The sequence below is a fragment of the Jaculus jaculus genome, chromosome 12, assembly GCF_020740685.1.
Source record: "Jaculus jaculus isolate mJacJac1 chromosome 12, mJacJac1.mat.Y.cur, whole genome shotgun sequence".
NCBI lineage: Eukaryota > Metazoa > Chordata > Mammalia > Rodentia > Dipodidae > Jaculus > Jaculus jaculus.
Window position 1 is genome coordinate 111,128,547 of NC_059113.1, and position 144,179 is coordinate 111,272,725.

General features: G+C 37.2%; 1 protein-coding gene and 1 long non-coding RNA gene across 4 annotated transcripts; one reads left to right on the forward strand and one right to left on the reverse strand.

The window, feature by feature from the left end:
• Positions 1-3,568: 3,568 nt before the first annotated feature.
• On the reverse strand, positions 3,569-50,105 carry Gpr149 (G protein-coupled receptor 149). The gene is made up of 4 exons (XM_045131395.1): positions 48,650-50,105; positions 47,668-47,860; positions 39,691-40,145; positions 3,569-4,632 (listed from the first exon to the last, which is right to left on the reverse strand). The coding sequence occupies exons 1-4, from the start codon at positions 49,634-49,636 to the stop codon at positions 4,060-4,062; spliced, it is 2,208 nt and encodes a 735-aa protein (XP_044987330.1). The 5' UTR covers positions 49,637-50,105; the 3' UTR covers positions 3,569-4,059.
• LOC123453711 lies at positions 49,205-93,662 on the forward strand. Of its 3 annotated transcripts, XR_006632932.1 has the most exons (4): positions 49,205-49,597; positions 56,630-56,925; positions 73,220-73,362; positions 93,600-93,662. It is a non-coding gene; the product is annotated as an uncharacterized LOC123453711 (long non-coding RNA). The 3 variants fall into 3 exon arrangements; XR_006632931.1 differs by lacking the exon at positions 56,630-56,925; XR_006632930.1 differs by lacking the exon at positions 56,630-56,925 and having other exon boundaries at positions 49,205-49,567.
• The last annotated feature ends 50,517 nt before the right edge of the window (positions 93,663-144,179 follow it).

Consider the following 144,179-nt stretch of genomic DNA (forward strand, 5'->3'; position numbering starts at 1 on the left):
TTGACTTGGGATAACAAAACAGAAACAAAAATGAACTATGCTAAAATATAATTCACTTAATCTGAAACTACATAAGTTATGTGAGTGAAGTGGGTGTCTGTTAAGTTGAAGGCCATGTGCAACATCAATGTTAGAAAATAAACACAAATAATATATTTAGCATGTTTATAAAAAGATTACAGTAATTTGAAAATCAGAAGTTCTGAAATACATGTCAGTGATATTCTTATGTGGTTTCTTATGTTTTTAAAAATTATTTTTATTTTTATGAATTTATACGCAGCGAGAGATAGAAGGTCAGAGAACTGGTGCATTGGGGCCTCCAGCCACTGCAAATGAATTCCTGCTGCATGTGCCACTTTGTGCACCTGGCTTTACGTGGATACTGGGAAAGAAAACCTGTGTTGTTAGGCTTTGCAGGCAAGCACCTTAACCACTGCGGTGGTTTGATTCAGTTGTCTCCCATAAACATAGATATTCTGAATGCTAGTCTCCACAGCTGATGGCAGTTGGAAATTAAAGCCTCCTGGAGGCAGTGTGCTATTGGGGGCAGGCTTTATAGCCAGTTTCCCCTTGCTAGGGTTTGTCACAGTCCCCTGTTGCTATTGTCCACCTTATGTTAGCCAGGTGTTGTTGTCCACCCTCTGCTCATACCATCATTTTCCCCTGCCTTCGTGGAGCTTCCCCCTCAAGACTGTAAGCCAGAATAAACCTCTTTTCCCCCACAAGCTGCTCTTGGTTGGATGATGTCTACCAGCAATACAGACCTGACTGCAACAACCACTGAGCAATTTCTACAGCCCTGATTCCTTATTTTCGTACTATAATTCATTTTAAAATTAATCTTGTCAGGCTTATGGGTTTTATAGATGATTTTCCCATGGCAGTGTTTGTCACACTTTCTTGTTACTATTGTCCACTTTATGTTGGTCAGGGGGTAATGTCCGCTCTCTGCTTGTGCCATCGTTTTCCCCTGCCATTGTGGAGCTTCCCCTTGAGTCTGTAAGCCAAGATAAACCTCCTTTTCTCACAAGCTGCTCTTGATTGGGTGATTTCTACCACCAGAAGTGTAAACCTGATGAACAGTAAATTGGGTAAAGTAGTACTGAAGAGTGGGATTGCTGCTAGACACTTAACTGTGTGGCTTTGGCCTTTAGTAGCTGATTTTCAAGAGGAATGTGGAAGAATTTGAAACTTTGGCCTAGGAGATGCCTTGTAGTGCTGTAAGTACAGCTTGATAGACTACTATGGTCAGAGTTGAAAGACCTGAGTGCAGTAAGAACTATGGAATGTGAGGTTTGGCTTGTGAGGGTGAGAAAGAACTTTGCTTGGACTGTCTTAGCAGTTTGTGTGAGAAGCTTGATGTTATGCCCATGTCCTGAGAAGTTGTGCAGGGTTGCTTTGCATAGAAATGAACTGGTGTGAGCAGAGGGATATGGCACAGAAAAAAATGAAATCTTTGGGTAACTTCTGCCTGTTCAGCTGCAATTGAGATATGACAACCTGTGATATTGGGCCATTTGACCTGCACTGGGGTGACAGGAAGAATGTAGGCTCTTTTGAAGGGGACTGAGTGCTCAAGAAGTGTCCTGTTCTTCAAAGTCTGCTTTAATCCCCACTGGATCAACAAACTGGCACTCTACCTGGTATTGTGGAATATAATAAATGCAGGGAAGAGAGGGTCATTGAGTTTGCAACACAGTCTTGTGGTTTGGAAATGACCATGGGCAATGTGAAGCAGGTTTGCTGGATGCCTGCATGGAGACCCCATGGGACCATCAGGATGAACCATGGTGTCGCAGTCCGGTTCGCATTGCTGGTAGAAATCACCTAACCAAGAGCAGCTTCTGGGAAAAGTTTTATTTTGGTTTACAGGCTCGAGGGGAAGCCCCATGATGGCAGGGGAAAACTATGGCATGAGCAGAGGGTGGACATCACCCCCTGGCCAACATAAGGTGGACAATAGCAACAGGAGGGTGTGCCAAACACTGGCATGGGGAAACTGGCTATAAAGCCCATAAGCCCGCCCCCAACAATACACTCCCTCCAGGAGGCATTAATTCCCAAATATCCATCAGCTGGGAACCTAGCATTCACAACACCTAAGTTTATGGGGGACACCTGAATCAAACCACTGCACATGGGTTGCAGCGGAGACCTAGTGGAGATGCCAGGGCCATGAAATGGCTGCCAAGGAAAACTGCTGGCACTGGATGAAATTTTCTAGGACTGTGGGTGGCCAAGCTGGAGGGCCAGAATTTGACCTCCAGAGACTTGTTGCTGGTATCAGACTTGGAGACTTGTCACTAGGTAGAGTTGTTGGACTTGGAGCTACAGAGTTTGGTGTTTGTCCTGTTTAAGTCTCATGTTGGTTGAATATTTCTTTGCTATGCCCAATGTCATCTTTTGCAGTGTGAATGTTTATTCTGTGCCATTATGGGTTTTTTGAGGTTATTTTTTTGGTATTATGACTCAGTTAAAAGATCTTGGACTATGGGAATGTATTAATATTATTGGAATTGATAAAACTATAGGGAATTTTGAAGTTGGATAAATACATTGCATTTCAAATCATGTATGGTTATCAGTTTATGGGGTCCAGGGGCAGAATGTGGTGGTTTGATTCAGCTGTTCCCCATAAACTTAGGTGTTCTGAATGCTAAGTTCCCATCTGATGGAGATTTGAGAATTAACACCTCCTGGAGGGCTTATGGGTATTATAGCCAGTTTCTCCTTGCCAGTGTTCGGCACACTTTCCTGTTCCTGTTGTCCACCTTATGTGGGCTAAGGAGTGATTTCCATGCTCTGCTCATGCCATCATTTCCCTGTGCTATTGTGGAGCTTCCTCTGGAGCCTGCAAGCCTAAATAAAACCTCTTTTCCTACAAGCTGCTCTTGGTTGGATGATTTCTACCAGCAATGCGAACCTGACTGCAACCGATTGAGAATTTCCCTCTGCTTTTTCCAGACACTTGTTATTTAAGTTAGGTGAACCTCTTGGGACCTAATCTGATGTATTCCCCCCACCCCCTGCAATTTTCCACTCAAATGAACAAGACAATTCTAGAATGATGCATTTAACTATGACCGGCTATAGTGTGGGTACTATTGGCTAATGTGATGGAGTCTTGTTCCCTAGGATGGGGCATTTTGGGATGAGGGTAGAGTAATTCTTAAGTTGGGACTGGTGGAAGGTGTTCAGGTCATTAGGGCATGCTTGAGAAGGGCACTGTGAGACATCATGGACGTGTATGTTCTCTTTCATTTCCCCGAGGCAAATGATCCTATGATGTGCTGCCTTGCACAGCCAACCCCCCCCCCCCCGCCAATAAGGCTGAGGCTGATAACCATGAGTGAAACCCTCTGAAACTGTGACCCACATGAAAGTGTTCTTAAATGTTTTATATGTTGATCACCACAAGCATTTCCTATCTTGAGCAAAATTTGACAACAAACATTTTCTAGTAATGTTTGTTAAAACTACATATTTCTTTCAGAGCCATCTTAACAAAACAAGGTACATAAAACACAACTGGTATATTTAAGAGAAAGAAAAACAGGACCATCCATTAAACTAAGCTGTTTGTATTTTATAGAAATAGAAGAAACAACTACAGTCTAGGAGTATACATAGTTCCAAGTTAGAAGATAATTTTCCATTTTATACAAAAACCTATTTCCTTAACATCACCATAAAGTAAAAGCAGTGACAGTCTTGGTACATTTCTTCCATATTCAAAATGTCTCTTTAGTCAAGATGATGTCTATAAGTATATGCATGGAGACTGTATATGCATTTGACAAACATAGGCAAAAATATTAGCAAAATAAGGCCAAGCTTTGATATTAGAAATCAAAACAGACACAAAAGCCGTCAGTTACCACAGTGTATGATCTTTAGGTAACACATAGAATACACTAGTTCCAGAAGTTCATTCTAAAAAAGTTGACTAGTAACCTGGTAAAGCTTATGCAAACCTACAAATAAAAGGAAGTCAGTCTCAGAACAGATGTGTTAGTCTTGCAGTTCAATATTACACAGTCAGCCTTGCCACAATCCCTATGTCTCCTTGCTTTCTTCCTCTCTTTTCCTGTAGGCTGTATTTAACAACTGGATTTCCTCCTGGTAGCTGTCTCTCTCCTGATGCTGCCTCTTACTGTTCTGTCGGTGCGCTTCCACAGTGTCTGGAATGGAGATGTTGATTTCACCATCAGGATTACTTGTGGGTAAAAAGAGGGAATATGAGGCTGTTTCTCCTAAATCACAGGAAACAAACCTGTTTTCTTTGCGTGAGTAGCGCAAGGATGGGGATCTGACTTGGGTAGAGGACTGGCTGATGTTGCTGATGATAGACACTGTGTCCAAGGCCTCATCATTATCACAAATCTCAAGAACTTCCAAGTGTATTTTCACATTGGTATCTGCAAATGTGGAGGGAGAATCCTCTGAGTTTGGTTCATGGCCAACGCTTTTAGAACGATAGACTTCTATTTTCTTAGAGGCTGGGGTTATCTTCTGCCCTTCTGTGCTGACTTCATAAGTAGAAAGAGATAGGGTCTTCCCAGTAGGTGCTTGGAGAGATACAGTGCCCTGGAATGCACACAAGGGAATTGCAAGCCCACCACCAGGACGCTGGGGACAAAAACACAACAGTTATTGCTAAAATCTAGTCTCTGAGATTGGGACAGTTAAAAATTTATGTGTCAGAATGGTAAACTTTCTATTTCAGAGCCATTTTCTTAGAAACTATTTATAGATATGATAGTTAAATACTATCATCATATTTGAGTTTGGTCTAAATCAAATACATTTAAATGAGGGTGGCTAGAAAATTTCTTCATAACACGGGACTTATTTCCACAGTTGAAAGCAAAATTAGAGGACTGATGGAAAATTCCAAGGGCAGAATTTGGGCATAAAATTGGACTCTTATTTACAATATAAAATTGCTTTTATAATTTGGCTGCCCATTCATTTATTTTAAGAGTATGCATAGGTTGGGAGAAATAGAAACTGTTATTGTCATGCACATTTTTTCTCATTAGTATGCCATTGAAAATGATAATTATAAAAGTATGACTCAAGCTTGAAGGATATTTCAGTGGTCCCTATGAGGAGCTAGAAGTTATCAAAACTGTGCTGCAGCATGCTTGCTTTGTACTGAGAAACCAATCATTAAGGTAAACTGAGGAACAGGGAACTCTTCCATATCTCAACAAAAACCTTCCTGAAAGTTTAAGCTTTTTCTATGATACTTTATATATTAAGATATTTTTTAAAGCTGGTCTGACCACCAAGAAGTGCTTAGCAAGTGAAGAGGGAAATAAAATTGATTCTTATAAAAATCTAGTTTTATTGCTAACTGGTATTTTCACACCTTAAACAAACCCCCTTTCTTCTTACATGTTAATATGAGGAGATGGTTATAAACACATATGCAGTGGTTCTCAAAACCAACATCTCCTGGTAACCTGTTGTAAAAAGATATAAGTACTTCATGATTCCAGTTATATGAAGTATTTAGAGTAGTCAAAATATATATATAGAGAGAGAAATGATGAGTTCTAAAACTTGGGAAAGAGAAGACTAGGGAGGTGGTGATTATTGCTTAGGAATATGCTGAATGGTCCATTTAAAGATGGTGAAGGCAAGCCGAGCATGGTGGCACATGCCTTTAATCCCTACATGCCTTTAATCACTTGGGAGGCAGAGGTAGGAGGATCACCTTGAGTTCGAGGCCACCCTGAGACTCCATAGTGAATTCCAGGTCAGCCTGGGCTAGAATGAGACCCTACTTTGAAAAACCAAAAACAAAAAAAACAAAAAAAGATGGTGAAGGCAGTATACTTTATTAACCACAATTAAAAATTAAGGATTGCAGCCAGGTGTGGTGGCACATGCCTTTAATCCCAGCACTCTGGAGGCAGAGGTAGGAGTATTATCATGAGTTAAAGGTCACTCTGAGACTACATAGTGCATTTCAGATCAGCCTGGGCTAGAGTGAGACCCTGCCTCAACTCCGACCCCCCAAAATAAAAATTTAAGGATTGCCAGATGTGGTAGGAGAATTGCAGTGAGTTTGAGACCACATAATGAATTCCTTAGACTACATAGTGAATTCCAGGTCAACCTGGCCTAGAGTCAAGACCCTACATTAAGAAAAAAAAAAAAAAAAAAAGGATAAAACCCCCAAAGAGATAGGTTACATAGAAATGTGAGTATACAAAAAAAAGTAAGGCTAAGAAATTAATCCATTGTTTGCTTGCTTATTTAAGACAAGGTCTTGCTTTGTATCTCATACTGGCCTGGAATTCACTGTGTAGCGCAGGCTGACCTTGAATTATGACATTCTTGCCTCCATCTCTCTAGGACTGGGATCACAGGTATGTGCCATCACCTCCAGTTTGCCATATTTTATTTATACAACTTTGATCGTAATCCTATAAGTCTAGTGTAATAATGAGAATAATAGAATTATTCTTCCCTGTAAATGGGACTTATGTACTATTTAATGTAGAGAAAGTTTCTGTAGGCAAATGAAAATTAGAGCTTGAACTAAGGAAACTATAATAGACAAACAGATAAAGGAAATTTCACAGAATTTCAGATTTTTCAACTTTTCTTGAGAAAATGGAGGGAAGACTAGGATGAAGCTCATAGACCAAACATACTGTCATCATTGTCATAAACAGTGTGCTGGCAGATAGGTCTTTAGAAGCAAAATGAAGATGCTGTCCTATCATAAGAGACCATAGATGGCAGAAATGAAGTTCAAGTTTGGGGCTGGAGAGATGGCTCAGTGGTTAAGTGCACTTTAAGCATGAGGACCTTAAGGGGCTGGAGGTCAACTGAAATAGAATCTCCAGAACCGATATAAACAGTTGGGTGTGGCCATGCATGTCTATAACCCTAGTCCTATGGGGAATGAAGACCAAAGAATTACTGGGACTCATGAATGGTCAGCTCTCAGATCGTAATACACTCTGTATCAAGGTGGCAGATGAGTTATGGAGGGGTCACATTGGAGCAGGCAGGTGCATGGGATACTACATCAGCACATAGACATGCATACACCACACAGACCACCCCCACCCCCCCTCACACCCCACAGTACATACACATGCAAAAACAAAGAAAAATGTTCAAGTTCTTAAACAACTACATTTTCATTTGATTGATGCAGCAAGCATCCAAACTGTGTTCTTGTGGAACACAGGTACTTAGGCAACTTAAAGCCAGGGAAAGGAAGAATCAGAAATCATCCTGAAGCAGGGCTCAGTCTTCACAAATGAGGGGAATTTCCCAGTATCAATGCTAGTATCTACCCCTGCTCTGGAGGTCCTAGCAGGGAAAAAATAAAAATAAATAATAAAAGAAATAAGAAACACAAATATTGAGTAGGAAAAAAATGCATAATTCAGAGATGAAAATGTTGTCTACCTAGAAAATTCTATAGGAGAAAATTTAGATATATTTTATTGTAGAAGTTAGTAATGTACTTGAGTTCTAAGTAAATATTAAGAGATCAATAGTTGTACCCAATAAAAAAATTATTTAAAGTGTTCCCATTCAAAATAAATGTATGAAACTACAGGATGCCTTATAAGGAAAACACTGTAATAACAAAGCCTGAATAAAGATGAGACAAAAGACATATATTTTTACATTGGTAAACTATATTATAAATATGCTGCTTTTATTATGTTTATTAATTTAATATATTTTTAATGAAATGTCACTGTAATTTTACTTTGAAACTTGAGAACTTTATTTGATTGTTTATTGCAAGAGTAGATGCTTGCGAATAACCAAGAGAAGATGAAAACATACTAATGAGGTAGATGTCAAAACATGATGTGAAGCTACAGTAATTAATGCAGGGTGTTAATGGAAAGACCAGATCAATCTGTAAAAAAGAATAAAAGCCAAGAAACCAGACATAGTGTATCATGAAGATGGCATTTGAAACTAAGCTGGGTAGTTGTGTATGGTAGCATATGCCTGAGATCTTCAGCATCCGTTAGGTAGAAGAAGGAAGATTAAGAGTTTGAGGTCAGTCTCAGCTCCATAGTTGGATCCTGTCTCAAAACAACTATAATAACAAGAAGTAGGGTAATTAAACTTTAAAAACAATTCCCCCAAATATAAAATTATTATCATTTTAGAATTTGTTCCTATAGAGATTAGGGAGATGGCTAAATGGTTAAAGGCATTTGTATGCAAAGCTTGCTGGCCAGGGTATAGTTCCCTAGCCACTCACTTGAAGTTGTATGGACATTCATTTTCTAGGGCAGAATGTGGTTCACCCATTTTTACACGCACACACCCCCCCTTTGGGCTGAGGAATTGGTTCAGTGGCTAAAGGCACTTGCTTGTAAAACCAAACAGCACAGGCTCAATTCCCCAGTGCCCACATAAAGCGAGATGCACAAAATGGTGCATGTATTTGGAATTTGTTCATAGTGGTATGCTCATTCTCTCTCTCTCTATTTCAATAAACAAATAAATAAATACAATATTTAAAAATATAGTATTTATTTTTGTACTTTAACAGCTGTATACAAGTGAGGATAGTTTTAAATGCATTAGGAGATCTTTCAAGAGTATATTATTTTATAAAAGCAACCTATATGGGACTCAATTGGGCCCAAAATTTATTGCATATTCAGAGTAATGTAGTCAGAGAACAAAAAACTACCTATGTCACTGTCTGTTTTCTTTCCATCTTAAAGTCAATGAACTAGCATTTGCTTCAGGAATAATGACTATTCATTATTGCTATATTCCTGAATGTGGAACCCAACATGGCTCAGGGAAATTTTGCAGAAGAGGGGGCAGAAAGAATGTCAGAGCCACATGTTGCATCCTGATATGCAGAGACATTTATCGTACCAATAACTGTGGGCTAACTCCACAATGCACAACCCATAACCTCAACAAGGAGGAGCCAATAGGGAGAGGGTAGGACATGGATGAACCTAATAACGGTACCAAACTGCCTGTATTTGCTGAATACAAAACTAATAAAAGAAATAAAATATTAAAAAATCACAACAATCTACTAATGTTACATGGGCTCATTTTACATAGTATAGCTATGTTGTACATGCTACCTATTTTAAGTTGCATAGCTACATTTTATACCTTACACATTATATGCTGTGATTCAGGAAGAAATTAAAAAATAGAAATGCAGTATGAGCTGAGCTCTCCACTTAAATGAATACAATGTTGTTTTTTGTTGAGTATGTTATTCCTCACAGATGATAAAAATATTAGAAACACAAATAAATCAATTGTAAAAATAAAAAAGAGCATATTCTTTTATAAAAGCAACCTATATGGGACTCAGTTGGGCCTAAAATTTATTGCATATTCAGAGTAATGTAGTCAGAGACCAAAAAACTACCTATGTCACTGTCTGTTTTCTTTCCATCTTAAAGTCAACAAACTAGTATTTGCTTCAGGAATGACTACTCATTATTGCTATATTCCTGAATGTGGGTGGCTGGGAGCTTTTTTGTTTGGAAATGAAAAGCATCTCTAAACTTCACAAATACTTCAGGAGAGGAGATCGTGTCATTTAAACACATTAGCACAGTTAATATGCTGTGCTAACTGATTCAAACTTAATGACCTTGGATATAATGAATGTGTTTTATTTCTGTACTGTAAGTAGTTATGTAAATTCAGGATGAAATTATAAAAAGAGTTTCTCTCAAGTATTCTCCTCCCAAGGTGAATGTTTCTGTTGATGACTTGAATCACTCAACTTGAGAAAGACATTGCACAGTGTATAACCATAGTCACAGTTTTGTTTGTGTAAGACCATCATCTTTATGAAAGACCACTGAGTCCATCATGGATTTTCTGCCTTAGAAGCTAGAAGCATATCACTAACTCACCAGTAACCTAAATTATCTCAGCAGCAAGGCCCTAAAAAATTTTATTTGTTTGTGTGTGTGTGTGTGTGTGTGTGAGAGAGAGAGAGAGAGAGAGAGAGAGAGGGAGGGAGGGAGGAAGGATGGGCACACAAGGGCCTCTAGCCACTGCAAATGAACTCCAGACACATGTGCCACTTTGTGCATCTGGCTTACTTGGGATCTGGAGAATCAAACCTGGGTCCTGATGCTTCTCAGACAAATGGCTTAACCATTAATTCATTTCTCCACTCCAAGGCTGTCTGTCTGTCTGTCTTTCTTTTTTTTGAAGATAGACAAAATTATTTTAAAATTTTTATGGAAGGGCAAATTGACTAAAATAGTTAAATTATTTTGAGTAAAATTAATATGGTGAGAAGGATCAGTATATAATTTTAGTATAGCTATAATAATAAATACCATGTTATTGATAGAAAGATAGACATAGAAATCAATGGAACATATAGGGAAAACAAAGATAGTCATAAGTACTCCCTACAGAGTATTTTAAAGGTGCAAAATAATTCGAGAGAGAAGATAACCTTTCTACAAATAATGCAGCATCAATTAGACATGTGTATGAAAAATATTAGCCTAGAATTGTCTTATACTTGATTCAAGAATTTAAATGGATTATAGACTAATTAAGATATAAGATATTTACTTTAAAAGGTACAGGAAAGTCTGTAAAGGTAGTCAATGTATTATGTGACTTGGCACCAAAAGCATGATTCATAAAAGAAAATTTGTTAAATTGAACTTCGTAAAAATTAAAACTTTTTATTTTATGCAAATAGAGAATCTCACTTAACAGACATATGGTGGAACCTGAGATTCTATACTTAGCAAATGCTTAGATGACATTAAAGGCCCATAGACCATCCTGACTACACAAACCATATAACTCAGCTTATTTCTGTACATTTCTAAGATCACATGATTTCATGGATAAATAGATTTTGCCATTTTGCAGTGTTAGCAATCTAGAAAAGTAAAGGAGATAATATTATTTCTATTGAAGGATTATTAGAAAGCCACAAAAGCCAGTTTTTAGGTAAAGAAAGTGAATAGCAAAATTGTTTGCAAATGTGTTCAATATATTTTAAAGCTTAATTCAGTTGCCACTTAAATTGCAAATAATGTCATTCTGGTAAAAAAAAAAAAATCAATTTGGAGCAGAAAACCTCACTTCACTGATCTTACAGTAAAACAGAACCTTCTAAAATGAGCCTATCATTTCAGTTAAATTGTTTTTTTTTAATTTACTTTTTTGTTTGTTTGTTTGTTTGTTTTTTCGAGGTAGGGTTTCACTCTAGCTCAGGCTGACCTGGAATTTACTATGTAATCTCAGGGTGGCCTTGAACTCACGGTGATCCTCCTACCTGTGCCTCCCAAGTGCTGGGATTAAAGGCGTACGCCACCACGCCCAGCTATATTAAAATATTTACTTTTTAAAATTGCTATTTCTATATTTTCTCTTTTTGATTTTCCTCCCTTCCTTCCTTCCTTGCTTCCTTCCTTCCTCTCTTCCTCCCTCCTTCCCTTCTCTCTCTCTCTCTCTCTTTCTTTCTTTCTTTCTTTCTTTCTTTCTTTCTTTCTTTCTTCTTTGATTATTTGAAACAGGGTTTCACTCTAGCCCAGCTGGCTTTGAATTTACAGTGATCTTCCTACTTCAGCCTCGTACATGCTGGGATTAAAGACATGTGATAACCATACTTTGCTTTATTTTTATATTTTAAATTCATACTTTGACTCAATCTTAGCTCATAAGCTCAATCACCACACACTACAATATATCCAATGCAAATTCTGAATTTATCTAACAGACATTAAATCTGATATTTTAACTTAGACATGATGTGTATCTAAGTTTATTTCTGCATGTTGTCATTTTTTTCTCCTCTTTAAAAACAAAATAAAAACAGAATAAACTAACTTGAGGGCTAGAGAGATAGGTTAGCTATTAAGGTGCTTTCCTGTGAAGCCTAAGCATTCATGATCAAATTCCAGGTCCCTCATAAGCCAGAATCAGTGACACATGTGTGCAATGTTGCACATGCACACAAGGGAGTTCACATGCTTGGAGTTTGTTTGCAGCGGCTGAAGGCCCTGGAGTGCCCATTCTCTCCCTTTCTCTCTCTCTCCCTGCTTCTTTCTCTCTCATTAAATAATAAATAAACGAATAACCAAACTAATTTGAAACGAAGCATGAACTGGGGCTCAGGGAACAGGCCTGCAATCCCAACTGTGTGGGAGGCTGAGGACGGAGAATCTCCAGTCTGAAGTCTGCTCAGTTGAGTAAGTTCAAGCTCAAATTAAACATCTTAATGAAATTCTATCTCAAAATAAAAATATGAAAAAGGTCATGGTTGTAGTAGTAGGGTTCTTGTCTAGTATATGTAGGGTCTAGTACTACAAAATAATAAATGAATTAGAAGTATACACTGACTATATTTAGAGCAAGTAACATTTCGTCATTTCATGTAGAAGAAGTGAATCCTAAGAAGTAAAATACATTTTTTATCAGTTAAGGCTGTGGCTTTCTCTTTGGATCTAACTCTACTGTTGTTTTCTGCTGAGCTTGCAAGGAGCTTCAAGAAATTTTACCTGCTCCAGCCTTTCATCTCTCTATCAGCATGCTGGAATTACAGAAGCCCTCCATGGGTTATGGCTTTGTATGTGGAGTTTGGGGAGGTTCAAACTCACGTGAATAACAGTAACCACATTTCTTATCCTTCAACTCTATCCAAGCTCTTCACTTTCAAACATTCCTTGCAAAATGATAATTTTTAGTGAATTTTAGGCTCTACCTTGCAGACGAAGGTGGTGGGACACAGTGTGATCACATAGAATCTCTGTCTTCTTAGAAAAAAGAGAAGCTATGTAAATAAGGAAAGAGGTTGTATTACTAAAAGTGGTGGCCATACAAAGAAATGAGGTGCAGTCACTTCCATAAGCCAGATGCAGGAAAAAACCTTCAAAGCAACTCAGAGAATTCTGCCTATGCACTCAGTTTTTGCAAGAGGCAGCGAGGGGTATTAGTCTCAAAATGAAGTCTGCAGACCCCATTTGGCAAAGAGGTCTAGGGGTCTGTATGTCCTCTAAGCCCTTCTTTGCCATTTTCACTGCATTGCCATTTTCACTGATGTGCAAAAGCAGTCATGGGTAAAATTATTGACAGTTTAACATGAATAAAGAAATTGACTCAAAATAAACCTAGTGTTCACTGTATGTTTCACCAATGAATGCACATAAAGAAAACATGAATCTCACTTAAGAATGTCTTTAGCTGGGCGCACGCCTTTAATCCCAGCACTCGGGAGGCAGAGGTAGGAGAATCGCTGTGAGTTCAAGGCCACCCTGAGACTACAGAGTTAATTCAAGGTCAGCCTGGACCAGAGTGAGACCCTACCTCAAAAAACCAAAAAAAAAAAAAAAAAAAAACAATGTCTTTGATGAAGTAAAATACAGACAGTAAGGAGAAGCAGTGGGATTTGAATCTAGGCTTGATGACTCCAGGAAACACAACCCAATATAATTCATTCATTCATTTATTTTAGTTGAGGAACTATTCCAAGTACTGGCAACATAAAATAAATATCCATCTGTCCATCTACTGTCCTCTCTGTACTTGGAGAGAAGTCTATGATTGTCTTCTGGGTTGCATCTAGCACACCTGCCTCTCTCCTCTTCGTACTTTTCTGTATTTCTTGAATGTTAAAAAATAATGAGCATGTTCTATTTTGGTTTTAAAATAAAGGAAGAGAGAGAGAGAGAAGCCATTATTATTCTGACAAAACTGACTGTAACTCATTTTGCTTTTGAAGAAAATGCAAAATTAAACTCAGGTCTTAAATTCAAAGAGTATGCAAAGCTTGTTCTTTTCTTTCTTTCCACTCTAATTTTCTTTCCTCTCACTACTTACACAGCAACAGAATGTGGTACATGGAAAATTGTTTTTTCAAACTAATTTGAAGATAATGGCTAAAAAATATCTTCCCTTCCTACTTGGCACACATTAGAGAAATTTTTTAAGAATACATTATCACAAAGGTTCTTTAGAGAATGCTAACTGTCATTATTAGAATTCCAAAAAGGAGTATTTTGATGATGAAGTTATACATAAAACATCACACAAATGCAGATTCATAAATTAACCACTGCTTTCAGAGGAAGTGAGACCTGTGAAAATTATCAGGGCTTATGCAATTACAGGAGTTGCTCATTATTCACAGATATACATTTCAGATCCTCATTGTATGCCTGAAACTCTGGATAGTAATGAATCTGAAATATTTTCCATGCTTGTATCTATACATAGATGTGAAAATTTAATGCTTTTGCCACATTAAATGGATGCATCACTCTTTGCTGTAATGGCTTTAGCTTGAGGTGTAAGTGTAAAACTTGAGTGAATGCCTTCTTTCTTCTTATGATCGCATAGAGAGAAAATCCATTTGCACTGCCATATTAGTACCTTAGCTATATTTTTATTTTTTATTTATTTATATTTCATTTATTTATTTGAGAGAGAGGGCAGGGGGCAGAGCAAGAGAGGAAGAGGGAGAGAGAAAGAAAAATAAATGGGCACAGTAGGGTCTCCAGCCACTGTAAATGAACTCTAGACACATGCATCACCTTGTGCATCTGGTTTACATGGGTACTGGTGAGTTGAACCTGGGTCCTTAGATTTTGTAGGCAAGCACCTTAACTGCTAAGCCATCATTACAACTCTTTATCCCTTTTTAATTTTTTTTTTGTTGTTGTTCATTTTTATTTATTTATTTGAGAGCAACAGACATAGAGAGAAAGACAGATGAAGGGAGAGACAAAGAATGGGCGCGCCAGGGCTTCCAGCCACTGCAAACGAACTCCAAACGCGTGCGCCTCCTTGTGCATCTGGCTAACGTGGGACCTGGGGAACCGAGCCTCAAACCAGGGTCCTTAGGCTTCACAGGCAAGTGCTTAACCGCTAAGCCATCTCTCCAGCCCTCTTTATCCCTTTTTAAATTAAATTAAGGACTTTCTGTTTTCACTTAGAGAAAACATTTTTGTGGCTTCTCTTTGCCATATCCAGATAGCCAGCCTCAGTACCCTTATGCATTGAATGTTTATTATATAAAGCAAGGATTACTTGAACACAAGCACTATCTGATGATTGAGAAGACTATGAAGTGATGAGTGAGCATGGATATAACAGGCAAGGGGAGGGACAGAGGATGATTGCACAAAACTTAATCAATACCCAAATTTTGTTATTTTTAATTCTTTTTTGAAACTTCCATTTAATGTTTTTGAACTGTAATTGAATGTGGTAACCAAAACTGTGGAAAGTCTGCAAAGTAGATATGTGGATAAGAGTCATCTATGGGGGCTGGAGAGGTGGCTTAGCGGTTAAGCACTAGCCTGTGAAGCCTAAGGACCCAGGTTCAAGGCTTGATTCCTCAGGACCCACGTTAGCCAGATGCACAAGAGGGCGCATGCATCTGGAGATTTTTTGCAGTGGCTGGAAGCCCTGGCATGCCCATTCTCTCTCCCTCTCTCTATCTGCCTTTCTCTCTCTGCATGTCACTCTCAAATAAATAAATAAAAATAACAATTTTTTTTAAAAGAGTGATTTAATTTATGGGATTCTTATTTCTGGGGAAAATATATACAAATCAGGAATAGATAAAAATCCTTGACCAAATAAAACCATATATATATACAAATATATATATATATATATATATATATATATATATATATATATATATATATATATTTAAGTATATTTTATTTATTTCAGAGAAAGGGGGAGAAAATAGGGGCTCCAGTGACTCTGGCCACTGCAAACGAACTTCAGATGCATGTGCCCCCTTGTGCATCTGGCTTACATGGGTCCTGGAGAGTCAAACCAGGATCCTTTGGCTTTGCAGGCAAATGCCTTAACTGCTAAGCCATTTCTCCAGCCACCCCCAAATATCTGTTGTTAAGATGCATGAGAATGTTTTTAATAATTTTTTAAATAATGAGTCTGATAATTTTTATACAATAAATTTTCTGTGTGTTGTTTTAATTCACATCAGTTATTTACTTAATGTACAAGGCAACCATATATGCAAATATATTCATTAATTTTCTAGGATGAAAACTAGTGATATTTCAAAGTCTGCTCTTCTTTTAAATGTGAGTCAACCTGTACTAGTATTTTCTCAATCAAAAATTGTTAGGGCTTCTCCGTAAATTATCTTCATGAGCAGTCTTCAGAATCTGACATAGAACACATAGATTCAATGAAGACTTCTGTATCTGGAGCTGTTGAGATTCCTCAGTGGTTAAAGGCACTTTTTTGACACCTTAGGTTCAATTCTCCAGTACCCACATAAAGCTAGATGCACAAAGTGGCACATATGTCTCATATGTCTGGAGTTCATTTGTAATGGCAGAAGGCCCTGGCACATCTATATATTTTTATTGTCTCTTTCTGTGTCTCTGTAGTAAATATTTTTGTTTTCTTTTTTTATTAAAAAATTTTTTATTCATCTTTATTTATTTATTTGAGAGCAGCAGAGAGAGAGAGAGAGAGAGAAAGAGAAAGGCAGAGAGAGAAGAAGAGAGAATGGTCACGCCAGGGCCTCCAGACACTGCAAATGAACTCCAGACACATGTGCCTCCTTGTGCATCTGGCTAACGTAGGTCCTGGGGAATTGAACTGAGGTCCTTTGGCTTTTCAGGCAAGCGCTTAACCACTAAGCCATCTCTCCAGCCCTATTTTTGTTTTCTATATCATAAAAGTGTTTACAGAAAATTAAACGCACTGAAAAGAACTCTTTGCTCTTCAACAATCCAGGCTTACAACTGGTCTTCCATTCTATACATCAGTTGTTTCCAAATTCCAGTCATAGATGGTTAAATTGGCTACATAAGTAGTCACTACTCGAGTTGAATGAAAATACAGGTTACAGTTCCCACATCATTGATCCAAGAATTTATAAAGTATGCTCCACATGACTCTAATGTGTAGCCCAAGTTGGGTCATAAAACTATTAGGAGAGAGTTATGATGCTATGACATACATGATTCTTAGTTATTTCTTATATTATTCCATGGAGGATATGGAGAACTATCATCCTAGATAGCCATTTTTCACAGTTCCCAGTTAGTGACAGTTGAACCTAAAGAATCCAATAGACATATATGTGAACTGGAACATCTGAAAAGCTTAAAATTATCACAACTTCTGGAAGGAGATGAGTTTGTGACAAGGCTAATGAACCTTAATTATAAGAGCCCCTGACACAAATAGTCCATTCTGAGTGCTGAGTGTTGATGGAAGTGGTAGTGTCTTCAGTGGAAAGAGCATGCCAGGTTACAATCAGAAAGTATTCTATATGTTTCTAGGATATATGGCCAAATTTTCAGAATAAAGGTGCCTGTATCTTCCAAGCAATGCATTTGTTGTTGTGATTTTTTTTCTGTTTCTTGTTCCAGATAAATATTTATTTTACACCTAATTTTACATTTACAATTTGTATGCTTTTTGGTCCTGAAAAGATATAATATTCAAGCCCTATAAATCTTGAATCTACCTTATTTAAAGTCAGTATTCAAAAATAGCTGGGCTATTAGTCCTGTTTTGAGACTCTCTATTGGAGAAGTATTACATGGGATAATTCAATGATAAAAATTATTTGATAATCTACAAAGACTACTCTAAAAAGGGTTGGAACAGAATATATAAAGGTCTTGTAGAACAACAACAAAAAGCCTGGCATTATTTCAAGGAAATGAAATTACTACAAGAATTGGAACAGGAGTTCCAGAGGAAGTTGAAGGAAGATGAAGTTATCAAGACCAACCACTTAAACCACATTAAGTGGGCTGGAGAGATGGCTTAGCGGTTAAGCGCTTGCCTGTGAAGCCTAAGGACCCGGGTTCGAGGCTCGGTTCCCCAGGTCCCACGTTAGCCAGATGCACAAGGGGGCGCATGCGTCTGGAGTTCGTTTGCAGAGGCTGGAAGCCCTGGCGCGCCCATTCTCTCTCTCTCCCTCTATCTGTCTTTCTCTCTGTCTGTAGCTCTCAGATAAAAATAAATAAATTAAAAAAAAAAAAACCACATTAAGTCATTGCAATTCTGTCCTAAAGCAGAAAGGAACCACTAAAGTGTTTTCAGTAAGGACAAGATGAAAATGACATTTTACATTTTTTTTAAATGGGCTGTGATGAGCAGAGAAGGCTGTAGGGAGCTGTGAGGTCACTGTGAGGATGGAAATTAGAACAGGATACAAACAGTGGCTTGGTGAAACATTGGTCTATTAAGCCATACCTAGAGAATAACATTGGGTGACTGATTTGATGTGAATTGTGATATAAAAAAGGGTAAGTGTTTAGTGAATATCTGAATTGAGAAACTGAATGGGTGATGTTACTATTTCAAAAGAGAAGCAGTACAGAGTAGAAGCAAGTTTGGGGAGTGAAAACAGGAGGAGGCAGTCAAGAGTTCAGTGGTGATTTGGACATTGTAGCTGGGGCTCAGAAGCAATTATATATGAATATAATATGGAAAATATATTTGAAAATACATTTGCAGTAAAATTGAATCAGGAGAGTATGGGATCATAGTGAAGAATGCAAACACAGGCATTTAAGGAACGAGCCAGAGAAGGAGAGGCATAGGAAGGATAGATATCAGGGATATGTGATGTTATAGAAGCCAAGGGAAAAGCAGAATAGAGTGAACTACCACTAATATATCAGGGCCCATGAGTGTTACAAAGCTTCCTGATCTCAGAGACCTGGGAATAAACAAGATGAGGATTCAGGATATCAGAAAAATCAATGCAAGGATAAACACATACGCTCCTTCTTCTCTGGGATAGCTGAAGAAGCTCACAATGAAAAGCCCTTGGGATATTCCAAAAGTAACAATAAGGCATCACCACTGGCTCCTAGAGGCTTTGATGACATATCTTGAGCTTTAATTTTTTTTTAATTTTTATTTTTTAATCTTTAAATTTTATTTAAATTAATGTTTAATTAATCTGAGCTTTAATTTACAGTGCCAATTTTAGAAAATCATCACTTGCAATATGTGTCATAATTGATCATTGGAATTTTTTTTATTGTTGTTCAAGGAAGTATGGTTGTAGCACATTTTAGGAATAGGTGTAATAGAAAATGGCTTATCCTGCCTTCTGCTTTCAGGTGCACTAGATTCAATTCTGTTTTCACCTCTAGCTCTCTTAGGAGGCCAGTACTGAGGCATCTAATGCCTCTAAATGATATTATGTAAATATAATATACCAGAGAGAGAGCCCATAATAATTCCTTCCTTATTCTCAGTGCATATTTTCAGTATGTCCTTAAAAAGTATTTATCTTATAAACGAATGAAAGAAATTGTAATCTTTCATAAAATGAGTGGAGATAAAACCAGATAAAATGAATACAGAAAACCTCTTTTGGATACTTAGAATTCTTTCCTTTACCAATTTAAAAATTTTACAAAAATAAAATAAATTACAAGCTCAGTGAGAAAACCAAGAGGTCCTTAAAGTGACTCATACTTGACTGTCCATAAAAGTCCCATAAACTGTCAGATAGTTGTGTGTGAGGGCTTCAGTCCTTTATAATATTCAGGAATAGAAGAATGCCATGGACTTTGAAACCATATTTGGACAATATGTGTGAATATTTTAATGATGAAATAAAGAAACACTGGCATACCACATTGTTTGCATTAATATATGCAGGCTCAAAGACAGCATTTAGGTGAAGCAAATATTGCTAGAAAAGTTGAAACAAGAGAAGACTAAAAAAGTAGTTGGATACCAATCTGCCTCATCAGTATACAAAGACAACTTTTGTCCTAGGAGAAACACTTGTATTAGACTCAGTAAACTTACTGGCATCCCCAACAATCACCCCATCTGTTCTAACACATCTGCAATTAAGGCAGAATCAAAGTTTGTTTCTCTGGCTAGCTTTAAGTTGTATAGTTTTAGCAATGACATATATTTTGTCCCCAATAGTCCCATGCCAAAATGTTCTTATACACGTATTTTTTTTCAAATGATTTTCATCTTTCTTATGAATCTTTTTTTATCTCATTAAATTTTACTCAATACCATTATCACAGTTCACCACAGGACATTTTTGTCATTATTAAATCTGTATAAATTCCAGCCTAAAATGCTTGCAGGCTAATTTGAAGAGTTGAAATGGGAACATTATTTTCATCAAAAGATTATATGTATCAGAGTTTTAGATTTTAAGATCCTAAATGAATTCTTATACTGAAAGTTATCATGGTATAGCCCATATTTTTATCATAAATTCATGTTCTTATTGATAAATAATCAGGCATAAAAATTTGTAATAGATTAATTGTGTTAAAAATGGGTATATGTTTATATCACTAGTTGAGAAAAATATAATTATATGTATAAACTTGGCTAGACTGCAGAATGAATAGGTATCTACTAAAACACTTATGGGTGAGTCTGCAAGTATGTTTCTGGGAGAATCATACATACCAAAAGCATATCCTTAGGAAACAAATACTACATTAATCTTTTGATCTCTGAGGAGATACTGTATTTTCAAGGTTTGTCATGCCCTTCACCCCACTCCTATGTTGGAATCCTAACCCAGTAGGTAAGGGTATTAGAAAGTGCAAGGTTTGGGGGAGAGACCTTCCCTTTCTTATAAGATTAGTGTCATTATTAAGTAGGTCCAAATAAACTGGTTTGTTCCTTCTACCACATGTGAGTACAGAAAGAAGCCATTTACATGTCAACAACAAAATAAACAAACAAAAACAAGTTGTCATCGGACACTGAATTTGCTGATGTGTTGATATTGGTGTTCTCAGACTCTACAACTGTGAGGAGTGACTTTGCTGTATTCTGTTACTGCTGACCAAGCCATCTCAGATAGGAAGAAAGTAAGTTACATACCCAGATATGATATGTGAAAAATGGTCTTTAAGAGCTTCTAGAGCACTGAAATTTCAGTGTTTAGAAAACTGTGAATATGAAAAGGCTAGAAATTAACAATTTCAATAAGACATTCCAACTGAAGAAATTATACAGTTGGTATAAAATGTAAAATTGAGCTTATGTAACTAATGTTCTAGAGAGAGAAGCTTTTTTGAGTGGAATCTGGGGAACAATGCAATGTGTGAAAAAAATTACAGAACAAAGCATTTTAGGCTTGGAAAGATCTGAGGTTATCTAGCTCCAGTCTTCTCAAACACCTCCTTTTCTTTAACATGAGAAAATTAAACCCAAGAGTTTACCACATTATTGCATATTTAACTAGAACCTAAGGCAGAATTAGAGTCCAACTTATGCCCAGCAGCAGGAAAACCATTCAAGGTTCTAGGGCTTGGGTGTCCTCAGGTATACTAATTTTATGCCAGGATAAAGCTGATTTTATGTCTGTGTTCAGATTTCCATCATTGAAATGGCCACTAATTTTGGCTACTATATGATTGTAGAATAGATATCAGTGTGTCTGAAGAGAAGAGGACACGAATGAATCATTGATGTTTCCATTTTGCCTTCTCTTTAGGCAAAAGGATATGCAAATAGACTGTGGCCTTGAAGACCTCATTTCATATGTGAATATATTTAGGGAAGTTACATTATTAAGGAAATGAATGTCTTATATGGCACAAATGTTTAGTGTACATTTAATTTTATAAGTTGCATTTGGGTCAGTCTATGTCTAGAGACTGGGTAATTAGTTATTGTTAGCTAGAGATATGATTTATTGAGATGAAACATAATATTTCTGCTCTATGGAAGAGCCAAGAACAATGAATCTGAAGCTTATTTGATTAGGCTATCATTTCAAATCCTGAAGTCCTTATATGGATATGGAAAATTCAGTGGGATTTTCATACTTTTTTTTTTACTGGTTGTAAGCACTAGTGAGCTAAAAACTCAGAAGAGGAGCTCTAACTATACATACAATACTCTTAGGCAAAAAGTCTTTTTGTGTTTTCATTAAACCAATCATAATCCTCTTTGTGAATTACTGCATAGTCTTCTTACAACTACTTTTGTAGAATGATTTTTATTATAGAAAGTAAATAAATCTTGGAGTTGGACACTGAATATAATCTTTTATTTATTTATTTTGAGGAAAGCCCAACAGACTGGCCTTTTATTTTTTTTAATGAGGTATAGCAAGAGAGAGAGAGAGAGAGGCAGACACAAAGGGAGAATTGGTAAACTAGGGCCTACAGCCACTGTAATTGAACTCCAGATGCACGTGCAACCTTGTGTGCATGTGTGATCCTCCACACTTACATTGCTGTGTGCATCTGGCTCATGTGGGATCTGGAGAGTTGAACATGGGTCCTTAGGCTTCACAGGCAAGTGCCTTAACCACTAAGACATCTTTCCAGCCCTGAGTATAATCTTTATTACATTATTCATTAGCTGTGTGGTTTTAGTATAGACTCTTTTATGTTTTATTTTCTAACCATCAACTTGACACATGGAGTCTACTCTTAGAAGGTGATTAAGGGGCAGACATAAACTCAAAGGTTTCCAGGGCATGTCTAATACAATATCTTGGACAAATTCCTATAGGTCTTTGACTCTTCCAGTGTGGAGTGACTAATGGCCTTTAGAAATTTAATTGACCATGAATAAATATATAAGTAATGAACAACATATATCTACAAGTTGAAATATATTTCATAATTTTAGTTTATTAATCTCAGTGACTGAGGAGGTGAGTATTTTTGTTATTTTTTCCTATTTGTAGAACTAAGTATCAAATTGAGGCAAAGCAATATGTCTGGACCAGAAGTATAAAATTACAGCTTTGACTAATTGTTTATTTTATCATTTATTTTTGTTTTTGAGATAGGATCTCAGTATAGCTCATGCTGATCTGGAGTTCACTATGTAGTGTCAGAATAGACTCAAACTCATGGCAATCCTCTTACCTCTGTCTTCTGGGTGCTGGGACTAAAGGTGTGTGCCACCACACCCAGAGAGAAAGTGACAACTTTGGTGACCTAAGTCTAATGACAAATACCCACAGTTATAATTTATATAATGGCAAACAGCTTACATGTCAGTTCTGACAGCCCAAGAATTATAATATTATCAGGCTGACAAGATTCTACCAAATATACTGAGACCTGGGGCAGGAGAATTGCCATGAATTCATGGCTAGCCTGGACTACATAGTGAGCTCCAGATCACTACAGTCTAAAATTGAGATCTTGTTACAAACAAGCAATATAAGCAATCAAACAGACAAACAATACAACCAAACCAAATTAAATAGTCTACTACACTATAACTGAGTTGTAGTTAGTTATGGGAAGCCAGCACAGTTCAACATCCAAAAATTAATTGAGGTAGCATGTTATATATTAATAGAATAAAAAAAAAATCACACAATCATTTCAACTGATGCAGAAAAAGGCATTGCTAAAATTCAATGCCTTTTCATATTAAAAGAACTCAACAAAGTAGGAAAGGGAGATTACCTCAATATGATAGAGGCCATATTATATACTCAGCAGAGAAAAACTTAAAAAGCTCTTCATCTAAGGTCAGGAATAATGTAAAGATGCCCACTCTCACTTCTACTTAAGAAAGTGCTATAAATCTCTGGCTGTATGACTAGGCAAAAAATAGGGGGAAAAAAAGGAATCCATGTAAAAAGCAAGAAGTAAGATTGTTTTGGAGGCATCACAGACCTCCCTAGCCAACAATTCACTGGAGGTATCCCATCCTTGGCACTGAAAATTTTCTAACAACGATCTATGGCTCCTGAGTTCCATTGTCCAAAATCAGAGGATTACATATGATTTATTTGTATCCTCTTAGATTTTGATTAGCCCTCCCTCCACCTTTCCTTTACTCAATCTCTTCCCCTGACCTAACTTTTGGCCTTTTCAACCCCGTTAATATATTGTTCTACTTACATATATACAATACCAACCTATTAAGTACCTTCATTGCTGAGGCCTTTGGTTTCCCACCAGGAATAGATGGTAAGACCCTATTGCTGAAGACTCCACATACTTGGGCTGCAAGGCCACTGAGAAATCCTGCTGAAACTGAGCTGATAACCTCTACCATATAGACCAGCTGACAGAAAGCTGGAAGAAGCCATTCTGCATGCTGTTCAATAGGAGAAAGAGATACCACCAGTGAAGATACTCAACAGTGGACACTACAAGCCTTATAATTGGCCAGCCAGCCCAAATGAGCCAACAGGTGCAATAGTGGCACATCTGTCATGGTGGAAACCAACTGCCCTCCAATTGGACTGGAGGCTCACTCAATGGGAAGGAATATATCCCTGATACTGAAAACTTAAAACAGGGGTAGTCATGAGCCGTAGGGGTGTAACATCTGCTGATGTCTGGATAAATGTATATACTATGCTTATCAAACTACCCAGTATGCACTTCTCTTAATATATATATATATACCCTTATATTAATGCTACTCTCACTTTGGGTAGAGAATCTTCTCTTTTCAGATGGCAGTGACTTTGGGACAACTCAGAATGTATCATAGTGCTGGAAAGAAGTGACTAGAGTACTGAGTAACATCTCGATCACACCTTCCAAGGCTCAGGGTCTAATGTGGAAGAGGTGGCAGAAAGAATGTAAGAGCCAAAAGAAGGGTAGGACTCCTTATAACATGCTCCCTCCAGACATAAAATGGCTTGGATATCCATGACCTCATAGTGCCTGACACTACCTACACAAGACCATCATAAGAGGAGGAAAAGATCATGACATAAAAATAAAAGAGAGACTGATTAAGATGGGGAGGGGATATGATGGAGAATGGAATTTCAAAGGGGAAAGGGGGGGAGGGTATTACCATGGGATATTTTTTATAATCATGGAAAATGTTAGTAAAAATTGAGAAAAAAAGAAATAAGATTGCTTCCATTTGCAGATAACATTATATTACATGTTGAAAAATCTTTGGGCTGGAGAGATGGCTTAGCAGTTAAGCGCTGGCCTATGGGGTTTAAGGACCCCAGCTCAAGGCTTGACTCCCCCAGGACCCACGTTAGCAAGATGCACAAGGGGGCGCACGCATCTGGAATTCATTTGCAGTGGCTGGAGACCCTGGCACGCCCATTCTCTCTCCCTCTCTTTATCTGCCTCTTTCTCTCTCTGTCTGTCACTCTCAAATAAGTAAATAAAAATAACAAAAAATAAAATAAAAAAATGAACACCCCTCAGCATTAATAAATTATTTTTTGTATTATTATAGAATACAGATAGCCTACTAAAAGCAGTTGTGTTTCTACATATTAACTAAGAGATATTGTAAAAAAAAAAAAGATTTATACTATCCTTATCTGTATGTTAGAAAAATTCTACAATGTACTAACACACATCTTCCAACTCTCAATGTGGTGATGTTCTGTTGTTATTGTGAAACTAACAGTGTGCCAAGAAATTTGATTCTCTAGACTTTAGAAAGCAATGGCCGAATTTCTTAGTACATATCAGTCAAAGAATGTTCTGTATGTATCCCATACATTATGACCAGCATAGAAAATTGAGTATTTAAAAGTTATTATGTGACTCAAAATAATGAAATCATGTCACTACAAAGTGGATTTCATGTATGTCTTACTCATCAGTTTATGAAAGGTTAACTATAGTTCAAATTGTCACTTGCAGTTGTAGGTTGCCTGTGCATATTATAAAAATTAAAGTGCTTATGATAATTAAGTGGTGACAAAGAATGGTGTCCATGTTAATATTTGTAAATGGTGTAATAACAAAAATTTATTATATGCATAAATTGTGTAAGGACAAATACTTTTTATCCTCAGACTCAATTGTCACTGCTTTGAGATAATGATCTTTATCTACTAAGTCAGAAGGAATAATCTTTGATTAGTAAAAGAAAGGATAAGATTAGGTAGTACATCTGAAAATGTTTACATGCACTGTTAAGTGCCACACAAATAACATCTAAATTAATTATTAGGGAAAGGTAAAAAAGACATTGTTCTGATCAAGGCTTTTTAAAAGAGTTTTAAAGGAAAGGAACTTAACTTTTTAAAATTTATTTTTATTTAGTTATTTATTTAACAGAGAGAAAGAGCAGGAGACAGAGACAGAGACAGAGAGAGAGAAAGAGAGAGAATGGGTGTGCCAGGGCTTCCAGCCACTGCAAATGAATTCCAGACGCATGTGGCCCCTTGTGCATCTGGCTTATGTGGGTCCTGGGAAACTGAACAGGGGGCCTTTGGCTTTGCAGGCAAGTGCCTTAACTGCTAAGCTACCTCTCCATCCCAGGAACTTAACTTTTAACAATTCTCATTGAAGAAGACAGTTGCTTTATGGAGTCATTGCAATTGTGTGGATTTTATCTGCTTCTGATATTTGCTTGCTTATATAAATGACTCTTCTAAAGGCTGCCAAACAGATTATTCCCAAGAATTACTTCTATCTGTATTTCAAATGCAACCAATATTGTCTACTAGTATACAGAGCTGAGAACAGGAAGCTTCTGTACAATTTAGAAAGAACAGCAGTCTTATAATGATAAAAGAAAATGAAGTAAATAGAATAATTACTAGCATTGGAATTTGGATGACATAACAAGTTTGAGGCTCAATCATTTCTGTATGTACTCCTGGATCTTAAATAATGAAAATACAGTGACTCATCTCACCAATGTGGGAATTGACTCAGAGGAGATAGTATCATTTGTTCAGAGAAGCTCATAATTGCTACTCGATTAACTTGGCAGTGTGAAAGGAGATTCAGTAAAGTGAATCCCACTTAGTTTTCATCATTTGCTCAGTTTAAGGTATGAAATTATGTCTCATCCTATATGCAGTGCTAAATGTGACTCCAATAAAAGTAAGGAGAAAGGGATATAATTAGAATTTGTGCTCTTTTTCTCATTACGTATAACTTTCATTTATAAAGTATGAACGTGTTGTGTCCACATTGAGTGACTTATTGGGAGCCCTTGCTTAAGAAACATCAAATGCCAGATCCCACTTTCCAAGATTCTGACTTGGTAACTATGAAGTGGGCCTGGGAGACAATGAATGAGAATGGGCCTCTTGCCACCACAATCCAACTCCAGATGCATGTGTCACTGGTGCATCTGGCTTTATGTAAGTACTGAGGAATCAAACCCAGGCTCTTAGGCTTTTCAATAAAGTACCTTTAACTGCTGAGCCATTGCTCCTGATGTTTTACTCTTTACTTCTAGAAAATCAGTATTTTTTTCTGCTTAAATTTTTTATACAACATTTTAGATAAAAATATTAAAAGTAAGTTATTAGACTTATTGGTGAGACAAATTTGGAAATGGTGGTATAGAATTCAGTTTTTCAAGTAAGTGTCTGAAAGCATTCCATAATGTTAGAAGATAATCAAATGAAAGGGCTGGCTCCAAGGGCAGGACCAAGATAAAATTTAACAGAGAGAAAATAACAGGGTTTAAAGAAAATATTATAAATGTACCAAATGGAGAGCTTTATCATTTAGTAGAATGAGCAAAAGGGCTTGATAATGTTAGCTGAGCTTAAATGTATCAGGAATTATGAGTGTGATATGGCTTTCAAATAAAGGAATTTGTTTTTACGGATCTTTCAGAAGAGTATAACTCATAGAACCATTTTTGAATTACTTCAAGTATTAAAGACAACTTGAATACCTTATTTGAATCTGATTTTTAGCTAGTTAAAAAGTTTGTGGGCTATTATAAGTAAATTTATCATGAATAATTCTGAAAATAATGCTGAAATAATGGGAAATGATACAATGTGTGAGACTGGCTAAAAACCATCCATTAATTTAATATCAAGTGTGAGAGATGGCACAATTCATTTGGATAGACCCAAAAGGCAGATGCAGGAATGGCAAGAGGGCTAATGCTGATGATTCTAGCTAAAATTAATTAGGCAAACTTAATTTATTTTTCAAATACAAAGGTTAAATTAACATTATGAAAGTCAGCACACACTCAAGAGAGTATTTAGCATAAAGAAGCAACCTATTAGATGTGAGATGGCAAACTGTCAATACTTCAAGGTATTTTCCTAATCATACCCTCTTTCTCAAAGCAAACACTTCTCAGAGTTCCTTAATAATAACCTTCCAACTCTTCATCATGCTTTTATCACTTGCTTATAAATCCCTAAATCATTTAACTCGCAAGCTTTATTAGAAATAACAAAGTGCATGTGCTATGAGAACTGTCTCTGGACGGGCTGGAGAGATGGCTTAGTGGTTAAGCGCTTGCCTGTGAAGCCTAAGGACCCCGGTTCGAGGCTTGGTTCCCTAGGTCCCACGTTAGCCAGATGCACAAGGGGGCGCACGCATCTGGAGTTCGTTTGCAGAGGCTGGAAGCCCTGGCACACCCATTCTCTCTCTCTCCCTCTATCTGTCTTTCTGTGTCTGTCACTCTCAAATAAATTTTAAAAAAAATTAAAAAAAATAATAAAAAAAAGAACTGTCTCTGGAATCACATTGTTTACATTGCTCCCATGCTCTGAGAGACTTTTAGCTCTGAGCCTTAGTGTTTTACATCTATAAAACTTGGTAACAGTGCTGGGCATGGTGGCTCACACCTATAATCCCAGCACTTGGGAGGCAGAGGCTGGTGGATTACCATGTGTTCAAGGCAAGACTGGTCTACACAGTTCAGGGAACCCTGTGTATAGAGTGAAACTTTGTCTCAAAAGAGTCCCCCCCAAAGTAATAAAAAAGTAAATGTGATAGCATCTACAACTTAGTCTCTGTGAACGTTAAGTGAAAATTACTATGCAAAAATGTTTAGAATCAGCCAGGTATGTTGGTACACGCCTTTAATCACAGCACTTGGGAGGCAGAGGTACAAGGATCTCTCTGAGTTCCCGGCCACCCTGAGACTACATAGTTAATTCCAGGTCAGCCTGGACCAAAGTGAGACTCCACCTCAAAAAACAAACAAACAAACAAAATGCTTGGAATCTCATATGAAAAGTATCAAGTTTCCAAGAGGCATTTGCCCCCCTCCCACTCTCTTCTCCTTCTCCTGAGGTAACCCAGGCCCAGAAAGCCAAATGTCACATGTTTTCTCTCATATGTGGATCCTACCTGCAAATTATTGTACTTCTATGAAAATGAATTCAGTAGCAGAGGCCAGTAAGCTAGAAAGGAGATATAAAGGGAATAGAAAGGGAGGGAGGGGGGAATTAGTGGGATGGTATTGTATATATATGTAAGTAGAAGAAGAGATTAATGGGAGTGGAAAGGCCTAAGTGAGGCCAGAAGAGACTGAGTAAAGGAAAGGTGGGGGAAGGGCTAATTGAAATCTAAGAAGGTATGAATAAATCATATGGCAACCTAATTATTTGGACAGTGGAATATCCAGAAGCCATAGATTGTTATTAGAAAATTTTCAGTGCTAGGGATGGGATACCTTCCAGTGAGTTCTTAGCCAGGAAGGTCCCTGATGCCCCCAAAACATTACAGGCTATTGGTAAGGCTCTTGGTTTCCCACCAGGAATAGATGGTAAGACCCTATTGCTGAAGACTCCACATACTTGGGCTGTAAAGGTAATGGAGAAATCCTGCTGGAGCTAAGCTGAAAACATCCTCTGTGTAGACCAGCTGACAGAAAACTGGAAAAAGTTATGCTATATGCAATTTTATGGTAGAGAGAAAAATCACCAATGGAGATACTCAACAGTGGATACTGCAAGCCTTAAATTTGGCTATCTAGGCCAAATGAGTCAATGGGTGAAATAGTGGCATTGTTATGGGGGAAACCAACTGCTCTCCAATTGGACTGGAGGCCTGCTCTATCAGAGGGAATACATGACTGATACTAAAAACCTACAACAGGGTTATTCATGAGCCCTAGGGGGTAACTTCTGCTGGTATCTATCTAAATGTATATGCTATGACCACCAAACTGCCCAGTAAGTGCTTCTGTTAATGTTCATACCCACATATTAATGCTACTTTTACCTTTGGTTAGAGGAGCTTCTTTTTTTAAGTTGGCAGTAACCTTGGGATGACTCAGAAGTCACCATAGTGCTGAGAAGTGACAGAGGAATGTTTAGCACTGAAACATCTCTATCACACCTTTCAAGGCTCAGGGTCCATTGCGGAAAAGGTGGCAGAAAGAAATGTAAGAGCCAAAGGAAGGATAGGACTCCTTACAACGTGCTCCTCTAGACACAAAATGACCTGGATATCCATGACTTCACAGTGTCTGATAATATCTACACAAGACCATCATAACAGGATGAAAAGATAATGTTATCAAAATAAAAGAGAGACTTATTGAAAGGGGAAAATGTATGGTGGAGAATGGAGTTGCAAAGGGGAAAGTGGGGGGAGGGGTGGAATTACCATGGGTTATTGTCTATAATTATGGACGTTGTCAATAAAAAAATAAATCAAAAAAGAGGAAAAATAAAATATTTCAAAAAAGTAAAAATTACTGTTTACAAGTACTGAGATCCAGCATCTTCCTCAATAGAAAGACATCTTTCCACTAACACCAGAAATAAAGGATGTTCACAGCTTTCCCCACTGTTTGTCATTGTCTAGAAATAACAGTCAATGTAGTTAATCAGTGCTATAGGAATTGAGGAAAAAGAAATAAAACAACCTCTGTTTGTAGTAGATATACATAGAAAATTCTTAGGTGTTAAAACTAAACAAATTGTTAGCCGGGCGTGGTGGCGCACGCCTTTAATCCCAGCACTTGGGAGGCAGAGGTAGGAGGATTGCCTTGAGTTCGAGGCCACCCTGAGACTCCATAGTGAATTCCAGGTCAGCCTGGACTGGAGTAAGACACTACCTCGAAAAATCAAAAAAAAAAAAAAAAAAAAACAACAAACAACAAAAAAAAACTAAACAAGTTGTTGAATAGGTAGCAGATAAAAAATTAATAGGCAGAGATCAATACCCTTAAACTACATGAACAATAGCCAGTTAGAGCATATAATGGTATAATAAATTCACTTACAATGGAAACAAGGATTGAGTATTTAGGAATAATTACAACTTCCACAAAGAAAAGCTATTGAGGAGAAAGATACAAGTAGTTTTATAAAAGTTCAAAAAAATATTTTAATATGTTGACTTTTGCTAAGTTTTGCTATCCTTAAAAAGCACAGGCAGGGCTGAGAAGATGTCTCTGAAAATAAAGTGCTTGTTATGTAAGCATGAAGATCCGAGTTTGGATACCTAGCATCTACAAAAACATTGGGTGAGCACTGAGGCCCACCTGCAATCTCTGTGTATAAGAGGTGGAGATGGGCAATACAAGCTAGCTAGCTAGACCAGATGAATTTGTGACTTTTAGGTTCAAGTGAGAAACCCTGCCTCAGTAAATAAAATGGAGAGTGATAAAAGAAGATACCTAATGTCAACATCTGACTTCCACCTCCTCGTGCATCCACCCATGTGAGATGCATACACACATACATGCACACCAACACCACATCCACACACACCAAAAAGCCATAAGCATTACTGTTAAAGGAAAGTGGTTTAAGGTTTTGTTACTTCAGTAATGATGGGCACATGTGTGTTCCCTAATTTGATACTGAATACCACCTTCCAAGTGATACATTGAAATTGGTAGGAAAATGGACAGTCTTGGAACAGATAATACTCAGGGAACACACACAATTGCAGGAGGAAAATACATGTTCTCACTCATCTGCGGTTCTTTATTTTTTAATTTTTATTTATTTATTTGAGAGTGACAGACAGAGAAAGAGGCAGAGAGAGGAGAGTGGGCGCACCAGGGCTTCTAGCCACTGCAAACGAACTCCAGACACATGTGTCCCCTTGTGCATCTGGCTAATGTGGGTCCTGGGGAATCGACTCTTGAACCAGGGTCCTTAGGCTTCACAGGCAAGTGCTCAACCACTAAGCCATCTCTCCAGCCCTCATCTGTGGTTCTTAACTTGGAACAGCTTCAGTTGCTGGCCTATCTCATGGTCAACTCAAGGTGTACATAATAGGGATGAAAGGGATTGGGGACAGGGGAAAGAGGTTGGGGGAAATAAATACAAAACTAAACCCAAAATGAATTGGTACCATAGAAACCTTTCTCCTTGTACATCGAAAAAAAGACAACCTTCAATAGGAGTATGGGACGAGTGTCTGGAAAGAAGAGCCCTGGAGAGGTTGGGCTGAAGGCCTATATCTCCTAGTACCAGAAATTGGTTGCTATCCACATCGATCTGTTCATTATAGAGACCTATAAGGTCCCTAAATAAAGACAGGTTTCTGTCAAAGCACTTGATTACCTGGCTGAGGTAAAAGGTAAGACCCTATTGCTGAAGAATCCATATATTGCTGACAAAAAACACTAAGAGACACAGATACAATGTGGAACACAGCCAGTGTCCAGATGGTTAGCCCACTAGTGCTGGAAAGAGCTTCATGAGCTACTTGGGGAAGGTGGCCAACAGTGGTGTGAGCAAGCAGCAGTCTAAGCTACCAGCCTGACAAGATGCAAACACTGGTGCAGTGGTGACACACAGCCTTGGTTGGTAACCAATGGTCTTCTGATTGGCTAAGAGATCTGATCACTGGAAAGGAACCCATAAACTGGAAATAGAAAGTAGGAACCAGGTCAGAATCTAATGGAGACCAAGATTATTGTCTCCAGTAACAAGATCTCTCAAATTGTTGGATAAAAGAAGGGCTACATCCATCAAAATCTCCCTAAATTAACAATGCTCATTCCATTTAACCTATCCTGATTTAATTCTCTGTTAGACAATCTGTTTTTCTTTTTATGAAGATAGTGAGACCCAAGGAGATAAGCCACATTTCAGCCAAGGCCCAGGTAAAATCACAGAGGAAGTGAGGAGATGAGCAAGAGTGCTGCTTCCATGGTATGCCTGACAATCAGGACCAGGGTGAAGGAGACAGACAGTGATGATACTCAACACTTACCAAAGCAGAGATCCAGAAATTACTGAGAGCTTATCACTGAAGTAGATTTATAACACACCTACCATAGCTCAGGGAATTTTCCAGAAGAGGGGCTGGAAAGATTGTAAGAGCTACAGGTTGGGACATCATACCCAGAGCTGTTGCCCACTCCCCTACCAATAACTGACTGCTCCTCTTAGAATGCATAATCCACAACCCCATGGGTAATACCAGTAGCTCCACTGAGGTGGATCCTCAGAGAAATGGGGCCAGGTAGGAGAGAAAAGATGGTATAAACACATGATGTACCCATAAAAGTATGTTCTTAATAAAAAATGGGTTATATTTTGAGTTCAGAAAGTAAATAAATATTAAAAAGAAGTATGGTGTCTTATTGGATGTAAAGGAATCAACACCTAAGAGTTTCTAATGACTAAATCTAAGATAAAAGAAGCAACATGTAATAATTATATGGTTTATATACTATGGATAAAAAGAATATATATGATTCCCTACTGATATAAACGAAGGACAAAAGACATTTTCCTTATAATCTAATTTCAATAATGGATATATAGGCAATGATAGAAGAAGGAAATTACCACCACAAAGTAGCTACAGGAAATATTGAACAATGCCTGCTAACATATGTTGGAGAAGAGACTATGAAACTGATCATTTGCATAATTTTAAAGTGTCCATCCACAAGATAAAAATTACAAAAGAAAAATGTAACATGGAGAAATCTGCCAGACACCACCTTTACAATGTGACCAACATTTATATAACCATCATAAGATATGACTATATGATGTAACTTAATATGACATTCTAGGATAGGGAAGTATGTCTGTAGTTTTCTTGCTAAAAGTCAATGATGTCAGTTTCATCAATAGAAGACACCTGACAATTAAACCAGTACAAAGGAAATGTAGCTAGCTAGTAGTTTTCAGAAGTGGTCAAATCATGAAAGATCAAGGAAGACTGAGGAGCTGCTATGGCCTGGAGGAGACAAGAGACATGGCAATAAACACAGGTGATCAGGGATTAGGACTTGTCCTGAAATGAACATCATAGAGATGATGGCAGAGGGAAGAAAATCAGTAGTTGCCAAGAAATATAATATTCAAAACAGGCACAACTGGAAAAATTCAAATAAGATTAGCTATTAACTTCCTAAGTTGATGTTTTGTAAACCTGTCAACAATAGTGGTATCTTAATGGAGAATATATTGGAACATTATGCATTGTTTCATACCTGTTTAAAATGCTTCAAAAGTTAGTTCACAATAGTTAAAAAATATAGAGTTCTGGGCTGGAGAGATGGCTTAGCGGTTAAGCGCTTGCCTGTGAAGCCTAAGGACCCCGGTTCGAGGCTCGGTTCCCCAGGTCCCACGTTACCCAGATGCACAAGGGGGCGCACGCGTCTGGAGTTCATTTGCAGAGGCTGGAAGCCCTGGCGCGCCCATTCTCTCTCTGTCCCTCTATCTGTCTTTCTCTCTATGTCTGTCGCTCTCAAATAAATAAATAATAAAAAAAAATTAAAAAAAAAATATAGAGTTCTTAGTCACTTGAGATAAAATGGAATGTAACCACACAAAAGCATGAAGAGGAGGGATTTGAGCCATAGCTGGGCAATTTCAGCACATAGACATTAAGGTCTCCTAAAGTCCTGAGCTATTTTGGAGACTATTATCAGAATTATTGCTTAAAAATGAATCAGGGGCTTGGGAGATTGCTTAGTGGTGAAATGTGCTTACTTGCAAAGCCCACTGGCCCAGTGTTAAATCCTGCCATCCATGTAATCCCAGAAGGCAAGCACTTGCAGTGGCAAGAGACCCTGACAGCCCCATCCACCTCTCCCCACAAAAACATTTTTAAGGTGAATTATAGGATTTCATATAAGCTTTGACACAATTCTAATCCCCCTGAAATTGTAGAAAGTGAGCAGTTTGTTTAGATCAAATGTTACAAGATGTGAGAATAAAAATGCTTAATGAAAGGCCTGAATTAGTTTAGCTTAATTTTCAAGAATTTTAAGCATGTAATAATAGATTCACATTTGTTGGTAAATTTTCAGCCACACTCCAAATACTCACTCTTAACTATGCCAGATAATAACACAACAGGCTTTGTCCACTTAAATGAGGTGAAAATATTCTGTTGAGTAGAAAAATGCAGATTCCATATAGTACATGTAGCATTTTTTTTCCAAAAGTAAATACCCAGGAGAGCACCTAATATTTTATAAGGACAAAATATAAGTAGGGTAGAGCCTGGTGGTAGGAAATGAATTAGCATTTTCTAAATTATCTACAGTAATTAGATATTATTTTAATGATATAATGTAATAAATGTATAATTTAAAGGAAACAGTATATAACAACATTTTTTCAGTCTATAAACTGAGTAATGAAGTAACTTCAAATGAATAGAAGTTAAAACTAAAGATACCTATGGAAATGACAGTAATTTATGCTAGGATGATTTGGTAGAGGCTACAAATGGGAGGTGATAAGTGGATTTTTTTGAGCAAGGTTATTTCCATTAAAGAAATGTCAATAATTTCTCAGAAACAAGCTTGAGCAACTACAATTATTAAGCTAACTATGTCTTAGGGAATACATCTAACTTTTTAATCGCTTATTTTATTTTTAATAGTATTTATTTGTTTGAGAGAAAGAAAGAAAAGGAAAGAGAGAGAGGGAAAGAGAGAAAGGAGAATAGAGAGAATGGGCAAACCAGGACCTCCAGCCACTGCAAACAAAATCCAGATGCATGTACCACTTTGTGCATCTGTTTTACATGGGTATTGAAGTCTTGAACCTGGGTCCCTAGGCTTTGTAGACAAGTGGTTTAACCACTAAGCAATCTATCTCTCTAGCCCAAATAGCTCATTTTCAAAATGGAAAAGAGAATATATACTTCGTTAGGGAAAAGAACACATGTCTATTGGGATACTTTCTCCTGCCATATTTTACTTTATAGGCAATATGTTAAATGGAAAGGATCAATTTTGTCATGGTGTTTAAATTTCTGTCTATTCTTTACTTATCTGATCTTAAATACTGATTCTTAAATTTTCTGTTTTTGACTTTTAATGTACATTAAAATCAGCCTTGGAATTTTTATCCTGTATATTTTGGTTGAAATCTTGACTTTTTGTACCAGAATCACCTAGAATCTTATGAACAATGCGAAATCTTGGGCCCCACCCAAACTTACAATCTTTGTAATATCTTCATTTGGCTTACATGTACATTAAGATTTGAGAAGCTCTGGTCTAAAAAATAGAAATTAGGGATGGAGAGATGGCTTAGCAGTTAAGGAACTTTCCTGCAAAGCCAAAGGACCCAGGTTTGATTCCCCAGGACCCATGTAAGCTAGATGCACAGGATACATGCATATGAATTTCATTTTGCCATGACTGGAAGCCCTGGCATACCCATTCATATTGCCTCTCTCTCACATACATACATATACATACATACATACATACATACATACATACATAAATATAATTTTTTAAAAGAATACAAATTAGTCTTGTTAACCTTTAGTTTCTGTAGTTTACTATAAAGATTAATGATTCATATTAAAATATAGAAACCAGTACTGACACGGAATTCTATTAATAAATGAGAAAACATATTTTCCTTTGAAAACCCATTTTAAAATCATCAAACCATCTTGAACAAAATAAAAACAAAATACTTATGGATTCTCAGATGACATTAAAATGAGTTCTTATCAGCTTTATTTACCCTTAGTCTTACAAACAACCTTAACTCATATTTTATATTGAATCATATTTAAACTGAATAAGTCCATTCTACTAGCCATTTTTATACATTAACTTGATCTGACACTCTCATTCTTACAGAGCTTAACTGTTTGAAAGTTCAGCTATAAAAATCAATAAATAAGTGACATACAGCAACTTCAGTTTCTTCTAAACCTTACTATATCTTACTACATCACTACATAAGCCAAATAAGTTAATATTAACCTTGTTTTCAAAGCAATGAAGCACTTGGAGAAAAAAGTAAGAGGAAACACACTGTCACCATCCATACCTATGTAATATCTACTACATAAGAATATGCAAGAGCTAAAACTTTTATTCATAGGAAATGTTCCCATAAGCTTTTCAGCCCTAAATATATTTTGTTAACATGGCGTATTCTGCAATTGAATGTTTAATAAAATTAAAAATATTTTAATATGTTGAAATTTTATCAAATTTTGGTAACCTTAAGAACTTACTCACAGTTTTGCTAGGAGTAAGATCATGTAAAATTCAACCTGTGGTTTCAGGCTTTCTTATTTGTTTTAAAGTTTATGATAACATTTCATTTAATGTTAGCTAATATATATATACATATATGTATATATAATTTGGTTTATTGAGATAGGGTTTTACTCTAGCCCAGACTGACCAGCAATTCACTATGTGGTCTCAGGGTGGCCTTGAACTCACAGTGATTTTTCTACCTCTGTCTTCCAAGTGCTGGTATTAAAGACATGTGCCACCATGCCTGACGAAAGTTATACTTGTTTTGAATGTTGTATTACATTGTTACTAGTCATTTTTCTCTCTGCCATTTTGTATTTTATAGAAATTTCCTAAACTATTTGCCTATAACATGTATTAAACATTAATATTCAATTACCATATTTGTTTGGTTGAAAGATATCTAGCTTCAGTAAAGTTTTGAATTTTTTATGTATCATTTTATTTATTTTTTATTTAAAGAGGGCTTTGGGAATATTGTATTTACTCATCATCAAGAAAAAATAGATTGATGTGAAAACAGTTAGATTCTTTCTTAGATCTCAGATGTCAGTAACTTCTTAATCTTTCCAAACTCTATGATTTTTAAATAAGGACTGTAAGTTGTGATACTTAAAATTGTAATTTCTAATACTATGACACATGTATTTTAGCAAATGAAGTAATTTCAATAAGAAAGGCCCAGCAGACTATCTCCAGTACAATGAAATCTTGAGAAATATCAAACTTAGAAAAATTGAAGATCATGTTGCATTAGAATTACAGATTCATGTAATTAAATATCCACAAATAAGCATAGACTAGATCATTGGCAGTTGTAATCTCTAAGGTCCAAGCAGGAGGATGGTACATAAGTAAGCAGAATAAGTCATAAGTAAGCTGCACTTTGTGGGGACACATAAACACACACACACTCCATCATAAATATTACTTATTTATTAACTGCAAGAAAACCAGAAAGTTTAGATTATTCAGGAGCAAATTGATGATGAATATGTAGGAATTTCTGTTATCTGGGAAGGTATATTGTTCTAAAAATATGAAGCATTTTATTCTTTGGCCTTTACTATTCTATGTATTATTCAATTTATGGCAAATATTTAATGATATTTTCCTAACATTCCTGAATACTAAGCAATATGCGAAATCATGTTTTCTCATATACATTGTACATTCCATTTAACTATTCGTACTTTTAAAACAGTGATATAAGAATTATATTAGCTTTATGTAATGGGAAAAGACATTTTAGATTATTATAATCATATTCACTATTGGAGATATATATTGATGCTTTTAATTAATAAATGCTTATTCCCAGAATATTTCTGGAGTTATGTTACAAGATTCCAGACTCCAAATGTAATTAGGCCAAGATTTTCATTAAATCATGTAAAAATTAAGCTAGCTTCTCCCTATCAAATTAATATGCTGGAAAAAAGCAACTATAATTATCAAACATAAGAATTCAGAAAAAATAATCTCTTATAAATATCACCCTGGAAGTTGAATAAAGCAAGAAAAACTTATTCCCAACAGTCTTGAATCTAGAAGAAGTAAGTAAGGATTTATTTGCAAATTCTTTCAGCCAGTCATGGTGGTAGAAGGACAGCTGTGATTTCCAGGCCATCCTGAGACTACATAGAGTTCCAGGTCAGCCTGGGTAGAGTGAGACCTTATCTTGAAAAAATAAAACAAAAATAATCTTTTAGTTTCTAAAATTCATTATGAGATTTCTTTTCATATTTAAAGGAATGGCACATGTAGCAGTGCATGTTTTGAAATAAATCTATTTTCTTTCTAGGCTGAGTATTAGAGGGGCTAATTCTGGGAAGACAGTTATACAATCTAGTTATAGTTGAATGGGCAACCCTCCTCATTGCTAGTTAAATAAATACTTGTCTTTATATAAAAACAAATCTCTCTTGGGGACTTGTTAGGTGTTTTAAGAAAAAAAGACAGGAAAATAACATCTGCAAGTTAACTAATTTAACCACTTGGTTTAGAAGCTTGAGCTCTGACAGGGTAGTCTGGATTTAAACAGATTAATTTAGTTTAAAATAAAATGCTTTATGCTTTTTAAAGATTCCATTTAACTCTGTCTACAGACTCTAAAATGTATAAAGTTTTAAAATGTATTTATTTAATTATTTATTTGAGAGAGAGAAAGAGGGAGAGAGAGAGAGAGAAGAGAAGAGAATATGAATGGGCATGCCAGGGCCTCCAGCCATTGCAAACGAACTCCAGATGCATGTGCCCCCTTGTTACATGGCTTACGTGGGTCCTGGAGAGTCGAACCTGTATCCTTTGGCTTTGCAGCCACAACACCTTAACCACTAAGCCATTTCTCTAGCCCATAAAATGTATAAATTTTGAAGGCAATATAAAACTAAAAAAACAAAAAACTAAAGTGTCCTTCAAAACATCTTTAAAAAGGAAATACAATGGGAATTAATTGAGGCAAGCGAAATCACCATTGTGTTTGAATAAATGAAAGATAAGCTCATCATTTTTTCACATCTATATAGTTTTCTGTTAATTTCACAGTAAGGAGAACCTTTACTGTACCTGACGGGGGTTTCTTTCTGATTTACTTCTACACCACTCCCAGTCTGTAAGGTCTAGTTTCTGATTCTCTTCCTGAGATAGTCTTCTCTCTGCACCTTCAAAAATGGTTGTCTCTATGTAGTTTATATCACTTCCCGTTTTGTCAGAAATGGCCCCATTTTCTTTGTCAGGGTCTTGTCCAACCTCTGTGGTATCAGTATTTGTGCATTTGTTGATGCCAGTCCCTGTGGCGCTGTCCACAAATGGCGTGGTGCTGATTTCTACTTTAATGGTGTTGAAGATGTTATGGTTGTTTCTTTGAGGTTCTTTTGTAGTTTCACATTCATAGGTCTTCAGGTTGGGATAGGACATGGAATTTTCATCATGATAATCATTAGAGTAATCTGAATGTGCTATTTTATAAATTCCATAACTTTGTTGGAATGACAGATTGAATTCAAAGCCTTTCCTCTTGGCTAAGGGAAAAAAATAAATTTAGTTTATTATATTATAAAATTAGGATATCAGGTAGATATAAACAGCAGTTTGACCTACAGGAAGTGCATTAAACCTGATTATTATGAGTTTAAAACCCTCTCCCATTAGTTATTGTAGCTTATACAAAGTCATATGCCTTCCAAAATCAAACCCTCTTAGTAATCTAAGCCTAATTTTTCTTCCACAGCAAGGAACTTGAAATGCACACAATCTGACAGGTACTTTAGATCTTTAAAGTGGTACTACATAACAAATATTCAAATATAAATTAGGAAGTTATCAAATATATTTAGCTTTAGCATTTTAGGTTCACTAATTCTGTAAAAGTCTTTATTTGGGGATGACAGCTATTTATAAATTCTACTCTACTAGAAATTAATTAATAGCCTTCACATTATGAAGGATTTAGCAGAAACAAGATGCACAGATAAGACTAATTTAAAAATCTTTGTGTATAATATTTATGACATTTATATGTCTATAAATGGACATATTAAACATTAGATCATGCTTCTGCCATATAGCATATAGCTTGCCAACTTTAAAAATTCTCTCTATTTTTCTCTCACCCCCTCTCTCTTGCTAGGGTCTTACTCTGTAGCTCAGGCTGGTGTAGAATTTTCCAGTTTTCTCAGGCTAGCTTTGAATTCTCTAACCTTCTGTCTCAATTCTGGGATTATGGGTATGTGTCACCATGTTCAGCAATGTGTACATTTCTTATGAAAGTACATTGCAAATACATTTGTCTTAAAAAGCAAGTGCACACACATTTATGTGGGCTGAATCACTTTACATTGTCTATAAATCTTATTATTAAATGAGTTTAGCATAAACACATATAATTTATGAGTTAAATATGGTAAAAGGGACTGGAGAGATTGCTCAGTGGTTAAGGTACTTGTCTATAAATCCTAACAACTGGGGTTCAATTTGCCAGTACTCATGTAAAGCCAGATGCCCAAAGTGCTGCATGTATCTGGAGTTCATCTCAGTGGCTAGAGGCCCTAGAGCACCCATATTCTCTCTCTCTCTCTCTCGTGTTTGCATCTCTACGCTTGCAAATAAATAAATAAAAATATTGAAAAGTAAGGTGGAGGATGCTGGCATTCTAAATGTATTACTATTAGTTGATGGGTTCAATGGAAAGTCTTAGTAGAATGAAAATTTGATGGGAAGAGATGAACATTTTGTGTGTGAATATTAGTCAATATTAGGTAATATTTTATTTATTAGGAAGGAATTTGTATCAAAGCTATATTCAAAATGCAATTAAGTGTTTTGGTTTTCATATTTTAAAACATGACTTATTATAAGGAAATTTTCTACTTTGGTAGCTCTATGTTTTGTAGTCAGACATTTAACTATCTTGGTGGGAAAATTATGAAAAGCTATAACATTTTATGAAATAATATCTAAAATTTGATTCACTTTATTATACACTATAGTCTCATTCACATGCTGATTCTATTACTGAAATGTTCTTAAAACCAAAGATTTTCAAACAAGTACTTTTTACTGAAACATAGGATTATAAGTGGCATTAATTTTGTTATGAGCCAAAGCACAACCAAGAAAAATGTGTATCAAAAGTAAATGGAGGGCTGGAGAGATGGCTTAGCAGTTAAACACTTGCCTGTGAAGCCTAATGACTCTGGTTCAAGGCTCAATTCCCCAGGACCCACATTAGCCAGATGCACAAGGGGGCGCATACGTCTGGAGTTCATTTGCAGTGGCTGGAAGCCCTGGTGCACCCATTCTCTATCTCTCTCTCACTCTCTCTCTCTGTCACTCTCAAATAAATAAAAATGAAACAAACAAAAAAAATTAAAAAAAGTAAATGAAAAGTAGAAATGGATGGTCATGTTTTATATATACACTGTCATCCCTACTTACTTTCTGTAGTAATATGGCACAGTAAAATTATACAATCACTGTAACCTACTCTGTGATAACTGATAGAGCTAAAAAGGATGACTTAATTATTGATGGGATTCCCATAAAAATTGGCATTTTAGAGCCATTAAAAAATAAGACTCAACTTAAACACCAACTTTATGTTTACTGCTTGGTAAAATTGATATCAATTATTACTTTATTAGCTATATATCATAACTCTGGAATATATAAATTAAAAATGTGTAAGATGTTTAAAAGAGTACACAAAATGTGCTTTTAGGGAATCTGCCTCCAAGTTGAACACAAGACCATTTGAGGTGGGCTAGGAAAAGAAATACATGAGAGTGACTGATGTGGTATACTGATCATGTTACTTCATACACAAATAGCCCTACACAACAGAAGCTCTATTAGTAGCTGAAAAAAACTGAGGTGGATACAGGAGAATTACATATGATAACTTAGCTGGGAAATGACCTGTAGTGTAAAGCTGATTCCAGAATTCAGGCTATTATTCCCTGTATGAAATTGCTTTACTGATAAACTCATGAATGAAATATAATAATGAAAATGGAAGGGCATGGATGTGAGATTTTAAGGCTAGAGTAGTATATCAATTATTACCTATGAAAACCTTTTAAGTTTAAAAGATATTATTGCTAGTGACTTTTCCTTAACATTAAAGGCAAATTAGGACTGAAGTAGATAATGAGAAGATAGATTTTACAATTTATGATGTTGTGAATATCTGACTAGAGGTTGATTGGAAAGGGTTGGAGAACCCCTATGAAAATATATTAAAAATACCAGTGAACAATCAAAACTACATTGAATAAAATGTGAGCATCAGAGTCGAAATTGGACATATTTAAGTTAATTGAGCATAATGATTGCCTTTTAAAACGTTATTAGTAAAATATAGAAAACTATAATGTTTATAGGGACCAGACTGGTAACATTAATAATTCATAACTTCTAGTATATTGTAGAAATGGGTGCTACCCTGTATCTACAGCAGGCTCTTCAGCTCCAACTAATTATTGTGGGCATTGTTGTCAGATATGATTTTTCAAGATTCAAACCAGATATGCATATTTTGATGTGAAATACCTGATCTTAAAATTATGTAAAAATTGGTTAAAAGTCAAGCATTTGATTCAAATCCAGCTCATAAGCTATAAACTGAGAAACCCTGTCCCCCACTGAACATGTAGTATTCATCCCCTAATAGATGTTTCACAGTGACTGGACAAGGTAACCTGCAGAAATCATATTTTACTGAGAGCACGAGTTTGGACCGGATTGGCTTTGACTCAGTGATGCTAGGTGAATGGAATGTGATGTAAGGAGGATATCTATAAATTTTATTCATTTGGGGGTGAGGAGATTGCTCAGTGGTTAAAGGCGCTTGCTTGGAATACTGCCAGCCCAAGTTTGATTCTGCAGAACACATATAAAGACAGATGTAATGTGGTCCTCATGTCTGTGACCCCAGGGCAACTATGGCAGTGGCAACAGAAGGCAAGCCAAGAGAATCTGGAAGCTTACAGGCCATCTAGACTGGCACACAGATATGGCAAAAGTAGCAAAGGAGACCCTGTCTCAAATGAAAGAAATAAGATGACAAACATCTAAGGTTGTCCTCTGGCCTCTGTGTGGCAGTCTCCCACTACACATCTTACACATGAATACATACAAACATAAAATTATAACAAATAAAATCATTATTCATTCATAGGAGCATGGCTGGAAAGGGCTGGAGTCCCTGACTCCTGTTTTATTCTTGTTTTTATTTTATTTTGTTGAGGCAGGGTTTCACTATAGCTCAGGCTGATCTTGAACTTACTGGTACCCTCCTACCTAAGCCTTCTGAGTGTTGAGATTATAAATGTGAGCTATTACTTCTGGCTCTGGCTACTGGTTTTATGCAAATTAAAAACATACTGTACTGATTTAATTTTTTTTTTAATTTGAGAGTGACAGACAGAGAGAAGGAGGTAGAGAGAGACAGACAGAGAATGGGTGTGCCAGGGCTTCCAGCCACTGCAAACGAACTCCAGACGCATGCGCCCCCTTGTGCATCTGGCTAACGTGGGTCTTGGGGAATCGAGCCTTGAACCGGGGTCCTTAGGCTTCACAGGCAAGTGCTTAACCGCTAAGCCATCTCTCCAGCCCTGATTTAAAATGTTTTGAATAGAAACTTTCATTAACAACATATAAAAACTTGAAAACCAAAATAGTATAGCTGAATATCTTTAAAAATCTGAAATGTAAATACAATGTTTTAGTTGTTTCTGCAAAGCAAGAGCTTCAGTGTTTCTAAACCCCAGATTATATATTAGTCCTGTTTTACCAATGATAATTTTCTACATAATTACATAAGCCACATAGAAGAAACAATTTTCAAATCTATCATTAGATACTGATTTTGTAAGGAAATAAAAGTATACATGATTTTTATATAAAATGGTTGATTGTTAGTTGTTTATTTAAGAAAACATCATGTCAGGCAAAATAAAAAAAAAATAGTGTGAAAGCCATATCCAGCCCCGTATGTGCCATTTGAGAACTTTCTGGTAAGGTTCATATAAAATATTTTTTGAGATAGAAGTAATATAAATTACCCAAGACACAGGGAATTTTCATTTCTGGATGTGTGTTTCTAGTAGTAACATTCATTTTCTGATCATATGGCTTTGTTACCATATAAAGTGAAGTTGAGATGCACAGTTATTTACATATATTTATAGCTAGAAGATGAACTTATAGTGAGGATGAGCATAAAAAATATATTTTCTAAACTGGGTCTGGTGGTACATGCCTTTAATCTAAGCACATGGGAGGCTGAGGTAAGATCACCATGAATCAATGACTGATACTTCCAGATCAGCCTGGGCTAGGGCGTAACTTTACCTCAAAAAAATAAGGATGAAATGTATGTATATGGTGTGTGTGTCTTTATGTATGTATATACATTTCCCGCCCCTACTTTGTTTAAAGAGTTCACTGTTAAACAATACAAAGAGGAAATGGGGTTGGGTAGATGGCTCAGCAGTTTAAGGTGCTTTCTTGAAAAGCCTGATGGCCAGGGTCAAGTTTCCAGTACTCATGTAAAGCCAGATGCACAAAGTGATGCATGCATCTGGAGTTTGCCATGAAAAGAGGCTCTGGAGTGCATATTCTCTCTCTTTAATAAATAAATAAAAATAAAATTAAACAAATGCCAAGTAAAATAAAGTTATAAAAAATAAACAATATGAAGAGAAGAAATAGTTTTCCTTTGTTAAGGAATAAATATTAAACATAAAATGCCTAGAGTTTGTCTTGATGGCTAAGCACCTGATCTGCCTGAGGATGAATCACCTTTAAGATTTCAAAATTCCTAGCAATAGGAAATTAATGGTGTCACCTTGTGCAGTGAGAATACATTCTTCCTATGGAAGTTCATAGTCTGGATAAAGAGGAAATGGAGGTATTTGAATGTACATTTCTTAAATTTGCACTTGTAGCAACATTTTTGTTTTTGAAGCCATACATCACCAAAAAGGTTTATGGTTAAATTCTATTTTGGATTTCTACAATGAGTGCCAATGAAAACAATGTCAATTTAAGGCAAAATATTATTTTGAACTTGAAAAGTTTAATTTCAGATGTGATACTAATGTGATCACTGATTCTCCTAGCCTGGCTCTAGGCTCTTCTATGTTCTGCAGCGCAGATAACAGGTTATTTCCTTGGTTATTTGCTATGATAGATCTGCTGCATTATCTTGTCTTCAGCTTTGACTGGGTGCTGCTTAGTTTTGAAAAATACCTGCCCCAAACCACCTCACTAAGACTTCATATTCCCACCACCAGACTCTTGTCTCTAAGATAGCTGCTTCGCTGTTGCATTGGCAAGATATTTACAGTTGTCAGACTGTTAGAACAGGCTTGCAAATAATTTATTGTTAAATATATTTTATGAGGTGAGCATACAATTGATTATTAATTTTCTATTAATGCTGTGACTGTTAGTCTCTGGAAGCACATTATTATATTAAACTATAAAGTTATTATAAAGACATAAAGTTGTCATGTATTAAAAATAAAGCTTGATAACACTCTTAGCCGCAAAAATATGTTTGTGAATTGAAAAATATTTAGACATTCTAAAATGTAATCAACATATGAAAAATAGCCATTAATAAATATTTATGAACCAATTTTCTGTGATATATTGAAGAATATTTTGATATTCTCTAATTTTGTCAATGCTGAAATGGTCTGAGTTGAACTGCTTTATCTAATCTTATTTTTTTTTGCTAAGGAACACTACACAAATTAAAGGACAACTCAGGAGACAGTTAATTCTACATATACTAATGAACTATCAGATTTATTATTAAGTAGCAGGGCATATCTTTTGTCTGGAATAACAAAAGGTAATTTTCATATATAAGTATATATAGAATTCTTTCCTCAACTATTCCTGCTTTCCACATATTTTGACTTCCTTTTTTTTAATTTTTATTTATTTATTTATTTGAGAGCGACACAGAGAGAAAGACAGATAGAGGGAGAGAGAGAATGGGCGCGCCAGGGCTTCCAGCCTCTGCAAACGAACTCCAGACGCGTGCGCCCGCTTGTGCATCTGGCTAACGTGGGACCTGGAGAACCGAGCCTCGAACCGGGGTCCTTAGGCTTCACAGGCAAGTGCTTAACCGCTAAGCCATCTCTCCAGCCCTATTTCGACTTCTTATTGGTTGAGAAGGGGTAGGAATCGTGTCGTTTCTTTTAGTCAAATGGTAGAGCCGAGGCTAATGTCGCAGCCTTTAAGTATGGCCATGGCTGTGCTGTACATAGTTCTGAAGTTGGTGATGCCCCCTTTCCATTCCAGATGTGTACTCTCAAACAGGCAATGGTTACCATGAATAGCACAGGTAGGCTCACATGTGTACAGACTAAAACAATCTGCCCCCTCTATACCTTTTGAAACTCAGAGTTGTTTTCCTTGTTGGTTGGTGTTAATTAAGGCTGTATCTATTTCTAATATCAGAGGAACACAGTAAAAATTATGTTGGGGACTAATTTCAGACATTCTGATTACTTACTTCAAAACATTTCCAAAACTCTAGGAAAACATAAGCATCAAAATTATGAAAATGCTTTCCATACTGTTCCATAGACTAAGACTTCATTGTGATACAAGAGTTTTATACAACTTTCAGTTAATCTCTTTTCAGGTTTAGGCCGTTCATTTGTAGGTTTGGGTGGGGGGGGGGTGAGGGATTATTTTTCACTCTGGGCTGAGAGATATGGTAGATGTAATATCCAAGGGCCTCTGTTAACATCAAAGGGCTGTGTTGAGTGAACTTGTCATTTCCTTTCTTACTTTAAATAATCATGTGTATTAAAACTTCTTAGGTTTATTTATAACCTGCTTCACTTAAAACCTACTCCCTCCAACACCCAACTTCGAATTGCTTCAGATCAGAACATTTTCTTTACTACTTATATCAGTCCCTGGAACTTTCTCTTCCCCTCAGACAACTTTCTTAAAATACCACTTTGTCTGTGTTGGAATACAGACAATATTACCTGATCGTCACTGTGCATGACTTACGTTTTCCCCCATCTGATGTTATTGAGCAGGCGTCCGGCCTGCAGTTGATGATGCAGCCACAAGGAAAGTGGGTCCAGTGTTTGGACAAGACAAACACCGGAGTTACAATAGTGGCCAGCAGCGTCAATAGAAAGCTGAGGGTATCCACTGGAACGCTCTGGAATCCCACCACGTGCTGGACAACCGTGTGGATCTGAAAGGCAGAGATTTTCAAAACTAACCCAGAATCCCATTTTACCCTTCTAGTACTACTTCCCAGCAGGCTACCCCAGTCCCCTTCTTGACCGACAGCCAAAATCTAACAGCTCCAGGGCTGGAGCACTTGGCTTATCAGGCGGGTTTCTGGGACACACTCAGTGCGCCAGATCCAACAGGGTTTCCGCCAGTGAATAGTGGGTGTGCACCTGCTGTCCAGTGAAGTCTCCACCCAGATGCAACTCATCACGTGGGGAAGCTACCAGGGAAAACAGGAGTCCTTGGGACCTGTACTTGATCCTCCATATGTCCTTTGTCACCTTCCTGGTCCCTTCTCTACTATACCCAGGAGCACTTGTCACAGCAGGACACCATTGTCACTGTGCAGGGGGCTTACTCCGGGGACACTGGGAACAAAGACTGTTTTTGTCACCTGTCCTCACATCATACCACACTCCTCTACTGCTCTGTGGTGGGGATGGGCGGCGTCCGTACTGGGCCGGAATGGAGTAGACAGGAAAGAACCACGGATGGTGGAAGGAGAAACCTTTTTACTCTGTCCCAGATTTTCCCGAGACATTACACCGTTGACCACGGTCTAGAAGTCCCACCGAAAGAGTGCCCACCCAGTACTCAGCAGCGCAGGCTTCCGCATTAACTGGCCCCACCCGAGAGGGGCTCCCGCCCGAGGGGCGCGGCAGGCTGGCGGCGCACCGCACCCCGCGCGCCCCGCGAGTCCCCGCCCCGCCCCGGGCTCGCGGGTCGCGGCGACCACACCCGCGCTCACCATCATGGGCAGCCACAGGGCGGCTTTGGTCAGCGCCAGCACGAACGCGAAGCGCCGCTGCGCCAGGCTCCCGGAGAAGCGCGGGCAGGCGGTCCGTGTCCCGCGGGCCGCGGCGGCGGGGGGGCCCGGCCCGAGGCGGGTGTCGGGACTCGGCAGGCCCTCCCCGGCGCGCCGCGGAGCCTCCTCAGGGGACGGGGAGAGCGCCCTCCCCGCGGCCGAAGGCGTCCCGGGCGAGGAAGCTCCGCGGGAGAGCTGCTGGTAGTGGGCGTGGGGTCGCGGCGGCTCGTCGGAGCACAGCAGCCGCGGCGCGAGCGGAGCCGAGAGGCCGGCGAGCAGCGCGAAGGCCGCCGCGTAGACGCCGCAGGGCAGCAGCACGTAGGCGCTGGCGCGGTCGGCCAGGCAGCCCCAGGGCGTGCGCACGAAGGCCGCCCAGCCGCCCAGCGGCAGCGCGGCCAGCAGCAGGCTGGCGGCCCACACGGCCAGCGCCGCGCCCAGCGCCCCGCCGCCGCCCCCGCCCGGGCCCGAGCCCGAGCCCCCGCCGCCGCCCCAGCCCCAGCCCCAGCCCGCCAGGCCCTGCGCGGCCCCGCGCAGCGCGCGGAAGTTGTCGGACATCAGCAGGGTCGCCTTCAAGTTGCTCGACAGGCCCTGGCACAAGTACAGTAAGCCCGACGTGGTGCACAGAGAACCGAAGTATCCAGGGGCCACTTCTGGCCACTGCAGAACCAAGAAGATAGCCACGGACAATACGCTCATGAGATCATCCACGGACCAGGAGGCGACAAGCGTGGACACGGCAGTTTTGTTCTGCAGTTTCAACAGAGAAACTAGTGAAAAAATGCTGCCCCCCAGAGCTGCGATAGACATGAAACATATCAGGCAGAAGAGAGGCAGATTCAGAGTTCCTGCAGAATTTAAAAGGTCCGTGGAATTATGACTTACTCTCCACAGGTTAGAGTCATTTGTTGAGTTACTGAGAAAAAAATTCATTGTCCTTAATATTTAGCTTCCCTTCTCAATGAGCCAGATAATTCTCTCAAAATAAAGCATGACGGTTGTAAATCACATATCATTTTTCCTGCCAAGTTGACTGCTGGATGTGTCCAGGGTTGTTTCTGCAGGTAATGGTTAGGCATGCCTCTTTTAGTTCTGACTCAACCCATATTTAATAATTGAGTTCCATTTCAGGCGTTAAGATACTTTTTAGCATCCCAAGTAAAAAACAAACAACCAGCCAAACAACCCCGAACTTCCTTCCATCACCCAGTTTCAGGCAAGAAAGCAAAAATTCCTCAGGTAGACTGCAAAATCAATAGTCTGGATCTTTTCTAGTCCTTGTGAAGAAAAGCACCTTGCAGCTGGAGATGATCAACTCACTTGTTAGAACAATAAAAATGAATTGTTGCCGAATTCAAAGGCAGAAACATTGTCAGGTATGTTTCAGCTCTGGAGAGGGAGAGAGAGGAAGAGGGAGAAAAAGAGAAAGGGAGAGAGAGGGGGGGGAGGGAGGGAGGGAGGGAGAGAGAGAGAGAGAGGGAGAGAGAGACTGAGAACACAGCAGACACAGGGAGTCTGTGCACAGGCTCCCATCTAACCTCTGTGTTCTTCAGCCTGTGATCCTCAGAGCTGCAGGAAGGAGGAGTCAGCTCCAAGCAGGAGAGAGGCAGGGGGGAAAAAAGGCGGGGCGGGGGGAGTTAAGTGTGTGGAAGAAATGATGTATATCTTGTCAGCCTGCCTTATTGGAAGTGGGAAACAATATCCTTGCTAAGTCTTCCCCTTCGATTTTGATACATAAAACTAGTCCAAACACTTGCTCAGGCTTTATGTGAACTGCAGGCATCACCACTGGGAGAGCTAAGCCACCCAATCCCTAAGTCTTTTACTCTTATGTAGACTTTCTTGATTCATAATTCGCTGAAAGGAGAATATTGCCAGTGTCATCTAAAAAGACTAGGATGTGGTAGATCACTTTTTTAAATAGCTGTACAGAAAGACAAGTATTACATATTCCCACTTATTTTGAAGCTAAAAATGTTGATCTCTTAGAAGTAGTGACTAGAATAGTGGTTACTAGAAGTGAAAGTAGGTGAGAAGGAGGTGGTTTACAGAGAGCATAGATAATAGATATTAAAATAAAGTTTGATGGGAGGAATTAGTACTAGTGAACTGTAGCACAACAGGATAACTTCAGATTACTGCAATTTATCATGTATTTCAAAATAAGTGTGAAGATGCTGGAATTTCCAAATGCATGGAAATGATTAGTATAAAAGATACAGAAATAGTAATTATCCTGTTTATGATTACACATTTTATTGAGTTATCATACTATGCCACTCAATATTCACAGATATTATGTCAATTAACATAAAAAAATCATTATAGTCCTCAATACAGTTAACAAGATTATGTAGAAAGCCTAGAGCGTATTTCTGTCCATCTCATCAAATGAGCAGGCTTTCATTGAATGAATTATATTCCTAGTTCTTCATAAGTTGAGCTGATATTACATAGATTCTAAAAGCAAAGTAAACACACACACGCGTGGCGTGCGCACGCACGCACACACACACATGCACACACGCACATTAACGAGATAATGTTTTTTTTCTCTGCATTGTGTTTGGTAAGATGGGTGAGTGGCTGAGCAAAGTACTTGGCATCAGTAGTTCTAGTCCTGCATTTGTTTCCAACGAGGTTTTAGGGCAGTATTCATCCCCCATTCAGTACTTGAGTATCTGGATGGGAGCAAGGGAAAGAAGGAAAAGCTGGTATGACAATGATCTAAGTAAATGGAAGTGGTAACAAAAATACCATCATTTCTTTCATTTTTGAAATAACTGATGGGACATTTTGATCCTGGACCAGTGTAAGTGGAAAATAATTGTATTAGTCATTGCCATCCCCATCCTTAAATAAACACAGTAGACAGGTCAATTATTTTGATATTCTGATTATTTGATTTTGCCCTTCATTCAGTAAATGGAACCTAAAGACAAGGGAGCATAACGCTGTGTACTCTAGCTCCCCTGTTGATAGGAATGTGTCTTGCAGTGCTGTGAAGAAGGGTGGTCTGAGTTGGTAAAAGGACGTATGAAAGATGAGGATATAGGGGAAAAAAAGGGTGGTAATGGGAGGTGGAGGCAATAAGATCAGATAACTGGAGGAAATAAGATGAAAATATATGCATGTATGAGAATCTCAAAACTGGAAAAAAGTTGAGCTGGAGAGATGGCTTAGCGGTTGAGCGCTTGCCTGTGAAGCCTAAGGACCCCAGTTCAAGGCTCAATTCTCCAGGACCCACGTTAGCCAGATGCACAAGGGGGTGCATGTGTATGGAGTTCGTTTGCAATGGCTGGAGGTCCTGGCGTGCCCATTCTCCCCCCCCCCCCTCTCTCTCTTTCTCTGTCTGTTGCTCTCAAGTAAGTAAATAAAAATAAAAATGAAAAAAAGTAAAAAATGTTTTGGAAAAAACAATGGTAAACAAGCTTTCAAAATGTTTTCAAAGTATTGTAGCATGCCATTTTGTCTCTTCTTATAGGTCTTATTCTTTCTTTTCAAAGCAAAACTATTCACTGAAATATTTGATTTTGGATTTTCAGTTGGGTTGAACAATAAGCATCACATTGTTAAGAAACAATGGATAGAAATTAATAACAGTCAATACAATATCATTTAAGGCCTGTGATCATTCCTCACATTATTGCCAACATTCTTGGTTTTTCTATTAAATATAAATTTGTAAAAGAGACACTTAATGATCTGGTCTGTGGATGGTGCAAGAAGGGACAAGAATGTTGCACATCCTTTCACAAGTTGACAGTGGATTTGCAGCTAGGAGTGAATTTGACTTTGACTCTGCTGCTGTAGCTGGATAACAAGTGTATTTTCTCTAGGTGTTTGTTTCTGGATTACTTTTAGAGGCCTTTTCAGTTCTAAGTTTTTAAAGTTCAGGGTAACTTTCTCTTGATTTTACCTTCTGCATACATCACATTAATGAGCATTGCCATGTAATGAAAGGTACAAGTATGTAAGAGGTAATGCTCGGCTTCTCCATGTTTTTCTTCTTTCCGCTACAAGAGCATGGAGGCTGTTACTATGGAGATGGTGAAGATTGAAGCAGCCTCGGGTGTAGATGTGGAGCTAACTGAAGAAGTACATGCCCTGTGTGTGGTTTGATTCAGGTGTCCCCATAAACTTAGGTGTTCTGAATGCTAGGTTCCCAGCTGATGGAGATTTGGGAATTAATGCCTCAGGAGGCAGTGTACTGTTGGGGGTGGCCTTATGGGTGTTTTAGCCATTTTCCCCATACCAGTGTTTGGCACACTTTCTTGTTCCTGTTGTCCACCTGATGTTGGCCAGGGGGTGATGTCCACCCTCTGCTCATGCCATTGTTTTCCCTTCCATCATGGAGCTTCCCCCTTGAGCCTGTAAGCCAAACCAAACCTCTTTTTTTCCCCACAAATTGCTTCGTTGACTGATTTCTACCATCAATGCGAACCTGACTGAAACACCCTGAGAGAATTTGTGTGAGCCTATCTATGGAAAACTTTTTGCTTGTGGGGATATTTGTTATATGAACCACTAAGTTTTGGGTGTTGAGTATTACTGTATGGAAACTTAGCTCATGCTAGTAAGCATTGGTATATTATTGTCCCCATGTCCTGGGTGAGAAAACAGTCACAGGACGGTAACTTATCTGTTCCAGGCCACACCTTCAGTAAGCTGTGAGTCATTTTAAAATTATGGCTGGGGTTTATGTTCTTAACCATGGATGCCACTTCTCAGCCCTAGGTTCTATGCTCATAGTCACAACAGACACACATTTTCTAATAAGCCCCTCAGCATCCCATTCTTATAAATGCTGCCAATGGGTAGTTATCGTCATTAAACCTTGCTTCTACTCACTTTCTTGTAAAGTATGCATGAAATGTCCATTTTTCCACAATATTAATTTATATTATTTTACCAACTCTTATGATTTAACAACACATTTAAGAAACATACATAACTGCATACATTTTATAATATATCATGTACATTATAAAATATTTGCAGTACAAGATATTTTATTGCATTATGTAACATATACTTTATAGTGCATTATATATTATAAAACATAAAGAACAAACATTGAACAATTTAATGTTAGTTATTAGACTACTATTATGCTACTTTCCTATTTCTAGAAATATAGTGCTTTGCAGCCAAAACATTTTTTTTTCCGTACTGTCTATGTGCCTTTCAGTTCTTTTTTTTTTTTTTTTTTTTTTTTTTTTTTTTTTTTTAGTTTTCTCTTCAGCAAATACAGGCAGTTTGGTACCATTATTAGGCTCATCCATGACCTACCCCCTCCCCAATGGTCCCTCCTTGTTGATGTATATGGATCGTGCATTGTGGAGTTAGCCCACAGTTATTGGTACGATAAATGTCTCTGCATATCATGACCCAACATGTGGCTCTGACATACTGAGCTATGTTGGGTTCATTTTTGGTCTGCTTCAGTGCTGAGGTGTTGGAGGCCTCTGAGGCTCTGGCTCTCTGATTTGGTAGGAGTTGACTTTTCTCTGTGTTGGTCTCCTTCCCCCTTGTGCTGCTATCTGGTTCATCAGGAAAACAGCACCTTTGCTTGTTTTGCCAATTTTCCTTAGTTTCCTTATTGAGGTATGATGGGGTGACACTCACCTTAGGGTCTGCATCTATCAGAAAAAGAGAAGCAGAATCTCCAACGGAGAATAAGTTAGCACCAGGACAAATGAGATAACCCTTACTTTTTTAATACAGAGTTTAATAGGTGTAGGCCCTTTTGTACCCCATGATTGATAGTAGCTTGATATTGGAGAGTGGGCTTATGTTTGGATATGGTTCTGACTTGTTTCCCAGCTCCAGCTATGGGTCCCGTACCACTGAGGGGATCAGTTAGCCAAATCAAGAGCAGGTGGTTCCCCACCATGGCTGTGTGCCACTATTGCACTTGTGTGGCAGCCAAAACATTTTAAAATAATGGCCCAAATTTAGGACTTTACTAAATTGTCTTCAGACTTCAAGTGGAAGTTTTCATAAATTATTTGACATATATGCATACATATAACATATAAATACAATCAAAATTTATAAATATAACTATATAATAAGCATAAACTTATAATACCAAACATTATATATTATGTTAGTATATTAAAATGATATAGATGATGTACTATATATATTTCCACTATATGTTATATATTACAATGTTTTTAGTCATAACACTCAATGTCATATATCCTAGTGTATGTAATATGTACATATAATGATATATATTGTATAATTATTTATAAACCTGTGCTTTATAATATGTATACATGCTCTGCTTCTGGTGATAGATTTCAAAAATATGTGCCTTATAATTCACATAAGAGCCCAAATTCTTTGCCTATTTCTTCTTTTTCTCTTACTGCTGTCTGATAACAAGTCACGACACAATAAACCTTACCCCTTAAGTCAGAGAGAATAAATTGGTGAATCTAAACTTTAGGGACCTGATAAACACACTGTCACCTAGAAGGCAGCTCCTATTATTTGTAGGGATTATTTCAGTGGTCTCTCAAATGGAAAATAATGTAGTGTTTTTTTCTGATCTGTTCTACAGATGCACAAAATCAGAAGTATATATGTACATTTTTACTTACATATTCCTGCAAAAGTAAACGTAGAATAGCTAGAGAGAAAATATTTCACTATCAATAGTCACTAGTTATTTAATTTTTCTTATTGTGGACACAGATCATGGCTATAGTGGTTATGTAACATCCACTTCCTTATACACTATAGATAATTATCTAGAGGAGAGGTTTCACAGTGAGCAATGTGAACCTGGAGGAGTACCTTCCTCTTATCCTAAGGACCATTGCATTTGGAATCTTCAGTAGGAAGAGTCATGTTTTAAAATTCAAGTCTCATATTCCCTCACTAAATAAAAATTACAATGATAGTATCAGGGCTGGGGAGATGGCTCAGTAGTTAAAGATACTTCCTTGCAATCCTGCCAGCCAGAGTTTGATTTCTCAGTACACAAATACAGCCAGACTCAAAGTGGCTCATGAGACTGTAATTTCAATGAGGGTTTGGCAATGGGGGTAGAGTCAAGAAGTTTGTGGGTGAATGAGACTAGCACACAAGAAGTGGAGCAGCAAAATTAGTAAGAGGTGTGCTGTCTCAATCAAGGTGGAGGGAGAGAACAAACACTCCAAAGTTACCCTCAGACCTCTACATGTGCTATGGAATACACACATCTACATCATAGACATGTACACAATTATAGCTATACACACAAATAATAATTTGAAAGATTTATTTTAGATTAGCAAACTATACACATTTTCTAAATAAAATTTTACCTGCCACAACCATACCTGTTCATTTATACCTTTCAATCGCTGTTTAGAGTTACAATGACAAAACCAGATACTAAGTAGTTCTAAAAGAAACTGTAGAGATTATATAAGATAGAAAGTCAAAACTCAAAATATCTAGTTCCTTTTTAATGCACAAAAATGATCATTTATATTGTTAGTAAAAAGATAACCATTGTAAATTTATTTCTGGCTGTAAAATGCTTGAGTAATTTGTGAAATTTAGGTGTAACATATATCTTCTTGTCTATTATAACATGAATAGTATGTTATATTGTTATATTACATATTATATAAATCATATGTTATTAAAAATGTCAGTGGTAACAAAAATTAGCAGACACCAACTTTCTTTAAAAGGATTTATATTTATAACTAACAATGTCACAATCTTATCAAATTAATATCAGGGTTCATTCTATTTTTCTCAACAAAGTAACTAGGGTAGAGAAAAAGTAGATAATAGTCTATTTCAAGCTTCAGTGTTAGTAAGTAAAAGGGTTACAATTTGAACCTGGTTATTCAGAGAAAAATCTCTGGTTTGTAGAGGTATGTAACATGCGTTTTATTTGTCTACCCTATTTTCTAGATTTCTTGCCTTTGCAAGCATCCTGTCAAACAACTTCAATAAATCAGAGGAATTGGTGGAGAAAAAACTTCTTGAGAGAACATTTCTTTCATCCAAAGTCAGCCAGAATGATGAAGATGGCCTTTTCCCCTTCTTTTTACTTTGCGTCACTAAGCTCCAAAGGCTTTATTGAAATTACCTCAGTAGCTCATACTTCCCTAGGGAGATGTAAAGCTTCTTCAGTGTTTACAGCTGAAAAGTTAAAGCATGCAAACAAAATTATTTGTTGAAGATGAGACTGCAATTCATTGACTGAGGTGAAAATTAATTCAGTTGCCCTCCATTTTCTCATTTCTTACCCACTCATAATAGCAGAAGTATCTCTGGATTATGTAGTGACAAATACTTCAGGGTTCTGAGGGTATTTGAAGTGAAAAGGTACTTTTAAAATCTTGAAGGCGAGCTGGTATTAGTGGCACAAAATTTCTAATACTTAGATTGTATGTGAGGCCAGCCTGGACTATCTAGACAGTTCAAGGCAGATTATCATCATTCATTTTGATGCTGATTAAACAGTGGAACTGCATTTAGACATGTTAATCTGCAATGATAACCTGATAAATATTTGAGGTTAATTTGATATTAATTTGATATTACTGTGAATAATTAGCTATACTTTGTTGGTAACCTCAGAGAAATCTTATTACATTATTGTTTTATGACAGGAGAGGTTAAAAAATTGATGGATAAGCTACTAAATATGATTATTATTTGATGCTGAGGATTACACTCAACTCTACCACTGAGCTATAACTCCAGCCCAGAAATTGAGTCACCACGTTGTTTTCCTATTTCTCTGACTATAAGCGAATATACTGTTGTGGTTGATAGGGTCAATGCTTTGAAGAATTACTAAGGAAAATAAAGATGGGTACTTGTAGTATTAAAGACATGTGTTACTTTCCAAGGAATTATGGCACAATTTTTTTAATTTTATAACTTATCCCTATTTTCCTAGAAATAAGCTTTATACAGTTTCACTATATATATTAAAGATGTTCCATGCAAATGGTAACTGAAAGATAGTAGGGGCAGCTTCTGTAATTTTAGAAAACATAGACTTGAAATACAACAATTTTTACAAAAAACAAAGGATATTAATTGTTCATAAAAAGTTAAATTCTGGATAGGCATGGTGCTGTATGCTTTGAATCCCACCTTTTGGGAGGCAGAGATAGGAGGATTGCATGAGTTTGAGGCCAGCCTAAGAGTACATACTGAATTATAGGTCCACCTGGGCTAGAAAGAGACCTTACTTTGAAACCACCTCCCCCCAAGACAAACTAAATTCTGGAAGGAAACATAACTATAATCATTTACACAAATAACACACTGTCATAGTTGACTTTTTATTTCTGAGACAAAACACCTGATCAGAAAGGACTTGTTGAGAGAAAGAGTTTATTTCTAGCTTACTGTTGTGAGATGTTTCATCATGGCAGGGAAAGCATAGCAGGAGCAGCCAGCCAACTGGGCATCTCATCTGCACAGCAGCAGGAAGAAGGAACAACAGTGAGCTGGATATTACTGGCAGACTATGCTATAAACCTCCAAGGCCCACCCCCATTGACACATTTTTGATAGGCCCCACCAGCCAGGGATCAAGTGTGAGGCTTAATCACACACACATACGAGGCTGTGGGGAACATTTCACATTCAGACTATCACACCAACTATGAAAATGCATGCAAAACTAACAGAATTATAAAGAGAAATTTTGGTTGGAGAATTCAATGCAACACTCTTAACAATGGATATAACACCCAGACGTAGATAATAAAGAAATACAGCACTTAATATTATAAACAAGACAATATGACACACATATACTTGTCTCAATAACAACCCCATTCAGTCTTTTCAAATACACATGTTCTTCAGAATGGATTATGTCTCTGTAGAGTTTAAACAATATATATATGTAATGCAGCTTCTTTAACAACTAAATGAAGTTAGATCTCAACAAAGAATTGAAAATTATTCCCCTCCACCTTTTACCCTCTTCTTTTTCCTTCTTTTCATACTCTTCTATTGGTTCTAATAAATAGTTGATTTGCAAATAAAAAAAGAAAATTGACAAATAATGAAATGGGAGGTATTAAGCAACACACTAGTATAGAATGAATAAGTCCAAAAGGTAATCACAAGGGAAGTTAGAAAATATTGAGGATAAATGAAAACAAAAATACAACACAACCACATTTAAGGCATGCAGCAAAAGCAAAGGGGAGGAGAAAACAAGAAATTCACAAACCAACAATCTAATTGTACAGCTTACAGAAGAACAAATAAAACTGAAGTTATTAGCTGGAAGGACATAAGAACAATTAGAACAGAGATAAACAAAATAGAAAATAGGAAAATTATAGAAAAGTCATTAGATTAACAAATTGCTTGTTTCTAAAGATGAATATAATTAATAAACCTTTTTTAAACCAAGAAAAGCTAATAGAAAAAAGTAGCATTCAAATTACTGAAATCAGAAATAAAAGTGGGTCAGCAGCTACCAATTGTACACTAACAAATTAGATAATCATGAATCACAGACAAATTTTTAGAAACACTAATCTGTAGATATTAAATAATTAAGAAATAGTAAGTCTGAATAAACCTAAAACTACTAATGAGACTGAACCAGAAATCAATAATCTTCCAGCCAGGAAAAGCTCTGGATCTTGTCACCTCACTGGTTCATTATACCAGATATTTTAAGAATAATAAATAATAATGGTTTAAAACTTTTACAGAAAAAAAATTAGAGAATACTTCCACGAGGCTTACATTACCCTGATACAAAAGACATTACAAGGAAAAAAAACTACAAGGAAAAAAATTCTGAACATTGACATGAAAATCCTCAAGGAGAAAAAACTGTGGCTTAGGTAAAAGTAGTCTATAATGGGAAATAAAATGATGAGTTTTTCCTCAGAAGGAGAATATTATCTTTTCCTTCCAAGGCTGCAAACGAGAGCTCTGAAAACAAATCCAGAACAAAGATAGGTTTCTTCTTCCAAGACATTTAAAACCCTGTAAGAACCATAAATAAGAATCCTCTTCTCAGAAACACAACTAGCAGATTCATTGTTGCCACTGCTGTTTAATACATCCCTGGAAGCCTTAGCCAGTACTACAGGGAAAAGTGAGACAAGAGTTTAGAAAGAATGGAAGTAACCATGCCATACTGTGCAGATGATATGATAACATAGATGAAGGTATTATAATTAAAGAAAATTCAGTGCTTCACAACAAGAATAAAATCTAAAGTCCACTGACATAAACATTTAATATTCTTATAAGACACTTCTTTCTATAAATTTATTCTTGGAAGTACAAATTATAAATTATCTAAGGAACTCATTTAACCAGGAATACTCAAGCACTACTTTGAGAAAAACTTGAAAAATTTTAAAAAATGGCCAGAGAGATGAACTAAATAGTTCAATGGTTGTAGATTAGCATAGTACTAAAATGATGAAAATGATTTTTAAATTTATCTATACATTCAATTCAGTTCATATCACAATTCTAGCTTAGTTTCTTGAAATTTGAAAAATTAGAATTTATTTGGCAGGATTGAAATCAATAAAAAGCTAAATTAGCCGGGCAGGGTTGATCACACCATTAATCCCAGCACTTTGAAGACAGAGGTAGGAGGATCACAGTGAGTTCAAGGCCAACCTGGGACTACAGAGTAAATTCTAGATCAGCCCGGGTTAGAGAGAGATCCTACTTCGAAAACCAAAACAACAAAAGTATGGTCAATGTGGGGAGGAAAATGATACAGAAAAGTGTCTTGAATGTCAGTCACAGTGTTTACATCTTAATCTTTTTAAAAATCATATTCAATTCAAACTGTTTCCCTTGGACTTAAAATTATTTGACAGTTTTTATTTTAATTTCTGGGTGGGAGGATATTTTTAGTACTTTTAGTATAATTTCTTATCTTATTAGATGACAAAAATGATCCACATTATTTTTAAATGTAATGCATTTAGGTTTTCTTCAGGTTTTAATAAGTTAGCCTTTATGAAAGATCCGAAGCATTTGCAAAAAAATATACTAAGCATAGTACAATTTAAAATTAATAATGAGCCAGGCATGGTGGCTCACGCCTTTAATTCCAGCACTTGGGAGGCAGAGGTAAGTGGATTGCCATGAGTTCAAGGCCACCCTGAGACTACATAGTGAATTCCAGGTCAGCCCTGGAATAGAGTGAGACCCTACCTTGAAAAACCAAAATAATAATAATAATGAAATCTAGAATTCAAGAATCAATGTTACTTGAAGGAAAAAAAACCTGTGTCATCTTACACTAGTTTTGTTCTACATTAAAACTTGTTCATCAGACTTCATATCATTTGATTTCTCACTTTATATGGGAATTTCAGTGGCTTAAAGTTTCTTATTATCTTGGAGTATGATTAGAACAAAGCTTGACTTTTTGTTTGTTTGTTTGTCTTTGGTTTTTCAAGGTAGGGTATTGCTCTAGGCCAGGCTGACCTGGAATTCACTAAGTAGCTTCAGCGTGGCCTTGAACTCATGGTGATCCTCCTACCTCTGCCTCCCAAGTGCTGGGATTAAAGGTGCGCACCACCACACCCAGCCAAGCTTGATGTTTTTAAAAATTTTATTTTTGTGGTACTGGGAATTAGCTCAGGGTTTTGTGCATGCCAATCAAGTTCTCTCGCACTCTACCATCAGCTCTTTTTTTTTTTTAAACTTTATTTTATTTTATTTGAGAGAGAGAGATAGAGAGAGAGAAATAAAGAATGAGCATGCCAGGGCCTTCAGCCATTGCAAAAGAACTCCAGACAAATGTGCCACCTCGTGCATCAGGCTTACACGGGTCCTGGGGAAATGAACCTGGGTCCCTTGGCTTTGTAGGCAAGAGCCTTTACAGTTAAACAATCTCTCCAGTCCTGTATTTTTTTTAAATTTAGGGACAGATTATCACTAAATTGCCCTAGTGGACCTTGATTTTGCTCAGCCTCTTGAGTAGCTAGGATTACAAGTTCTTGCAAAGCATGATTTTTAAAAAGTGTCATAGCATTGGACCTAAATAAAGTATGTACCTATATTATATAGACATACTGTAATATAATAGTCAAAAATTTTAAAGCAAATTGGGAGTTGCAGTTGGTATGATAAATGAGATGTGGAAACCTTTAATCACTAGATTTAAAGTTATTCTATAAGATTTGATGCATACATTAAAGTACTTTTATGATTTAGCACAGAAATGGATGTAGTATATGTTAATGATGGATAAAAATTCTATAAACAATGATTGTGAAAGAGAAAAGAGAAGCTTGCATGATTATATGTAATCTGTTGGAGTCACATAAGAAAATTTGGGCTTGGCTAGTGCCATGCATAGAATAAGTAATCTATACATATTGGTTTCATGCACTTGAATTAAGCTTTCTTTGTAAAAAGCACAAAGGCAAAAAAAAAAAAAAAATCTAAGTGAATCTAGGTAGGTATGGCATCTGGCCACTTTAGCATAGCAGTTGAAACTCAAGAGTATTTGAGTCCCCTAAACATTTTTGAATTTAAGGTAAAAAAAAAGTGATCTTTAAAGCATTTTAAATAAGGGAACCATAAAGAAACTAGGCATGGAATGTCTCCATGTACTGAACCTGTGTCATGCACTAGTGTGTCTTCTAAGAGCTTATTGCATGATCATATCACAACATCTAGGGGTTTTATGATGAAGTGGAATTATAACTTTTCTTTGACTCTCAAAGTAAAAAAATTGGGAAGAAATGGTGGAAATTAGACTAAGAGATTTAACATGGAGTTACAAATTAGACAAAAAACCACTTAGAACCCTTCTGGATTCCCATGAAGATCCTCTGAATCAGTGAGATCTCCTGCCATGTGAGGTGGTATGATGGTTCCCAGGGGCTTGCAAGTTTTAGATATAACTTATGATGTCAGTTGATGGTTAAACTGATTAGAAAGAAAGCTTCTTCCAGTTATGACAATCAAAGATACTAGAATAAATTACTTTTATCTGATTAAAGTAATATACTTTTAGAAAAGAGAAAATAGAATTTTGATAATGATATGTGGGAGTTATCACTAAATTTAAACTTATTCTACAAGACTTGGAGACATACATTAAATTAATAAAATCTTAGGTTTAATATTTTACTAATAATCACATAAGACAGATACTACTCTTAAGCATATAACCAGAAGAGAATTTTACATCACTAATGTTATAGTTGATAGTCAATGTAGATAACCAGAATAATATAAAAATGTAAAATTTTCTTTTTATAGTTCTACTTTTTCATGCTTATTTTAAATTCAGATTCAAATCTTCTAGCCCCTATCCCTGGTTGGTACAGGAAATTGAACCCAGGGACTTGAACAGAAGTTCTTGATCTGTGAGCCCAGCCCACTAGCCCTTTTCTCTAATCTTCTCTCTGTGTCTCTTTCCCTTGATCTCCTTCTGTTTCTCCTTTACTCTTTCTTCCAAACACAGAATTTCATTTTAAAAACCTATGGAAACATGAGTGACATAGAGACAGAGATGTAACTAGAACTTTCCATTTTGTTTCTGAAGGATTGCAAGATGGTCTTTTATTGTACACTAGTGTCCTTGAATCAATTTTGTCCAAAAAGTTCTTAATATTTATATATTCATAAAGTAATTTCCAATTCACTAAATACTTTATGCTAATTTTGTTTTAGTGATATCATAGTATGGTTTAAGATATTTCAACAGCATTCACTATCATTTGTCTTTTCCAAGTAACAGTTGAACTTTAATACTCATAGCTACATTCCAAAATTTTAGTACGTACTGTGCAATAGGTTCAATGGCACATAATTCCTTTCATAGAGTATTTATTTTTGGAAAAATTAAATTTATTTATTTATTTGAAAGCAGAGGCAGACAAAAAAGGAGAGAGGGAGAGGGGGTTGGAGAATGCCAGGGCCTTCAGCAACTACAAATGAACTCCACACACATGTTCCACTTCGTGCATCTGGCTCTCGGTGGGTACTGGACAATCAAATCTAGGACATTAGGCTTTGCAAGCAAGTGTCTTAACTGCTGAGAAATATCTTCAGCCCCATATAAATTTTCTAATTAGAAATTCTTCTAGTAATGCTTATGATTCCTTGCATTTTAATTACCATTATGAGCCTTTGACTTTTTTTCAGAGACTGTCTTCATGAGTGTGTGTATATGTATGTTTGTATATGTGGAACTTGCATGTGTACACATACATATGTATGTGATATATGCATGTTCATATCTGTGTGGCTGCATGTATGTATGTGTATGTATGTGGAGGCCAGAGGTTGACAGTGGGTGTTTTCCTCTACCATTTCTTCACCTTCTCTTCTTGATAAAGGGTCCATCACTGAACCCAGAGCTCACAAATTCAGCTAGATACAGTAGTCAACAAGCCCTGGGCATTTGCCTGTCTCACCTCCCCTCTGTTGAGAGGTAGGTGCCACCACACCTACATAGATGTTGTGATCTGAACTCAGGCCCTCATGTTTGCTTGGTAAGCACTTTACTCACTGGGCTTCTCATAAGCCCCCTCAGAGGCTTTTTTTTTTTTTTTTTTTTTTTTTTTTTTTTTTTTTTTTTTGGTTTTTCGAGGTAGGGTTTTACTCTGGCTCAGGCTGACCTGGAATTCACTATGTAGTCTCAGGGTGGCCTCAAACTGATGGTGATCTTCCTACCTCTGCCTCCCGAGTGCTGGGATTAAAGACGTGCACCACCACGCCCGGCAAGGCTATTTTTTTGTAAACAATATTAATTACCATGAGTGTCAAGTAGATAACAATAAAACTTGTAGAGATTTATTTATGCATTTATTTATTTAGAGACTTGGTTTTATTTTAAGCTTAGTTTAGCCATAATTCACTCTCATCCAGGCTGACACCAAGCTCAAGAATCTCTTGGCTCAGCCATCCAAATGGTGGAATCATGTGCTATCATTCCTTAGTTAAAGAGAATGAAGGGATGTTGTTGAGCTAAATTCATTTACTGGCTAGGCATTTCACTCCTATGCAATACATGTGCAAGTTGGGAAAACTATTGAGAAATTAATACATGTCATTAACCTTTAGTATTGTTTAGAAATATTAAACAATGTGGGACAACAGAATGATGAGCTCCAACTATATGTGAAAAAAAAATGACTTTCCATTTTCTGAGAAATAATTTCACTTCTACACTTTAACCAAAAGGTGTTATTGATAGAAAGTAGATATTTTATAGGGCTTCAGAGAGCCTGGAAACTTGAAAAAATATTTCTTGTGTGGTTAGCAGAATGGAAAAAGGTTCCTCTTCAATTCTGTGTTTCTAAGGCTGTGTCATCTGTGGCCCCAGGAGTAGGTAGACTGTGAGTAATTGTGGAAGGAAACCCTGGAGGTTTGTCTGTGCTTTGAAAATATGACTCCAGTCCTTGGGAATCTAATAAAAAATTTCTCTGAAGCTATCCTGAAACCTAATATAGTGAACTTTTATTCCAACCAAGATTTCATTTAAGAAATATTAATGACTTCACATTAGGAACTTAGCAAATTTTGTAGTAATGACCTCAAAAAAAAAGATGTCTTTGCAAGAATTAGATTGGGGCATTGAACCCTTATAAATCAAGTAAATATAGATTAATGTTTCCACTTCAAGCATGAGAATGACACAAATCCCTACATAGATATGCACAATTTGCATTTGAATATAAATTTCATAGAATTATAAAATCTTATCCAGATACATGATTCAAAAATGAAATAAGTATTTATATTTTAGAGTAGTTTTCTGTGGTGTGCAAGTGTGTAGTATGTGTGTTCGTTGTATGTGCGTGTGTGTGTGTGTGTGTGTGTGTGTGTGTGCACAGAAACATGTACCCCATGAATATACATGCAGAGGCCAGATGAAGATGTTAGGTGTCTTCCTCTATCACTCTTCTGCCTTATTTCCTTGAGGCAAAGTCTCTCAATAATTTGGAGATCACTGCTTCTTCAATTAGTCTGGCTGAGGAGGAAGCCCCAGTAATTCTTTTGTCTCCATCTTCTCTTACTGCTGGGTTATAGGTATGTGTAATCATAGATGGATTTTTACAGAGATGGAACTCAAGTCTTTATACTTGCATAGCAAGCACATTTACCTACTGAGACAGCTTCGTAGCCTATGATAGTTTTTATTTTATTTTTATTTTTCTGATGTGTGTGGGGGGGTATATGTATGTGTACATACAGAAAGCAGAGTTAAACCTCAAGTACTCTCCTCAACCATGTGCTTCCTTGAGACTGGATTTCTCCCTCAACAAGGAGCTGGCTAAAGAAGTGCATGGATACCCTTAGCTTTTTTGGGGGAGGTTGTTTTTTGAGGTAGGGTCTCACGCTAGCCCAGGCTGACCAGGAATTCACTATGGAGTCTCAGAGTAGCCTCGAACTCATGGTGATCCTCCTACCTCTGCCTCCTGAGTGCTGGGATTAAAGGCATGCGCTAGCATGCCTGGCACAGTTACCATTTTTAACATGGGTTTTGGGGAAAGAAAACTCCCAAGGTGTCAGGTCCTCCCAGGCCCTTGTGCTTGAGTGGCAAGTGCTCTTAACCACTGAGCCAGATCCCCAGCCCCATGGGTAGTTTTTTTTTTTTTTTTTTAAATAGACTCTTTAAAGACTTTTGATTTTCATTGCATTTTGCTGTTACAGAATTGTATTGGGTGATCAAAGTTCATTGAAAAGGAAAATGAACAAGATGAAATTTTATTAAAAGCTTGTATATGAACATTTTTATACATTCACACATAGAGATAAGTAATGTAACTTAACAATGATCAAATCGTGGTTGAATTTATTTCAATCATGCTCCACCACTTCTCTGTAAATTATTTTGAAACAAATTATAGACATCATGTCTTTTAAAATAAAAAAGATTTTTTTTCTCAAAGCTAAAGATTACTTTTAAAAACCATAAACTCAATGTCATCACTCCATCTAGACATAGAGGCAAGCCCTTATAAAATTAAATCTCTAGTCTGAACTTAGTTTTCTATAGTTTATGTCATTCTCCTTTTTTTTTTCCACAGAATATCCCACCAGAATGCGAATAAGATATGTAGGTGAATCTGTTGCTGTTTACTTTTAGTATCTTCCAATCTTTAGAATAATCTTCAGTGTTGTTTCCTAAAATGTATTTGTTAAAAAAAACATGATACTTGTTTCATAGGCTGTCCCACACTGTGAATTTTGTAGCTTGTTTCCCTCTGATGTCAGTTAAGCAATCTCTCTGGCTCTGTGAGGTGGTACTTGGGTCCAGAGGCTGGATCATAAGCATCCTCGGGCTTTAAGTAGATGGAGGTATGCATTTCCATAAGCAGGCATCCTTTTGGTGACACCTATTAACTATTGGTGATCACTACTTGGATCCATGAACTCACCAGAGGCTGCCAAATGGTGATATTTTGCACCATTATCTCTGTTTATTAGCGGGAATGATTGAGTTATCAAGAAGTCTACCACTTTTGAAAACTGCAGAATAAATTCTTAATTCTTCCTTTTTTATCTTTTCTAAATAAATTATTTTTCCTAGATTTTCAACAGTTGGCCAATTGGTATCATTAAGGTATTTTAATAAATTTAGAAAGGAACTATGTTAATGTTTCTCTCTTAGCTACAATTGTTTTCTATATTTATATTCACAAATCTGTATCTTTAGCTAGTATGAGCCTCTTAAAAATTGACCTGTGGATCCTTTTGACAGAACCATGTGAACTTGAGTCACTTTCTTGCATTTTGGCGTGATAAGTGGTAACATTCTAGGTTATCCTATACTTTTTCTAGCTCATAATTGGCAGTGAATTATATTCTCAGTAAAGGAAAGTTTCAATGTCACCTTGAAGAAATTTGTGAAAATCAATTAGTATATGACCCTTAACACAAGTGCTGAAAGAATATTTGATGAAGAAACAGAACTGAAGCCCTACTTTAAAACAGCATGTAGGAAGCAAACTGTTGAGGCATGGTGGCCTCTACTGACTGTATTCTTGGACATGACACTTTGAAGCTATATTTATGGCTATAGGCCAGGTACTTGACCCTTTCTCAGACACTTCCTCTCTATCCTCTTTTAGTAGTTAACTCTACTTGTAGACTTGGTGCCTTGTATTGACTTTTCAGTGGTTTGCCTGTACTCCCCTCTGGAGGTGGAATCTTTGGTTCTTGAGGTACACTGCTCTATGAAAGCATTTCAAGTTCATGGTAATAACAAAACAGACTGTAAAAGATAGGTTATAAAAATAGAGTTTGGTTTGTAGTCACTCATTTTGTGAGTTTTTATTCTATGAACTAAGTGTATAAGTGAAAAGAGCACAGAATTTTATAATTAATACATTTCTTGAGGATGAATTAAATAGGAAAAATACCTATATTCCTAAAAATATGACAGTTTTTAATTAGTAACATATTTTACTTAACCATTCCTTCTACATGTTTCTTCTCATAGGAATGAAGTAACTCATGCTGAAGATTTTTTTTTTATCATTTACCATACTCACATCAATTAGTTTCAGAAGATTTATCTTTGTTTTGTTTTTTTTATTAAGGTTTTGTCATATTCCAGTATAAAACACTCACATTGAAACTGTGTGGGTTAAAATGCTGAAATGTACTATTGTATACAAATTAAATTCAGTGTTCTTGGAATCTTTTAGTTTCCTTTTTACATGAACTTTACTGAAGCAATGATTGCCTTCAGAGAAACATTTAGTCCAGTGTGAATTATAAGAAGAAAGTATAACTATTTGTATACTAATGTTGAACTCATAAGAAAAATATGCTGTCACTGATCTTTGGAAAGTTTATAAATTTAATGTATTTTATTTTAGTAAAACTCCTCATAAAATGGAAATGTTTCAAACATTTTGTACTAATGAGAATAGATTTTCACAATGGAAAAGTGACTGTTCAGTACACAGTATTTGCAGGCTACTGATCCCTGAAGCACAAAGCCATCTTTAATGGTGGCAAGAAACAGAGGGTCAGATTTTGTAAATCTGCCTGTTGGACCTCAGTTTGTTCATGTATCCCGGGGAAATGACACTTTTACTATAAGGATTTTATGAGAAAATGATGCAATCATCTGTATTGGTGCTGAGGACTGGCATAAGTGCTCAATCAAAACTAAAGCTAATGTTTATCTCATTACTGTAATTTATGGTACCATTTCCACAGACAGTTTCTGAAAGGCAAATCTGCTGATTTTTCTAATGCTTCCATAATGGCATTTCTTTCAGGAAAACCTGATAATATTGTGGCATAAAATGGGAATGAGGCTCAAGTCAGGCCTCAATTTTCATAGAATTTCACTGTGTTTTAGTTCTAACTTTCTTTACAGATGAGCATGGGAAATTGTCTTAGTGGTTCAAAGAAGCTGGTTTTAAACCGTTTCCTTTCAAAACATATATATTTAGGGTCTGGAGAGATGTATTAGTGGTTAAGTGGCAAAGACAAAGGACCCAGGTTTGCTTCCCCAGTCCCCAGTTAATGACAGATGTACAAAGTGGTGCATGCATCTGGAATTTGTTTTCAGGGCTTTTCTCTGTTTATCTGCCCCTCTTTCTCTCTTTCCCTCTCTCTATCTCTCAAATAAATAAATAAAATAAAATAAAAAGTTATATATTTAGCCTTCTGAAAACCATTTATGAAAAAGATTTTTAAAACCTACTATGAGGGGCTGGAGAGATGGCTTAGCAATTATGTATGGGAGACTGTACATTAAAAAGTTGGACATTTCCCCCTATTCTGTCCTATAAAACTCAACAGGAAATGTATTCACCTTGGGCCAAACACCTATTGTTTCAATATGTAGAGTATCTAAAATAGTGTATTCCCTTACAGTATGGCCCTTGTAGTCCAAAACCTCCTGTAGTTACACCCATAGCACAGGGAATAACTCCCTGCCTAATCACTCTTTCTTTCCCAGGTCATCTGCTCATTACGTACTAATGGCTACAGCTCCTTCTCTTTTCTGAATCTTCCTGGATCGTCTGTACTGGAAATCATTCAAAAGGAATCTGATTTTATGATTAGACAGTTTCTCTTTCAGTTCTTTTTTTCTTCGTTCTGCTTTCTCCAATCTCATCTCTGTTCTACCTGTTAGAACCTTGCCTCTTAGAAGTGGTCTCAGACCTTTGCCTGTCTTTACAGAGTCAGAAGTTACCCCAAATTTTGGATATTTTCAGTCTTAAGATTTTCCCAGAGACCTAGCAACTTATTTCTACTAATGCACAAAGTGATTCAAGGTGATGTGAATGAGTATTTCATGGTTAACTCTGCACCTTGTGTTTGCTTTCTGTAACAAATACATAGATCTTTGGTGAAGACATAAGATCCTAACTATATCCAGCACCAAGAAGGAAACCAGAGCTAGTACTGTGATGCTGAATGTCTCCTTTGGTTGAGGTTGACAAGAACACAAAAATTCCACAAATGTCTCCTGTGTACCCAGTCTGACTATGTACTCTTGGGTTTTAGTTTGGAGATGTATGAACATCTTGACATGGTTAAACATTAGTTTCATGGGTATTCCTGAAAAGCAGACTTGCAAATGTTGGAGAAACACCCAAAGATGATGCTTTTCTCTGCACTGTAATTTTCCTCCAAATATTAGGTAACTTTTTCTGGTCTATATATAGTTCTCTGGAATAGTCCTTTTTCTGTGAAGAAAACTCATGCCTGAGAACATTTCTCAGCCTCTTGTTAATTGGCTTCTATGGGACATGAAACTATGTCCTTTTGAGGCAATACCAACATCACAATTTACGACTCTGTTCTTCCAGTCTAAGTTATCAAACTCCATGACTTAACTGGAAGATTCTGTCAGAACATACTGTTTATCTCACATATTGACTGTTAGCTTCTGTGGGAAATACAAAACATGCAGGAATAATTCTTAACCTTGAACAGAGTTTGATTTCTGAACAGTGAGAAATAAAAACAAATAATGAAACGTGTTTTTATGTCTTTTAAGAGATTGGAAGAGAAAGGATCACTTCATGTTGGTGACTATTGGTCTTATTGATAACACAGATTCAAGCAGGAACTTGAATAATGTAGATAGTTTGTAGATACAGAAATACTTAATGGTAATACTCAGCAAGCTTCACAGTTGTTGCAGAGCTGATTATTGTATTCCTAAACCTAGCCCTTCAGTGCTTTTTTGTTGGTTTCTCAAGCTTGCATGTGTACATACAATTAAACAGAAGGCCTGGTACATGGAAATCCAGGGTCAGAAGTCTGCAATCAGGAATGACATTCTACTTTTATAACACATTAGTACCTGCTTCTGCTGAAATGTACATGAAATTGAAAAATACAGGTTTTCAGCAGGGGTAAGGAGAAGGGAAACTACAAGGGAGAAATCTAGGGTACAACCTGTTTTTAAAGAGGTACCTAATGTGTATAATGCTTTTGAACTGTAGTAGTAGGATTAATTCACTGTGATAGAGGTCATATGGCCCACAAAGACAGAATATTTATTATTTTGCCATTTATAGAAAATGTATGCTAATCCAAGATATATACTACAGGATAAAAAATTCAGGAACAAGTAAAATTCATTATTAATGTATATGTTTGATTTTTTTGTTTGAATTTCTTGGGGTGTAATATTACCATGAGATCAGCTGACTGTCAATGCAAACCTTAGATATTTTCATTCTTATTCTTTGTCTATGTCTTTTGCCTGGAACAACTTCCCAGTTATTCTATCTTATTTCTTCATCCAATTTTATTCCCTTCTGATGATACTTCTTAAAAAAGCTTTCTCATGGCTGGGTTGGATGTTTTCCTTTACCTACCAGTAGACCCACTATCACCTTCTGTCAGAAGGTAGAGCATAGCATTATGTGCTAATTCTATCTGATTGCATCCTTCCCTTGAAGGCAGGAGCTGTGTTTTAAGTATATAACTCAGATGCTCAAGAGGCATTTAGTGAGTGAATAAACCACAATATAGGTATGGCACACTTGGGGGATAGTGAAGAGATGAGTGTAGGGGCAGTAAATTAAGATATCTTTTTGTAACCATCTTAAATATAATAGCAAACACCCCTGTCATAAATAAAGGTCAACAAAAGAAAGGAATAATAAATTTATTTAACCAAAATGTAATGTGGCAAACACTTCACAATGAAGACCCAAAGGCCAAGAAAAATGGTCCACATTTTTGCTTAGGCTTAGTGAAAAGTAAACATCTGTGAGGAAATCTGATTGAACACAAAGGGTAAACTTAACATCTACTTTACTAGAATGTATGGGGAACTCTAATCAAGCCATCCATATAGATTCCTCTTAGCCTGTCTATGTAGCATTCCTTTCAGCAATATGACAAATCTCTGGAATAAAGATCATATAGGCTACTAATAGACTAGGTAGGTCAGAGAATTTCTTCTTGGCTGATTCCCAGCCAGAAAAGTGGAGGAACATCAAGGTAATATCTCTAGGATTTCTGGTTTGCTTCGGCCACAGGACTTTAAATTCTATTCCATGCTTTGAAGAAAAGGGATTCTGGTTTCTATACCTCTCAAAGGAGAGAATAAGATGCCAAAGACAGGTGGGCAGGATGTTAGAGAAACCTTTCTTCTGAGGCTACATTGCAAGCCTTCACATATCTATTAGCTCAAATTACAAATACTAAAATGTCATATTTTGAGAATGATAGGAAATAAGATTGAACAGAGTGAATCCAGCAAAACAATAAAACCTTACAATTAAAATTCAAAACCATAAAATTAAAATCTTAAAACCACTCACAAGAATTTTCTTATTCCGGGTCAATAATTTTCTAAATTACATCTAAGAAATTTTAAACTATGACATGCTTCTTGATAAAACTTTTTCATGGTCAAACAAATTTAAGGAGCTGTGCACAAATCTTCTCTGTGCTGTATATTCACAGTGCAAAACTTTACAGTAAAGAAATCAGTATGGCCCTAACCCAGAATAATTGGTGACAGTCATTTGTTGTGGCATCTGCTGTCAAATTGGAAATGCAGTCTGTAGTCCATGATCAAAGAGATTATCTAGTACTGTACAGAGGTCCAGAAACTTGCTTTGAAGTTAGGCTTGATGTGACAATTGCTTTGGTATGAGGAAGGAAGAGTGTACATAGCCACTATAGAAGAATTAAAACCCTAGTGCAACTTTCCCAACTGACCAGCACCCTTTCCTGCATGGCAGCTCTAGTAGGGATGGCATTAAAACATAATAAAAACCTTCTGAAATCATCACTCTAGTTCCAAAACAACTCACTTTATGTACTAGAGAAAGGTTTCACATTGATAAAGCTGTTTTCTTCCTTCATTAGCAGTAATTCTCAGGTTAGAATAATCACATATGAATATAATGTATAAGAGCCTGGAGATACCAAAAACCTATTAAATTCACAATTTGACTTATTTCTTTTATTTCAGAAACATGTCACCTGAAGATATATTGAACACATTATTTAGAAATTAAAATTAATCTATTATTGTTTAGTGATAACTTTTTTTCTGTTTCCTGAATTTTGCAGATTCATTGAAAAATATTATACAGTCATGTGCATGGCATTCAGTATAAGTGGGTAATGAGTAACAGAAAAAACGGAAGTTTTATATATTTAACACAAGCTTTGAACTATACTCATGTGGACTTGAATTCTTACTCCAAATGTATGTAAGTATACCTAGATTTTGGAAATATAATCTTAGTGTTGTGTTTCCCAATACTATGTACTATGAATATTTCATGAAGTACAAAACTGCACATACATGTTTCACAAAATTCTGTCTAAAATTTTGGCTAAATTTCTTTGAAGCAAAAGTTTTCCCAGACTGTGTAACAGTGTGCATTGTAAATCTGTAAAGAGATTTCATCAGTAGCAATGTAGCATGACATGGAGAAAGTTGGGGAGAGCACTCAGTGGTTAAAGGTGCATGCCTGGGCTGGAGAGATGGCTTAGCGGTTAAGTACTTGCCTGTGAAGCCTAAGGACCCCGGTTCGAGGATTGGTTCCCCAGGTCCCACGTTAGCCAGATGCACAAGGGGGCGCACGCATCTGGAGTTCGTTTGCAGAGGCTGGAAGCCCTGGCGCGCCCATTCTCTCTCTCTCTCTGTCCCTCTATCTGTCTTTCTCTCTGTGTCTGTTGCTCTCAAATAAATAAATAAATAATTTTAAAAAATCTGTATAAAGGTGCATGCCTGTAAAGCCTACCAGGCCAGGTTCAATTCCCTAGCCACCTAAGTAAAGCTGGGCACAAATATGGCACAAGTACCTGATATTTTTGGAGTGGCAACACTAACCCTGTTGTTCCACTCCCCTACACACCTGCAAAGAGATAAAAAAAATTTTCTTAAAGATTGACACAAAAATTTAAAACTATGATATAGCATTTATATCTTTCTAATGTGAGATATTACACATATTCTTGTTGTTGGATTACAATTGAACAATATTGTCCACATAAAGATGCTCCATACACATCAGTAACTTGTAGAGGATAGTGTCAGAGTCAGACTGACTGGTTAGTACCTTATCTTTACTGGTCAGTATATGTGCTCTTGGGAAAGTTTTATATTTTGCAAGTCAGTTTTTTCACATGTAACATGAACATAGTAATTCTGGAAGTTTCCATATTAGAGAGAGTGCTAGAATTCAGTAAGACAATGCTGCAATAAAGTGTCATTGTTACATTATTATAAGTGCTCGGAAGACATTCCTTTTTGTGACACTACTGTTATTGCAACCTCTATCAGCTGTTTGATTTTGGCATCACTGATATTTGCCCTTACCCCTTTGATTTTCTGCCTTGTGCTGTTATTGACAAGTGTTTACTCTCACCAAGCATAGAAGACACATTGGTTCTTTTGTGTACTGCTGAAGATTGATGTTATAAAGCTTCAATGTCAATGTGCAAATTATTTTATCCTATACTTTCTAAATATTACGTTTCATTTCATTTTATAATATACCTCACATGGTTGTGGTGAGATCTTCTAAGAAGTATGAGATAAAGACATAATTTATAATTTCATGAATGGATAATAAAAATGCATTGTAAAATGACAAAGAAAGAAAGAGAACTATACATTTCCAGAATAGCTAGCAGAAGAACAAAATACCTTATTTATATTGTTATTGTCAATATGCTAGGACAAAAGAATTCTATGAAAATATAACTTCCTTGTGGTATAGGACTTTAAAAACTGAGAAAAAATATATCCTTACCTACTTCTTTTACTTTTTATGTGTGTGTGTGTGTGTGTGTGTGTGTGTGGTGTGTGCCTTGTGTATATGTGAGTGTATGCATGTACATGCATATTCATGTTGATATGTGTGTGGAAGCATATCTATGTGTGTGTATCCATGGAGGCCATAGTTGACACTGGGTTTCTTCCTCAGTTTCATTCTACCTTATTCTTTTAGACAGGGTCTCTTTCTGAATCTAGAGCTTGCCTATTTGGCTAGACAAGTTATCTAGTGAGCTCTGGGAATTCTCATGTGTCTGCCTCCATACCACTGGGATTACAGGTCCATACCACCATATCTGAAGTTTTACATGGTCACTTGGATCCATACTCAGGTCCTCATGCTTATATGACAAGCACTTTTGCCGCTAATCCATCTCCCCAGGCTTTAAATGGTTCTTGACACCAATATTATTAATAGACTATAGCCGTGCATTATGGTGCAGCCTATGGTCTCAGCTATTTAGGAAGCTGAAATAGGATCACTTGAGAACAGTAATTAAAGGCCAATATGGACAACATAGTGAAATTCTGTCTCAAAAAAAGAAAAGATGTAATATAGAATTTTTTTGTTTTATGTGCACATCATCCAGCAGTGTTTAGATAAATGTGAAATGAACACACAACATGCAAAAATATGATTTACTTGAGGGTCAAGTAAATGGACTGTACTGCTCCCCAAACTGACTATACTCACAGCTTTTACTCAGATTCAGGCAATCAAAGCTATGGGAAGTCTGAGCATAAGAGGGATAATGAGTTGTTTAGGTTTGTTTTATCAAGAAATTTTTGGAGAAGCTGAGGGGTCCTGTTTTCAAGTAGCTCCACCCAAGGCATATAGTCTTCCATGTCCCCAGTTTTAACTTGTGCAAAGCTTAGCTGTTTTCCAATTATATCAATCTCCACAGTTTTTTTAAAACACTTGATATTCAATAATTTTTATTGAAGTTTACAAGTGATCCTAAAATTATCAGTATTTTAGAAACAAACGGAAACCTCATATTGGCTTCAAAATTTAATAGTAAATTATATCATAAAATTATAGCTTTTGGTATGTGTAAAGTTATACAAGGTAAACCAAGTCTTAAAGATCTATCATATAGTCTTGTACTTACAGTGGACAATATGATTCTATGCAATTAAAATATTGCTACAATAGATTTTATAATTTTTAACCATAACATATATTCTAGATATATAGTCCCTTACAAGCCATGAAACATAACTTATTTCCACTTTTAAAATTCCTTATTCAAAATAACAGTAAGTTTAAGCAGATATCAAAATTTATAATAATATAAAATAGTTTGAGTACTGAAAAGTTGAATTATGGAGTACAGTGGTGAGGGTAACTAATTAAATGAAGAAAAAAAAGAAAGATAAGTATTAAAATTTAGAGTTGTTTCCCTGGTGATTTTTTTTTTTTAACAACCTTAGCTCATCTGAACTTCATTGTTTGTTTCTCCTTGTTTTTCCTTTGCTTTTTGCCCAGTAGCCATAGCTGTGTTTCTTGCAAAGGCAGGACTCTTGGTGTTTTCCACATGAATTTCATGAGGCTGGTGGTTTTACACAGGGAAGTTTTCTTTGATAATGTAGATATTTTGTCAGGAAGCCATTTCCAAAGACAACCTTGGCTCATTAGACACTGCTCTCCTCCTTTTTACTTCAAATAAAGCCCCTTTACTCAAAATAGCCAGAATTTGTCCATCTGCAAGAACCAGAGGAGATATTTACTTCTTGGCTTTCCCTTTACAGTAGTGAAGGTCAATCAGGGCACTGTTTTGGAATTCTTACCTGGGCAAGCCTAGGACTATTATTCTAAAGCTATGAGCTCAGAAGAATTTCCTGAAATAGCACAGTAGTATTTCATATGAGAGTAAAATCTAGGGTGGCTTATATTACTATATCAACACTTTCAAAGTTTATGTGGTTGAGGACTGAAATATCTATTCCTTGCAAGACTACTGAACTAAATCCTAGGTCTTTACAGTCACCCACAGGGTTTTACTGGGCTCCTGTTAGCCTCTCTGGGTTCATTTCATACACAGTGGTTCTTAAGACACACTAGCCTTCTCCTGCCATGTCTTTAATTCTTCCAGATCCAACTTCCACAGGTAGATATGGGCTTGCTTCCAAATATTCCTGTTTTGCTCAAGCATTACATTAACAGATTCATTCTGACCACCTTATTTAAGAAGAAAAATCATAAAACACTGCTCCATACCTCCTACAGTCACCTGTTCCTTAGCACTTAGTTTTACTATAGCACTTACCAACATATGATACATAACTTACTAATTAGGTTATTATCTGTTTTATCTCAGTATAACATACGTTCCACAAGAGCAGAGAATTTGAATGTTCAACTAAGTCTGTCACCACGTGGCAAACAATTAATAAATGTCTGATATTACTCAATGAATGAAAAATCTAATGCAAAATAATCACAATTTAAATAATTAACTTTCAAATAAGCCATTGAAATGGACTAGATACCATGCCCTACACTGGAATCTGAGTGTTCATTAGATTTCTACATGGAATAGATTCTGTAGAATACTCCAGGAAGTAGGCTTTTCTGTATAGGATTTTGGGGTACAAAGGGAAAGTAGGGTTGTCTGTGTAGGGATCCAAGAGTTACACAAAGAAATGGAACTTAATTTGGACCTCTAATCTGTGGACAGTTACCTGTACAATGTTCTAAAACAGTTATCATCACAACCCCCTTTCCACATCTAGTGTGCTCTATATGATTTGATTAATCTTATTTGTTAATTTTCATACACAGGTTCATGACTAGGTTAATCTCCATTTCTTGGTTGCTGTGATCCAACCTATCATAGCTGATCATTACATTGTGTGTTTCTTTAGTACATAAAAACAGGATCAACCTGTCAAGCTTTAATCCTGGTTCTGCCACATGTTATTCCTAACAGTAAATTTTATACAACCTTTTCCCTTGCTTTTTGTTGCTCATTTTCACAATATGATGATTTATACAAACAGATTTGTATGTGTTAAATAACTATTTTCTTAGAATATACCCATCTAATCATATTAAATTACTCGTCATAAAATTATTCATGATTCAACAAATCAGTTCCTCAATTTATATGTATTGAACTAGGTATACTAAGATCTTGTTTAGGGTTTTTAAAACCTATGTTCATTGGTAAAGTTAGGTTTAATATTTTTTCCATGTGGTTTGCTTGTCATGTTTTGGTTCCAAGATTGTAATTACATCAAAAGACAAGTTTATTCATGGAGCACAAAACTAATTAATAAAAAATAATTAAACAAAGTTAGACTCAAATTAATGAACATGAAAACTCTAATCAAAGTTATCTAAATAAGATAAAATTTTAAATTCACTTTTCAAAAATGTAAATGTTTAGATATTTTATTTCCTTACTGTCTAATTATATACTCTCGTGTCTCTAACTCTACAAATTTACCCCCTGAAACTAGTATTAACGAGCCATAGCATAGATCGTGTCTTCACTCCTTCTTCATCTGGCTGGGTATTGAAAACTTCACTCTAGCAACACTCTCCCCTTTAGGCCCATCATTCTCTTCATTCTCTCTCCTTCCAACCTTCTCTTCAGTAAAACCCTAACACTGCTAATCATCTATTTTTTCATCTAGCTGAGTAGAGGAGGAGAAAGACATACACCTGTGGTCTCACTTTCAATTTGAAAAGACAAGTGGTCACTCAACACTTTGCTCTGCAATTTGGCTGCATTCTCTTAGAAAATTAGCTTTCTTCACCCAGAAAACAAATTCATACCTTCATCTTCACACTAAAATATCCATTATCTCCTTGCTCCTTTCTTGCTTTCTCCTAATGACCTTACTGCATATCTCTCTGAGAAAACTACAAGCAATAAGAAAAAAAATCTTTTCCAGTTTTAAAACAAACCTGTTAGTATATACTTCTGTGTTCACTTAAGAATAATGTTTTAAAGCATAAAATAAAATGTAAGTTATCCCTGAGGAGTAGCAACAATCATAATTATAAAATTAAAAATAGCTAGGTGGGGAGAGCTCAGTTGAAGGCCTTGCCTTGTAAGCCTGAAGACCTAAGTTTGATATCTAGAATCCATGTTAAAATATAAAGAGCTGGTGTAGAACATAGACCAATGGAACAGAATTGAAGACCCAGACCTTAGGTCAAATAACTACAGTTGCTTGTTCTTTGACAAAGGTGCCAATAATGTAGACTGGAGAAAAGACAGCATCTTCAACAAATGGTGTTGGACAAATTAGATAACCATATGTAGAAAAATTAAATTAGATCCACTCATTTTGCCATATACAAAAATCAAGTCCAAATGGGAAAAGACCTCAATATAAGACCTGAATCTCTTCAAATACTGGAAGAAAAAATAGGAGGCACTCTTCACAATACAGAAGTGGGAAAGATTTCCTGAATAAAACCCCAGTATCTCAGGAACTTAAACAATCACTCAACCATTGGGGTCTCAGGCAGCTGAAATTTTTTTTTTCACAAACATACAATAAGCAGAGCCAATATACTACCCACAGGATGGGAGAAATTTTTTTGTGGCTATACAGCTGACAGAGGCCTAATTTCTAGAATCTACAAAGAACCCAAAAACCTAAACAATAAAAAAACCCCACTCAGTTGGGGCAGAGAACTGAATAGGGAGTTCTCAGAGGAAGAAATACAAATGGAAAACAAACACTTAAGAAAATGTTCAACATCCCTAACCATGAGGGAAAGCAAATTAAAACAACTATGAGATTCCAATGTACCAAGTAAGGATAGCAAACATTTAAAAAAAAAATGAAAACAAATGTTGGCAAGGATGTGGAGAAATAGGAACCCTCATCCACTGTTGGTGGGAATGTAAGATGGTACAATCACTATGGAAAGCAATATGGAGACTCCTAAAAAGGTTGGCTAGAGAGTTACCAACAGACCCAGTTATTCCCTTACTATGCATTTACCCTAAAAGCTCCATGCCTCAGTTCAGAGATATTTGCTCAACCATGTTTATAGCTATTCAGTTAATAATAGGTAAGAATTGGAATCAACTCAGATGTTCATCATTATACAAATGGATAACCAAGATGTGGTATATCCCAGCACTCGGGAGGCAGAGGTAGGAGGATTGCCATCCATGAGTTCTAGGCCACTCTGAGACTACATAGTGAATTCTAGGTCAGCCTGGGTTTGAGTGAGACCTTACCTTGAAAAACAAAAACAAAAACAACAAAAAAAGAGTGCTGCTTTTTTGCTGAACCTGGTATTAGCACAAGGGTGAAAGAGATAGACACAGAAGACATTCAACTCCTACCAAATCAGAGATCCAGAGACACAGATGCTCCCAAGAGCCCATCACTGAAGTAGACCTAAAATGAACCCAACATGGCTCAGGGAAATTCACACAAGAGTGGGTGGAAAAATTGTTAGTGTCACAAGTTGGGATCTTACGCACAGAGACATTGCCTCTTCCCCATAACTGATGGCCAGACCCACAATGCAGTACCCACAATACCCATGGGGATAACTTGCCTCCCCAAGGAGGAGAGTACCTTCGGAGGGGGTGGACAGGGATGAGGGAAAGGATAAGTACCATCATGTGTTTACACACTGAATAAGTACATAACTAATAATAATTTAAAAAACTATCAAAGATAAGTAATAGTTGGTTTACTCTAGTGTTCTGTGTAAGAACAAGATAATGATTCTATAAATCCCAACTAGCTTTCAAAAAACAAAGATCTAAATGTAATAGTCATATTTGGGTATGAAATAGTTTTGAACTTTAAAAAATGAAACCATAATTCAAAAGAGGAAGAACAAAGGAGAGAAAAAAGTGCAAAGGTAACCAAACAACTTAAAGAAAGCTACTGTGCAGATCCTAGGACATAATTAAAAGTGAATCTAGAATTGAAATATCTCATAAGGCTTTAATAACAATTAAATAAGTTACATTATATTATTTTTTCATGAAACCTTGATATTATTATTGGTATCTCTTTTTCTTTACGTCACACAGGTCTCAGCATCATATGAGAATAAGGAAGTATAGAATGATTTCACAAATAGCTGGATGGGATATTGAAATATTAAACATAAATACCCATGCAATCATCAGCAAGACAAAGAATAGAATTGTGCCATCTTCCTAGGGGTCTCTTTGTTGTGCAATATTCCCAGAGTGACCATTATCCCAATTCCTAAAATAATAACTATACTTTCTTAATAGTTTTATCACTAAAGTATAAACTCCTGGAAATTCATATTAGTCTTGCCATTTCAAACACTTGTTTGAAATATTTTACAATGTCTTAACCTATAATTTTCCACCTTCATCCATTTCTACCCTTCCATTATATCTATTGAAAACTAATACATCATTTTTCAACAAAATGCTTTGTGGTTTTATATAATTTTGTAACTCACATTCATAACTAGAGGGTGGTCATATAGCCTTATATATATATTTCTATTTCTCAGTTCTGAAAGATACAGAGGATAGTGACATTTATAACCATTTATTTTATATTATCTTACATCTCATATACAATCTCACTTAGAAAAAAATAATACTTATGCTGTCATCACCACTCTAATCAGTGATAATACTTTCAGTATTTATATATGATTGTACTTCAAGGTTCATGAGAACCATCATTATCACAGAATATGGCTTACTCTATGTAGATGCTCTCTCTCTTTTTATGATTTTATCCAAGGTCTTTTGTTCCCATTACCTCCCCAGAATCTCCTAGCACTAGATTCTGAAAAAGATTTGAACCTGACACAAAATTCTAATAAAAATGTAAGAAAACAATAAGAATGAGAAGATTTTATCCACTACTTAATTTATTCACATATTTGAGAAATTAGATTTCACTTGATTTGTATGTACAAACCAGATTTTGACATGCATGTCAGAAAAATGTTGGTGCTGAGACAGTACCATAGGGAAAATAACTCCAGAAAATAGATTAGAACATTAAAACAGCCCATGATAAATAATTTACCAATAATTTGAAAATAGTATAAGAATAGATAATTTGGGTATCTGAAGGGGTTTACTTCTCAATGTTTAACTGTTTTCTGAAATAAATTTACAGTTCTAATGTATCTGTGGGATATTTTGAAGGGAAGTTATGGGAGCTTTGTTCAGGTTCTTTTCAGAAAGAGTCAGAGATTATAGAAAGCTCTAGAGAGGTGAAATTGCTTTGCTTGAGGAGTAGACTCAACAGCAAGGAAAGAAACATCATCTTTATCAGGTTATCTGAACATCACTCAGGAAATGGCTGGTATTACTACTAAAGATATTATCCCCCATGGGAGGTAATGTGGCTTCTAGGGAGAGGAAGAGAGTGCAGTAAGAAAAATGATAGCCATGTTAGGTCTTGGTCATCTTTTATGATCTTGGTAATCTGAAGTTTCATTTCATTTAGCCTTAAATTTTCCACCTGTATACTGTATATTTTATGCAATTGGAGGCATAATAAACTACATTGAGATAATTCAATATTAGCAATGACATTATGTAAACACTAATTTCATTTCCATGGAACAGCTTATTTTAAAACTGAATCTCGTCAATTTCTATTTTTTTTTAGAAGCAGGATGTTGTTATGTTTGACAGTCTGATCTTGAACTCATGACATTCCTGCCTTAGCCACCCAAGTAGCAGGGTTAGAGACACATACCCCCACACCTATCTTCCAATCTTTAATAAGTGATATAGCACCTATCCAATTACCCAGGGTCAAAGTCCTGAATATATATTCTCTTCCCTACTACCATCCAGCCAGTAAGCATGGCCTTAAAATATAGTGTTAATATTTTTCAAATGCATTAATTTGTCTTGGTGCCTTCCACCACTACACTATTCAGGGCCCCATTATCTTCCATCTGAATTATTGCTAGAATATACACAAGCTTTACATTTTCCAAGACTATTTCCATGATACGACCAGAGTGAACATTCAATCATGACCCAGAATATGTCATTTTCTTCAGTAAATACCTTTAATGAATTATTATTGTAGCAGTTACAAAAGAGCTTAACCATCACAAATATTATATTCAAACAAATTACCAATACTTTAATATGACTCTCACCAGTCCTTATGTTACCATCTATTTATAGTCCTTGCCTAACATGCTATAACTCACAAGAACTATTTTTGACTCCCTCAAAATCCTGACCTTACCCTTGCCTCAGTGCCCTGGAATAGAATCTACTTTTAGCTCTTTTATATCTTCCAACTACTAACCTTTCCTGCATCCCAACATCTGTGGTAGTGGGTAGCATTACACATATTTCCACAGCATCCTAATTTGCATTTGTTTTACATTATACTTGACTGCATAGGTAACTATTTCCTCACTTGAACTCAGTCACCACAAAGTAAACAACTTTTGTATCTCTTGTGTCTCATAACAATATTAGTTGTATGGATGGATAATCATTTCTTCCCAGAAAACTCGTGCTCTGAAGTGGCAATGGTGAGCTGCCATTCAGGTTTGATTAGAGCTAATTGGAGGTAAAGTCCACACACAAATAATCATTCCAAGGACAGAAGCATATAACTTTCTACTCTTCCATATGTTTAAAGTATGGTCTAATATTTAAGAAAATCTCTGAGAGATGTAATGATGATTTCCACAGTAATTATTCTGTTCCCTTGTTTTTTGGGAGATTTTCTTCTTTTATTTTAAAGCCACAAGAACATAGGAAAAGGTGTTGATTCTTTTTTTTTTTTTTAAGAACATACTTTATATGGATACATTATGTGTTGGTACCATCTTTTCTCTCCTCCCCTCCCCTATTCCACTGAGATCCCTCCTCAGGGGGTTTACTGATATTTCCCATGGGGTTGTGGGTTATGTACTATGAGAGCAGCAGTTAGTTATTGGGGGGAGCACAATGACATTAGATATGACACTCCAATCTGCAGCTCTTACAATCTTTCTGCCCCCTTCCCCACAAAATGTCCTGAGTCTTGATGGGTATATTTTAAGTCTACATTGGTAAGTAGCTCTCAATAGCCTCTGGATTTCTGCTTTGATATGTGTTGAGTATCTTCAGTGTCTGTCTCCTTCACCTTGGCACTGATTGTCAGGCTCACCATGGAAGCAGCAGTCTTGCTCATCTCCTGAATTCCTCTGTGGTTTCATCTGGACCTTTGCTGAAGTGTGAGGGGTAGTTTATCTCCTCAGGTCTAGATACCTTCTGAAAAAGAAAAACAGATTCTCCAATGGAGAATGAAGACTGTGCTTCATGGCAGAGATATTTTCTCAAAAAGTTTATAGCTGCTCAATTCATAATAGCTAAAAACTGGAACCAACCCAGGTGCCCATCATTGGACATATGGATTATGAAGTTGTGGTACATTTACACAATGGAATTCTACTCTGCAGTAAGAAAAAAAAATGATACAATGAAATTTGTAGGAAAATCGATGGAGTTGGAACAGATCATATTCAGGGAACACACACTATCACAGAAAGACAACTGCCATATGTTTTCACTCATCTGTGGATCCTAACATGGAAAAGCTTTAGTTATTGGCCTACCTTACAGGCAGCTTGAGGCCCAGATAATAGAGATGGAAGGGCTTAGGGTGAGGGGGAAGGGAGAGGGAAATAAACACAAAACTAAACTGAAAATGAATTTATACCTGGAAGGTCAACTAGGATTTAACCTTCAACAAGAGTATGGGAGGAACATCTGCAAAGAAGGGCCCTAGAGAGGGTGAGATGAAGCCTAACCTTAAAACATTTGGCTCTGGCTTATAACTCCAAATGCCATAAATCAGTTGCTACCCATGTTGATCTGTTGATTGGAGAGACCTAAAAGGTCCCCAAACAAGACAAACTGTCAAAGCACTTGATTACCTTCCTGAGGTAAAAGATAAGACCCTATTGCTGAAGACACCATATGCTGCTGACACAGAACACAAAGAGACCTGGCTGAAATCTGGAAGAAAGACAGTGGTCAGATAGCCTGTCTAGTGCTGGAAAACATTACATGAGCTACTGGGGGAAAGTGGCCAACAATGGTGTGAGCAAGCAGGAGTCTAAGCTATTCAGAAGCAACCAGCCTGACAAGAATTATGCACCAGTGCAATGGTGGCACACAGCCTTGGTGGGTAAATAATGGTCTTATGATTGGATGAGAGATCCACTCAGTGGCAAGGAACCCCAAACTGGAACTGGGAGCCAGGTCATTATTTTATGGAGACCATGATTATGGTTTCCAATGACAAGCTCCCTCTAGCCTTTGTCTAAAAGTGGGGCTACACCCATCAAAATCTCCTTAAATTAACAATGCTTATCCCATTTAACCTATGCTGACTTCATTGTCCATTGGAAAATCTATTCCCTTTCTATACAACAAATAGAATCTATGTACAATACAACGTAGCCTCCATATTTGTTGTTATTTTCTAAAATGACATGCTCTTGACAATTACATAACCATCTGTGAAACATTCCATAAGTCTTAATCCTATTGTTTTGAACTGAATGTTTGTGTCATATGTTGAAGACACAAACTGATACTATTTGAAATGAGTGAGGCCTATGCACTATAATTATTTTAGTGAGTTTATAAGAGTGGGAGGTCCACAAAGGGAATTGTGTCTTTATAAGAGGAAGAAGAAAATTCTTGTTACCAAATTATGGGTACTACGGCAGCTACCTTCTTATTGCGGGAACAAAACACTTGATCAGAAGCAACTTAGGGAAGGAAAGGGTTTACAGTTTTGAGGGTAAATTTCATCCTGGCATGGAAAATATAAAAGAGCAGATAGCCAGACATCACCCCCACAGCAGCAGGCACCGTACAAGAGGAAGTGAGCCAATAAACACCTAAGTGGGCCTGGACAAATGAACCTCAATGCAGGTCCCAGTGACATACCTCTTCCAGCAAAGTGCCTACTCCCAAAGTCTACATTAGCTGGGAATTAAGTATGTGAATTAATCACAAACATAAGAGGATACAGGGGTGTGGTGAACATTTTACACTCAAACCACCATAGGGACACACATGAAGACAGCCAATTTGCAGCCAAAAAGTGGTCCATTGAACTTGCCAACCTCAAATTGTGAGAAAGAAACTGTTGTTGTTTTTATTTATTCATTTATTTTATTTATTTATTTTTTGGCTTTCTGAGGTAGGGTCTCACTCTAGCTCAGGCTGACCTGGAATTCACTATGGAGTTTCAGGGTGGCCTCGAACTCGTGGCGATCCTCCTACCTCTGCCTCCCAAGTGCTGGGATTCAAGGCATATGCCACCATGCCCAACTTTGTTGTTTTTATTTTTAATCATTTGCTTTTTAGAAATATTTTATTTATTTATCAGAGAGAGAGAGAGGCAGATAGAGAGAATGGGTACGCCAGGGCCTCTAGCTACAGCAAACAAGCTCCACTTTTATGCAGCTGGCATTAAATGAGTACTGAATAATCAAACCTGAGTCCTTTGGCCTTGTAGGTAAGCACCTTGGCCACTAAGCATATGGATCATATGGAAAGCACTGCTTAGTAATAGAACAACGTTTTACTTACTTCTGCTTTTGTTTTCAAGAAGGACACCAGAAGCTACCTTTCCTAGCCAGGTAGTATATATATTTTAGTAAATGATACTTTGTGAAGTTTTCAAGCTCCATAGAAACTTGTTCTTAAAACCAGTGCCCATCTGAAGAGCCCCAAGGAAAAAGTCATTTCTAAGTTACACATCATTTTGCCATGATGCAAACATTATCTTGATGCCTTCATGTAACTTGGGATAACTTAAATATCTAACAGGAGAGAAATAATGAAATTGTAACTTACCACTTTTGCAATTGCACATTAGGAATTGTTGTTGTGAAATTTATCATAGGAAAGTTATTGTTTTAATTATTATACATTTATTGTTATATAAAAATGAATTACAATAATCAGAAAATTCCTAAAACAAAATTGAAGGGCAATAATAGATCTTAACCACACCAGAGACCAATTAGACCTAGTAGACATATACACTAACCAAGGATGTGGTTAGGTAGAATTTCAATCCTACCAAAAGCAATATACAGATTCAATGCAATAACAATAAAAATCCCAGCATCATTCTTCACAGACATAGTAAAAGTAATCTCAAAATTTATATGGAATGGCAAAAGGCCTTGGATATCCAAAATATCCTCAGAAAAATAAACACCTCTGGTGGTATCACCATACCTGATCTAAAGCTATACTACAAAGCCATAGTAATTAAAACAGTATGGTATTGGCATAAAACCAGACTTATAAATGAATGGAACAGAAATGAAGAAAACCCAACTCTTAGTTCAAGCACTGACGGCTACCCATTGTTTGACAAAGGAGTCAACAATGAACAATGGAGAAAAGACAGTATGTTCAACAAATGGTGCTGGTCAAATTGGATAACCACATGCAGAAAAATGAAATGAGACCCACTCCTCTCACCATGAACAAAAATCAACTCCAAATGGATTAAAGACCTCACTATAAGAACTGAACCTCTTAATTTCCTGGAAGAAAAAATAGGGGGAACTCTCCACAATATAGGAGCGGGGAAAAACTTCCTGAACAATACCCCAGTAGTCCAGGAAATTAAATAATCACTCAAACAGTGGGATCTCATGAAGCTAAAAAGCTTTCATACAGACAAAGATATCATAAATAGAGCCAGCAGACTCTCACAGAATGAGAGAAAATCTTTACCAGCTATACCACTGACAGAAGACTAATATCTAGAATGCACAAAGAACTAAAAAACTAAGTAATAAGATATCAAACAATCTACTCAAAAAATGGATCAGAGAACTGCATAGGGAATTCTCTATGGAAGAAATACAAAAAACTAATACTCAAGAAAATGTTCAACATCCTTAACTATCAGGTAAATACAAATTAAAACAACTATGAGATTCCAGCTTACTCCAGTAAGGATGACAATCATTAAAAAATAAAATGACAATAAATATTGGAGAAGATGTGGGGAAGATTTACCCTCATTTATTAGTGGTGAGAGTGCCAACTTATATGGACACTCCTGAAAAAGGGAAATAGAGTTTTTATTAACTGGCCCAACTATTCCTCTTTTGGGCATCTACCCCAAAGGCTTCACTCTTCAGTGTTTATAGCTATTCAATTCACAATAGCTAAGAACTGGATCAACCAAGATGCCCATTGTTTGATGATTGTATAATGAAGATTGGGCGCATATACACAATGGAATTCTACTCAGCAGTAAGGAAAATTATATAATGAAATTTGTAGAAAAATGGAAGAACTTTGAAAAGATCAAATTAATTGAACTCACACAAGCACAGAAAGACAAATGTTGCATGTTCTCCCTCATCTGTGGTTCCTAACACCCGGAAGAGCTTGAGTTGCAGGCATGCCTGACAGACAACTCAAGGGACAGATAATAGGATGGAAGTGTTTGTGAGAAGGGGGATGGGAGGGCAGTGTGTGTATGGGGAGATACACACAAAATTAAAATAAAAAAGAATTGGTACCATAGAAACCTTTCACCTGGATAGCAGACCAAAAGATGTAACCCCAACAGAACTATGCAGGGGTTGCCTGTTGAGAAGTGCCCTGGAGAGGGTGGGATGAAGCCTATCCCTAACACATCTGGTTTTGGCTTCTAACTTACAGTACAAGAAATAGGCTACAACCCACACTGTGCTGTTGATTAGAGAGACCTATGTGGTCCCCAAAACAATACAGGCTTCTGTCAAAGCACTTGATAATCCACCTGAGGTATTGCCGAGGATACCACATACTTCTGACAGAGAACATAAAAAGATATGACTAGAATCTTGAAGGGATCCAGTTCCCAGATAGTCTAGCTATATAATGATGAAAAGCACTACATGAGCTGCTGGGGAAAAATGGCCAATAACTCTGTATGCTAGCAGGGGATACTGCTATATGAAAGCAGCAAGCCTGATATGATGTACACACCTGTGCAATAGTGGTACCTAGCCTACCACTGGCTTTCTAATTGGCTAAGAGGTCTGCTCAGTGGAAAGGAACCCAATAGCTGGAACTGGGAACAGAGTCCAAATCCTGTGGAGACCAAGATCATGTACTCCAGTGAGAAGCTCCCACTAGTCTTGGCCAAAAGGGAGGCTCTCTTAATTAGCAACATTTATCCCATTTAACCTATGCTAACCTTATTCTCCATTGGAGACTGTTTCTCTTTTTCAAAAGGCAGCAAGAATCTACAAAATAAACCACCCCTGCTATATCAGTCGAGGCCCAGGTGAAACTACAGATGGATTGTAGAGATTAACAAGTGTGCTTCTTTAATAGTGAGCCTAACAAAGAGTACCAGGGTGATAGAAACAGACACTGAGGATACTCAGAATGTACAAAAGAAATCCAGAAGCTTATGAAAGCACAATACTAATATAGACTTAAAACACACCCACCACACCTCAGGGAATTTTGTGGAAGAGGGGGCAGTGGAAAGATTGTAAGAGCCACAAAGTGAAAGGGAATGTCCAGAGGCATCCTACAAGCTACAAAACCAACCAGCCAGCCAAGATGTACATACCTGTGCAATAGATATGGCACACAGTCATTGCAGATAATCAGCAGCTCTTTGATTAGAAAAGAAGCATGCCCAGTGGAAGAGTACTTATATCTGGTACAGAGAACCAAGTCTGAATTCTATGGATACCATGGTCATAGGCTACAGACTGCAGCTCCCTCTAGTCGTTGGCCAAAATGAGTGGCTACATCCATCAGAATGTCTCTCATTTAACTATAATTATCCCCTTTAATTCATGTTTCTCTCACTCTTGGTTGGAGAATCTATTGTTTTTAACAGATGGCAATGAAAATACAGAGCTAAAGTCCATCAAAACAAGAGGAAAACTTTCATTTTGGTTAAGTTTTTGAACCTTGTCCATGGATCAAAATAGAGGACTGGAGAGGAACCAGCCAGAGATGTCTGTCTCAAGGGGATTTTTATTAAAAGGTTTTCTCAAGTGACTACTTGAAGCTAAAGTCAGAATTCCAAAAGACTAGGAAACTTAGGGAATAACATCACTGACGTAAACCCAGCCAAATACTGGAAACAGCCCGCCTGGACTGTTTCAGCTTACTGCTATCATACTTTGAGGTGAGGTAAGTTATTTCAGGGACTACAGATGAAGAATCACTGTTGCATCACCAAACTTCCATTTTGGTTATGTCTAGGAAACTTAGACTTAGTGCTTGCTGTGAGAGCTAGTCACTTTCAAGGAACTGATGACCTGTGTTGTTCCAGAACAACTACCTTCTGGGGAAGTCCTTGAGATTGTTGACTCTGGGGTTTCTTTAATGACGGCCTCCATCATGTTCCACATCTTAGAATATCATACATTGTAGCATTGATCTCATGGATGATTATCACAGAAAGACAGCCAGGTTTGTCAGGTCATCTCCATAGGGCTTTGGTGATAAGTGTGTCATTTATGCTAAAATAGTTGATATACCAAGATAGAAAAATATACATTCATTCTTTGGTAGCTCTGCTTGTATTTGAGCCTGGCCACACTCCAGTATACTCTGAAGGTTAAACTAACATAAAGAAATATCTCATGTTTCCATAACACTTTCCAGGGGGCCTATGTAGGGAAAAATGTCAAAGAAATAAGAACAGAAATTACTGTGATAAGGAACATGCCTGCATTCTACAGTGATTTGGAAGGTAATAATTATATTGGATGTGAAGTTATTACAAGAGAAGAAGTATATGTTGCCCTGATGACATATATCAGCTTGCCACATATGTCTTATGTGAAATAAGTAGCATTTAGTTTGTGAATGTGGATCTCTTAAAGCAGCACCATATCAAGACAAAATACTAATTAAAGGACTATGGGTCATGCCTACATATTGAATAAAAGACTTTTCCACAAAGAAGCAGTAACTGGGATGAATATGACCAAACAGTGCTTTAGCAAATGGTTCTGATGAGTTTAAACTATATATGCAGTTATTTAGGATCAACTGGAGAAAGAATTTCTGATAGACTTGATTCTTAGTACCAGCATTTAGTCTGGCTTCTTGTCTCTCTAGCATCTGCATAGACAAGTTCAGTCACTGTTTTCTACCAAAACATCCTTAAAATATTTAGATCATGTGACATTGTTGTTTTCACCCTCAATTTCATCCTTCTCTGTGTTTGCTTTATCATTTTCTCTCCATAATTATTACACATTAACATAAACAACAGTTAACAGAAATTAATTCTAGAATAAATATATTGGATATATTATCTCATATATAAAATAGGCTAAATATTAGTGTTTTCCCACTTTTACAGAAGAGGAAACTAAAGTACAGATAAGTTGTTTCATGGTCACTCTGTAAGTAGTGAAGTGATGTAATAAACATTCTGCTAAGGGTTGCAGTTATGGCCCAGTGGAGAACAGCATTTGCTGCTCAAGCATGAGGACCTGAGTTCAGATACCCAGCACCCACATAAAGAGCTGTGCATGACCATGCACACCTGTAATCCAGTACTTTGCTGGGAGGAGAAAATCCCTGGGGCTTGCAAGATAGCCAGTCTGATGGCAAAAATGTGTTTCAGATTCAGTTTCAAGGAAATAAAGCAGAAGCTTGATATGGGAAGACATCCAACATTCTTTTCTATTTTTCCAGTGCATCTACACACACACACACACACACACACACACACACACACAGAGAGAGAGAGAGAGAGAGAGAGAGAGAGAGAGAGAGAGAGAGAGAGAGAGAGAGAGAGAGAGTTCTGTTAACCAAAGGATGGGGAGAAATGCCGTGGTGGAAATCTGTTTACTTGGAATGAATTACAGCTATTTCATTTACTTGGCAACAGTAGCAAGAAAAATTAACATTAATTTCATTCTCCACTGGCCTGTACAAACTACTCATATTTTATTTATATATATAGCTCTTCTGTCATGTCAGCTGTCAAAATACTAATCAAAGGAATAAAAATCATGCTTCAATTTTAATGCTTGCTATGTTTTCCTCCAGCTGTTAGAGCCAGTGCTCACTCCCACTAGGGAAGTAAAATGGAATAATTAAGATGTTTAAATGCAGTGGTAAGGAATGGGGAGTGTTCTTGGGTAATACTGGGAAACAAGCTGTGTATCAGTACAATGATGGATGATGTTCCTGCAGGAAGCAATACCTTTATTATGAAAATAATTAATGGTTACTTCATCCTCTGTTTGCATGGAAGAATTTGCACTCCATTACTCCTGGCATTTTCAATATCAGCTATATTTAACCAGACCCATTCAAACTCTGAAATAACACTTGTGGTATTTGCATTTATTTCTTGACAAATGTATTATTGCTTTATATGTACCAGACATTGTGGTAATTTCTAGGCATGCAGATGAAATAAAATGCCACACTCCTTACTTTTATAGGTGAATGTTATTCTGCTGGAAGCAAATATAAAACAGGTAATTTTGCAACTAAATAGTTGCTTAATTTTAGTGGTAATATACTATCAAGTGGAAAGCACAGATTTCTAAGATGTCAGGGAGACTAATTTTGCTTTGAAGGTTATAAAAGGTAAGTAGGGACTAAAAAATTAAGTCTGCTAAGCCTTTAGTGGATTTTAGCCTCAAAGCAAAGGGCAGTTATCAAGGGGTTGGAAAGATGAATCGGCAGTTAAAGGCAGTGGCTTGCAAAGCCTGACAGCCTAGGTTCAATTCCTCAGTACTCATATAAACCAGATGTACAAGTGTCACATGCATCTGGAGTTTGTTTGCAGTGGCAGGAGGCCCTCATGCACCTATATTCATTTTCTTTCTCCCTTCCTCTTTCTAATAAATGAGTAATTTTTTTTAAAAGGAAGTCATCAGGTCAAAAGAGTGAGCAGATAAACATCTCTAACAAGAGAAAAATACAAAAATAACAAAGTTGTAGGGTATTACCCTCATGTGGTAATATCTTGAAAATGAAGGTTTTTAAGAAAATTAAATATCAGCCAATCAAGTGGGTCATACTATAATCCTAGCACTTGGAAGACAGTGGTAGAAGAATCGATTTAAGAACACTGCCAGCTACAGAGCAAGTTTGAGGCCAGCCTGGGGGTTAATGAATGAGGTAACAAATGGTATTGTTAAATGAACAGTATGAAACTGATATGGAGAGTTGGAGAGATGGCTCAGTAGTTAAGGCTCTTGCCTGCAAGCCAAAGGACCATGGTTCAATTCCCCAGGCCCCACATAAAACCAGATGCATAAGGTAGTACATGCATCTGGAGTCAAGTTTCAGAAGGCAGTGGCAGGAGACCCTGATGTACCCATTGTCTTTATCTCTCTCTCATAAATAAATAATAAAAATGTTTTTTTAAAAAGCCACTCCACAGCAACCAGCCTGTCAAGAAATACACATCAGTGTAATGGTGGCACAAATCTTTGGTGGGTAACCAGTGGCTTTCTGATTGGCTAAGAGATCTGCTCAGTGGAAAGAAACCCATATCTGGAACTAGGAACCATGTATAAATTCTATAGAGACAAAGATTATGCTCTCCAATGTCAATCTAGTTTTTGGCTGAAAGGGGGGCTACATATATCAAAATATCCTTAATATTGGTTATCCAACTTAACCTATGCTGATTTTATTCTGTTTTGAAGAATCTGTTTTTCTTTTTCAGAAAGTAATGAGACCTGACGAGATAAACCACCCCTCACATTTCAGCCAAGGCCCAGGTGAAACCACAGGAATTGGGGAGACCAACAAGAGTGCTGCTTCCATGGTGAGCCTGACAACCAGTGCCAGGGTAAAGGAGACAGACCCTGAGGATATTCAACACAGACCAAAGCAGAAATCCAGAGGCTCCTAAGAGCACATCACCGAAGTAGACTTAAAACACACACACCAAGGCTCAGGAAATTTTGTGAAAGGTGTGGGGGTGGGGGTTGCAGAAAGCTTGTTCCCACAGTGCATAACTGACAACCCTATGGGGAATACCAGCAACCCCACTGAGGCGGGCCCTCAGTGGAATTGGGGCAGGGAAGAGGGAAATGATGGTACCAACACATATAAAGTATGTTCTCAATAAAAAATAAATAAAAGTATAATTTTTTAAAACTGAAATTGAAAGAGAAAGGAAATATTCTGAGGTATAAACACTGGAGAAACTGATAGGTATGATTCCATTTAACCTTTTCAAATCCACCAGTTAGACCTGTTACACAAGAAAACTCAGGTCCAAGAAGTTAAATACTCTTTAATAGGCATGGAAATGAGTTTTGCAGCTTAATCTCCATATGGAGAGTAGCAGTAAAATCATAGCACATCCAATAGTGTTCCATGAAGGAGTTTGAGGATACTTTCCCCAACACCCTCTTACAAATTAGGTGAAGCTGCACCCTAAATTGTTTCAAAAGCCTGTGGTGATAATCGTTGACATCTCTTGCTTTTCAGTTATTGAACCCTATTTGTAACCAAACTCTCTTTCAGGGCAATGATCATGGTGTATCCCCAACTCCTAGCACAAGTATAATTCCTGCCTCTGATAAGAATTGGTTAAGTGGATAAAAATTAAAAACAAATGTTTAGCATCTTCCTAAATACATCATGCTAATGTATCTTGCATTCTTTTTTTTCCCCTCAGTCTTATTTATTTATCTTGGTTTTCCAAGGTTGAGTCTCACTCTAGCTCAGGCTAACCTGGAATTCAATGTGTGATCTTGTTGTGGCCTCAAACTCACAGTGATCCTTTCACCTATGCCTCCTGAGTGCTGGGATTAAAGGCATGTGCCATCATGCCCAGCTGTATCTTGAATTCTTGAACAATATGTGAACATATAATAAAACAAATGTGATTTTTACCATTAAATGGGAGTGGTGTCTATATTAGGAAATAAGACTAGCCATATTTAAATGGTACTATTTTCATTTTTCTAAGAGAAACACTAACTTAGTGAACAATAATAGTGTTACTAATTTCAGCTGGTATTGTAAAAGTTTTTATATATTCTTATTCCTCTACCAACTCTCATCTTTCTTAGTTAATCTCCCCAAGGTTGTGAGGGGCTAACAGTTATATACAAAGTTATATGTGTTATCACCCATTTTATAGCCTCAAAATTTGGTAAACCAAATAATGAACATTTTGATATGCTATTTCCAGTATTATAGCTACATCATAAATTAAAATACCTAATTTCAATTTTGTACTAACCTTTCTTATTATGCTTTCAAATACACATCAAATTTAATAATTTTCCATAATACTTACAATAGTTTTAAATTGTGTTTATGCCATAAATCTCCTTAAAAAATTATCCTCTCTGACCACTTGTAAAATGTGAATAGTAATATATTTATCTGATGGCTAAAGTCATCTAGACATTTATTTAATTTCAAAAATCATCATTTAATTTCTTCTATGTTTAGTAGTCTGCTAATTTAAAATAATTAGTTTATCTTCTATCTTGCAGAATAGGGATGCCAAGTGATACACAATTTAGGTTTGAAGGTAAGGGCCATCTCCTCAGCCTCAAAATGGGGTCTTTGTTATTTTTTTCAGTAGTAAAAAAATATAAAAAACTATGTTTAATTAGAACTGAGTAGTGCAGGGATAAGGAAGCATTTACTTTACCTTTAGTGTTATTTTTATCTGTTTGGGTTTACAGACGTCCTTTCTCATTCATAGTTTTACATTTTGTGGTTTAAGATACATATGGTCAACTTCAGTCTGAAGACATTAAATAGAAATGTCTTAGAATTAAACAAATCAAAATTGTTAACTGTTTACCCATCCTTCTGAGTGTTATGATGGGGACTGTGCCTTCTTTTTTCATTCTGCCTAGAATGTGAATCACTGCATTTTCTGGTCATCCATGCCAAATACTCTACATGCCAATTATGCAGATATTCACTAGCTATTTGGATTATCAGATATTTAAGATTTGGTAAAATCTACATTTTCAGAAATCTCCTGGTGGTCTTGAAACATATACCCCACAGACAAGAGAATTCTATTATACATCAGTGATATTATTTGTTTTTCCATTTGACCTACTTGTTCATATTTTGTTATCAGTCCTTTCTTAAACTGTTTTTGATTAATCAAATATATCTTATGATTCTACCATTTGTTTTGTAAGCTTGTCAGGATATATTCTTTTAATTTTTTACTATATATTAGTCTAAAATTTAATACCCTGTATTCTTGGCATATGTTAGCCTGATATAATTTATCTCTACCATTTCTTTGAAAAAGTTAGGAACTCAAAATTCTTTAAGTACATTTGTCTTATTTTATCAGTTGGTGATGTAGTTGCATGAACTTTAATTGTACAAAATTTTTATAGCTAGCCAAATTCGTAACTATTGATTTAAATTTACCCCTAGGTGAACCCTTATGTAACTTGGTATTTCCTCTTTAATTTCTTTGCTTCTATCAGTGATCATTTTGTTTCCCAACAAAGTAGCCCTGTGTTATTTCTTCCACAAGAGACATGAACTTTCTCAAATTATGCATCTGAAAATATTTTATTTTACCTTTATTTTCTTTAATTGTATGTAGAATGCTATGTTTAAGTTATTTTTCTTAGAGAATTTAAATACATGCTTTTAAATACTGGCTTTTATAGATTCCTTTGAAAATCCATCGCTCAGTCTTATTGCTTATTTCATTGTTTCTTCTTTGAAGAAAATAGCCATGCTTTTTTCCTTTAGGCAGTCTTTAAGATCTCTCTGCCTTGAGCCAGGCGTGGTGGCGCACGCCTTTAATCCCAGCATTCGGGAGGCAGAGGTAGGAGGATTGCCATGAGTTCGAGGCCACCCTGAGACTCCATAGTGAATTCTAGGTCAGCCTGGGCTAAAGTGAGACCTTACCTCAAAAAAAAAAAAAAAAAAAGATCTCTCTGCCTCATTTTGATACACACACACACATACACACACTCTCTCTCTCTCTGTCACTCAGGGCCTTGAGCATACTAAGAACAATGCTCCAGGCCCCATTTTTCCTTTGAAAATTTTTATTATGGTATACCTAGTATTTCCTTTTTTTCCCCAAAATACTTATCCAGCTGTAATTTCCCAGTTAGTAAATTTATAGCTTGTTATTCAGTAGTTCAAGACAACTCTGGCCATTGTGTTTCCACTTTACTCTGATGCATCATCTCAATAGTCTCTTCTGGGAACATAGTTACACTGAAGCTCTGCTCCTCCTGGGATTTATATTCCCATATGTTCTGTTCCCCTATTACACTTACTTCCATCTGGCTTTAATTACTCTCAGTTGTCTTCATGTGTACTTATTCACTGTTGTATTCACTCTAATTTAGTCTTCATTCTGAAGTAATATTTTATCTTCCTAATTATTCTTATAATTAGATTTAATTTTTCCTTCTCCTATAACCTTGTTTTTCAATTTTCAAAATTCTAAATTTCACTATTGTTTGTTACTGATAAGTTAAAACATTTTTTGTTTATTTATTTATTTGAGAGCAACAGACAGAGTGAGAAAGAGGCAGATAGATAGAGAATGGACACACCAGGGTCTCTAGCCACTGCAAATGAACTTCAGATGCATGCACCACCTTGTGCATCTGGCTTACATGAGTACTGGGGAATCGAGCCTCAATCCGGGGTCCTTAGGCTTCACAGGCAAGCACTTAATCTCTAAGCCATCTCTCCAACCCCCACTGATAATTTTTAACATTTATTTGTTCTCATTTTGAAATATGAGGTAATAGTTCTACATGTACTCTTACTTTTCCTTATGGCTATGTGTAGAGGACCCATGTTTTTTTTGTTATTCTCATATTTCATGTAACAACTTTAAAAAATTATTTATTTACTTATTTATTTGAGAGAGAGGCATACATATGAGAGAATGGGCAAACAGGGCCACTAACCACTGCAAACAAACTCCATGTACATGTGCCACCTGTGTGTCCAGCTTTATGTGGGTACTAGGGAATTAAACCTGGTCCTTTGGCTTTGCTGGTAAGTGTCTTAACCACTAAGCCATGTCTCCAGACCAACTTCTTTTTACTTTGTTTAACCACTTGCCTAGTTTTAAAGTGAAATGAATTTTCTTCACCTTTAGTATGGGGAGGTACATAATACAGCATTTCCGTACATGTCTGGTTAGAGCAGAAATTGCCAACAATTTTAGATGAAGGGCTAGACATAAATATTTTAACCTTGTTGGTCTCATCCATTTTTCCTATTTCTCTTTGCCTTGCTTTTATGGTCTTTAGTCCTCTTTCTTCCTCTGTCTTCTCCTCTTCCCTTTTCCCTTCTCTGTTAACTGCTCTTTTATCTTCTTTTTATTTTCTATCTCCTCCTCACTCACTCTTTCTTTTTAAAATTGCCATTATGTGTATTTAATGTGTATGGTTCTGTGTTATGTAAGGATATCTTTTTCATATAAGTACATAATGTACAAGTGAGAGAAAAATTTGTTTTTTGAGCCTAACAATTTTCTTAGTATAATTTCTAGTTGCATCCATTTTCCTGAAAATGACATAAAGATTTTCTTTTTTATGGCTGAAGACATCATCAAACACACACAGACTCTGTATGTATGTATGTAGCATCATGTATATATCTGTCTATTATCTATTTATCATCTATCTATCTAATCCACATATCCTCAATATCCATTCTTTTTAAAAACTATTTTATTTTTATTTATTTATTTGACAGAGAAAGAGGAAGGATGGGAAGGAGGGGGGGAGAGAGAGAGAGAGAGAATGGGTATGCTAGGGCCTCCATCATTGCAAATGAACTCCAGATGCACCATTCCTCCAGCCCTCAATCTCCATTCTTTTGCTGCACACCTAACTTGGTTCTATAATTTAGTTACTGTGAATAGTGTTGCAATGAACATTGCTGTATGAGTATCTGTATAATATGTTGGCTTGGAGTCCTTTGAGTAAAATCCCCACAGGGGGATACTTGAGTGATATGGTAGATCTAGTTTTAGTTTTTTGAGTGACCTTCATACTGACTTCCATAGTGCTTGGACTAATTTATATTCTCATCAGCAATGTTATAAGGGTTCACTTTTGTCCACATCTTCGTCATCATTTTTTGGTTTCTTGATGAATGAGTACCATTCTGACTAGTGTAAAATGGGATTTCAGCTTACTTTTAATTTGTATTTCTCTCATGGCTACTAAGATTGAACATATCTCATGTATTTATTGATCTTTTGTATTATATCTTCTGATAACTGTTTATTTTCTTAATACATTTATTGACTGTATTTGACGTCTTTCTGTTTAGTTTTTGAATTTTTTGTATATTCTAGGTATTAATTCTCTGTCAGATAAACAGCTAGGAAAGAACTTTCTCCCATTCTATAGGGTGCCTTTTCACATGACTGGACATAGAATCACCTGTGAAAGATCATCTAGATTAGGTTAGCCTAATGGCCATGAGGGATTATTTTGATTAGGCTAATTAGTTGGAAGAGGGATTATTTTGATTAGGCTAATTAGTTGGAAGACCATTTGTAGTTGTTTCCTCACAGGCTCATGTATTTTGAATATTTGATTCTCCACTGGCAGCAATTAGTGAAAGCTATAGAGCCTTTGGTTCCATTCTAGAAGCAGTGTTCACTGGTAGTGTGCCTTGAAGTTTATTTGTCTAGCCCTACTGGCTATAGCTTCTGTTTGGTACTATGCTTTCCCACCATCATGAACATGTATGCTAAAATAAACCCTTTCCTTCTGTCAGCTGCTTCTGGTTGGGTGTTTTGTCACCAATGGGTAGGTAACTAATACTCCTTAGGTGTGGGCAGCACCATTCTATGGACTAAGGCCCTGGACTGCACAAAAGGAGAGATCCCGCTGAGTGCTTTCACTCATTTGCCGGTGCTTTCTCACTACAGGCCGAGTGTGGCTAGCTCTGCCTCCAGCTACACTGCTGCCTTGCCACGATGGACTAGCATTTCGACAGACATTTTCCAAATCAAATGTGCAGATTTGATAATGAATCTCAGTGGGATTTGGAAAGTTGCTATGAACATGAGGATGTCGAAAGCTGCATTTCTCAATGTTTGACAGCACACAGTATAAAGAACTTCCACTCACTTATTCCTAGAGCTGAGCTTGTTGACAGAGTGAATGTTTGAGTTATAAAGCAGTAAAATTTGGCTTTAAGGTTATGATCCATGATCCCTGTCACTTAGAGGATTTGTTTAGATCCAGACCCAGTCATCTTTCAGCCAAATCATTTTCTAGGCTAAGTTTAAGCAAATTAATTTTTTAGTAGTGCATTACTATTTGTAGTGCCATAGCCATTATTATTAATAAAACATTTGTACATAGTGCCCTGAGAAATCTGTAATTTCATTATAAGATGAATGACAGTAACACATTTTGGCTGATGGTAAGAAAATTTATAAAGACAAGTGTGTTTTAATATTTCTAGTTTTTGAAAATATACATGCCTTCCTCCCATGTGTTATTCTGTTTAGGAGTTGTTTCTGATTCTTCTTTGGGTGTGAATGAATATAATAAGAAATATTTCTAGCTATTAAACAGTGCAACATTAAATTCTAGAAATAAAATGCAAAAGAAGGAAACTGACTTTCTTTTTTTATAGTTTAAATCATGAAAGCACAATTACAATTACAATTTTAAATAGCGTGGTGAATCTTTACCTGTAATTTTAGGTACTTTGGGGAGCATTTCTAAAGCCTTTGAGTTTAGCCTATAAAAATAAGTGGCTGAAAGATCCAGATATTTTTTTTCCTAGTGAGGAAAATTCTATCCATTTGTATAATGATTTATGCTATTCATTGCTCATGTCAAAGAATTGATTAAAGTCTCCAGAAATTTTTTTTTTGCCCTTGTAATATTATTTTTTTTTTAAATTTAATTTATTAGTTTTCTTTTCAGCAAATACAGGCAGTTTGGTACCATTGTTTAGGCTCATCCATGATCTACCTCCTCCCAATGGACCCACCTTGTTGATGTAAATGGGTCGTGCACTGTGAAGTTAGCCCATACTTATTGGTACAATAAGTGTCTCTGCATATCATGATCCACAATGTGACTCTGACATTCTTTCCGCCCCTTCTTCCGCAAAATTTCCCTGAGCTATTTTGGGCTCATTTTTGGTCTGCTTCAGTGATGAGGTGTTGGGGGCCTCTGAGGCTCTGGCTCTCTGATTTGGTAGGAGTTGACTTTTCTCTGTGTTGGTCTCCTTCCCCCTTGTGCTGCTATCTGGTTCATCAGGAAAACAGCACCCTTGCTTGTTTCACCAATTTTCCTTAGTTTCAGTCAGGCCCCTTTTGAGGTATGTTGGGGCAGATCTCTCCTTAGGATCTGCATCTATCTGAAAAAGAGAAGCAGATTCTCCAACAGAGAGTAAGTTAGCACCCGTAAAATTGAGATAACACTTACTTTTTTGATAGAGAGTTTAATAAGTATAGGCCTTCTTGTACCCCATGATTGATTGGAGCTTGATATTGGAGAGTGGGCTTATGTTTGGATATGGCTCTGACTTGTTTCCCAGCTCCAGCTATGGGTCTCCTACCACTGAGGGGATCAGTTAGCCAAATCAAGAGCAGTCGGTTCCCTCCATGGCTGTGTGCCACTATTGCACTTGTGTGGGCATCACACCAGGTTATTTATTGCTAATTAGGTTAGACCATAAGTTGCTTGGACAGATATTGGTCATTTCCCCTAGTTGCCCATGTAGCACCTTCTGGCACTAGACATGCTAACTGTCTGGGGACTGACTCTCTCCTGGCTTCCAGCCATGCTGTTCCATTATACATGTCAGCTGTGTATGGAGTTTTCAGCAATAGGGTCTTACCGCTGACCTTTGGTGGGTCATCAAGTACTCAGACCCCAATAAGGATAGCCAACACCAAAAAATCAAATGAAAATAAATGCTGGCGAGGATGTGGAGAAGCAAGAACACTCATTCACTGTTGGTGGGAATGTAGGATGGTACAACCACTTTGGAAAGCAATATGGAGACTCCTGAAAATGCTGACTATAGAGATACCAACAGACCCAGTTTTACCCTTACTGGGCATCTACCCTAAAACCTTCAAACCACAGGCCAGAGAGATTTGCTCAACCATATTTGTAACAGCTCAATTCGTAATAGCTACAAGCTGGAATCAACCCAGATGTCCATCACTAGAAGAATGGATAACGAAGATGTGGTATATCTACACAATGGAATTCTATACAGCAGTAAGAAAAAAAGACACAAAGAAATTTGAGGAAAAATGGTTGAACCTGGAACAGATCATTCTCAGTGAACTTACCCAATCACAAAAAAAAAAAAAAAAAATCAACACATAGTCTCACTCATCTACAACACCTAACCTGAATCTACCCAAGATACCTTACATACCCAGCAAGCACCTCATGGACTAGACACTAGGATGGATGGGGAGGGAGAGGAGGGCATCGAAGGGGTGTGAAACACTCATCTGGACCCAAACGGCAATGGTACCATAAAATTCTACTTCCTAAAAGGCAGACCAAATGGCTGAACCTTCACTAGACCCTTACAGGAAACACCTGACCCACAAGACGCTGGAGAGGGTAGGATCAAGACTAACCTAAATCTTCTACATCTTCCTTCTCTCCCTCTCCCCTCCCCTCTCTCTCCTCTCTAGCTCTTGTATATTAGTTATGTTTTTCCTCATTTTCTTAGTGGGCACTGACCTGTAACCCCCACTACCAACATGGGGCTATCATCCACAATGAGCTTTTTTTTTTTTTAATTTATTTGAGAGTGACAGACACAGAGAGAAAGACAGATAGAGGGAGAGAGAGAGAATGGGCGCGCCAGGGCTTCCAGCCTCTGCAAACGAACTCCAGACACGTGCGCCCCCTTGTGCATCTGGCTAACGTGGGACCTGGGGAACTGAGCCTCGAACCGGGGTCCTTAGGCTTCACAGGCAAGCGCTTAACTGCTAAGCCATCTCTCCAGCCCACACAATGAGCTTTTGATCAGAGAAACCTACAAGGTTTCCTAAAACAAATCCAGAAAATTTTTAGTGGCTGATGTTTTCTGGAAAGTAACTACTTTCAAAATAACAAACATGTGAAAGTCATGTATGACATCAAATAATTCAGTGACTCTCTAAAAAGGGGCTACTTTAGAATCATAATTTATATTTTATTTATATCTTGCCTTCAATATACTATATTTTTTCAGCACAATATATTTTATTACTTCTTTATGTCCAAATCATACCAATGGATTTTAGGACCATACATATGTATTTCAAAATTTCAAAATATTAGTTAGTTTCTACAATTACCCCATAGTTGCTGTGGCCTTAAAAGTATCCAACATTCTTTTTCAGTCTTCCATGGCTATTAGACCTAGGGGTTATCCTTGTCTGAGTCTATTACTGTCAGAGCACAGAGCAAATGAAGAACATGTTCAGGCTTATTGACAGAATTCTACCTGCAACTAAGCAACTATTGAGTATGTATACAAGAAAAGCCTTTGGAACTTAGAAATAAATTCTCCAAGGCAAACTTCACATTCATGTTTTCACCAACTTGTCAATGCTAAGATTGATCCCCAAATATAATGCATGCATATTAGCTTCTGGAAGCCTGTTTTAAATGCTCTTTCCTGAGCCTCACTGCATCACTGTACACCACCTGGATGCATGACCATTATCATTCAGCTCTTCTGTATGGCACTCAGCCATGCCACAGTTACTTTTGTGTTTTCTTTGTCTGCATAGAATCTGTGCCACTATGAAGAAAAAAAAATTCATAGTTGAATCCTAAATTTAATTTCAGAAAGGTAAAAAAACAGTTGAGGTAGCCGGGAGTGGTGGCACACACCTTTAATCCCAGCATTTGGGAGGCAGAGGTAGGAGGAGTTCTAGGCCACTCTGAGACTACATAGTGAATTCCAGGTCAGCAGGACTAGAGCAAGACCCTACCTCGATAAAACAACTAATTTTATATAAAATTTGTATTCTATCATTAATTTGTGGTTATTTCCAATGCAAAGAAATGTGCGGAAACTATTATTTCACAATGTTCTTACAAAGTGCTAGAGATAAAAACAACAACAAAAAAAAACTACTGCGAAAGTACACCTCCTTTTGTCTTGTCCCTGATCAATATCCTTGTTAATTCATTCAGCATATGGATAGAATGCTGGCAGTCTGACCATAAGAAGAATGAAGTCCAGTCCTCTTGTTTCCAGACCTACTACTGCTGTCTTAAATTTCCCCTAAGGTCTAAACAGAACTTAGAAAGCTTCCTCAGAAATGGGCCATTGTACTAGCAAATATCTATTTCTAAAGCACTAAATCCAATTTGGGGACTTCCAAATGAAAATGCTCTATTTCTGGTACTGTGAATGTCTCTGAGAAAAGCATATTTCACAGGGACATTACACCAAATGCTAGTAACAATGTTTCTTACCAGATAAAACTATGTCTCCAACTCATTCATCTAGTTTCTTTAAAAATTAGATTTCTTAGGCCAAGATAATGTCTGATGCCTCATGATAATCAAGACAGTGCCTTTAAAAAGCTATTTCTTTCTATAAAGATATTTTTAGGGGCTAGAGAGATGGCTTGCGGTTAAGCACTTACCTATGAAGCCTAAGTACCCCAGTTCGAAGCTTCTCTAGGACCCATGTTAGCCAAATGCACAAGGGGGCACACACGTCTGGAGTTCGTTTGCAGTGGCTGGAAGCCCTGGCACACCCATTTTCTCTCTCTCTCTGCCTCCTCTCTCTGCTACTTTCAAATAAATTAATAATAATGAACAAAAAAATTTAAAAAGATATTTTTAGGAAAAAAACAAAACAAAACAAAATTCAGTGTTGGTCAAATGATTTTTTTCTTTATGTTTGCTTCTGGAAAGGGAAGCATTGATTAACTTGAAATAGAAGATGTGGCTAGGAAAGTGACATGTCTGACAAAGAAGAACTTTAACATGTATTAGGATTTTTCAGAGTAGACTTTTGTACACAGAATCTTGGAGTAAACTTTATACTTCATTGCCAAAGAAAATATATCCTCTCTACTGCCCTGAGAAAAATTAAATATTGTTTATTCAAAAAGAATAATTTTCCACTGAAAGGAGTGACTTGATCTATATTTTCAATAGAAAATATCCAAATGGCTTCATGACTTCATTTTACTAATTCATCTACTTGAAAAAGATATTTCTTCCAAAATCTGTATAGTTTATATTAGTGGCTATAGAAGAAGAATTATGTTCAACTTTCACATCAGGAAGTGAATACTTGATGTAGTACAATGGGCTGAGGTACATCAACCTATAAATTTGAAGAATTTTAGTTTTCTTTAATGTGTTATTTGAATGTAAGACACTATGATGTTTCTAATGCTATTTCAAATGAAAGAGCTGGTCTGGAGAGACCAGCAGTTAAGCGCTAGCCTGTGAAACCCAAGGACCCTGGTTTGAGGCTCGATCCCCCAGGACCCATGTTAGTCAGATGCATAAGTGGGCTCACGCATCTGGAGTTCATTTACAGTGGCTGGAGGCCCTGGCGTGCCCATTCTCTCTCTCTATCTGCCTCTTTTTCTCTGTCTGTTGCTCTCAAATAAATAATAAATAAATAAATGAGCAAAAAAAAAATCAAATGAAAGAGCTTGATCTTCAAGAAGTGATGGCATATTTAATCTGTGGAGGTTGCTTCCTCAAGACTGGCTTTTATTCCAAAAGGGTGGAGTAGGCCTTGAAAAGGTCACTCATCTGACCACTAAAATAGCCCTAATGGTTAAGGAAGTGACATAGGTTCCTCTTCCTCTTTCTCCTTCATCCCCATTCCTCCCATTCTTGACAGCCCTATCTTCTTCCAGAAAAAGAGATGTCTGGCAATAAAAATGGATCTTGAGCTAAAAAAAATGTGGTCCACATTTTTAAAAAATATCCTTTTAAAGGGTTCTATTAGAACCCTAGGAAGAAAAAGCATCCTCAACAGAGCCATTGAATATACTTTAACAAAACTTTTGTAAATGGAAGCACTGCTTACCAAGTGCCAGCAGATGTGAACCTCCTAGGATTCTAGAAACCCATTACCATTCTGAGGCCCCAAAGCCAAGAAAGTTAAGAATTACTGGAGGCCAGTGAAAGCTGTATTCCAGAGGTGCAGTAGCGTAAAGGAAAAAAAAAAAAGTCAAATAGTCAAATTATGGCTCAGCTCTCTCCCCATTTACCACTGCCATTACCTGTTGACTAACCCAACTAGAAATTGGGTAGAAATGGAGCTTGGTGGACACAACATTAAAGGGTAGAAATCAGAAGTGAGATGGATGTAGAAGTGAGATGGATGTAGAATGGGTGAGGCTGAGCAATGAATATTCAACACACACATATCTAGCATGAGCCAGGAAGCAATTAGCCACTGTGTTTTCCTGTTAGTGTTTCAATTTAAGGTGATGGACTAGGAAAATTTATAGATTTTCCAGTGGTAGAGTTCCAACCTAGTATTCAAGTCTATCTTTAATTCTGTAATCTGTAAGTCTATCTGTTAAAAAAAAATCATTCTTTAGTAGAAACTCCTTGAACAGATTTGTTGAACTTAAGATTCTGAAGAGTAGATCTTTCCAGCTGGGATTGGAATAGAAACCAAATATATATAGTGCTCATTGACTCAGTGGGCATATACAAGAAAGCATGTGCACAGTATGCAGATATTCCTAAGAAGTGATACTTGCATTAAGTATGCTATGTGTGTGTGTGTGTGTGTGTGTGTGTGTGTGTGTTTGCTTGTAATGCAATTATTCCTTAAATTACAAAGGTCGCTTTTAACTGGAAAGGTAGGGCATTATTTTTAACTTCTTATATACTCATGCAGAAACATTTTTCCTTGATATTTTAGTTCTTCAGTCTTTGATTAATTGTCTAATTTTTAATTTCATATCTCCCCACAATGTGTGATTATCTGTTTGTAGACTAACAGAAGTTCTAACAGCTTAGCAAGTCTCCACAACCAGAAGGCCTTCCTTAACATCCAGCTTTGTAAGCAGGAACACATTACCTAAACTCTCTCTGTCCCAGTGTTGTCTTTGCAAAACAGACCACGAGGTCTAAGAGATTTGATGCCTGTACTATGGTAGGATAGTGTCAGACACTAAGCCAGGAGTACATATTATTGAATTCTAAATCTTTCATTCATTTTTATTTCATGTGATTCCACGTAGTTAATAAAATTTAATTTTGACTGTTTTTGCATGATAAGTTTTTTTAAGTTGATGTTTTGATCGTGAAGTATAAATCATACTGATTATAGGACTGAATATTATATCTACAAGAAATAAAAACCCTCTGGGAGAAAACTCTCATTATCAAGTGAAGTGACTCAGATGTAGTTTAAGTTTGCCCACTTAATGTTTATTTGTCAAATGGTTGGCCCTCTGTGTGATGATTTTGTGAGTGGACAGAACTTCTACAAGGTGAAGCCCACTGGGAAGTCATAGATGGTGCTGCCATAGGAAGGAATCAAGGTAATTCCTGTGGGATCCTGAATTAGTTCTTGTAAGACAGTTATAATCAAAAGTTATAATAAAATATAATAAAAGCCTGGTTCCATCCATCTTTCTGTGGCTTTCATGTGGACATGTGACTGCTTACTCTTATGAGAACACCCAACATTTACCACTTTCCCATGATTGCTGGTGCCATGCTCTTGACAATCTAGAACTGTGAGCTAAATTGACTTCTTCCCCTTATAAAGTTACCAACTTTCAGGTATTTAATATGGTAACAGAGAGTGGACTAATACATCAAATTAGCCTACTTTATGCCAAATATTTTATTATACATATATGTAATGAACATAAACATATATCTAGCTAAAATAAAGGGATGTTGAGTTGAATCTATGCATAATTGTATGCTCTGGATTTTTTTGCTTTGGCCCTGAGGTTCAGTAAATCAGGGCTTAGCACATAGTAGGCAAGACCTCTAACACTGACCTATACCCTTTACTTTCACATGGCTTTTACCTATTTCCATTCAAAAATATAACTTACTTCTCTTGTAACAAGCAATATCTGCTCTGTGTGCTTTACCCAAGTACTTTGTTTTAAGTAAATATAAAAGAAATGGATGTTGAATGAATAAACATATATTTTAGGATAACTTTTAATCATAGGATAAGTCTACTGTGTGCATATATCACCTTGAATTCACAACTCTCCCATTGTTATAATTTAGTCTGTCTTAGGTATCATTGAACACATACTTGTTCATGTTTTATCAAAAATGTAACTAGGATAAAATTCTATGAATGAATTTTAGTGTTCAAAGACATACATTTTGAAAGACTATACATTTCTGTTATTCCCCAGAAAATATTTTAATTTCTAATAGCATTTTCTTCTAAATAAATAAAAAAACAATACATATTTTTTGAAAAAAATATTTTATCAGCACAGGAGTTGTGAACTGGTCCATTTCCGACCTGAGCAGGATCACCCCTCCTTAGGCAACCTGATACTATCCTGCTCCCAGGGGGTCACCATGTTGATGTTAAACTTAGTTGGGACACCAGATTGGAACAGCACATTTCAGCCCAGAACTTATGTTGACCAGTGGGTGATGTGTACCCTCTGCTCATGCCATCGTTTCCCCCTGCCATTATGGAGCTTCCCATAGAGTCTGTAAGCCAAAATAAACCCCTTTTATCCCAAAAGCTTCTCTTGGTTTCTGCTAGCAGTGCGAACCTGACTGCAACACTCTGCCTCCTGAGTACTGGGATTAAAGGTGTGTATACCTATGAAAGGAAGTCAGGTAGCTTTGTTAGGCAGTTAGGGTGACTGGACCCTTGAAAGTAAAAGCAGGAATGTCTTTGGGCCTATACTTCCAGTTTCCAGTTTGCTAGAGAGAAAAGGATGATCTGACTTCTTATCTCTTGCCTAAAGGAGAACTGTTTATCCACAGACAACCCAGGCCTTTCCTGGGAGGGAGGTCTTTCCTCAGATTTAAATTTAATCCCAACATTGAGGTTGATCAAATTCAGGCTCTAGAACTTGGCATCATGGCTAACGTCTTCCTGAGACAGTCCCAACCAATCACCCTTTACTCTGGCTCACTTGAGCCACAAGGTAGGGCCCACCATAAGGTTATAAATACTTTTATAAGGGGAGGGCAAACTCTCTGACCTGTCTGACAACTAGTGAACCTCCAAGTCCTGGTTATTTTACCTTCATCTAGTCCCATCTGACCTATGAAGAGGGGAGAAGCCCTGAACTCCTATTCCCATATGGGCTCTTTACCTCCTCCACATACCCTCCACATGGCAGGACCCCTTTGTACTTTCTTGTCTGTCCTCTCTACTTTCTTTCCTTTCCTGTCTAACTCTCTTTTTACATTTCTTCCAGTCCCACCATATGGACTTTCAGACCATGTAGGTATATTTATTAGCCTTCCATTGGTTTTATACTTTCCTCAATAAATACAATAATTTAATAATTATCTTTCTTAGTCTTATTTTATTCAATTCTTTCCTTAAAAGCAGACACAGCCCTAGGTTTTGGGGTTCAAGGACTTTCCTGAAACCCTAATGCCCCATTTCATCACTACACCCAATATTTTTATAGTCTTACTATCCATGAATATTCCTTTGTTCACATACTCAACAAATCTATGATAGCTTCTACTATACACCCAAGATATTTCAGGTCTAGGGTATATGATAATAAAAAACAAAGATCCTGCCCTTAAAATCACATTGCTAAGAGTTCCTCATGTAAGACACGCACATTTTACTTTTATTACCCCATTGAGGTTTCTGCATTGAAGACTATATTTCTTAAATGTTTTGTTACAGTAAACATGATAGATATATGATCTAACCAGGTTACCTGGGGTGACAGTGTGTTATTTGTGCAACTAGAAATCTTTTCTATTGAAAATAAGCAACTACATTTATAAGCAAATAAATTCACTTCAAATACAGTAACAAAATTTGTTTTAATTTTAAGTAATAACATGAAAAAAATGTTGCTGTTCTTCAGGTTGTGTCTGTCAGAAGTTTGCTTAGGAAAAGATTTTAAGTTCAGAAGTCATACACTTCTGTAGCAGTGAAAGGTGGTTAGACTATAAATGTTTGGAATACATTTTATTAAATCATTTTGCAACATAACACACCTCTAAATAAGTCTCTATCTTATTTATATAAGATATGTTGTTACAGGCTGTCGCCTTTGTAATAGAATTATTTATATGGGAAGAACATTAGTGTTCGAGTTTTAGTTACTAAAAGTCAAAATAAAAACAACAGGGAATTATGAAATGTGATTCATGTTTTTAATAATAGCTATGATACTAACTGATAAAGGGCGGAATAGTTACATTAGAAATGAAATCTATGGGCTGAAGAGACTGCTTGCCTGCAAGGCCAAAGAGTTAGGTTTGATTCCCCAGTACGTACATAAAGCCAGATACACAATGTGGCATGCATCTGAACTTCATGTGCAGTGGCTAAAGGTCCTAGTGTTGTCTTCTTTTCTCTTTCGTCTCACTATTAAATGAATGAAATATTTTTTAAAAAGAAGAAATGGAATTTACCACTTTCTATCTCTACCAGGGCCCAAATTAGATGTTGAATTGCTCAGATTTTCTTACATTTCCCTTCCCTATTTAGAGTATCAACAGTAAAACTTGAAAGTCTTTAGGTTAGGATGAGTTAAAATGAGAGGATCATATGATAAGAATTTGAGTGTCTATGATCTCTGCTGGAGAAGAAAAGAAGAGAGGCTGTTAAGTATATCTGGCAAATCAGCCTTTGCAATAAGAATCTCCCTGGGAAGCATAAAAAGATATCATTTCCCCACAGTTTCATGGATGCTGATGAGATTTGTCACATTCTATGGAAATACTGTAAAATAGAAGAGAGGGCCTGCTTAGTATTCCCTCAAGATCATGTTTTTCATGCTTTAAAAATTTGTTATGAAGCCACTATTTTCTCTACAAAGCTGAATAGACAAAAGGTATGTTCCACTCTAAAGTTACATAAATGTTGATGCTACAAACTTTATATTTTGAGTTTCAAAACAGATGAAATTATCCTAAAACAAGTTAAATTGATTTTTCAGGAAATAAAATTTCATATTTTCTTAGTATAATAATAACACCTTTTAAGAAATATTTTAAACATATTTAACAAGAGAAGAGAAGGATGATCATTTCAAGGTTTATATTTGTTATTGTATTTTTAACTATGTTTTTATTATATTTTTCATATTTGAATTTAAATGTAATGTTTATTCATTAATTAATTCATTAAAAAGTCACTAACTGAGCACTCACATGCATAAAACAGTGTTAGGCAGCATGGATATATTGAAATGTTCCAATTTGTGATAAATAGGATAGGGCAGAAAAACATGCAAGCTAGTGGACAGCTTGGGAACAGATGGAGTAATTAATTGGAGCTAAGAGTAGGCCAAGTCTTGATAACCTAGGAGTTACTGAGTCATTCCTAGGGAAGTAAAGAAATCATAAAGGGCTTAAGCAGGATTGTTTCATGATTTGATTTGTACATTAGGGAAGAATTACCTAGGAAATTACCTCAGAATTACCTATGAAATTATGCCTATGGGGAATAATTTCAATTATATTAGTGATGTGAGAGGACTCATCTTACTCTGGACAGCATTATTCCATAGGTTGGGGTTCTGAACTAAACAAAGGGACAGCTAGCTGAGCAGAAGCATTCATCTATCTCTGTATCTCACGGTGGCTGAAGGTGACAAGGTGCCTCAAGCTATGGTCACTATGCCTACTCCTCCATGATAGACTGTAAACTTGAACTGTGAGCCAATTGGACAGTAACAATATTATTGATCTAAAGCATGTGTTTTGCATATCTAAGCTACTCAAGGTTTTCAACTACAAATACAAAAATTTGTCATGGCACTCTAATGACAAGTTAGTCTCACCCAGTTGTTTCTACCAATACATTAAAAGTGACTTGATTTGTGACCCTTTTGTTTTGTAACTATAAAATCCCCATGAGACCAGTACCATGCTGGCACATGGTATTTGTAAGACCCAAATCTGTGTCCCTAGACCATGGTCACTTTGGCTGCAGAATAAACTATCTCATTCTCATTTCTATTGAAATGAGAGCTGGGCTTTTTTGTTTGTTTGTTTGTTTTGGCATCAACCCATGAAAAAAAAAAAACAGAGAATCTGGTTGTTCTAGCATGAATTATGAATTTTCTGCTAGGCCATTCAGCTATGGTAACACACAGGGCTTTGAGGTCCAACTGTAATAACAGGAGCTGCTCTCAGGGAAAGAAAAATCACTGAGTTTAATGATGCTTCTCAAAGAACAACAGCAATAGGAAATACGTAAGTGTAATGTTTATGAGACAGAACTGAGGCTTTATATGTTATTACCTATACTATTAGCCTGTTACCAAGAATATACAAATAGTAGAATTCTTTTGTAGTAAATCTTGTTAGCATTGACTTACTTCTTTCAAAGGTGGATAGCTAATCACATTTTAGATTAACTCAAGTGGGAACACCATTTAAAATCACATTCAAGGGATAAGTAAGTAGATGGCTCAGTGGATAAAGTGCTTGCTGTGTAAGCACCTGAGTTTGAATATTCAGAATCCATGTAAAGTTGGATGTATATGGCAGCAGTAGTGTTTGGAATCCCAGTGCATCTACAGCAAGTTTGGAAGCAGACAAAAAATTCTCTGGAAGCTTTGTGCCAGTTAGCCCAGCATATGCAGCAGTGAGAAACTTGAGGCCCTACCTTAAACAAGATGGAAGGTAAGGACTATCACCTGAGATTGTCTTCTAACATGAACTGTGGTATACACATGTCAGCGCTCTCACTCTTGCACTCCCATGCATGAATACATACATAGACAGACAGACAGACACACACACACACACACACACACACACACACACACACACACACACGTCAGATTTAAAAAGACAAAAGTTGGTATAAGTAAAAAATTAAACAACTCTGAATATACCACATGAAAATATGAAAGTCTACAGAAAGAAGATAGATGGAGATCAGTTTTAAAAAGAGATCCTTGGGGTAGAGAGATGGCTTAGCAGTTAAGACACTTGCCTATTAAGCCCAAGGACTCATTTTGGACTCTCCAGGTCCCACATAAGCCAGACACATAGTGAGCAAACAGACAAGGTAACACATGTGCATGTGCACAAGGGGGTAAACACATCTGGAGTTTGATTGCAGTGGCTGGAGGCCCTGGCACAGCAATTCTTTTTCTTATTCTAGTTAAAAAAAAAAGTTCCTGTGGCATTTTGACATGACATCTTACTTTTCCATTTCCTGATAATTCTTTTTTATAATCAGTTAGGCAACTTGATATCATAGTTGTATTTGATTCATTATCTTCTTAGTCCACTAGCATTTAAACTAGATGACTTTACAACCTGTTCTGCTATGAGTAATCATTAAATGCAGTACTTTTTGTTGCTAGGATAAAATAAAACCAATGTGAAGAGATTTAGTGTTGAAATGTCCTTGGAACTTCTCATGCATTACAACTGAAATAATGAAAGTCCTTGTATATGTGTCCTTGGAGATATATATATATATACAGTCTTTTCTATGGCTTTAATTCCTCACCAAACACAGCCTTCCGCCTAAACATCTCAAATACTGAACACACACATGGATATATAAATTAAATTGAACTTTAAAATGTTTGTTCAAAACCTGAAGCTTAGTGTTTTAAATATATTCTATAGAAGCATTTCAAATATCTACATTAAGGCTGGAGAGATGGCTTAGCTGTTAAGGAACTTGCATGTAAAGCCCAAGACCCAGGTTCAATTCCCCAGAATCCATCTATGTCAGATGCACATGGTGACACACGCATCTGGAGTTTGTTTACAGTGGCTAGAGGCCTTGGCATATCCATTCTCTCTCACTTTCTTACTCTCTCTCTCTCTCATTCATAAATAAATACAAATTAAATATTAAAAAAGCAAAAGTCACTGATAACAAAGAGGTGAATTTTTAGAGGACAAGACTTCTACTTAGAAAATGGATCAGGACTTCAATTTCCTAAATTATTCTGTCAAAGGGCCCATGTGATTTTGCTGCAGAAGTTTATAGCTACCTCCTCTTTATTCCAAATGCAAGAAAAATGGCAAATGGTTCAGAGTGAGTGGCAGCCAAGCAGCTTGGGTCTCACACAGTCTGAAAATGTATCAGCACATCACGAAAGGAATGCTCATAAAAATAACTTGAAGTCAGGAAGAGAGTAAATCATCAGATATTTGATTAATTCTTTCTGTTTTTGAAAGAATTATTTCAAGACAAACATATCCAAAGTTACACAGTTGCATTACAAGGCTCTGATAGTTAAGAAGTTAATTTATACTTAGTGTTGGGGAAAAACTTGTATTTGAGTTGGAAAAGATGACCAAGTTTCTGAAAAATAGTTTTATTTATTTATTTGAGGAGGAGGAGGTGGGGCAGGGGGGCACCAGGGCTTCTTTTACTGTGAACTAGATGCATGACATGCCTGGCTTTAAGTGGACACTGGAGAATCAAACCCAGACTGACAGGCTTTATAAGTGCCTGTTTTATCTGTTGAGCCAGCATCTCTCTAGCCCTATAATCATCTTTTTGTGATGGGTAACTTTATTTTGATCTGGCTTGGAGTTTTGGCTTTGAGTGTATTGATTACTGGACCATTTTATTAGCTTAAGTCCAGTCTGCATTCACATACATAAATTTGTTAAGCTAAGATTAAGATAAAATCAAATGGGCATTTTATAATGAGGTTTGTGGATGATAGCTATAAACGTCTCAATGGGACAGCAATCTATCCTATTCAAGTTTATGCGTGTTGTCAGTTTAGTGAATTTACATTCTGAGCCTTGCTGCTTATTAACGAGTCTTAGCTGATGCTTCTTGCACTCATTGTCCCATGTCTTTGTCTGCTGCTTTCACTATTTCTCTTGGAAGTGAATGGTTGACCATGGCACACTGTGGTTCAAGGACAGCACAAGGAGCCTATAGTACCAGTCACTTTTTTGGTGGCTTTATACATACTTCTAGCTACTATGGCCCTTGAATGCCAGACATTTCAAGTCCCATAGCATTCATATAGCAAACAACTTGTTAGCAATATACATATCCTGGGGCCATGGAATTCATGAAGTAAGGACACAGGGCATGGGTTTTGCAGACATTTCTTAGATTTAGCTAATGAATATTTAATTTCCCTAAGCACTTAGAATATAAAAGCCTTGCTAAAAATTCAATTTTAATTATTAGGGCTTCTCATTTTGAAAGTCTTCAAATTTGTTCTACTAAGTGGCTAAGGGGGAGGGGAATGGGTTTTAGGTCTATTGGAAGTACTTGGAATGTTTGTCTTGGAGGGTGGTGAACAATGAATATAATTGGCCTATTTCTCTGTGGAGAAAAGATCCTCAGGATTGACTTCTGGTAACTAGCAGAAAGTACTCTAATGTTCTTATTCTATTCCCCAGGCTTTGCAGATGATGGTAATGGACTCATAAACAGGCTAAATTGTATCTCTTTTAATCTTCACATTTCAATTTCTAGCTCACAAGATTCTTACACATCTTCAAGTTGGAACCACTGTAATGAAGGACACATAACTGTAAAGATATTTTGTAAAGTGGCAAGAGGAGGACTGCTTTGGTTTTGTTTCCAAAGAAATGCTTTCTGAGCATTTACAAAATACAGACATGTGCATGTACATGCAAGTACCCTCTGCTTCTCTGGCTGGTGTCTCACCCAACCCTCTTTACTCTGACCCTATACTCAAGTGATCATCATTTCCAAATTTCTTGTACTTTTCAATTGTATTTGGAACAGTCTTTTTTATTCCATCCTTCATGTCCTACTGTGCTGTCATTAAAAACAAACAGGAATTATGCTTCAATACTTCTATGAAATATAAAGTATTTGAAGAAAAAATGCAGGAAATGGCAATACTGCTTATTTGTCATATGAAATATTGATGTGTTTTATTGGGAGTTGTTTTTCTTCTTTTGTAAGAAATGAGGTGCAGGGAGCTGGTGGTCCTGGAAGTGCTGGCTGACTAGATTGGGCCCATGCATGACCTGATTTTGAATTTATACACCTGCATTCCACAATGTCTGTGTAGATTTGAAAACTATACAAAGTATGTAAGAATATGATAGAAGTTTCAAATGTGGCAGAGAAAGGAAACTCAAATTCCTTTGGCTAGAACTCTACATACCATAGGTCTTATTTTATGCAGTGTTAAACATTTCATTTTCTCATTCAACAGATCTTTCACCAGAAAATAAATGACTGTGGAGCAGATAGCCTCAGACTATGGACATGACTGCCAGACATCAGTCAAATCTCTAAGGAAAAGTTCGCCTGAAATAGTGTGTGGCAATTTGAATTTAAAATGTCTCCTATATAAACTGGGTGTGGTGGTGCACGCCTTTAATACCACTACCTGGGAGGCAAGGTTAGGAGGATCACTTCGAGTTTGAGGCCACCCTGAGACTACATGTTGAATTCCAGGTCAGCCTGGGCTAGAGACCCTACCTAGAAAAAAAAAAAAAAAATGTCTCCTATAGTCTCATGTGCTTGTGATTAACCTTCACACTTAATCCTTAGCTAGGGGAGCATAGCAATAGGGGTATGTCACTGGGGACAGGCCTTGGAATTTTATAGCCCAGTCCCATTTGCTAGCACAAGCAAGTTCACTGTCACTGCTTCTTTCCTGCTGATGTGATTTGAGGGAATGCCTAGCTCTCTGCTCTTGCCATACTTTCTCTACCATGATATAGTGTTTTTTCCCACAAAAAAACATAAGCTTAAATAAACTCTTTTCCTTTCACCAGCTGATTTTGGTTGGGTGCTTTGTCCAGTCCCTAGATGGTAACTATTAATAGCAGTTGTCTCTTGACCTCCTTCACTGGAGACATGGAATAACCTTGCCAAGATAAAAGGCTGCATTTTCTGCTCTGTTACGTATTATCTATAGAAAGTAGAAAAAAATTTAGTAAGTCATTTTTCTTATTGTTTCAGCCCACAGCACTCCAAAGCTTGAAATAATTAAGGTACTAACATCAATAAAATTAATGACTCATCAGGACTGCTATTCCAAACAATGTCAGTTGATATTCATTGCAATGTATTTGTGACTTGCTGTGCCAATTTCTATGAAATAAGAACAAGACCAAGGGTGAAAGCAAGAGAAATTTAAAAGTGCCTGTAAATGACAGTAATAGATAATCTCACTAAACCCAGGTCAAGCAAAGCTAAAAATAAGAAGTGAAGAATAACAACATTGATACAGAAAAAAACTGACAATATTCACATTCTTTTTTTAAATAAAAATATTTTTAAAATTAGGACTAGAAAGAAACTTAATATTGAAAGAACATTTTCAACAAATCTCAGATATATCATATGAAAAAGTATTCAGTGGTGTTCTAAAACTCATAGCTATGGAAATTAGGCAAAAAATACATCTAGCTGGAAGGAGTAACATTATGCTTTTTTCAGCCGAGTGTGGTGGCACACACCTTTAATCCCAGCACTTGGGAGGCAGAGATAGGAGGATTGCCATGAGTTCGAGGCCAGCCTGAGACTACACAGTGAATTCCACGTCAGCCTGGACTAGAGTGAGACCCTACCTCGAAAAACCAAAAAAAAAAAAAAAAAAAAATCAATTATGCTTTTTTGATAGATAGCATGTTTATAAATGCTTTACATCCCAAATATTATATAAAACAGACAACAACTATTAGAGATCATGGATTAAGAAAAGTTGTAAGGCATAACACAAACACAAAACTCAGCTGTGAGATTATTCCAAATACTAGTAAGAATCCATGGGAATTTAAGAAAATAATTTCACTTATATAGCAGTAACCTAAAGAATGAAGCACCTGAGAAAAATTTAAGCCATGAAGTTTTCTCCTCCATTTGGCTGCTATAACAAAATACCAAATACTGGGGATGTATATGTATGTGTGTGTGTGTGTGTGTGTGTGTGTGTGTGTGTGTGTGTGTGTATGCCACAGTGCTAGAGGTTAAAAATTTCAGGATTTTGTATCTGATGAAAACTTGTATAAAAAGCTCTCATTGTTAAACATGGAATGATTCTGTGTTCAAGGATATATGTATCTCTCTTTCTCAGTGTGTGTGTGTGTGTGTGTGTGTGTGTGTGTGTGTGTGTGTGTTGGTAGGGTTTTGCATATGTCAAACAATTCTCCAATAGATACCAAATGAGTGTCCTATAATTCAATTCAATTTTGACATTATCAATTATTTATCAATCAAACAATAAAAACAATAACAGGGCTGGAGGGATGGCTTAGTAGTTAGGACATTTGCCTGTGAAGCCTAAGGACCCAAGTTTGATTCCCCACTACTCATATAAATCAGATGTACAAGGTAGTGCATGCACCTGGAGTTCATTTGCAGCAGCTAGAGGCCCAGGCATGCCTATTTTTTTCTCTCTCCCCCTTCTCAAATAAATAAATAAATAAAGTATTAAAAGATAAAGTATTGAAAAATAACAACAAAACAGCAACAGACAGATTACTCAAGTTTGAGAACTCAGTCTCACATGACTGCTTTAACTTCAGGGCACAATCACAGTAGTACGTTTTCACCTAAACTCTTTTTTTTAAAAAAATTTAATTTATTAGTTTTCTTTTCAGCAAATACAGGCAGTTTGGTACCATTGTTTAGGTTCATCCATGATCTACCCCCTCCCAATGGACCCTCCTTGTTGATGTAAATGGGTCGTGCATTGTGAAGTTAGTCCACAGTTATTGGTACAATAAATGTGTCTGCATATCATGACCCAACATGTGATTCTGACATTCTTTCTGCCCCCTCTTCCACAAAATTTCCCTGAGCCATGTTGGGTTCATTTTTGGTCTGCTTCAGTGATGAGGTGTTGGGGGCCTCTGAGGCTCTGGCTCTCTGATTTGGTAGGAGTTGATTTTTCTCTGTGTTGGTCTCCTTCCCCCTTGTGCTGCTATCTGGTTCATCAGGAAAACAGCACCCTTGCTTGTTTCACCAATTTTCCTTAGTTTCAGTCAGGCCCCTTTTGAGGTATGTTGGGGCAGATCTCTCCTTAGGATCTGCATCTATCTGAAAAAGAGAAGCAGATTCTCCAACAGAGAGTAAGTTAGCACCCGTAAAATTGAGATAACACTTACTTTTTTGATAGAGAGTTTAATAAGTATAGGCCTTCTTGTACCCCATGATTGATTGGAGCTTGATATTGGAGAGTGGGCTTATGTTTGGATATGGCTCTGACTTGTTTCCCAGCTCCAGCTATGGGTCTCCTACCACTGAGGGGATCAGTTAGGCAAATCAAGAGCAGTCGGTTCCCTCCATGGCTGTGTGCCACTATTGCAATTGTGTGGGCATCACACCAGGTTATTTATTGCTAATTAGGTTAGACCATAAGTTGTTTGGACAGATATTGGTCATTTCCCCCAGTCGCCCATGTAGCACCTTCTGGCACTAGACATGCTAACTGTCTGGGGACTGACTCTCTCCTGGCTTCCAGCCATGCCGTTCCATTATACATGTCAGCTGTGTATGGAGTTTTCAGCAATAGGGTCTTACCGCTGACCTTTGGTGGGTCATCAAGTACTCTGACAAAAGTCTGTCATTGTTTTAGGAAACCTTGTAGGTTTTTCTGATCAAAAGCTCATTGTGGATGATAGCCCCACGCTGGTAGTGGGGGTTACAGGTCAGTGCCCACTAAGAAATTGAGAAAAAACATAACTAATATACAAGAGTTAGAGAGGAGAGAGAGAGGGGGGAGAGGGGGAGAGGGCAGGAGGGAAGATGTAGAAGATTTAGGTTAGTCTTGATCCTACACTCTCTAGCGTCTTGTGGTTCAGGTGTTTCCTGTAAGGGTCTAGTGAAGGTTCAGCCATTTGGTCTGTCTTTTAGGAAGTAGAATTTTATGGTACCATTTGGGTCCAGATTACTGTTTCCCACCCTTTGATGCCCTCCCCACCCTCCCCATCCATCCTATTGTCTAGTCCATGAGGTGCTTGCTGGGTATGTAAGGTATCTTGGGTAGATTCAGGTTAGGTGTTGTAGATGAGTGAGACTATGTGTTGATTTTTTTTTCTGTGATTGGGTAAGTTCACTGAGAATGATCTGTTCCAGGTTCAACCATTTTTCCTCAAATTTCTTTGTGTCTTTTTTTCTTACTGCTGTATAGAATTCCATTGTGTAGATATACCACATCTTCGTTATCCATTCTTCTAGTGATGGACATCTGGGTTGATTCCAGCTTGTAGCTATTACGAATTGAGCTGCTACAAATATGGTTGAGCAAATCTCTCTGGCCTGTGGTTTGAAGGTTTTAGGGTAGATGGCCAGGAAGGGTATCACTGGGTCTGTTGGTATCTCTATAGTCAGTTTTTTCAGGAGTCTCCATATTGCTTTCCAAAGTGGTTGTACCATCCTACATTCCCAGCAACAGTGAATGAGTGTTCCTGCTTCTCCACATCCTCGCCCAGCATTTATTTTCATTTGATTTTTTGATGTTGGCTATCCTTATTGGGGTAAGGTGGAATCTCATAGTTGTTTTAATTTGCATTTCTCTGATGATTAAGGATGATGAACATTTTCTTAATTAATTGTGTGTTTGCCATTTGTATATCTTCCTCTGTGAACTGCCTGTTCAACTCTGTGCCCCATTTTGTGAGTGGGGTGTTTGTCTTCTTATTGTTTAGAATTTTGAATTCTTTGTAGATTCTAGAGAGTAGGCCTCTATCACTTGGATAACACACAAATATTTTCTCCCATTCTGTGGGTATTCTATTGGCTTTGCTTATTATATGCTTGTCTATAAAGAAACTCTTCAGCCTCATATGATCCCATTGGTTGAGTGACTGTTTAAGAACGTGAGCCACTGGGGTTTTGTTCAGGAAGTCTTTTTCCGTTCCTATATCATGGAAAGTACTTCCTAAATTTTCTTCCAGTAGTATTCGAGTTTCTGGTCTTATATTGAGGTCTTTGATCCATTTGGATTTGAGTGTAGTGCATGGTGAAATGTGTGGATCAAGTTTTAGTTTCCTTCATGTGGTTATCCAGTTTGTCCAGCACCATTTGTTGAAGATGCTATCTTTTTTTCAGCCTATATTGTTCAGATCTTTGTTGAATATCAAGTAGCTGTAGTTGCTTGACCCAAAATCCGGGTCCTCAAGTCTATTCCATTGGTCTATGCTTTTGTTTTTATGCCAGTACCATGTTGTTTTAATTACTATGGCTTTGTAGTATAGCTTTAGATCAGGTATGGTGATGCCACCAGAGGTATTTCTTTTGCTGAGGATATGTTTGGATATGCGAGGCCTTCTGCCTTTCCATATGAAATTTGAGATCATTTTTTCTATCTCTGTGAAGAACACTGTAGGAATTTTAATTGGAATTGCATTAAATCTATACATTGCCTTTAGTAGGATTGTCATCTTCACAATGTTAATTCTGCCTATACAGGAGCATGGGAGGTCTTTCCATCTTCTCAAGTCCTCCTCAATTTCTTTTTTGAGAGTTTTTATATTTTTGTTGTATAGATCTTTTACTTCCTTGGTTAATGTTATTCCAAGGTATTGTATTTTATTTTATTTTATTTTATTTTATTTTATTTTATTTTTTGCTATTGCAAATGGGACTATGTCCCTTATTTCTTTTTCTATATCTTTATCATTTGCATACAGAAATGCTACCGATTTTTGTGCATTGATTTTGTATCCTGCTACTTTGCTATAGGAGTTAACCACCTCAGGAGTTTTGGAATGGAGTCTGGTGTGTCTCTTACATATACAATCATGTCATCAATGAATAGAGCTAACTTAACTTCTTCCTTTCCAAATTGTATCCCGTTTATTTCCTTCTCCTGTCTTATTGCTTGAGCTAGGACTTCCAGACCTATATTGAAAAGCAGAGGTGAGAGAGGACATCCCTGTCTTGTTCCTGATCTTAATGGGAATTTCTCCAGTCTCTCTCCATTAAATATTATTTGGGCCTTCAGAGCTTTGTACATTGCCTGTATTATGTTAAGATATGTACCAACCATGCTGATTCTCTCCAATGTTTTGATCATGAAGTGATGTTGTATCTTGTCAAAGGCCTTTTCTGCATCTATTGAAATGATCATGTGGTTTTTATGTTTAAGCTTGTTTATGTGGTGTATTACATTGACAGATTTTTGTATGTGGAACCACCCTTGTGTTCCTGAGATAAATCCCACTTGGTCAAGGTGGATAATGCTTTTGATGTGTTGTTGGATTCGGTTTGCTAGTATTTTGTTGAGGATCTTTGCATCTATGTTCATTAGGGAAATGGATCAGTAGTTTTCTTTTCTTGTGGCATCTCTGCCTGGTTTTGGGATTAGGGTGATACTAGCTTCATAGAAGGAGTTGGGTAGCTTTCCCTGTTCTTCAATTGTGTGGCACAGTTTTAGGAAGATTGGTTTGTGTTCTTCCATGAAGTTTTGATAAAATTTGGCTGGGAATCCATCTGGTCCTGGACTCTTCTTTTGGGGGAGGTTTTTTTTTTTTATTACTTTTTCAATTTCCATGAGTGTGATGGGTTCATTGAGGTGAGTTATCTGCTCTGAGTTTAGCTTTGGAAGATGATATGTGTCTAGGAATTTATCCATCTCCTCCACATTTTCCAGTTTTGTGGATTAGAGGTTTTTGAAATAAGTCCTTATGATTCTCCCAATTTCATTTATGTCTGTTGTGATCTCTCCTTTTTTATTTTGAATTTTGTTAATTTGGAGCCTCTCCTTTTTTTTCTTGATCAAATTGGCCAGAGGTTTGTCAATCTTGTTTATTTTTTCAAAGAACCAGCTCTTTGTTTTGTCAATTGCCTTAATTATTTCCTTGGTTTCCAATTCATTAATTTCTGCTCTGATTTTAATTATTTCTTTCCTTCTTAAGCTCTTTGGGTTGGATTTTTCTTGTTTTACCACTGCCTTTAGGTTGATGGTTAGGCTATTGATTTGGGGTCTTTCTGTCTTTTTTATGAAGGCATTGAGTGCTATGAATTTTCCCCTGAGGACTGCCTTCATTGTGTCCCACAAGTTTGATATGATGTATTCTCATTGTCATTCAATTCCAGGAATTTTTCATTTTCATTTTTTATTTCATCCACTATCCATTTATTGTTTAAGAGTGTGCTGTCCAGTTTCCAGGTGCCATTGGGATTGTTGGTGGGTCTTTTGTTGTTGATTTCTAGCAATATAGCTTTGTGATCTGATATTATGCAGGGAATTATGTCAATTTTCCTAAATATGTGTAGGCAGTCTTTGTAACCCAGTATATGGTCTATTTTAGAGAATGTTCCATTGGCTTCTGAGAAGAATGTGTAGTCTGTGGATTTGGGATGGAAAGTTCTGTAGATGTCCGTTAGGTCTAAGTGTTCTATGGTTTTGTTGAGCTCTCTTACTTCCCCGTTGAGTTTCTGTTTGGATGATCTGTCTATTACTGATAATGGTGTGTTGAAGTCCCCAGCTATGATGGTGTTGGTGGTTATGTCTGTTTTATTGTCAAGTAGGTTTAGTTTTATGAACAGTGGTGCCCCTGTGTTTGGTGCATACTGACTTAGGATTGTAATGTCCTCTTGATGGATTGTTCCCTTGATAAGTAGGAAGTAGCCTTCTTTGTCTTTTTTGATTATTTTTGGTTTGACGTCAATTTTATCCGATATTAATATAGCTACACCTGCTTGTTTCTTATTCCTATTTGCTTAGAATATTGTTTTCCACCCTTTCACCCTAAGGAGGTTTCTGTCTTTAGTGGTAATATGGCTTTCTTGAAAGCAGCAGATTGAGGGGTCTAATTTTTTGATCCACCCTGTTAGCTTTTGTCTCTTGGTGGGTGAATTAAGGCCATTAATATTTAGGGTAATGACTGTGAGATTTGATTTGATCCCTGCCATGTTGTGTTGGTAGAGGTGTATTGGTGTTTTCATGGAATTTGAAATTTTTTATGTCTACTCTGGGTTTGGTTGTTGTGATCTGCTTCTTGTAGGCATTTGTGTTTGGTTATTTGTTTCTTCTCTGTGGAGAATTTCCTGGAATACTTTCTGTAGGTTTGGTTTTGTGTTCATATAATTGTAAAGCTGAGCTTTGTCATAGAAAGTTTTTCTTCACCATCTATTATGAGGGAGACTTTTGCCGGGTAGAGTAGTTTGGGTTGGAAGCCTTAGTTTCTAGAGTTAGGAGAGTTTCATTCCAGACCCTTCTAGCTTTCAGGGTTTCCAATGAGAAGTCTGAAGTAATTCTGATGGGGTTTCCTTTGAAAGTGGTGTGCTGTTTTTCCCTAGCTGCTATTAGGATTTTCTCTTTGGTGTCAATGTTTAGAGTCTTAATGATAATATGTCTTGGGGAGTTTCTCCTTTGGTCCAGTCTGTTTGGAGTTCTGTTCGCTTCTTGTGTCTTGATGGGCCTTTCTTTTAAGAGACTGGGGAAGTTTTCTTCAATTATTTTATTAAATAAGTTCTCCATGCATGCCTTTGGTCTGAAATTCTTCTCCTTCTGGTATTCCCATGGTTCTGATATTAGGACATTTAACTGTATCCCACAATTCCCTGGTGTTCTGTCCGCAGGAACTTTTGAAATTACTGAAATTTTTGAACTTACTGAAATTTTTGAACTTACTGAAATTTTTGAACTCTCAAACTGTTTCTTCCATCCTGTCTTCCAGATCAGAGTTTCTATCCTCCACTTCGCTGACTCTATTCTTGAGAGCCTCTAGAGAATTTTGTACTTGTTCAATTAAGTTTGCATTTTCTACTACTTTCCTATGTATCACTTCCATTGCTCTGTCCAGCTCCCTTTTCACCTCATTTTCTGATTTTCTTGATGATTCTTGGAATTCATCCTTGCATTTCTTTATGTTTTCATTTAGTGTGGCCAGCTCATTTTTAAGGTCCTCTTTTTTTTTTTCACTCTGCCTCAACTCTCTTAGCTCTCTTTGAATTCCTTCCAGTGTCTTATCATATTGCTCTAGCTTAGTGATGGTAGCATCCACACGATTATTGGTCCTTTGTTGCTTTCCTGCAAGTTCTAGCAGTAGGTTGGTCTGGGTTGCATTGCTCATACTTCCACTTGATATTCTGATCCTAAAACTCTTCTCTGTTTTGGTTAGATGTAATCCTTGTTGGACTGGGTGGTCTATCTGGATTTTCTTGCATTTTATTTTTCATGTTATTTCTTTCACACTGTGGTCTACCCATGACAGTGTATGGGCAGGTAGGTGGGTGGACCAGCCTGGACTCTAGCTCAGTGAGACTCAAGGCAGCCTTGGGCAGTTGCCAAGCAGCCTGGGCTTTTGCTCTCTTTGCCAAAGCCTCCTATGTACTGCCTGACAGGGGTGCCAAAGTTGCCTGAATTCTCACCCAGTAATGCACCAAAGCTGCCTGCCTTTGAGCTTGGAAGGTGTGGTGGTTTGATTCAGGTGTCCCTCATAAACTTAGGTGTTGCGAATGCTAGCTCCCCAGCTGATGGATATTTGGGAATTAATGCCTCCTGGAGGGAGTGTATTGTTGGGGGCGGGCTTATGGGCTTTATAGCCAGTTTCCCCTTGCCAGTGTTTGGCACACCCTCCTGTTGCTGTAGTCCACCTTATGTTAGCTAGGGGGTGATGTCCACCCTCTGCTCATGCCATCGTTTTCCCCTGCCATCATGAAGCTTCCCCTCCAGCCTGTAAGCCAAAATAAACCTCTTTTTCCCAGAAGCTACTCTTGGTTGGGTGATTTCTACCAGCAATGCGAACCGGACTGCAACAGAAGGGGACTGAGGTAGCAAGCCCTGAAGCTGCCCAAACTCTGGCTGGAAACAATGGGACCTGCAAACAGTCTGTGCTCTCCCACCACAGGGGAGTGGGGGATGGGTGGCAACGGACAGGTAGGGGATGGCACCTGAGCTGGCACAAGTGACTCAGAGTGGGCTTGTGTGGCCCTTGCTGTGGGACTGGGCCTGCTGCACGTGCAATCACCACGGAGGCTGGCTGGAGGGCGAGTGATCAGAGCACAGCAGCTGGGGGTCTGGCAGACGCCTGATCCCAGCCGTGGTGGACAGGTGGACGCCGCAGGTGTGCTAACCGAGCACAGCGTGGCGGGCTGGTGCACGTGATCAGAGCACAACGGCAGAGGTCCCTGCCTTTACAGGGGAGCATGAGGATTTGAACAAAGGAGAAATAAAGTATTACGGGATGAAAATGATCCATTGTAGCAGAAATCATAAAGAAACTCTGTGGAGACCAGACTCAAACACACACCAACACTCACTGGCTCATGGTCTGTGCCCACAGCTGACAGGGTGGGCAGGGGAAGGGCAAGGCAGGTGCAGAGGTACATGACTTACCTCAAGGAGCACCTGGGAGAGCCCATCTTCAGAGAACTGTCAAAGGCCACAGTGCTGAAGTGAAAGGAGGCTGCGTCACTCCCACTCTGGGCAGAGATTTCAGAGGCCCCTCTCTAGAGAGGGGTGTGTATGCCTGCGCCTGAACATTCATAACACGGCCTCTATGTGATCTCCTTTGTCTCAGCTGCACTGGCCTTATTCATGCAACCTTAGCAAGCCAAGCTCCTCCCAAGGCAGGCCCTTACCACTGCTCCTTCTTAACAGCCCTCACCGGGAGGCTTGCTCTGACTGTTCTCCATCAACAAGCGTTCCCCACACTCCCATCATCATTTTTCTTCATTAGTTCTCATCACAGCCCTGAGCCTTTCCTTGAAATGAAATGTTTTTTAAATGTAAGTGTGCCTTGCTGCCTTGTTTTGGTACAAGTTCCCCAGTCCCACAGTGTTCTTCCTGAGGGCTGATGCACCTCCGACCCTGCACCTCCTGCCTTCCCTATGCATGGTGGGATGGAACGGACACAGCACCCGCCCATCACTGACTTTCTCCTGGAACTCACCTGAAGGGGACTCTCAACACTGAGCCAGTGTTTCACTTCTACAAAATATTTTTAATATTTTCATATCACTATAAAGATGTCTCCTGAGATATATATATATACGTGTGTGTGTGTGTGTGTGTGTGTGTGTGTGTGTGTGTATGCAAACATATATGTATGGGTTTTTCGAGGGTTTCACTCTAGCCCAGGCTGACCTGGAATTCACTATGTAGTCTCAGGGTGGCCTCGAACTCATGGTAATCCTCCTACCTCTGCTTCTTGAGTGCTGTGATTAAAGGTGTGCACCACCACACCCAGCTTATTTTGTCTTCTTAATGTACTAATTTGTTATTCTTAAATATATTACATTGCTTAGAACACTAATATATAAATATGTTTTAATAATATATGTATTAAAATGCATTTAAAATAGATTCATAGTGTGACATCAAGACTTTAAGATATTTCCAACATGTACTTTGAAATAAACAGAATGCTTAGAGGTGTTTTTCAACCGTCAACATTTGTTGATTCCACATTTACTAACTTTCCTACTTGTAAAAAAATTATTTTTATTCTAAAAATAAAATTTTTATTCATGGAAATTTTCTTTTTCTTTTCTTAATAGCTTTTTTGCATATGTTTAGTATATGTGCCATGGTATATGTATGGTGTATACATGTGTGTGTAGGCCAAAGGAGAGTAGAAAATGTTTGGTGTCCTCTTCCTTATTCCTTCTTGCAAGTGTTTTCTAGTTATATATCTGAAAAGATTCTGAAATGAAAATATGTTCAGTCTTCTTTAAGATTTATTTTAATTTGTTACTCATCCAATATTTGTAGAAAACATTTAACACAGTATAAGCATTGAGGATACAAATGGAGTAAAATATAGCTCCTTTCAGGTGCTCACAAAATACTGAATATGAAATATAAGACAACATAAGCTTAGAACAACCAAAGACATTTTTTTCTATATAGAGAATAAAGTGTCTATTGTTCAGAAGAGATAGAAGGAAATATGGATGTCTGTTCCTTTAATCTACACTGCTTCACATTACAATCATATGTTACCTGGACAGGAAAGGCACCCTCTGTCACTCTGTGTCCTTTCCCCTTGGCAGTCTATCCTTGACATGGCAGTCAGACTGATGCTTTCAAAGTATTACAGCATCTGTCCCTTCTCTGCTGAAACACCTGAAGTGGCTATCCATTCTCTAAGTGAAAATGAAAGTTCTCATGACTCTTTTCTGACTGCCATGTGGCCCTCCCTGTCCTAAATTGCTCCATATTACCATCTATGCCTAATGTTCCATTTTCTCAATCTGAGGAAGCCATATTAGCTGCTTTGCTGTTCCTCAACTATCACTGTTATACTCTTGGGACACTACCATCTTCCCTTGATCACCTATGACTCCTTTATCACTTCCTCTGAATCTTGATAGCTTGTTACCTTTACCACGAAACTTACTCACTATATAACCACCTAAAGTTGCAAGTTCTACATTCCAGTAGCCCCCAACATCTGCATCTTGCTCTTCATTTTCCTATTTGCATTATTCTTAGCATTACCCCAAATTCTTACTATTTACCTGCCCCTCCATAGGTTCTGAGATTATTTTATTCATTAACTTTTGAATACATTTATACAAAGGCTTTGTACATATTAAATGTCCACATAGGTTTTTAAAAAGTTGTGATTGGAGAAAAGAAAGACCAGCCTCTTTGAGAAAGCTGCTGTAGGTAGGAAATATTATTGAATTTGTATGTTCATAATAAATGAAATGTTGACATACAGAAGAAAATGCCTGATTGAGATTTTAGCAGTTATTTATTGGTGCAGTTATATGATATAAACTTTAATCCCAACACTCATGAGACAGAGGAAGGAGGACCAGTGTGAGTTCGAGGCCACCTTGGGATTACAGGGTTAGTTCCAGGTCAGTGTGGACTAGAGTGAGACCGTACCTTGAAAAGTACTTGATGACCCACCAAAGGTTAGTGATAAGACCCTACTGCTGAAGACACCTTATGCAGTTGACACATAAAATGGAATGGCATGGCTGGAAGCTGGAAAAGAGTCAGTCCCCAGATAGTCAGCCTGTCTGGTGCCAGAAGGTACTACATGGACTAATGGGGGAAAATGAACAATATCTGTCCAAGCAACTATGGTCTAACCTACTTAGCAGCAAATAACCTGTCGTGATGCTCACACAAGTGCAATAGTGGTGCACAGCCATGGTGGGAAACCAACTGCTCTTGATTTGGCTAACTGATCCCCTTAGTGGTACGGGACCCATAGCTGGATCTGGGAAACAAGTCAGAACCATATCCAAACAAAAGCCCATTCTCCATTATCAAGCTACCACCAATCGTGGGCTACAAGAGGACCTATACCTATTAAATTCTCTATAAAAAAGTAAGGGTTATCTCATTTGTCTGGTGCTAACTTACTCTCCGTTGAAGAATCTGCTTCTCTTTTTCAGATAGACGTAGATCCTAAGGAGAGAGCCACCCCATCATGCCTCAAAAGGGCCCCAGCTGAAACTAATAACAATTGGCAAAACAAGCAAGGGTGCTGTTTTCTTGGTGAACTGGGTACCAGCACAAGGGTGAAGGAGATCAACACACCAAATCAGATATCCAGAGACCCAGAGGCCCCCATCACTGAGGCAGACCAAAAATGAACCCAACATGGCTCAGGGAAATTTTGTGGAAGAGGGGGCAGAAAGAATGTTAGAGCCACATGTTATGTCATGATATGCAGAGACATTTCTCCTACCCATAACTGTGGGCTAACTCCAGAATGCATGACCTATATACCTCAACAAGGAGGGGCCAGGGGAAAAGGGTAGGACATGTATGAGCCTAACAATGGTACCAAATTGACTGTATTTTCTGAGTACAAACCTAGTTGTTGGGCCCTGAAAGGCCCAGGCGTGAGGCCTAGTGGAACTTCCTGAGCCTAGCTAAAGTTTGGCGACCTGTCTCTGGCCAGCTATGACTCAGCAGGATGCCTAAGGGCTTCTGGCCTGCTACTTCCTAGTGGTAATTGTAATTACCATTTCAATAGTTAAAGTTTACTATTGGCCCTTACCTCTTCTCCCACCCTAAAATCCCTGCCTTCGTCCCCAACATGATATAAGCAACTGCTCAGAGTAATAAAGCGAGTTGTTCCTGCATTGCAAAGACTTCCAACTCAGTGTGGTTTTTCTCCGGTGGCCAGGAGAGGTTTCTGAGTCGTCCGACGCTCATCATCCCCTCAACCCCTAGGGAGGAACCAGCAGGCCTGGTCCTTCCCTCGGCACTACCTGTGCGGGAAGGAGCCCCACACCTAATTAATAAAAAAATAAAGAAAAACTATAAAGATGAACAAAAAAAAGTTGAATTTACTTTAAATTTGTATAGTCTTACAACTTGGACTAATTTTGGGTGTGCCTTCTCAGTTAATTGCTTAGCATTAAAGAGCAATTGCAATAACATTGAAAAACTCATATGCAGATATAAAATAAGTATTATGAGGATGCATTCATCAACTTTATAGACCTCTGATACTTTAAGAGTCTTTTGTTCCCCATGGAAAGCACTAATAAGAGCCTTTAGTCTCCCTAGTGGCTAAAGCTTATTCTGTTGGGAAAGCATATTAATTATTCAAAGTAACTGGAACAACCATTATTTTCCTGCAGCATTTAAGTGACATTATAAAGAAAAATGGAGGACTTGGAGAGATGGGTCAGCAGTTAAGGTGCTTGCCTGCAAAGCCTAAGAACCTGGGTTTGATTCCCCAGTACCCCTTTAAAGGCAGATGGACAAGGTGGATTTTGCAGTGGCTAGAGGCCCTTCTGCACCCATTCTCTCTCTATTTGCTTCTTATCTCTTTCTCAAATAAATAAATAAATAAATAGTTTTTAAAAAAGAAAAGGCAATTGGAAACAATGAGGTAGTAATAAAGACTTGTGATTTTTTTAAAGCCTGGAAGACTCTGAATGACACATGTCCAATAGTCATAAAAATTTGATCCCTTCAACAATTAAGTCCATCTTCTACTTTCAGTAAACTATCAAAGGGGTGGTAATTAAAATTAGAGTTGGGTTGTATCCTGAGGTTTAAGGGTTTTCCTGTATCTCTTTGTTCCTTAGGCAATTTCCCTTTACATGTGATACTATGGATTTCTCAAGTATTTGGGTAAGTGATTGGGTTAGTCTCTGCCCATGGGCTACTGATCCTGAACTCATCACCATGGAATAATGACACATTTTTTTTAAAAAAAACCTAACTTTTTCTGAGTGCCCTTGAAAGGAACATTGTTAAGAAAGAAGACTTGGTAACAACACAGATCTATGTATAATTTTAAAAGATCTAGAACTCCTCCCTGCAGAAATTACCCAACTACTAATATGCATGCAGAGAAGCTTTCAAAGTGCCACTGCATAATTAGTTTTGTTGAAAAAATAAACCTAAAGTTTGGTTTGGGTGGTTGATTTGTGAGAAAAATGATATAAACACAAGACTACTGAATGGAAACAAGTAAACAAGTGCTTAGTTATTATATTTGTTAGGAATAACCAAAAGAACATGTTAACATGTTGGTCTTTCTTCTCAAATTGCTAAGCAGGTGGGAGGTTTGAAGTGGTGTCTTTTATGAGCTCATGGTTTGAAATTAAAGAGTGTGAGCTTCACTTCACCCCTATTATTTGATGTTCATTTTAATTTTCAGTTCTCAATGATATTTCAAAATGAGCTGCTGTTTTTCCCATCCTCCTTCAAAGTTTCATCAATTAGTGTTTGACGTGTATGGAATGATGAGCATTAACTAGCATAATAAGGAAATAAGAAAGCATTTGCCTTTCATAGCCATATATTTGAAAAAGTTAATCAGTGCATATAAATGCTTCAAAATACGCCTTTTGTGTAAAAATTGTGTTTTTGTCCTGAATTGAGATTTGAAGAGAAATTGCAGTATGAACTGCACATGACAAATTTAGGCTTCACTTGATAGATTCCACTGAGCTTTTGGCCAACTATTTCCATCAATGCCAATTAGTGAATTCAGTTTATGTTGGATTAGCTAATGCATACACTATACAGATTAATATGAAATCTTTTAGATGCTATAAATTCAAGTCACCCTGAAGAGAAACAAGTTCCTCTCTGGAGAGCCTAGAGATCAAACATCAATTTGTCATGATATGTCTTCTTGTGGTATTTGGGAAACAAGAGGTCTTTTCTACATTTCTTCTTCACAGTGAAAATATAGTCACATTGCATCAGGAATGGATTGTAAACATGGAGCATCTTTGCTTAAAATTTATAAAGTTAGTCCTTCATCTTGTTCTATTCTTTTACAACACCTTTGACCTCCAAAATACTGACAGACTTTTGATGCAAGACAATGAACAGATAATAGATACTTTGGGGCTGGAGAGACATCTTAGGGTTAAGGCACTTGCCTATAAAGCCGAAGGACCCTTGTCTGATCCTTCAGGACCCATGTAAGCCAGATGCACAAGGTGGCACATGTGTCTGGAGTTTTTTTTGCAGTAGCCGAAGGCACTGGCATGCCTATTTTTTCTCTCTCTCAAATAAATAAAATAAATAAAAATTAAAAATAGATACTTTCTACTGTAATTGTCATGGGTAGAGTATGAAATTAGTGCTTAGTATGTGTGCAGTTTTTATGTGATTAGATCTTTGAAAACTCTATTTCTTGTTTTCTCTAGGAAATTCCTCTTGCATAAATTTGAATTAAATGGAAGGAATATTTTTAGATACAACTGAAATACTTCTGGGTTGAAGGTTTGCAAAGCTCTGACTAAATTGTGAGAATAGAATATATTTTTCCTTTGATACCAATGTGATAGCAATTCAGGTTATTCTGATTAATAAAAGAAAGCTTATGGAGAATCTTGAAGAAAAATACTATTATACATGGAGATTTTATTATTCACTTATAAACAAGTCATGTGTGATACAAAATATTAGTCTTCTTTTTCTTCATAAAGAATCAATCCTCTCAACCAATTTAACATAAAATGCAAACCAACAATATTAATATTGAACTTTTCCCATTCACACAAAAATGTACAAACTGTATGTCCTAACATCATTAAGAGGACACAGAAAGCAAAGAAAAGCAAGACAAAAGACAGCAAACAAAAAGACTCAAGGTAGGGCTGGAGAGATGGCTTAGCAGTTAAGCGCTTGCCTGTGAAGCCTAAGGAGCCTGGTTCGAGGCTCAATTCCCCAGGACTCACGTTAGCTAGGTGCACAAGGGGGCACATGCATCTGGAGTTCGTCTGCAGTGGCTAGAGGCCCTGGCACGCCCATTCTCTCTCTCTCTCTCTCTATCTGCCTCTTTCTCTGTCTGTCACTCTCAAATAAATAAATAAAAATAAACAACAACAACAACAACAAAAAGGCTCAAGGTAAATAACCAAGAAACTACTACCAATACATCGCCATCAACTGAAACAAAAAGTCAAATTCTAACCATATCTCACAAGTACTTAGAAAGGATGGCAGACAGTCTCTTGTTCATATGTAATAAGAAAATACTTGGGATAATAAAATGATAAAAATTCTAAGTGTTAAAGATTTAAGCTTACATGCCTGCTATGACTTTACTATCCTACTGAAACATGGACACTCCAATATTTCTTCTCTTAAAATAGCTTTTACTAGAATGCATTACTTTTTCTTTTTAAGTACATGAAATAAGTCAGCTATCATTTATTTTGAAGAAAATCCATTTCTACATTTGTTTTTTAAAAAAACTATAAAAAGATACACTTGACAACATTTCTCCATTGAAGAAACCTACTTACAGGTGGTTTAAATTACATGCTGAAAGATTTCAGGTGGTAAGTAGTAGGACCAAGGTTTAAAATCTAATTTAAAAATGGCAATTATTTTATTTTCCACATAGGTTTCTACTAATAACTACTTAGCATGGCAAATATGGTTATTGTAAATATCAAACAAAATGTGCAAACTCTAAAATTCTTTGCATATTTACTAACTATATATGATATATCTATCCTTTGGAGAGATTCATGAGACTAGAGGTAATGTGAAAAATTAGTATAAAGAGAATAACTTCAGTTATGCTATAAAATGGGAGTCAAAAATAAAGACGCCACATTTTATTCTATATTTTCTTGCACAGTGGAATGAGAGACATGGTTTTTGCCTTGGCCTTTTCCTCATCGATACTGAGTATAAGTAACCTCTTTTTATGACTCAAATCCCAGCTCAAAATTCTCAAAGATCCTTCTGTGAAAATCTTATTCTTATTAAGCCTCTGTCATCTCTTTTAGCTTTAGCATTGCAATAATTTTTTTAATATTTTACTTTATTTATTTATTTGAGAGTGACAGACAGAGAGAGAAAGAGGGAGAGTGTGAGAGAGAGAGAATGGGGGCGCCAGGGCCTCCAGCCACTGCAAACAAACTCCAGATGCACGCGCCCCCTTGTGCATCTGGCTAACGTGGGTCCTGGGGAGCCAAGCCTCAAACCAGGGTCTTTAGGCTTCACAGGCAAGTACTTAACCACTAAGCCATCTCTCCAGCCCCCATTTTAATAATATCTGATAGCATGTACATTCCAGTGTTTTGTTGTTTTCTTGCTGACTATCTTCTGGGAATCTTGTCTACCTTGACTATGCTTGCACTCTTTACCTATAGTGGTTGGGCTACAAACATCTGTGAGAAGAGCATCATTGGCCTATTACTTAGAAGACCTCAATTGTACTTTGAGGTTTGTCACTAAGTACTTGTAGTACATGAAAAATATTGAACCCTACTGGACTTAGGAATTTACCTTTTCTGAAATAATAGCAAAACTAGCCTAAGAGAAACTTTCTTGACAAATGCACAATAGTCTTGAAAGAAGGAAATGAGAGACCCAATAACGAACACAGAGAACCCATTCAACATTGAAGCTTAGTCAATCTAGGGATGTGATGTGAAGCTTTCATTAGATTGACCTACATGGAATCATGTAGAAGTATGGAAAATAATATTGGAATTTCAAATCTTAATATTTGTTTACCTTTACTGACCATTGTTACTATTTATAGTTTAGATATGGTGACTATGACTTTGTCCCTCTAAATTTGATAGATCAGGAAATCTTTTAAACTTGGTGTTGTACCATACGGGTGTTCTGTTTTCAGCAATATGAAAGTAACTAAACTGTAACCAAGGAAAATTACATTTCATAATGTTTGCTTGTCCTTTGTCCTTGAAGCTACAGTTAGGTTATTTCCATTACATCAGAAACCTAGGCACCTGAGCATTCACCAACACATGTCCACTTCTCAAAAGCCTGATGTTATTTTAATATCACTTGCACTTGATGCTCCTCCTCTCTTGTGGAAATTGCCAGAGGAAATACCATGAAAGGCAGAACCAGTCTGCCATTATTTGTGTCAAAAAGTCACCTTACCTCATGAATACACCAGCCTACTCATCAATATTTATCAGCCTCTTTTAAAATCTAAAATACAAAGCCCAATATGTTCCTCCTCAACCGGGGCATCCTACTTCCATCTTTTTGCTTTGCCCCTACTGCTTTGCTAAATAAACTTCTGTTCAGTGTCTCTGTCTCTTGACAGAATTAATTCCTCCAAGAACACAGGAACCGAGTGACTCCTGCAACATCTGCAACAAAGACCTTGACTAAAATCAAGGTTTAACAGTTTCAGTCTTAAAGACATCTACCCTTTTGGCTGCCCTTATCTTTCATTTTGCATGTATTATAATTTGAAATCTATTCAGAGAGTCATCACTTTTTCAGTCTGCTTTCAATCACAATAATTATGTGCATGTCACCTTTTCAAAACAGAAAACACCCAGGTAGTCTTTTGTGATAATTTATTCTGCTTAAAACTAATTAAACAAAGCAAGGAACATAGGATTTGTTAAAGTGATCTTCCTGAAATAATTTCAAGGAAGAATTTCAGAATTGAATTAGTGTCATGCCCTAGAAAAAGAGAAATACCAGAAAAGAAACTCAACAAACATTCAATTCAATATTTACTTTTTCAAGTTACCACTGTGAAATTACATTTGGATTTAAAGTATTATCAAACAGGCTTTCGAGTGAATTCTTAATTCTTTTTTCCCCTTATGCTACTAAAATTATTTTATTTAAATTAAGTCTTTAGAGAGGATTAATTTAATAATAAATTGCATTTCTATTTCCAATAATTCTCAGTATAAAATTTTCTTTAAATTGTCTACATCTCTGAGAAATATTTTTTTACTTTAGATTTGCAAAACTAGAGTAACAATAATTTTGTTTCATTAGACATTTACATTATTAAGATATATATGGAAAAAGTCCCTGTTTATTTACTCATTCTAAGTTAATATCCAAGAAAATATCTTTTAAAACAAAAACTAGGGAGGGAGAAATGGCTCTGCTGTTAAGGCACTTGTTTGCAAAAACTGATGACCCTGGTTTGATTCCCCAGTATCCACATAAAGCCAGATACACAATGTGACACATCTGGAGTTCTTCTACAGTGGCTAGAGGCCCTGGTACACACATTCTGTGTGTGTGTGTATGTGTCTCTCTCATTCTTGTTCTCTCTCCAACCCTCCCTCTCTTTCTGTCTGTCTCTTTCTTCTGTTGCTCTCTGCTTACAAATAAAAAAAAAAGTATTTAAAAAACACTAGAATAGTGATACTTTGCAACCACCTTCAAATTCTTCCTCTGGGCTGTGCTGAGTGGCTGCAAATCTACTTGTATCATATATATAAATTATCTCTGTACCCACTCCTTCCTTCCTACTCTGATTTTAATCTCTGTTATAACAATTATCCTCATCCTTTATACTCAGTTTATAGCTTGCTTACTACAATGAATGGCCTAGTTTACTTCCTTAGAATCAATTAGCAATCAATTGTTGTCAACCAGAATTAACTAAAGTGCTTAACTGCTAAGCCATTTCTCCAGCCCCTGAACTGATTTAATGGAATTAAACACAGTTAACTATTATTTAGCTGACTGTAGCCAATCAGAAGAAGATATTGTTCTGAGTATAAAATAAAGCAAAACTTAAGTGGTGGGAAGATGCTAGAAACAAAGCTTCACAAGGACATAAACCAGATAAACAATATTGGAGCCATTTGAACAGGTTTTCACTATTGTTGCTGCTTGTTGTTATTGTTGGTGGTGGTGGTGGTAGAGAGCCTGACTCCGTTGTGCTGCTTTTGTCTCACTGGCCAACTTTGAGTATTTTATTATCCATCACCTAGAAACACTGACAGCTCCTCCAATATGCACCTGTCAGAAGCAGCAACACAGCATGTTTAAGTTAATTTTCATAAAGGGTGGGAATGAAATTTGACATCAACGGCACCACAAATTCTCACTAGAAATTCTTTGAGATTCAGAAGAGCAATCTTAACAGTATACATTACTCAGCTGAATGAAACTTACAACCACTCACTTGTGACTCAGGTCCCTTTCTAGATTTATATTAATGTTAAGTATATGTAGTTATCAATGTTTGTTTGTGACTTAAAAACAGGCAAATGAGAACTAGTAAGCCCTTTCTAGGTGCTACAAGAACTCACTATATTCTTTTGTTATTTGTATGTATACCTTCTATAGAGAATCTTCCTACATTGCTATAGAAATTATTATTTTCTAAAAGATAAGAAAGTTTCACGGGCTATTGGGTCATAAGGACTTGTTTCTAAGGAAATTCCTGACTTGACGTGTCAGTTCATATTTTTGTTCTATAGCTGAATACTACAGAAGGCGTATGTTGTTATAAATAATAGAAAATTTCTTGGCTTGTACTCTAGAGGCTGGATAGTTCAAGAGTATGGTTCTGATATCTGGTAAGGGTCTCCATGCCATGTCATGTCATAGCAAATAAATGAACATACAAAAGAGAGATACAGGGTAAGAGGAGGTTGAACTTAGAGAAAACAGATTTTTACAATAACACATCATGATAATGACACTTACTTTATGAATGTTTTCTTAACCTAAGCACTTATTAAATAAGGTTCCCTAGTCCATATATTGCAATGCAATTCAGCAAGAGTTTGGAGGGGGCATTCAAACCATAGCACTTTGCTTCTTTGTCTACTAAAGTAGAAAAACTACTGCCTCATGTTGCATTGTTTAAGTATTGAATTATAGTACATATTTAAAATGCTTAGCAACAATACCAGGTATGATAAATTATAGAATCAATGATCTCTGTTGATATTGGATAATGGCATAACTCACAAATTGGAAATTCTCATAGTAAAATTACAAGCAATTTGCTAATCTCAAATTTAAAACTGTGAGTTTGTTGGGGAGAGCAAACATTACCTTATTTAAGAATAAACTATATATTGTTCTCTAGACTAAGAACTTAGGTGTTTCCTTTGATAAGGAGAACAGACTTATCCCGATAGAACTCTAGCAGATTTAGAGAAGTGTTTACATCTGTGTGAATCACCTGTGGGAATGCATTTCCTATTAGAGGATTTCTCATGGACTGGCTCTGAAGATTGCCAGATGTGGTTGGGATTCTTATATGTTTTCTGTGCCAAAAACTGCATTAATTTACTAATAACATTATTGTGAAACTACTTTCCCTGAATTGTGACAGGCCCTCCTGGAGGGAGAGGCTCAGCTGGACTTTAGAGTGGTGCAGCTGTCTTTGAGTCTTCTATATTCCTGTAAGTAATTTCACCTATATGCTATAAGTAATCCTCTCCCCACGCCCCCTCAAAAAAAAGCAACTGATTCAATTTAGCTAGATTTCGGCGGAAACATTTGTTTGGTCTGCCATCACTGTCCTATTTGTGGTCAATGGATATTTGTTAACATTTCTCAAGAGAAAACGTTACACTATATGCATGCATATTCGGTATTTCCCCTCATATATGGAATACTTTTTTCTTGAATTCTGATTATCTAAATCTTTTTAAACCTTTTAAAATGTTGCTCATACTATAAAAATAAGATGGGCATAGCAAAGAAATATTCAAGCAATAAATGTTTTAAAACAACCAGGGCAAACACCAAACTCTGCAGCTCCAAATTCAACAACTCTAGCCAGTGACAAATCTCCAAGTCTGATAATTTTAACCAGGAACAAGTCTCTGGCATTCCAATTATGCCCCTCCAGCTAGGCTATTCACAGTCCTAGAAAACTTCATCAGGGCTAGCAGTTCCTTAGCAGCCATCTTGTGGTCCCAGCATCTCCACTGGGTCTCCACTGCAATCCATGGTTCATCCTCATGGCTCCATGGGGTCTCCATGCAGGCATCCAGCAAACCTGCTTCACACTGCCCATGTCCATTTCCCAAACACAAGACCATGTTGCAAACTCAGTGACCCTTTCTTGCATTTCTTATACTCCATACCAGATAGGGTGCCAATCGGCTAATACAGGGGAGAATAAAGCAGACTTTGCAGAACAGTATACTTCTTGAGCACTTAGGCCCTTCCAAAAGAGTCTACATTCTTCCTGTTGCCCCAATGCAGGTCAGCTAGCCCAGTCTCAAAGGTTGTAATCTCTCAATTGCAGCTGAACCGTTCACCGAAAGATTTTTCTTTCTATGCCATTATTCCTCTGCTCATTCCAGTTCATTTCTATGCAAAGCAATCCTGCACAACTTGTCAGGACACAGGCATAAGAGCAAGCTTCTCACACAAACTGCTAGTTCAGTCCAAGCAAAGCTCTTTCTCACGTTCATAAGCCAAACCTCACAGTCCATAGTTTTTACTGTATTCAGGTTTTGCAGCACACACAAGAATAGTCCATCAAGATGTACTTACAGCACTACAAGGCATCTCTTAGGCCAAAGTTTCAACTCCTTTCACATTCTTCTTGAAAATCAGCTCCAAGAGGCCAAAGCCACACAGCCAGGTGTCTAGCAACAACCCCTACTCTCAGTACCACTTTACAGTTGTAGTCCAGTTCACATTGCTGGTAGAAATCACCCAACTAAGAGCAGCTTGTTGGAAAAAGAAGTTTATTTTGGCTTACAGGCTCAAGGGGAAGTTTCACAATGGCAGGGGAAAACAGTGGCATGAGCAGAGGGTTGACATCACCCCCTGGCCAACATAAGGTGGACCGTAGCAAGAGGAGAGTGTGCCAAACACTGGCAAGGGGAAACTGGCTACAACACCCATAAGCCTGCCCCCAGCAACACACTGCCCCCAGTAGGCTTTAATTTCCACTTGCCACTAGCTGGGGAGACTAGCATTCAGAATACCTAAGTATATGGGGGACAACTGAATCAAACCACCACTCATGTAGATACATACTTATGTATCTGCATGCATACTATGCAAGTTTTGACATTGTTGTGGTTTGAAAGTGAAAGCTCATGTATTTGAACACAGTCCCTAGCTTAAAGCACAGTTTTGAGAAGCTGATTAATATTTAAATGGGGCCTGGCTACTAGAGAAGGATCACTAGGGATTGCTCCTTGAAGGAATAACCCAGTCTAGTTGTTCTCTGCTTTCTAATCTATCAAGATGTGGAAAAGCAACAACCACAAGTTACTACTTCTAGGAATCAAATCACTACTATTGTTCTCCCTTCCCCACCATTATGGAGTGTATTTCCCTGAAAAGTGACCAGAATAAACCTCCCAGCCCATAAGTTGCTTCAGTTAGGTATTTGGCCACAGTGACAAAAAAAAAAAAAAAGCTAATAGAAACATACATGCAAGAAAATTCAAATTTCCTTTCTTATGCTCATTAACTAAAGGAATAGTTTATTGAAAATTTCTTGTTATAGAATATAACTATTCCAGATCTTCTTCAGATCCCAAAGTCCACTGTTACTTACATCCCTTGTTACAAAATAAGGTAATGAGGTAATGTTCATATTGAACCCCTACATATCCACCTGTACATTTTTTAATATTTTATTTTCATTTATTTGAAGAAAAGAAAGAGAGAGAGGGAGACACAGAGAGAGAATGGGCCCACCAGGGCCTTCAGACACTGCAAACAAACTCCAGACACGTGTGCCCCCTGTGCATCTGGCTTACATGGGTTCTGGGGAATTGAACTTGGGTCCTTTGGCTTTGCAGGCCAGTGCCTTAACCGCTAACCCATCTCTCCAGCCCTTTTAAAATGTATTTTATTTTTATTTTTATTTATTTGAAGAAGAGAGAGAGAGAGAGAGATGGGGGAGCACCTGTACATTTTATTTATTTATTTATTTATTTATTTAATTTATTTGAGAGCGATAGGCACAGAGAGAAAGACAGATAGAGGGAGAGAGAGAGAATGGGCACGCCAGGGCTTCCAGCCTCTGCAAACAAACTCCAGACGCGTGCGCCCCCTTGTGCATCTGGCTAACGTGGGACCTGGGGAACCGAGCCTCGAACCGGGGTCCTTAGGCTTCACAGGCAAGCGCTTAACCTCTAAGCCATCTCTCCAGCCCGCACCTGTACATTTTAAATCACCTCTAGATTTCTTACAATATCTACTGTGATGTAAGTAGTTATTAAGCTGTATTATTTAGAAGTGGTGGGAATAAAAGTCTGCATATCTTCAGTAATGTTATAGTTTGGAAGGTAGAATTTTTTAATCCATGTTTGATTAAATATTCAGATACAGAATTGGTCTTTACATGTCAGGCTTTATTAATTGACATACAAAGAGTTCATAAGTTTTCAGTGTTCTATAAAGTTTTTAAAAGGTGAAGAAAAAGAACATTTTGTAAGATGACTTTTATTCTAGTTACTTATATTACCTTTTTTGTTTGTTTTTCAAAGGAGGATCTCATTCCATCCCAGGCTAACCTGTAATTCACTATGTAGTCTCAGGCTGGCCTTGTACTCATGGAGGGCTATATCTATTGGTCTGCTATCCAGGAGGAAGGGTTCTATGGTATCAAATCATTTCAAATTTGGTTTTGTGTAAATGCACCCCTCCATCCCATTCTCCCCCAATCTCTTCCATCCCTTTTATCTGTTTCTCAAGTTGTCTGTCAGGTATTTCTGCAACTCAAGTTGTTCCAGTTTAGAAACCACAGATGAGGTAGATCATTTGTCTTTCTGTGCTTGTCTGAGTTCACTTAGCATGATCTGTTCCAAGTCTGACCATTTCCTACAAATTTCACTATATAAGTTTTCCTTAGCACTGAGTAGAATTCGATTACATGTATGTACCATGTCTTCATTATCCATTCATCAAACATTGTGCTTCTGGGTTGATTCCAGTTTTTAGCTTATTGTGAAAACATGGTTGAGTAGATGTTTGCAGTGAAGCGTGGAGCCTTTAGGGTAAATGCCCAGTAGAGGAAGGGCCGGGTCACTTGATAGCTTTATTTTCATCTTTTACAGGAGTCTCCATATTGATTTCCATAATGGTCATATGAGTTTGCACTCCCATCCGCAGTGAATGAGGATTCTTCTTTCCCTGTGTCCTCACCAACATTTATTTTTATTTGATTTTTTTAAGGTAGGGTCTTACTCTAGCCCTGGCTAACCTAGAATTCTGTCATTTCAGCGGCCTCAATCTCACAGGGATCCTCCTACCTCTGCCTCCAGAGTGCTGGGATTAAAGGCATGCACCACCATGCCCAGCCCATCATTTGTTTTTTTTAATGACTGCCCTCCTTTTCTGGAATAATGAGGAATTTCATAGTTGTTTAATTTGCATTTCCCAGATGGTTCAAGTTATTGAACATTTTCTCTGGGAGGCATTAGCCATTTGTATTTATTCATTTGAAAATTCCCTATTCAGTTCTCTGCCCCAATTTTGAGTGAACTGTTTGGTTTTTTTTTTATTATTATTCCTTAGTTTTTGAGTTCTTTGTAGATTCTAGATATCAGGTCACTTTCAGTGGCACAGCTAGCAAAGATTTTCTCCCATTTTGTAGGTAGTCTGTTGGCCCTGTATATGGTCTATATATCTGTGCAAAAGCTTTTTAGCTTCAAAAGATCCCACTGGTTGAGTGTTTAATTTCCTTATTCAGGAAGTCTTTCCCCATTCCTATATCATGGAGAGTTCCTCCTGTTTGTTTTTCATCCAGTAGTTTGCGAGTTCCCAGTCTTACAGTGAGGTCTTTCATCTATTTGGAGTTGACTTTTGTGCATGGTGGGAGGGATGGTCTAGTTCCACTTGTCTTCATGTAGGTGTACATTTTTTTCTAGCAACATTTGTTGAAGACACTGTCTTCTCTCTAGTGTACATTGTTGGCACCTTTGTCAAAGACCAAGTAACTATAGTTACTTGAATTAAGGGCTAGGCCTTCCATTCTGTTCCATTGGTCTATATGTCTGTTTTTATGCCAGTTCCATGCTGTTTTTTTTTTTAATAATTTATTTATTTAAAAGGAGAGAGGGAGGGATAGGGAAAGAGAGAGAAAGAAGCAGATAGGGAAAGAGAAAATAGGCATGCCAGGGCTTCCAGCCACTGCAAACAAATTCCAGCCACATGTGCCACCTTGTGCATCTGGATTATGTGGGTACTGGGAAATCAAACCTGGGTCCCTAGGCTTCACAGGCAAGTGCCTTAACCAATAATTAATATCTCCAGTCCCTATGCTATTTTTGTTACTATGACTTTGTATATCGCTTTAGATTGGATATGATGATACCTGCAGAGGTGGATTTTTTTTTTTTTTTGCTGACAATATTTTTGAATAACTGAGGCCTTCTGCCATTCCATATGAATGTGGAGATTATTTTCCTTATCGCTCCAAAGAATGAATCTGGGATTTTTAGTGGTATCACATTGAATATGTATATTGTTCTTGGCAGAATTACCATTTTTACAATATTCATTTTACCTATCCAGGAGCATGAGAGGTCTTTCCATCATCTCATGTCCTGCTCAATTTCTTTCTTGAGTGTTTTTATGTTTTCATTATATAGGTCTTTCACATCTTTGGTCAGTGTTATTCCAAAGCATTTGATTTTTTTGTTGCTATTGAAAACAGGATAGCCTTGCTGGGTTTTTTTTTTTTTTTTTTTTTTTTTTTTTTTTTTTTTTTGCTCTGTACATTTGTGTTTTGTGTATAGGAAGTCTACTGATTCTTGCCACTTTACTGGAGAAATTTATTACTTTTAGAAGTTTTCTGGTAGAGTGTTTCAGGTAACTAATGTATAAGATCATGTCATCTGCAAATAGGGCTAGTTTGACCTCCTCCTTTCTCTTTTGTATCTTTCTCCTGTCTCACTGCTTGGGCTAGGACTTCTAGCACTATGTTGAAGAGCAGTGGTGAGAATGGGTACTCCTGTCTTATTTCTGATCACAATGGGAACTCCTTGAGTCATTCTCCATTAAGTATGATTTAGGTCTTAGGTGATTTTTATATAGCATTTATTGTATTGATAAAAACCATCCATGCCTATCCTATTCAGGGTTTTAATGAAGCAG

Excerpts from the sequence above, each read along its gene's own strand:
- Gpr149 (XM_045131395.1), bottom strand. The coding sequence starts at position 49,636 with ATGAATTTTTTTCTCAGTAACTCAACAAATGACTCTAACCTGTGGAGA. Across the intron at positions 40,146-47,667 it reads AACATCAGATGGGGGAAAAC|CCAAGAGGAAAGGCTTTGAA; the intron begins GTAAGTCATGCA and ends TTTTTCCCTTAG. Across the intron at positions 4,633-39,690 it reads CAGAAAGAAACCCCCGTCAG|CGTCCTGGTGGTGGGCTTGC; the intron begins GTACAGTAAAGG and ends TTTTGTCCCCAG.